Source organism: Triturus cristatus, chromosome 8 (genome assembly GCF_964204655.1).
Source record: "Triturus cristatus chromosome 8, aTriCri1.1, whole genome shotgun sequence".
NCBI lineage: Eukaryota > Metazoa > Chordata > Amphibia > Caudata > Salamandridae > Triturus > Triturus cristatus.
The window spans coordinates 360,007,445-360,151,623 of NC_140591.1; positions in this window are offsets into that span (position 1 = coordinate 360,007,445).

Consider the following 144,179-nt stretch of genomic DNA (forward strand, 5'->3'; position numbering starts at 1 on the left):
ATTGAAATCTACATACTTGTCCCATGCCGTCTCAGTATAATCGACAATTGGGAGATCTCTCCGCTCTCTATTGTGTACTAAATGAATATTTCTGTAATAATCAGGAGGAGCTAGGAAAACAGGTGGCAAAAGGAATGCAATGTAGCAGGTACCATCCCAATCTAGAGGTAGACGCATATATGCAGTCTGACCACATATAAAGTAGGAGTGGCGATAAGCTCTAAATGAAGATTTGCCTTGATCACTGAATTCTACTATAGTAGTGCATTTACTATGGCCCATATGTATGGAACCAACCTTTCTTACACACAATTCACCCTTCGCTGGGAATACTGACATGGTGGGTAAGACTAGTTCAACTTCGGATTCGACATTTAGAATCATGAGATTAGGTGTAAAATTACCTAATCCATATACTTCATTTTCTAGATCAGTTCCTGTTCTTTTGGGGCGACCCTCCTTGTCAGGGTAGCAGACCTTGAGTAAAACTAGGTTCAGGTTTCCCCATACCCAATGATCTTGGTAAACTGCTGTGTCTGAGTCTATGGAATTGATTAAACTAAACCATGCTCCACAGGAGCCATTATGTGTAAATGGATGTGGAAAGAAAGGCAGGACTCCTTCATAATTCTGATAGGGAGGGAGCCGGCCACACACCCAACAATTAGTGGCATTACTAGTCTGATGGGAATGATGTAACAACTAATGAAAGTGTTATTGCGCAGCGCAAGTCTATAAGACAATTCATGCGGAGGTAAATCACTAAAAGAATGTTCAGTAGTAACATTGTAAACATGTCTAGAAATAGGGTAATATATGTGCAACAATATACTTGCAGTAATTATTAAAAGACTCAAGAAAAACAAGATTAATAATGTCACTATGCAGTGGCTACGCAGTGATTTACAATACGCCTGTCGTTTCAACATTTTCCGGGTGTTTTCTCTACTCAGGTCCAAGGGATACATGTCAGAGACAATTCAACCGCTTCACCTTGGAGAGGACTTAAACAATCAAATTGCTCGACTGGTTGGGCCTAAGCTTTAGTTTATAGTGTTCAGAGTTACTCTGTTCAACAAAAGGAAGTTTTGAGTCAATGGGTGAAGACACACAAGGTGGGCTGTTTACATCTGCAGGAAGTCCATGAAATTTCTTGATATGACTTGAATGAATCCAGCCTTTTCTGCCTTCAATCTTCACGGCTGTTCTTGTGGTCAGCAGGACCAACTTGGGTGACTTCCACCTGGGCTCCAGCTGAGTCTTTCGGTCGAAATTCCTCACAAGTACGAGGTCCCCCGGAACTACGTCATGGGGTTTCACCTCAGTGTTGTCGGGAAAGGCTGCAGCTACCTGTGAACGACAAGATTGTAGTGCAGACATCAAGGAAGCCAAGTAATCTGTCAGCATATTACAGTCAACATCAGTTATTTTGCGTGGTATGGGCGTCCCCCACATATTTGGTGGTCTGCCGAAGATCACCTCATACGGGGATAGCCCTGTTCGAGAGTGTGCTACCATTCTCATGTAAAAGAGTGCAACTGGTAATGCTACTACCCAGTCGACACCTTTCTCTCTGCATATTTTGGACAATCTGATTTTCAGTATCTGGTTATGTCTTTCTACGAGACCTGCTGCCTCGGGGTGTCGGACACAGTGGAATTTCCACTGATATCCTAACAGGAGTGAAACATGTTTCATTAATTCGGATGAGAACGGCTGGCCGTTATCTGAGTGAACAACACGTGGTAAACCGTATCGTGGGAAGAATTCTCGAACCAACTGTTTGGCAGTAGTCGGGGCAGTGTAATCTGAAACCGGGTATGCCTCCGTCCAACGGGACAGAGCGCAGACAACTACGAGAACATATTTGAATCCTCGACATCGTTCCATCTGGATATAGTCCATTTGGAGTACTTCAAAAGGGTGATTAGGAGGATGAAATCCACCCTGTTCTACGGGAACGCTTTTTCCTGGGTTAAACTGGCAACAAATCATACAGGTACGGACCTTTTGTTTGGCTGCTGCTCGTAAATGTTTATTGAACCAAATGTGTTGAATGCTGTCTAGCATAGCTTTTTCTCCGAGATGTGCTGGACTATGTGTAGTGTTAATTATAACTTGGACCATTGAATCAGGAAGGAACCATACAGACTTTTCCTTCATCATCCATCCTTGGTCCGTTTGGATCCCTCCTAATTCAGTCCATTTCTTTATTTCGTCTGGTGTAGCATGTGTCTGTATGTCAATTACGTCAAGAGTAGGATCTTTAACTGTCATACAATGTGTCGGCATCGGGACTATTGTCTTTGTCATGTCGGAGGTTTGAGTTTGAGCAGTCTGTTTAGCTGTTCTGTCGGCTAGATCATTGCCTTGGGAAATGATATCAGTAACCTTCGTATGAGCCTTACATTTCATAATTGATATTGCAGTGGGTAGATGTATTGCATCTAATAAGGCATGAATGAGGGGTCCGTGCTGAATGTGGGCACCGTGGGAAGTTAAATAACCTCTCTCTCGCCACAGCACGCCGAAGTCATGTACAACTCCGAATGCATAACGTGAATCAGTGTATATGTTGACTTTTTTATTCGTGGCTTGAATACAGGCTTGTGTCAGAGCGATGAGCTCTGCGGCTTGAGCTGACAAGGTATTTATACGATTAGTTTCAATGACTTCAGTGTCTGTTGTGACTGCATAAGCGGCCACTAACTCTCCTGTACTTGTTCTCATACATGAACCATCTACGTACAACGTCAGGTCTGGATCTGACAATGGGACATCGGTTAAGTCTTGTCTGGGTTTCGTCGTTATTGTAATAACTTCAATACAGTCATGAGCTAGTGGGTCTGTTCCTATTACAGGTAAAAGTGTGGCAGGATTCAATGTGTTACAGCGTCTGATTTCTATATGTGGCTGAAACAATGTTAGTTCGTACCCAGTGAGTCGCGCTATAGTCAAGTGTTGTGTTTGCGTTCTATTTACAAGAACCTCTACTGCGTGTGGTACTTGAACTGTCAATGGATGTCCTAACACTATGGCGTCGCTCTGTCTTATTGCTAAAGCTGTCGCTGCCACTGATTTCAGGCACGCAGGAAGAGCCTGAGCTACGGGATCTAATGTACTAGAAAAATAAGCACATGGTTTGTGTGCTCCTGCTTGTTCCTGTGTGAGTACTGACAAGGCAGTACCTTCGCGTTCTGTAACAAAGAGTGTAAACTGTTTTCTGTAACATGGCGTTGCTAAAACAGGTGCTTGACATAAAGCTTTCTTTAGGCTTTCAAAAGCTTGTGTATGTTCCTGAGTCCAAGGGAGAACAGTCGATGTGGCTGCCTCCTGTGTTGTTAACTGAATGAGTGGTTTTGCTAGAAATGCATACTGAGGGATCCACTGCCTGCAATATGACGTGAGGCCTATGAAAGCCCGCACCTCCTTTTGTGTCTTGGGTATTGGCATGTTAGCTATTAACTGAATGCGGTCGGGTGTGAGCTGCCTTCCCTCCTTGGACAGCGAGTGACCAAGATAAACAACTCGCTGTACACAGAATTGCAGCTTAGAAGGGGACACCTTGTGCCCCTTTTCGGCTAGAAATTGTAAAACTGTCAGTGATGCCTTTTCACATTCCGGTTCGCTTCTCGCGGTGATCAGCAGATCATCGACATATTGGAGCAGAGCAGTGTTAACTGGCATGTGGATACTATCTAGTTCTCGTTTCAGTGCTTGGCTATAGATGCTGGGGCTTTCTGTAAATCCTTGAGGTGCGCGTGAGAATTTAAAGCTACGCCCATTTAAACTAAATCCGAACAAATATTGGCTTTCCGGATCTATTGGGACGCTGAAAAAGGCATTCTTGAGATCAATTACAGTAAAGAATGTCGCTTCGGAATCAATAGCTGTCAGTAATGACGAGATATCTGGGACCACAGGAAATTGTGGCACAATGCATTTGTTTAACTCGCGCAGATCAATAACCAATCGATATACTGGCGGGGCCGTTGGATCTGTTCGTTTAAGAATCGGAATTATCGGTGAATTACATACATTGGAGTCTGTTTCCACAACTACTCCTTGGGCAATGAGCTCGTCAATGATTTGTAGTAAAGCCACTACAGCATCTGGTGGTAACTTGTATTGTCGCATTCGTGGTAGCACCACTCCTGCCTTTAATGTGACTCGATATGGTGTAATATTCATGCAACCAACATCAGTAGGGCCTTGTGCCCATAGATGTGTAGGTAAAGTCTGCAGTCGGGGATCCATGTCTCTAGACACATAGTGACCTTTAAAATCACGTAAAAACAACCTTACTCCTTCCGGAGAACAACATATTATGGCTCCTAGAGCTTTCAGTGTTTTTATTCCTAACAAGTTTTCTGGACATGATTTAGTAAGCAATAAATCTGTAGTTCGGGTCAGAGGTCCTATCGTAAGTGGAAGTGGCTGTGATACTTCATTAACAATAGGTTTTCCTGAAAAACCAAGGGAAATATTCTGAGAGCCTGAGAGGGGTGCCCCTGGAACTTCACTACGTTTTATAGTTGTTCGACTTGCCCCTGTATCAAGTAAAAATTTTCTATCTTGGCCTAATAATTCACTATGTACATAAGGTCCTTCTTGATCTACTGGGATTTCAATAAGGGGTAAGTCAACTTCCCTCTCTAGGCTTTTTCATGCGTAACGCTGATACTCAGGATATTCATACTGTGCGGTCTGATACATTTGTTGTGTTGTTGTCTGTGTGGCAGCAACAGGCAACGGTGGTGCAGCTGGCACAAACTGTATTGGCTGTTGTGCGGCTGGCATGGCCTGTGCATGCTGCGGAGCTCTTTGTTCATTCTGATCTTGTCTGAGTGGCCGTGGTCTTTCTTGTGTTTTACCTATGGCGATATTATGTTTTAAAACTGGACAATCGTGTACGTAATGACCTGGCTTTTTGCAATAATTGCATGTCCCTTTTACAGGTCCTGCTGAATCGGAATGTGTCATACCCTTTTTATGTCCTTCAGCTGGAACTGTCTGGGAAACTAGCATTTTCATTTTCGTGTCTTTCATGCGTCTGTGTTCATGTTCTTGTTCCTCTCTAATTCTATTGTGATGGTACTGTAACATTTGTAACATTTGTGATGGAGTGTTACCTTGCCAGGTACTCTCGAATTTTAATACTCTATTCTTTACTGGGGGCAGGGCATTTTCTACTAATTTTGTTACAAACAGATGCGGGTATGATTCGCTACTTGCTTTTATGCCACTATTTATACCAAAACATTTTTCAAATCGGGCATAGTAATCACTAGTGTCTTCATCTTGCTTCTGCTTACAGGCTGAAATTGTACCCCAATCTTCCTTTTTCGTAGTTAATAAACGTGGCAGTACCTGTACTAGTAGACCTGGTAGTGCTTTAGTTTTATCCCCAAGTCCTGCTCCTGCAGTTCGGGCCTTTTCTTCCGCTTCTAACACTGACCATTCTATCTTTTGGTCTCCTACCTCCCACTCTTTTTCCTTGAGTTTCTCATAAATACCAGCAGGCATCAATACCTTTAATATTGTCATAATGTCGGGATAGGTATACTCTCCCATGAGTAACATGTCTTTAATTTCTCGGTGAAAACCCGCTGGATCTTTGTCATGACTGGGTACCACTTTCTTCATTTGTAACAATTCTATTTTCGATATGGGCGTATATACAAATACGCGCTTAAACTCGTTGTCCTCGCCTTTTATTGGGTGCACTTCTCGTAAGGGATTCTGTCTATCCATGTAATACGTGGTTCTTTCCTTGACGGGCAATGAGACACGGTCTGAACATACAAAAAGAATATACTGCTTTCTTGATTCTAGAATTTCTTTAATTAATTTAGTACCTGAACCTCTCCATTTATTCATAAGCAATTCAGTCAATATGTCAGGTAAGGGACCAGGGTCCGAATGCTGACTCCGATATAGTATAATGAGTTGTTGAATCATATAAATCCCAGCTAACCTCTGTTCATCTGGGGTGAGATTCAAAAATGTGCGTGCTACTGTATCATCACTATATTTTCCGGGACTGTCCACCCAATGGACAGCTGCCCTGGCTAAATCTTGTTCATCCATAGAATCGAGAAAATGATAACCCCTTTGTTCTCGGAGTAGTTTGTCGGCGGTTTGGAACGAATGCTCGTTAGACCTTATATTAATTATAGGTATTTGGAAATTCCTGTTATTATCTGGACATATCGGACGTATCGAGTCAGTAAGGCATCTATTACTATTACAAGATCTTCCTCTACCTACATAGGCTATGGTGTCCGACTGTCTCGCGGGCAGTCCTGACCCTTCCTCCTCGCTTTGTTCGAACTCGTCTACCTCTAATCTTTCTTCGTGTAGGCGTTCTATTTCTTTACGGATCTTTCGGCACATGGCTATTATACAATTTTTCTTATCATGTCTACCTTCTGATATATTCTGGCTCCATCTGGTAAGAATTTGCATTACTTCCGGGTCTACCCCCGGTCGGTCTTGATTTCTGATCACACAATTTATGAGGAAACGTAACAGTTCCCCCTGTATCTCCACTTTCTGGTATTCCATAGCTCTGTTAATACATTCTGGATCTCGCCCTGTTTGGACAAAATGATATATTTTATCTAGATGTGCAGTCATTCCTGGTAACTTCCCTAAATACACTGCGGCTCGTCTGATACGCAATGATGCCAGGGTCATTTCGTCCTCTTTACCGGGCACAGGGTCATATCTACAATCTATAAGAAGTTCCTTAAGCGTACGGGCACTTATGAGTTTGGGTGTACGTAAATGTGCTGACTCTTGAAAAGTAAGTTTATTTATTCTGGGTGGCGTAGAAAAAATATTGGTAGGACCTCCCGTAGCCCCATCTGGGGTGTCGGGTGTGAAAGGATTCGTTGAACGTGACACAGCAACTATAGGTGTGGACACAGCTATAGAAGTAGCTGTAGGAACAGATGCAGAAACAGATGTGCTTGCCGGAACTTGTGACACGATCTGTTGCTGTAGAGATACTGGTACTGGGTCTTGGCGTTGAACCTCCCTGGCATGCGGTCTATGTGGGGCGGAATTAGCATATTCGGGAGCTGCGTCATCTAAATACGAGGAAAGAAAAACATCTTCTGCGGTTCTAGGATGCCCCTTAGGATGTACCTTTATTGGGAATAACGGGGGTGGCAAGTCTTTCGGTATCTCTGGAGTAGCCTTAGGTAATCCTTCGGCTAGAAGGGGATACATACCATTCATAAGGGCATTTCTTTGTCTATCTACCTGTTCTGATTTCACTCGGATACCTTCCTCAATTAATAGATTTTCTCAAACTTTATTTGAACTCTCTTTATTCTTTTCTTCCTGTCGGAGTGCTTTTTCTGTACGTCTATGAGATTCTTTACGCCATAACTCAACGGCGTCTTTCTGTGACTGTCTGACTTTCCTTTTCCATAACTCTTCCTCGACTTTCATGATGCACTCTGCATCCCAGGTCCCCGCTGCGGGCCACCTCTGACTTTCTGGTAATTCCTTGGTATAGTCTACCCATAAATCAAGGAATAATATAGCGTCTAAGCCATGTTTGTGATACATGAAGTGCCCTGGAGTGTCCCTAGGAGGAATAGGGACGGCTTCTTCGAGTACCCCTTTTCTAGTAGTGATCTGTCTTAATTTCGAAAAGAGCGGCATATTGACAACTGATCCGATACTTAATCTTGAACACACTTAATACAAAAGCACAATAATGAACAACCATTCATACCACAATATGCAGGACGTTTAACACATTAAACATTAAACATTAAACATTTTTTTAACCTTTAAAATAACCAACAATGATGATCGTCTGCATAACTAATCACCAAGCTTAATTCTTGACAATAACTAGATACTTCGGAATACTTGATATACTGCTAAACAGTACATATACACTGCTAAAACAGTGCAGACCGGATTTGTGTACCCAAACCCGTCTTGACCGGCACAACCTATGTGCACGTCAAAAATGCCTCCCCAGTAATGGTACTCACCGGGTAGCTTCGGAAACGGAAGGCCTCGGCAAACTGAACTTGAACCGGACTGGACTCGACTCGACTCGTCGGAAACTGGACTCGACTTCGAACTGGTGGGCCTCTGTATACCTCGGATCTTGCTCTCTCAGCTAGGCTCTGGTCGGAATACTTCGCACTTCTCACCGCCTCGTCTGGGTGTTGATCGCAGCCTCAGTCGCCCCCGCTTGACCGGAGGGAGATACAGGAAATCCTGCTGGTACGCGTTATTGTCCGTCCAGCTGTGGCAGGAGACCGGGCCTGCAACTCACCGCCGGCGCGTGAGATGAGAAAGTGTCCCTATTCGGGCGCCATTCATGTGGTAAATAAAATTCCTTTACCGGGACTTAATTTGATACAGAAACATAATAAAATAGCTCAGTAAAATGAGAGGCAGAATCCGTGGTATTAGAGGTTCGGAATGGGCTTTATTCCAATGGACGATTATAATCGGTTGCTCCAAGTTCCATCACCACGGGGGTTCAGGAAGTGAAGTACATACTTTATTGACAAGAAATGATTTTTATAGAACATTCATTACAATGAAGCAAATACAGTAGGCGTAACAATTGATAAGGAAAATGACGATTTACATGCGTAACCGAAAATGGGTGTAATAAGGAGTAAAAAGGAACATAATTGGTTATGATGTCACATATAGGTGGATCTACAAGATAATACTCGGCATAGATGCGCGCGCAGCAGCATGACGTGTAATTGACGTGCAACTAGGGGGTGAAGGGGACTTGACATTTAGCTCTACATGTGGAGACAAAAAGTCTAGGGGGTCAAGTCAACCTAATCCCAAATCATATCTAACATCCTATGTTTAAAGAACTATGTTATCCACAAAAGAAGGACTCTCGGACAGAATCTATTCTATACTGACTGTGCGTGCGTGTACAAGCGTCTAAGTGTCTACACTGAATGCGAGGGGGTAGGAATATTCCATGGTAACAGGGCTATGAATTACTTGCATGAGGACAGAGAAGCCGAGCCTTTGCTCAGTAGCTGGAAGAATGTTTACTTAATTTGCTAGACAGGAATGCATCGGCTAAGGAGTGAAGCAGATAATTCGAAGGTGAAATACAGTTCTTGGCAGAGAATAGGCTGATGTCAGGCTTCGTGAGCCGCGCAGAGAATGAGACAAAGTTCATGGTCACAGATGCAGGCTCAGACTCGAGTTTTCAGAGGCAGAAGGCAAGAGGAGTTTGATGACAGAATCAGGGCCTACTTGCCTGGACTGTATTGGCATAAGTGAACCATACAAAGCCGGTGGCCTTTCATATTTAGGAATGGAATATCCGGCCTATTCATGGCGGATCTGACAGAGGACATGTTGACGGTGGACGCACATGTATTTGCGTCTTCATAACTGGAACTGGAGGGAACATACATGTACTTGTGACATGCACATAGAACCGTTGGGGTCCAAGATAGGGGACATAACTGACCAGAAAAATCCATATTTCCACAAAGTAACCATTTCTTTCCATTATGCACTCTATGCCGCGGCTGGACCGCCCCGCTGCCGCACTGCAGAACTTGCGTGAGAACCGCCCGCCATATTAGGACTTTTTTGGTCATTGAAGGGCAATTCTTTGGTGATCCACAGACACACTCTCATAGGTCCTACAGAAGGTCAGCATATGTAAGCATTCTATAGGGCAACCATCACACGTCTGCATTTAGAGCTTATGGCATTCTGTCTGCTAACACAAGGGCGCTGAGCAAGTCTGCAAGATCCAAGGCCGACATAAGTTCTACGCTATATATAAAGGTGGATAGGAAAGTTGCATCCACTGTATTGACAGCCAGAGGGGTAAGGGGTCTGGGAACAGACACACACACACACACACCAGTAGAGGAAAGTGAGAGGACACGCCTCTTTGAGGCCACCCTCAGATAGAAGCTGATAACTAGCAGATAGTAGAAGAGAGGACAAAGAAATCAGAGGTGTTGCATATTACAAATACTGCGTAACATAGCAAAACTACAAAACATGTTAGCAGAATTCAGTCAATATGCAAGTTATTTCATCAAAGATGTGAACAGCAGGTGTGATGAGGACACACAAAAGACAGAGAGGAAGTTCTGTAGTAGTGCTGTAGTTCTTGTAAATTAAGTCGCCTTGCATGTGTAAAGAATAAAGGAGAACGAAGATGTCAATGATGCCTCATTAAAACACAGTCTTCAGAGCCTCAGTGGTTTAGCTGAGTCTCTGTTTGCAGGTAGCATAATCTCATGTTGGATAATAAGGCGATTTAATTGTCTTGTTCGGTATCCATGTGCTGAATGCAAGCTGATTGCCCTGGTTTTCTGGCTCTGTTCCGTGCAGGATCTAAGCCCATTGTATTTTACAATTCACAAACAGGAAATACCATGTCCGGATTTCTAAAAACAGAACAGGCCAGACCGTCCGTACAAATTTACTACTCACATTTATGCGGCATTTAGTTGACAGTACAGCATCGAGAAAAGATGGCATTTTAAAAATCCATACGTGTAGGATTTGTATTAAAATGGTTATTTTTGATATAGACAAATTAGTACGGATGTGTTCATGGCAGACCACAACCACCCCCAGAATGCATTCTAAGACAGAGGCCCTCATCAAGAGTGCCAATGGACTCTGGGCTGTTGAGTTACTGGTCCAAATGCATACCTGCTGGCATTTCTGAGGGCACAGTTTACGGGGTTCAAACCTAACGGAATATGTAAGGGGAAATTGACGGGAATCTTTGCATTCCATGCAGAATTCGGTGTGTTAAGTAAGATTTTGCCTGTAATTCCACATTCTTCAGAGGAAAGCTGGTATTGGTGCGGTAGCTCCACTGGAATCTGCTGTCAACTACAGCTCCCTCCTTGATGCCAAATATCACCAATAAATTATGGAGTGATATGCTGGAAATCTGATAGAAAGCAGCTAGCCAGCAAAGCCCGCAAGGAACATTTTGCCATGACCCCTTGGCCAAATACACATCGGCCTGGAAAAGTCAAGCATTACATCTTGCTATTACAACAGAAAGTCTAGAGCTCCCACCTAAGAGCTACTTTCGTGGTGAACAATTATTTGAACAACTTCAGCATGAATGAAGCCTGGGAACCCCAGCCAAGTTCCACTCATCAGGTCAAATTGGGATACATGATGGCTCACCTGTTGAGCATACCTGATGAGCATGATGAACCCAAGATAAAGGAGGAATTTCTCCCTGGCCAGAAGGGGAACACCTCCAATAAGAACACTGCGAAGCAAAAGAAACCTGATGCCACCAGACAGCTGTGCGTGTGGTCAGAAAGAAGACCTGTTCCATCTCATTTTGAAATATATATTGTACAGCGAAATCAGATTGAAGAGGACCTCGAGAGTAACAGGGAAAGACTAGAGACGAATCATGAAGAAATAATGTTTTACCTGCTCAGGCAGTCCCGTGTCTCATGCAATGAGAAAACAGGTGTGTCAGTTTCTGGCTAGAAGCTGGCAAGAGACAAAAACACATACCAGAGCAGAGCAGCAGTTTGACGAGTAAAAACCCACAGTAGTAAACATGATAGAAAGGAACAGCCCTGAAGCGCCCCAAAATCCAAGCCCTATGCTGAAACTTGTAAACCTTAATTTTTACATTTTAAGACTTATGCATTTCTCATTGGATGTAAAAATACATTTGTGTGTGTCTGAAATGTACGCGAAAGGCACTTCTGCTGAACTCTAGTAAACAAACTTGCCTACATTTGTCTCCCATTTTAGACAGACTATTCATGACAGGCCAGGTCCTTGACTGCTGGAAGGGAAATGCGATTATTCTTATTTTTTTAATAAATAAAAAAGGTAAGCGTAAAGTCCATGTAGCACACATACTAATTCCTTTGTTAGATGTTTCCTGCAAGGGTTTTGCAAAAAGAATTCACCTGAACCAGGAGGCAGAATTCTGGAAAGTGTATCCAAAAGGGAACCACTGCAGTTTTTAAATCCAGGTAGCACTGAAGTGACTGGGCACACGATAGGTGGTACATACTGCTGCTGTGCAGATTTCAAGCAGCGGTGATGCATTGAAAAAGGTAATTCCATCCCTCTCCCTTTGCCCCAAACCATGTGGCAGAAAACAAAGCACTGGCAGGTTGACCCTGAGTTACTACGCGCCTTTTGCCTGCCTGAATTCTGTTGCGGGGACTCCAAGCCCCAGAGTGCTCAACTCCCAGGAGGGAGGAACTTGAATCGCCCTCGCGCTTAAAACGCGCCACCGGTAACCGAGGCACGGGACGCGCCTTTTGCCTGCCTGAATCCTGTTGCGGGGACTCCAAGCCCCAGAGTGCTCCACTCCCAGGAGGGAGGAACTTGAATCGCCCTCGCGCTTAAAGCGCGCCACCGGTAACCGTGGCGCGGGACGCGCCTTTTGCCTGCCTGAATCCTGTTGCGGGGACTCCAAGCCCCAGAGTGGTCCACTCCCAGGAGGGAGGAACTTGAATCTCCCTCGCGCTTAAAACGCGCCACCGGTAACCGCGGCGCGGGCCGCGCCGGGCGATGCCCGGGCCAAGGGCGGGCCCGTCCTGCGCCCGTCAACGCCAGGAGAAGGCAGGGCAGGGCTTCCTCCCTGACATTCCTAATGTGTCATCGGCTGGTCCCATGTGATACATACTAAGGTACTGTGTTGATCCGGGCTGCATAGTGATACCAGAGTCTCAAGATACTCAGATTTGATAATTGTGTCAGTCTCAGCAGTGATAGTGTTTTGTTGTCAAACATTTCCTCATAGGCTCTTATTCTATTCTACGCGTTAGCATTTAATTAGTTTATATTAGAGTAACCATGGTCAAAAGGAAAGCAATGGAAAGTCTGGGGGTGCAAATGGAGCAATTAGCGGGGTGGGTAAGGTCAAAAAGGCTAGGAAAACTGTCAAGCGCAGTGTTAATAACTGTGTGATCGACAGAATCGAGACCCTAATCACAGAATGTGAAGGGATCCTCGAAACTGAACTGCCTGTGGCCACTGGTGCAGAGACAACCCCATTAGGGAGTACCCGGGAGCAATCCCGTCGTACTATAACCCCGTCTATGTTCCAGAAAACTTCCCAAAGCCGCGCTGCACCCAGTGGCGAGAACGATCATACTGTGCTAGCACAGGGGGGGATTGCCCCCACACAGTGCGAGAATAGTCAATTGTCCAGAGATTCCACAATCAACCCAGAGGCTCTTGCTATCTCCTGCTCTAACCGGTTTGTGGTGTTGGCTGAGGCCCCTGATTTGCGGGAGGAGCCAGCACAACAATCTCAAATCCCAGGTTCTAATGTCCTTGCAGGTCTGTCTAAGCCAGGAGGGACTGGTGCCCCAACACTTGAAGACCCTTTGCAGATTATCAAGGAGCTTAGGCTAGACATTGGTGCAATGAGTGTGATAATTGAGGAGCTAGTGGCAGTAGTTAAATTAATAGCTCCAAGTGACATCTCTCGTAACTTGGTTGCAAATAAAGCATCTATCCCATACCCCGATAGGGCACACATAAATGCACAAAATGAACGACCCCCTGCACATCATGGCTCTCTTTCCTCTCTTAAACCACTTGCTATTAAGCCCCCCTATTACCAACATACAGCTCCTTCTCAAATCCCTCTGCTTATTGATCAGGCAGCACATTTGCCTCTCCAATCTATTACGACAAATGCTAGATCTTTTCATATACCAGCAGATGCCTGTCAGCGTCCTAAAGATTACCCACACTTAGAAAATGTTTCGAACTACCCCTCTGGACAGACGCGTACAGTTTATATGGTCACTGTCCCAAAGGTTACTCCATGCAATGGTCGTGAAATTGAAGACTCCTTAAAAAATAAGACTATTCATTGGATCCGCCACATCAGGGGCTGTCGGTCGTTGATAGGGGACGATATAGTCATGGCTCGGCGATGTACAATTCATGACCGTTCCCTTGACTATATTGAACTTACCCTGACAAAGCCTGATCTGGCGGCAAATTTGTTGGCATTAGAATTTCGGACATGTCCTCCAGGGTCCGCAGTCATCCAATTTAGAAATTCCCCAATGTTCACTGATACGGGGGCCAAGGGCAAAGTAGCAGAGCAGAGTGTTGAGGGAGGATCTATATTGGACGTCAGTGACTGACTGAGAACAGTCCCTGTCCCTTACTCTGAACCTATAGAGACTTGTTACAATAGTAATTTAAAAACTTTCTGCACATACCCCTCAAGTGTTCCTGGTCAATTGTCGACAATTTTTTTAATAACTTTAATATTGATTGTAATATTGACAATTCGAGGAACCAACTTATAGAACCAAACAGGGTAACCTCTGCTGTTAGATCTGCTCCATCATTGCAACCCCAAGTGACACCCTCATGTGAGACGACCCTTGTAATTCCACACCCGCAGCTCAAGATTATCTCCTGGAATATAGCTGGTCTTGGTAGCAAGCTGCTTTTACCTGACTGGAACAGGCTAATAGAAGGCCAAGACATCTGCCTCTTCCAGGAAACCTGGAGCTTAGTTCCTCTTTATAAATCTGGGTACACTTGCTTCTTCCTGCCAGCTGTCTCCCTGGGGAAAGGCCGTCCCTCAGGAGGCCTGATCGCCTGGGTTAATATTGCTTTGGGTTGTAGAATCATCGATCATAATTGTGCAAGCCCTGATATAATGAGACTTACTATAAGTGGGAAGGAAGGAGCCATACCTCTTGAACTGTTTAATGTGTACGTGAGAGGGACAAAAGGAGGTTCCTCTTCACTTATTGTATTTTCTTTGGAGCAAGAGCTGTCTAAATGCCATCCGACTCGCTCCTTATGATAACGGTAGACCTTAACTGTACATTCGAACCCCTTAGTTCGGGAGACATGATGGGGCTGGAGGAGGATGATACTAGGTGGGGTATTCCCCCCCTAAGTATTCCCCCCATCAAAAAATGGTCACAGGTTGCAATACAGCTGAATGCACTTGTCTTGGAATATGGACTAAGGGCTGCCAAGGGCAGGACAATATCAGATCCTGGTGGGGCTTGCATGTAGAATAGAATTAGTTGCCCATCCCGCATTGACTATATTTTAATAGATATACGACTGTGGAGAAATATAATTGACATGGAAGTTGTCCCATCTATCGACAGCAACCACAATCCTCTTTGTCTGAGTACTAAACTCCTTTGGTCCTCTCCTGGCCCAGTCTCTGAGGCATTTAATAACCTAATGACCAAGGAAATAGTTCCCTCAAACAGTAGGAGACATCTCAAGTGGTCTAAAGTAGTCGTTAATGAAGTCAAGATGGCTGAAATTAATCGCCTACTGGTCGATAACCTAATAGACCTGCAAGAAGCATCCCTTAACCTTGATGCCCCACAGAAAGTGCTAGAAGTCTACACAAGAATGGTAGAACAGCTGGGATCCCTGTTCATAACTACTGCTAACCACAGATCTGTAAAAGCTTGCTCAAAAAGCAGTCATGCCTGGTTCTCAAAAAATGTGCAGACAGAAAAGGAAGGCTTAAGTCATAGCTATTAAAAGTAAAAATATCTCCCGCATCCAATGTGCTAGGAAGGAGTACAAGGAGACTCTGCGACGTGCAAAATTAGATTGGGACGAATCGCATTGGCAGAACCTAAAAGATGCGAGACTGGAAAACAATGCCTACTCTTTCTGGAACCTTGTTAGGGGGGCTAATAGGAATGATCCAGATGTAATTCCCAACCATATATCCAGCCAAGTCTGGTTTGATCACTTTAGGAATCTATACACTGGGACAGTTACAACACACAAGGGAGGAGCCTGTGTCAAGTCAATTACTTGCCCAACCCCTAGTATTACAGATTATTTTAACGTAAATGAAGTGACAGCAGCAATTAATAAAATAATACCTTCAAAAGCCCCAGGACCGGATGGTCTCCCAGGGGACTTATTCCGCGCAAGTCTCAGTAACTGGGCGAAGTATATCATGCTCCTAATCAACTCTATTGCTAATGGCTGCCCCATACCAGAGTCATGGAAGGGAGCTGAAGTGGTGCCTATTTTTAAGAAGGGGGCTAGGGAGGACCCTGCCAACTATTGACCAATTAGCCTGATAGATGCCATCCAAAAAGTAGTTGGCAGGGTATTACTGCAGAGGATTCACTCTTGGGCCGAGGATGAGATCATTCTTTCCTAATATCAGGCGGGTTTTAGGTCCAAAACTGGAACAATGGACCAGGTGTTCAGGCTCCTTCTTATTTACTGGAAGGTAGTCATGATGGGTGGAGGCAGTCTCTATCTTGCCTTCATCGATCTAAAGACAGCCTTTGATTTGGTCCCTCGGGACCAACTATGGGAAGTGTTGGCTGAGATGGGTATGCCTTTGTTTATTTTGAATCTGCTTGTCCGACTGCACGAGGACAATTATGCCCAAGTGAGATGGGGGTCACAAGAACAGAAAACTGAAAGAATCTCAGTGAATAGAGGAGTACGCCAGGGCTGTGTTATGGCCCCCACCCTGTTCTCTTTATATATGAATGGGGTGGTTAGTTTTCTTCAGGAAATTCCATCTGATGCCCCGGCCCTGGCAGGAGATAGGATACCTACACTCCTCTTCGCTGACGATACCTTGTTGATCTCTAAGACCCCGGTCGGGTTGCAGAAGCTCTTAGATAGGTATCATCTTTTCTGTTCATTAAGAGGGGTTGACTATTAACACCACAAAGACCAAACTAATGACATTCAACCCCTATAAGCCCTCTATAATCTAATTAGGAGACAAGGAAACCCTACTCACAAGGAGCCTGGGTGTTATTCGTTGCAAGGAAACAGTGGCTCGTGTGGATTAATACTTAATAATATAATATACAACACATAATAGTAATCTAAAAGAAAAAGGGGGTTAAATGTGGCGTCAGAAAGAAACATTTGGCCATACACATTAGAACTTTAGTAGAACATTTTTTGTTCTTTATATTCACAATAAAGGAATTTATGAGAAGTGAACACAGACTCACATTACATATTATGCAAAATAACAATCTTTGCACATATTTCTAAAAAGTGTCCCAGTGAAAAATGAAATATCAACCTAAACAAAAGAAAGTGACATGAAGTGCAACATAAAAAAGGTTTCAATTATTCATTACAAAGGCAATCATAAAAAATTAACAAATACAATTATCAACACTTAATCCTCATAAGTGTCAGAGAATGATTTGCCTTTCTCGTCAACGGCGTTTCGACCCTATGACAGATAAAGGGTCTCGTCAGGACAATCTAATATAGGGACACCTGGTTGTCAAAGATGATATCTAACATAGATATATGCAGTGTCACCGTGCTCGATGTGAAACAAAATTACTCACAAGGGCCCAGCCGGGTACCCTGTGAGGAGAGACTCACGAGGAAACAATTGCCCAATCGTTGGATATCCTATATTTGTGACCGTACCAAGCAGACTGAACTTTGTTCTCCTGCTGTAGCGCAATACGGTAGACTCATACACCCGGAAGCTTCCGAGAGAGATTATAAAACTCCTTGAAAACAAGCGACAGCTATTAAGCAGTTCGCATATGTGGTTCCCGTTCGTCATTTCTCTGCCAGCAAATTGACTTTCACGCTAAGTACTCCCTATTATTCAACAAATATAGGATAGATTGTCCTGACGAGACCCTTTATCTGTCATAGGGTCGAAACGCCGTTGACGAGAAAGGCAAATCATTCTCTGACACTTATGAGGATTAAGTGTTGATAATTGTATTTGTTAATTTTTTATGATTGCCTTTGTAATGAATAATTGAAACCTTTTTTATGTTGCACTTCATGTCACTTTCTTTTGTTTAGGTTGATATTTCATTTTTCACTGGGACACTTTTTAGAAATATGTACAAAGATTGTTATTTTGTATAATATGTAATGTGAGTCTGTGTTCACTTCTCATAAATTCCTTTATTGTGAATATAAAGAACAAAACATTTTCTACTAAAGTTCTAATGTGTATGGCCAAACTTTTCTTTCTGACGCCACATTTAACCCCCTTTTTCTTTTAGATTACTATTATGTGTTGTATATTATATTATTAAGTATTAATGCACACGAGCCACTGTTTCCTTGCAACCTATAAGCCCTTTAGGCACATCTTTTCCTTGGGTGGAACATCTCTAGAAAGAGTTAGCACTTTTGACTATTTGGGTATTCGCCTTTCCGATACAATGCAATGGAAACCCCATATTAATAAGATGCTTTTGAATAACAGGCGATAGGCAGGGAACATCGTCGCTCATGTAGCAGACCTGTTGCCCCAGCGCTCACGATCTATGCAGCAAGGGCAGTAAGTTCTGCCCTGTATGGTGCGGTACTTTGGGGGTTTAACAATATGCAAGAGATCAGCAGTTCGGAACATAAGTTCTTGAGAGAGCTTGTGAGCCTCCCCTGCAACGTCCCGCTCAAGCGTCTGATGAGCGACATGGGAAGACGTTCTTTTAACCCCTTCGGTGCTCATGACGGAACGGTTCCGTCATGAGCCACGGTTGAGCTGTGCTCATGACGGAACCGTTCCGTCATGACCACGCCCGCGCAGGAAAAGATCAGCACAGCAGGGGAATCCGCCCAGCATGGAAGGGGTTAAAGACATCGCTAGACTAAGGCCATTGCTTTTTTGGGCCCGTTTGTTACGAACCCCTGAACTTGCTAGCTATACCACCGCACTTAAGGAGGTAATTGGTCTGGATTGTAACCATAGGGTTAGCTGGCTCAATAACATCAAGAAACTCGTGCGTGCTCACTTTGGGTCTTAGAAGTTGTTGGGAAGGCCAGAACCCGCCCAGTAAGGATGAGCTCAAAAAAGCAAACTGGCTTTGGGTTGATAGGCAAGAACTTAGCAATCCAAATCTGGGGAGGATGGCAGATGAATTTTATCAGTTTAAGCAACATATTTTTCTAGATCCGTACCTTGATTTTATCCAAATCCCAAGAGATAGGGCAGTCTACATACAGTTTAGAGTGGGCTCTCTTATGGTACGTGAGCTTACTGCAAAATGGAGCCCCCCGCGCCAGACAATTGCGGACTGCCCTTGCTGCGAGGCACCAAAAGAGAGTGTGGCTCACCTCATGTTTGTGTGTCCAGCATACTCAAGGGCTAGATTAAAGTGGCTCAAGCCAATTTGTAGACAACTGGGTACTACAGCTCACACTACTGCCCTGCAGATCTTGAAATCAGACCCTAGAGCTCTTTTTGTATGCAGCGTGGCGAAGTACCTTGGTTGTATTTGGCTTATTAGATCCAAACTCTTGCGCAGGGAGGTGTAAAATGAAATTGGAAATGTGATTGTGCCCCCTATGTTGGTTTTTCCCATATTCTTATTCTCTTAAACGACATCAAATAGCTGTATATGCAGTATGTCTTTTTTATTCTCTTTTCAAACAATTTATTTTATTACAGTCTGCTAAAAACTATTAAGTATACAATTTGTATTTTTCTGGGTATTAGCATAAAATTGTTATTTTACTGACAAAACAATTAAATCCTTTTAAACTCTTCTTGGATCTATTGTATATAATTGTTTTATTTTGACTGTTTTTATGATAATCCTGCTTTTCTGATATTTGTATATCGAAATAAAGCTATTTGAATTGAATTGAACTACCTCTAATAATGCAATTGCATTCCAACACATATAAAACAAGCACCGGCAACGACAATAGGTCTGGCGTTGTTCTTCAGCCTCCTAGCAATGCTTGTTTGGTTTTGTCATGTTTTTTGCAAAGCTTTATTGTTTGGGAATATCCTGAGCCCTCATCAAATAACAAAAAATCATTTGCTACAGACAAAATAGTTTTTTAGGTCTCAGAAAACACACATTACCATAGTACTACCTGGCAATGAAGGGAACTACTTTGTGTGTGGATGTGCTCTTTGTAAAAGTGCAGCATGTCGTAACTCATAGTAAAGTCAGCAAGAAAGAAAGAAAGAAAAAAACAGAAAAAGAAGAAGGCAAGAAAGAAAGAAGGCAAGAAGGAAGGCAAGAAAGAAACGGCAAAGAAGGATAGAAAATAGGAAAGACAGGAAGGAAAAAAGACAGGTAGAAGGCAGGAAAGAAAGAAAGATAGAAAGAAAGAATGAAAGAAGGAAGGAAAGGAAGGAAGGAAGGAAGGAAGGAGGAAAGCAAGCCGGAAGGAACAAAAGCAAAAGAAAAGGAACGAAGGAAGGAAAGAAGAAATGAGATAATGAATGAAAGGAGAGTAAGAAACTGAAGTACTGGGTATTTTAAGCCCAACGGTGCAGGGGAACACACCCTATGACTTCGGGGTTCTTCCTGTTTCAGACCTACAGAAACACAGAGTCTTCTGGGTGAAGTCAAAGATCAGTTTATTGGCTGCAGACCAATTACAGGCGTCCTAGAAGTACAACAGCGTGTATGTTCTCAGGAGACTGCTGAAAATCACAGAAACGAGCTTCTCCTTAAATACAGAATTTCCTGCCTCAGGCATACATTCCTAGGTTTATGGCATGGTCATTTAAAGTATACATTACAAACGAAAAAGCAGAGTCATGATGACCATCCCACATTCCAGTTAAGCCAGCCCGCAATTATTTACACAGCAAAGCTCAGATCCCACATCAGATATCGATAGGCCCCAATAAACATGAGCATCTCCTGTTTTGGGAAACAAGCCATAAAGCAGGAACAGTCAGATGTGAAAGAGATTAGCTGGAGGCTTGTGTAGGATGAAAAGACTTTATGGTGTGTCAAGCCCTGATGCTAATCACAGGTGGCCAGGGGACGGGGAACTCGTGAGACCAGTTTGACCTGGGGCAGCGGAGCCAAGCTGCCCAGGTCACAGAAAAGTCAAGGAAAGGCACATGTGCTCTAAAAGGCCCGTATTCGCTTCATGCTATATAGCCCATGTGAGGGCAACCATAAGATGGCCACCGATACAAAATGGAACCCACGTGGTGATGTATAATAGCGTATACACAGTGCATTCATAGCTAAAACGTTACAAAAAGCACTTGTACATACCACATTAACCATTCGCGGTTCACTATTACCGGGATAGACAGGGGTAGGGCCTTGCCTCCTACGCGGTCCCAAATTCTAAAGTACGACAGACCCTCCTTTTGCTCTTACATAGGCAATAACTATACTCATTTCAATCCGAGTCTAGGTCAATATTCACGAAGTCATGGAGATGTTGCTGTAGCATCATCCTATTACTTAGCTCGTCCCTCGATACAGGTTTCCTTACACATAATGTAGCACAGAGGCCACATATCGCAGGAGCACACTGTATGCACAGACAGAACAGGAAGAGGATGGCTAAGATCATTCCAATGACCATCAGAACTTTCCAACCCCAGGCAGATATCAGTTCCCAGAACCACCCCATCAGTGACCAATCTCCTTTATCCACGTGTATGGACTCAGATATTTTATGCAGTTTGGAGATGGCTTGATAAACTGTTGGAGCGTTGTCTGGTATGAAAATGCAGCAACTGGATTGGATAACCTTACATACCCCACCTCGGTCTGCAAGTATGACGTCTAGAACCATGCGGTTCTGCAAAGTCATGAGGCGATCCGCTTGGAGCTCAGCTGTCAAATTACCAAGGGCACCAGCCGTAACATTAACAGTGGATTCAACCACACGAGTCAGCTGTCTTAGGTTCCTACTATTGACCATAGGTCCCCAAAACGGCAGGAAACCCAAAAAGAAATCTCCCGCTTCCTGACCGGCGGTATCCTCCTTACTAATCACGCCTCTCACAACTCTGGTCTTGTGATAGTCAGAGGCGGCAGTAAATGTTGGCGGTAGCAGATTTGCAATATAACATGTGCCCGAGAAGTCAGGGGGCAACCATGTATATGCTCGGTCATTACAGATAAAATATGTACCCTTGGCAGCCAAAAACGCAGGGGAAAACTGTGACGGAAAAGTGTACGTTTCAGTACAGTCGCTTCTTCCCAGTTGAGCTCTAGGATTCTGACCATTACCTTGCAAACAAAACCGACCTATGTGGGGTACGACCCAGATTGGGGATGAGATTTTCCGCTGTCTTTCACCCAGACTAATACTATACCCCGTCGCGTTCCACCCTACATAAGCTCTCAACTCTTCTTTGGGAATGGATGAGTATGCATCGATATCTCTGCTCATATCGGCAACTCCTTTCATTAGAGCTTTCTTATTGGTGCTAGGTCTGATGGAACGCGGTTGTCGCGGGGAGTACGCTTCTAGTGCATAGAGAAACATGGTCTGGAATGCCCATGACGATCCATTGTAACTATACGGTAGCACTAGATAAGGAATACCCTTATTAATGGTATGTGGCATTAAACCACAATTGGTCGTATTCATAACTAGTTGGTGCTGGTGCAGGAGCTGAATAAACGAGTTGTTTACAAATTCGGACCGTCTGGCTTGTTCATGTTCAGGTAGAGGGTGAAAAGAGTGTGAGGAGATAGTAGGAGGAGGTATAGGCTGTACAGTGGGTGCAATGGGCTCTTGGGCTCTTGAGAGGAGAAGAATACAAATCCTACAGTAAACACTACCATACTACATAATACAAACAGGCATGAAAACACAAAACGTTTGCTTTTCATTATTTTACACATTCTTGCTTTAAAGTTCATTTCCTCAGCGGGTCTCTCCATCTTAAAAAACTCCATCCTCTAATCGTGCCGCTCGCGGCGGGTGAGTTTCTTCTGCTGAGGAGTATGCCTGTCGGTCCAGGGAACGCCCTAGACCAACCAGAACCGTCGACCTAACGTCTTCGGCCTGCACCCCAAAGTCTTGGCACCGCGACCCTGCGGCTGAACCCGGATGGTGGTTCGAAAAACAAAAATCAAGAAAGTCCTTCAGATGGGAGAGCTCTGGTTATCAAAAAATAAAAAGGTAAAAGGAAAAGAATATTTATTTGTCCATGGGCCTTGGCCTTAGATCGTAACGAGAACGGCCAGGTACTGTTTGATCTTGGAACAAAAGTTCAGGCTCTGTAGTGTCCAATCGATTTGACGGTGGCACAGCTTCCTGCAAAATATCGTCACTTTCCTGCGCTGAAGTTGTGCCTTTTATGCGTGCATCACTGAACGGCACAAAACGAGGTACAGTGTTTGTTTCAGAGTCCGCGATACCCTCCTGGACCCACTGGTCATGCGGCAGAGGCAAAGGGATCCTCTTGATGTGGGCACCGTGGATCCAGTTTTTCTTCCCCTTCACTCGAACAGCTGATCTTGTAGACAGTAGTACGAGGTGAGGGCCAATCCAGCGGGGCTCATCGTTGGTTTTCCGCTGAAAGTTTTTAACAAGGATCCACGTGCCTGGTTCGATAGGGTGTCCAGGAGCTTCAGAAGCCGGGGGAGAGTATCATGCACCTGTTGGTGTAAAACACGCAGTTTAGCTGTCAATTCGTGCAAGTAATCAAACAGTACTGGATGCTCGATTTCACTGAATTTCATCGGTCTTGGCACACCCCATACATTGGCCGGGCGGCCAAAAACGACCTCGTAGGGACTAAGTCCCACTCTTGAATGCACGGTCATTCTGGTGGACAGGAGTGCTAGAGGCAGAGCGTCAGGCCATTTAAGATCTGAGCTCGCTTGGATTTTGGCCAGTTTGAGTTTTAGAGCGCCATTGTAGCGCTCTACTAATCCAGCTGATTGGGGGTGATTTGCAGCGTGAAACTTCTGCCTTATACCTAGTCCCTCACACACATTCTTCATCACTTGGCCCACAAACTCACTCCCATTATTACTCCACACCATTCTTGGCATTCCAAACCTAGGGAAAAATTCCTTCACAAGGGCTTTGGCTGTGGATAGAGCAGTGTTATCCTTTAGAGGATAGGCCTCTATCCATTTTGAGAAAGCGCAAACAACCACTAATACGTATTTCAGGTTGTTGCACCTTTCCATGTGGATAAAATCCAACTGCAAAACTTCAAATGGATATGATGGAGGCGCAAAATGACCAGCTGGAGTTGGGGTTCCCCTACCAGGGTTGTACTTCAAGCATACCATACAATTCTTGACCACATTCTCTGCACACTTAGGGATTCCATCATTCTGCCATACTGGAGCCAACAACTTACAAATTCCTTTCGTACTGATGTGTGCCATTCCATGTGCCATAGTGACCACTGGAAGCACATATGCATCAGGTAACAACCATCGCCTATGTTCTGACAAATCAATCCAACAACCATTCTCATCCAACTTACCCATACTTTCTCTCCACTTGCTCAACTCTTTCTCTGTGGCTTCAGCTTGAAGGGACTTTACACTCTCTATTAAGGGTGGGCGTAGTGGGCGTAGTGGGGCTACGTGAAGCAGCACGTAGTGTGCCCAAATCTACGCACACTACGCGCTTCGCGTAGCCCCACTACGTGCCACCCACCTCCCGCCCGCCCTTCTTTTAAATAATATAAGCAATGAAAAATAAATTAAAGTAAGTCGACTTACCCGTAAGCGCGGCGTCTCCGGGGCTCCCTCTTTCTGTTTCTAATTTCTTCTGGCAAATGCGCATGCGCGGACGCCCGCGCATGCGCATTTCTCGCGAGAAATGACAAGGTAGCTTCTTTGCAAATCTTTTCAGTATCCGCGGAGATTAGTAGATCGTCGACGTACTGAATGAGGATAGCGCCACTAGGTAAAATCAGTGCATCAAGCTGCGCTTTTAAAGCCTGACTGTATATTGATGGAATTTCACAGTAGCCCTGGGGAGCGCGTTTAAAGCTGAAACTGCGACCTCCTAAACTAAAGCCAAAAATGTCTCTGCTCTCCTCTGCAATTGGGATGCTAAAGAAAGCATTCTTTAGATCGATCATTGAGAACCATGCAGCGGAGGCTGGAATCATGGTTAACAAAGCAGTTATATCAGGGACAACTGGAAACTGTGGTACAACAATCTTATTAACCTCTCTAAGATCAATCACAAATCTGTAAACAGGTGGCTGTGAAGGGTCCGTTCGTTTTAAGACAGGTAAAACAGGACTATTGCAAACGTTGCCTCTTGTCTCTTCAATTACACCCTTTTTAATCAAATCACTGACAATTGCTAACAACGCTTTCTGACCTTCATTGGAGATCTTGTACTGAGGAATACGTGGCAATCTGACGTTGGCTTTTAAAGTGACCACATATGGCGGTATTTCCAGAAGACCCACATCATTGGGACCAGTAGCCCAAAGGACATCCGGAAGGGATGACAATTCAGGTGGCATTGCATTTTTAGACAAATACATTGGGGAAATCACTTTCTTACCTAATGTAAGTTGTACTCCTGAGGGAGAACAATATAGTGTTGCATGCAATCTTTTTAGCAAATTTAATCCTAGCAAATTTTCACCACAACCTGTTGTTAGAATGAGGGGTGCTTTTAGCTCACAAGGTCCAACAGAAAGTGACATAGGACTAGAAATCGGGTTCCTAACTGGGGCGCCAGAAAAACCTACTGAAACATTCATTTTGCCAGACAAAGGCGCGCCATGGAGTTTCGAATGCATAATTGAACTCTTTGCAGCACCAGTATCCAGCAGAAAGGGCTCCGTTACATTTGCTGCAGTTACTTTAACATAAGGTCCGCTCTGATCCACTGGCACTGAAACAACTCCCTCTCTCTGTCTACGGCGGTCCTAGTAATCACCATCTTCTACATTGTCGTCTTCCGCATAATAATCATTATTGTAGTACTGAGCTGTGTTTCCAGTCGCATTGGCTTGCTGATCAAAGCTATTTATGGTATTTTGAGGCGGAAGAGGACGCGTGTTCTGGAGAAGATTTCCACGCCCTCTGCCTCTAGGAGCTTGCTGACCACCTCTACCTCTTGCACCATACGCATTACCGTTACGCTGCATCAATTTAGGGCAACTATATTTAAAATGACATTCCTCTTTGCAATATGAACATTGGTTGGGACCTACAGGGATTCGTGGTTGATAATACACATTCATTTGCTGACTATTCTGAAACTGTTGGGGTTGCTGATAGATACCTTGTGTTGGCCTATAATTACTCTGTCCTCCACGTGGTGGATAAGCCTGCTGCAAGAGGACCTTTGTCTTTAGTTCTTTCGTTTTCTTATCTGTTCTATCCTTCTCATCTTTGTCTCTATTCTCATAATACTGTGCAGTAGCCAGTATTTGCGCTGAAGAGGAAACAGCCCAGGAACTTTCTGAATCTTTTAATTTCTTACACAACTCGGGAAGTAGATTCTGCACAAATTTATCAACAAATAACCGTTGGCCACCTTCAGTGCTCATGTCTTGACCACTGTGGTCGATAAACGTTTCTTCAAACCTGGTGAAAAAATCAGACACTGTCTCATCTTTCTTCTGCTTACATGTGGATAGTTTATCCCAATTTACGCGCATCGCAGGCATTATAGTTTTCATGTGGGTAATAATTCTACCAGGGAGCGCTGCTATGAGGGGCTCAGGTTTTGCACCACCAACTTGTCTAGCGTCTGCAGCAACGATATTAGCCCATGTATCACCCAATTCTGCAGCATGATCTACATTACGAATGGATCCCCATAAAGGCTGTGGAACCACATTCCCAAACAGCATATCTATGTCAGCCAAATTCATTACACATGATTCTGCAGTTTGTGATAACTCCTTATAATATCCTGCAGGGTTTTTACGGGGATCAGGTAAAGTCTGTTTAAGTGCTAACACCTCAGATCGCTTCCATGGGACGTGTACCCAAACACGTTGAAAATGTGCTGGAGCAGCAACAATACCATGAGCGGCATCAGCCGCAACGGCTTCCTTCCATACCGGAGGGACTTCTCTCATGGGGTATTGTCGCGCTTTTCCCTTTTTCCCCACAGGGAAATCTGGTTCAAACAACGACTGTTGACAATCATCATTCCTCAAGGCTAATAAGATCGCAACTGCTCTATTGACATCGGGGCCCACAATCATACCTTTTCCAAAATCGAATCTCACTCGACATAACTCCTGCGGGTTTGGGTTTGCACCATTATCCTCCCATTCCTCACAGAGGAATTCACACATTTTATCAAAGACATACCTCTGTTTTGGGGCATCCCATTGGTGAAAAACGTTAACAACTGATTCCACATCATAGAGTGAAGGGAAACCAATCCACCTACGCGCCAGATGATCTAACACCTCTTTCTCATCGGTACCAGGCAGCTGACTGCGCAATTGCTTACGCTGTAAGCCAGGAGTCGCACTAGATGACCCAAAGAAAGGCGACATTAGACTAGTAACTACATTAGCTAGTCGTTGTCGTGCTGAAGGAGAAGTTGAGGCGAAAACAGGGGGATAGACAGAGGGAAGAAAAACAGGTTCAGATACAGGTACCGGGGTAGTGCAAGAAGGAGCGCCAGAGGAGACCGCTGGTGTGCTAGGCAAAGCCGCAGGAAGCACGGGGGTAACAGGTAGCAAAACTGGCGGCCCTTGAGAGGGCTGCACTGCAGGGATAGGAGCCAACTGAGGAGGAGCTGGCGGCTGCGGGAAGACTTGCGGCATATTTACTGGAGGTTGCGCATTTACAAACTGTGGTGGCGCGGTGGCATTTTGCGCATACGGGGGTGGCGAACTTAGCAAATGGGACATTAGGGAATCTTTCTCATTCTCTTTTGTCTCATCTTGCACAAGGGGTGACAAAACAGGGTAACATTTATCAATCCCTAGTTTGCGCTGTCTGTGCAATTGCTCATTCCTTTGTTCCTCCTCATCATCTCTAAATTGCACAGCTGCTTGCATCACTGACATACCTCTTTCTCTCTTATCTCTTTTCGCTAGCTTAATTTCCTTCTGTTTGGCTTCCTTTCGCCATAGGCGGAAAGAGTCAAACATCGCCGGCCGGGCTTTCCTTTTAAACAATTTTACTTCCAAATTATCTAAGATATCTGTATCGAAACTACCATTTTGGGGCCATTTTAAAACACCGTCCTTTCTGGTGTATCGGATCCATACTTCATTATATGCAATGGGGCCCACGCCATGTTTTACATAAAGCTCATAAGTTGGAGTTCCAATTGGAGGAACCGGACATGAATCCTCTAACTGGAAATCCCTTCTACAACTCAAACAAAACCAATTACCAAATACACTAGCACCAGGCATCTTCGCTCACTAGTCTAGTTTCAAACGTCAAAGGATTATCGAATACGATAGTCTCGTGAATACACGAGTCCTCTGGCTTTGGGACTTGCAAGCACCAAATCAAAATGATCCCGAAGGATACCAAATTCAAACTAGGAGACGCTCCACTTATACTTAACTGAATATTGATGATCGATGGCGTCACCAGAAGACTCTCTCGATTGTTTCGCTCTACCAAAATCCTCAAGGGTCCAAAACAGGGCGATTAATCAGGGCAGCAGTCCTTCGTAGCCGTCGGGACGCGGAGAACCTCGCAGAAAAGACCTTCGGACCACGTCGACATGCAGGGGTCGATGAAGTGGCGGCCTTCCTCCAGAATTTCCACACGAAGCTCCTCACAAACCTCTGGCTTGGACCGGTACCGCTGAAATCGCCCCACATTGGGCGCCAACTGAAGTACTGGGTATTTTAAGCCCAGCGGTGCAGGGGAACACACCCTATGACTTCGGGGTTCTTCCTGTTTCAGACCTACAGAAACACAGAGTCTTCTGGGTGAAGTCAAAGATCAGTTTATTGGCTGCAGACCAATTACAGGCGTCCTAGAAGTACAACAGCATGTATGTTCTCAGGAGACTGCTGAAAATCACAGAAACGAGCTTCTCCTTAAATACAGAATTTCCTGCCTCAGGCATACATTCCTAGGTTTATGGCATGGTCATTTAAAGTATACATTACAAACGAAAAAGCAGAGTCATGATGACCATCCCACATTCCAGTTAAGCCAGCCCGCAATTATTTACACAGCAAAGCTCAGATCCCACATCAGATATCGATAGGCCCCAATAAACATGAGCATCTCCTGTTTTGGGAAACAAGCCATAAAGCAGGAACAGTCAGATGTGAAAGAGATTAGCTGGAGGCTTGTGTAGGATGAAAAGACTTTATGGTGTGTCAAGCCCTGATGCTAATCACAGGTGGCCAGGGGACGGGGAACTCGTGAGACCAGTTTGACCTGGGGCAGCGGAGCCAAGCTGCCCAGGTCACAGAAACGTCAAGGAAAGGCACATGTGCTCTAAAAGGCCCGTATTCGCTTCATGCTATATAGCCCATGTGAGGGCAACCATAAGATGGCCACCGATACAAAATGGAACCCACGTGGTGATGTATAATAGCGTATACACAGTGCATTCATAGCTAAAACGTTACAAAAAGCACTTGTACATACCGCATTAACCATTCGCGGTTCACTATTACCGGGATAGACAGGGGTAGGGCCTTGCCTCCTACGCGGTCCCAAATTCTAAAGTACGACAAAACAAGTAAAAAGAGGATCACTTAATACAGAATAGTTTCAAATGGAAACAATATGGCATGCTGTGAAGTAGCAGCAGCCAGAAAAGGAAAACACTTCAAAAGGAATTTACAACAGCATTGGCAGGAGATGGGATCTGATAAAGATGGAATGCATACTGTTTTCACCTCAGTAGTGTCCTGCTATCACACAAGGTTCTGAACACAAACACAACACTATAGTAATTATAAAGTAAAAACAGAAACACTGGCACTAAGGGAGCTACCATGTGTGTGTGCTGATGTGCACCTTGTGAAAGCTGACTGCAGTCACTCAAAGTGAGGTTAACCAGAGGCTTAAGTAGTCTGATTCACTGACCCATTCTATATGCTGTAGTGGGCGGAAACAAAATGTGAATGACCCATCAACAGACCAATTGATGAAGGGGCTCGCTGGAAGCCCCCTTATATAAGTATATTGTACATATTTTAGTAAAATCAAAAGGTCTTGGCTAACACCAGATCTAAACAAATAGGATGGGCGACTCACTCTCAAGAAAGTGTGTTACAGCCTTAGACATAACTGAATGCTTGAAGCCATGCTGTTTAGCTTACTCTTGGATGATTTGACAATATGTGTCTCTGATGTTCACTTTCAGTTCTACAATGAGTGGATGACGTAGTAAGTAATGTGTGGCTGCATGAAGATGCACCACTTGGAAATCAAATATGGCTGGACTCATTGACATTAGGATCCTAGCAAATGACCTGTTTTTTAAACAGCTTTATTTAAATCTTTCTAACAGTGGGCAGAAACTGAGCACTTCTCATGGTTTGGATAATTATCCTCTTGAAATGGTCATCTCTAATTGATACCTAGATATCTCAGTTGGCGAAGATTTGACCTTGAACCCACAGAGAAGTCTAGAGCATATAGGTAAAGTTGACTGTCTCAGGCCTTCTCAGTTTTACAAACTGTTCAGTGCTTGTTTATTTCAATCAGTTCTATTGGCTTAGGATTTCCAAACATTCCTGTGATAAATCAGGCTATTGTTTGCTATGTGATGATCCAACTAAGAAATGGGAGTAGGTGGAGGGTTGCTTTCACATGGGAGATGGAGTTGGACGAGCAACACATGTATCAACCCTGCAGCTTCAATAAAACATGTTACTTATTTGGCCTTCATCATATTTGCTGCAAAAACATCATATCGATAATTCCACAACTGGCCTCACAATATTAGCCACATGGGCTATCTGACTTCTCACTCAATCTTTTTCGTAAGATGTGATTTCCATTTCACGTTGCTGGTCAGCCTGAGGCCCAGGTAGGCAAAAGTACTGACCTCTTCTAATGTATACCTTTATAGTGAAGGTTCTGTCATCTGGGTGTTTATTTCCAGGCCATTTGTCATGCAGTATTTCTCCCTAGCTGTTAGCTGCCCCTGTAGTCCATTGGGTGCAAGCAATGAGGATGGAATCATCTACGTAAACTAATGCTGGCACCTGGAAGCCTTTAATGAAGGCACATCTTGGGAGGCTTTCAAACCGTCGTTTTATTTGTCGTTCATTTAGAGTGAAAACAGGACTGGAGCGAGCAAACATCCTAGTTGTACTGTGCCAGGGGTTCAAAACTGTCTGCTCAGCATTTGTTTTTGGATTACCCTTACTTGGAAAGTTCTTCCTGTGTATTGCATTCTTACAAGAGAGAGGAGAGTGAGTGAGGCCTGGCCAGGGCCGGCATTAGTGCTGGTGGCACCCTGTGCGACAATGTTTGTTGGCGCCCCCCCACCCCCAATGACCACCTCCACCACGGATTCTCTCACTAGCACTCTTTAACAGTGACCAAGTCTCCATAACCACACCCTCTCAGATGCATTGAATTAGTTATACAGCACTACTCATACCAGTGTAGGGTGTCCGAGCACTTTGCATCACACACACATTATACAGAGACAATCAATCATACGTGTGTAAATCAGTGTATAGGAAATGTTACATAAACCAAAGAACTAAAAGTGTAGGAGTCACATGTCATCCATACTGGTAGGCAGTATAGTTTAAGAGTGCTTGGTGTGGAGAAGCACAAACTCAGAGTCGAAAAAGAAACAGCACAGTTGGGAGTTTTCTTTTATAAGAATCGATTTCTAGCCAAATTAACCCTTTTTGCAACATTAATCAATGTTCTAATAATGTATACTTTGCAGTGTAAATGCAGTTCTAGGATGAAAGTTAATAGCTCACTATTCTATATTAGGACTTTAAGTTATAAATTGCAAGTAACAAAAAAAGATGTCTCTTTTGAAAGCAGTAACCTGCTGATCTGTTTACATCATACGCACTCTGTAATCTACTTGGTACACGTTCTTTGCAGCAGGCATGTTAACCCTCTGCACTAACTTCACCTAAGTCAAAACCTCAACTATACAAAATGCTGATCTCTCTCCAGGAAGATAATTAATCACACGAGTTATCTTGACATTTATGTGAGGCCTGGTAATTGCCAGGGGAAAGAAACGCTGCAACAGGTGCTTCAAAAGCATAATAAACTTTCAAACAGGGCGCCCCCAGGAAGCCAGCACCCGGTGCGGTGGCACCAGTCGCACCGCCCTAAAGCCGGCCCTGGGCCTGCCTATAAGATGGCCACTTCTGAGTGATCAGGAATGGGGAATCAAGAGGCCCTACGAGTATCCCAACACTGCAAATCTCCCATTTTGCTGTGCATCTGCTGGGGAATGTGAGGGAGTCCTGGGACCGCTCATACTGTGCTGCGGGACTCATGTACATCGTCGAACTACTACCCGGAGCATCCCGGAGAAGCGATGGCCCTAGAATCCATGGGACTGTGATGCGCTGGGCCGCACCAGAAGAGCGCCCTACTGTGATACCCTTAAGCACCATGCAGACACCAGTTTCTATCCTGGGGACCGGCAGTGTGGAGCTGGGCTGGTCCTCCTTTGGCCCAGATTGCATCCCCCTCCCGATCACTAATTCTGCGAGTGTGCAGCCACTCCAAAGAATAACAAGAAGCGGAGAGTGGCGCCTGCTGTGATTGATGGCACCATTGGGTCAGATTCCGTCTGGGCCTGGCTTCCAGCCAACGGCTGTGTCCCGTTAACCACTGGCCCAGAAGTTCACTGCCCTGGTGCCCCCTGCCCTGCGAACACCCAGAACCCATGCATGAGAACTCCGTGACCTCGGATGGTTAATGTAGCGAACAGGGGTCTTGCCCACCCCAACCCTTCCCTGTGAGGCCTCTGGTGCCATTCCACCACTGCAACTAATACCAGTGGTCCTAGAGTCGCCTGCGTTGCCTGGTTCATTCCCCCATCCCCCACTTCTGGACCAAACCCACTCGTGCCAGGCCCTGAACTGGAGACTGGTATTCATTTATCATTTTTACCATCTGGGACTTTTCTTCTTTAACCATCCATACTTTAGTTCTCTGTCCTGGTGAAGAGAGCTGGTAAGTGTGATAGGGGACCGGATACTTATCCACTCTTCCAGGTATGCAGTGTGTGGTGTGGAGGTTTGGGCCTCTCACTAGGACTATCTGAGCACTCTGTATATCCTGAGAGTGAACCATAGTCAAGTCCTATGACTACTCTCTCATACTTCAAGTCAACTGTTGGATGAGACACCAAAGGGCCTAGAAGCCACATGTGGTTCTCCTTGTCTCTGTGCCACTCTGCGAGTACCTGCCGATACTCCCTGGATCAGCCTGGCTTGTACGCTACGCCAGCAACAGCAAAGGGCTGGAGACACAAAAGACGAAGGCCTTCAATAAGGCAACAAGACAGTTACTATTCACTGAAGTGGTAGGCGGAGCAAACCGACAACAACAATACAAGATACCACCACACCATGAAGGTGATACTTCAGGAAATCACAGCGATAGGAGCCACGCTGGGGAGGATGGACCCTAAAATCTCCAACTTCTTAATTGAACTGACGTCCATCCGCATGGAATTAGGCATCTTTAACAGTAAGGTGAAGGGTCTTGATATCAAATGACAGTGAGAAAACCAAAGTTGAACATGCAGAAACCTGGATTGTAGACATTACTCAAGTCCGTAGAAACATGGTGCATTTGGAAAACAGGTCTTGGAGAGGCAATGTACATCTTTATGGTGTTCTCCAGAAATTGATGAGAGATGACATTAAGGGCGTCCTCTATGAACTTATCCTGCACCCATAGGCCTGTCCTTCAACCCACCCTTGGAGTTTCAGCAGGCATATCATATCCGAGAATACCTTCCCCCACCAGAGACAAAGATCGACCAATAACTACATGCCTCCTACGCCATGAACAAACCCGACAAACCCTGTTGCCAGTGTGAACACATGGCCCATGCAAACTAAATATCCATAAAATCCAAATAACTGGAGACTTTTCCAAAGAGGCATTGCTATTGCTGAGGACCCAATTGAGGACATGGGATGTTAAATATGGTTTGTTGGAACCTGTGAAGATGTGGATTACCTAGAATGGGAACTCAAAAATCTTTTAAGAACCCAAGGACCTGCAATGTTTAATGGATAACCTTGAAGAGACCGGCATGGGCGCTGGGCAGTCTATTCCAGAGGATGCCACCTGTTGGACCTGGACCTTTTTGCATGGTTATCCTCAAACATTTTGCCTTCCTTCTGTATTTTCTCTGATCTGTTTGTGGGCACATCATCACTGCTGATCAGTACTAAAGTGCATGTGCTCCCTCCTGTAAACTTGGTATGATTGGTCCACACCTGTTTGGCATATTTAATTTACCTGCAAGTACCTTGTACAGTGGTATCCCATATACCCTTGGCCTGTAAATTAAATGCTGCTAGTGGGTCTGCAGCACTGCTTGCGCTACCCACAAAACTAGCCTTTCAAACCTCTCAGGCCTCTGCCACTAAAGGGCCTACATGTGCAGCTTACTGCCATGTCTGGAACTCCCCTTTTGCTACATATAGGTCACCCCTAAGGTAGGCCCAAGTTAGCCCTATGGGCAGGGTGCTGGGTAGGCAAAAGGGAGGACATCTGTCTTTGTTGTGTGGAATGCTCTGGTAGGAACAAATAACCTATTTGGTTCTTCTCTGCTGTGAGGGTGCTCCTTTCATAGGTTTGCATGGGGAATGCCCTGATATGTGCTCCAGTGGTAATTTCTGATCTGGAAGGAGTAGCAAATACTACTTATTGGTTCTAGAGTGTTCACCACATTCTCCACGGGGCATTAGGAGGCAAGGTATTGATGATTTAGGTGTTTTACACCTTACCTGCTGCATTCCATATCTGAAATGTTATGGTATGTTGCTGTTACCTTGCAGTGACAGGATAACGAGTATATGCGTAGTGATGGTGTTGTTTTTATGACGTGTGCAATATATAAGTCTTTAGCTTATTGCACTAACTGTGATGTTATGACAATTGCCTAGTTGACAAAGTGATTTATGACTTATGTGATCTTGGATTATGTGTTATAAACAATTATAGGAGATATTTTTATATACTACTGTGTGTAGTAGTTCCCTTGTGTGGTGTATTTATTGTGTCACTGCTGTGTGTGTGTGTTGAACAAACACTTTACACATTGACTCTGTGATAAGCCTGACTGCTCTGCCAAGCTACCAAGGGGGTGTGTAACTCCCTTACCCTGACTAGAGTGGTGGGTTCTGCTTGGCTTAGGTGCATACCCTAGCCGATCAGAAACCCCATGTCTAACACCACCTCTCTTTACTATGGAGCATATCACCACCATTGCTAAGGCAGGACACAGGCTAGACCTTTAATGAAACAAACTGAGCGTGAGGATGTGGTTCAAAAGGTCGAAGAACTCACCCTGGACTCAAATAGAGACACATCCAGATCCCCATTGAAGCCCACTTCAATTAATAGGGAAAACACAGGTGAATGACTTTAGGGACACTGCTGATGATAGAGACACTAGGAATGGGCAGATGAGCATGCTATGCACACCGCAGACTTCCTTAGCACTTGATGTGTTGCTGTCTGTGGTATCCGACCACCTGTCTCTATCTTGCCAGCGCTCTATTACCCTCCCTTGACAGTGGCGCATATGTTACAACGTAACTGGGGCTGCTAGAGTTCCTAGTGCTGCTGAGCCCCCCTCTCACTCTCGTGGGCTAAACACATCCTCAAGTTTTTCTCTACATCAAGATCTTCTTTTCTCCAGGGCCCTATATGATCTGGAAAGGTGCAGTTGACCATCGCTGCATGCCTCCTTGTTCACCCCAACTGCACACCCCCACCCACAATGATCCTTCACCCCCTCCCATGTGTGATGAATTGGCCATGTTCCACTCCATCCAGGTGCAGAAAAGGGGATTGCCTACCATTTCGCTGGATAGCTTACCTTACCTAGCTTATCTATGCTAGATTCTCTTTGGCTTTTCCGATTTGAATGATGTAAATTTGGGCTGAAATATCCCAGAATGCTAATCACTCTCATAGAAAACTCTAAATAATAATAATGCTTTGTTTGCACTTTTCATAGGTCTGACCTGTGCTTTATAACCATTAAAAAAAAAGGTAAATCCCATTGTTTCATTTTATAGTGACTTGAGTTATGCCTTTAATAGAAGCCAAGTTATTTTCAACTGCTTTGTTTTCTATCCAACTTTTCTTGCTGGAATATTTATCCCACACACCATATCTTCACTTGGTATCTGGGAAACCATCTTGGAATTTTAATCCACACTATTTCCCCCTTAAGGATTTCCTCCATGCTGCAACACACCTCATTAGAGCCTGAAAAACGGTGACTGCATCACCCCTCCCTGATGGATCTCCAGATCTTTGTACCTACAAGGCCATTATGAGTGTCACTCCTACCTACCTAGACGAGAAGCACACCATCTCTGGTGGCTCTCCTCACATCTGCGGCAAAGGCACTTCCAGATGCAAGATGAAAAAGCATAAAAAAAGAAAAAAACAAGGCAAAAGGCTTTCTCAGGGCAGGTCATCAACGAAGTGAAGCAATCTCTGTTTGCTGTTTTCAACTTGTTCTGTTTAGAGTTCATGCATGAACTCGGAGTTTCTGCCAGTAATATGTATGAACTTTAGACCGCCTCATGCAAAAGAAAGAACAAGCCTCACTCAATATCTGCCATCACGATACAGCCCATAAATCAAATCACTTTTCAAAATTTATGTAAGGTAAACAGGAACAAGACGGAAAATAGAAGAGGAAGTGATGGGGTATATGTACGTCATGGACACGGCATGTTTATTTCCAGATTTCCTTGACTAAGCTTTGCTGTTGCTCTGTACAGTTCTCCAAAGTGAAGCTGGAAAATGTAAAGAGGCTCGCGCTGAGTTTGCGCGTAGCTTTATATTTGACGCAGATGGGCCTCCCATCGTGGCGTTTTCCTATTTCATTCAGCGCATTGCGCTACCTAATCATATCAGGTCTGTAAACAGTGAGCAGTAACTATCAAGCATTGTCAGCTCTACGTCCACTGGGAACAATTACAAAACCTTCCGAGCACGTACATACATTATTAACTACGTTATAGGGCAGCGTTGCGTAACTGTACTGTATCTTTAGCATTGAGTCACATGCTTTTTTGTCAGCAGCTGGGAGATTAGATCGACGCTCGAGGTAAATGCTGATTTAGGTGACATTTCCCACGGCTACAAAGGGATTATACCCATTTGAAAAAAAAGTTGTTTTTATTCAGTCATCATCTTTGCGGTCAAAATACCTGGAAAGAGACGCCTTACACGTGTTACAGCATGCCTGTAGAAACGTCTTGGTGAAGACATATTTTTCGATAACTGCTAGCTATCCGCGCAGACACCTGTCGTTTTCAGGCGGGTTACTAAGAGCGCCGGCCAATCAGAGTGACTCAATGTTCAGCCATTTACATTGCGCAGTTTTCGGACAACGCTCCTAAACCTTTTTTCGTTTTTTGTTACTGTTTTTATTAAACCTATATAATGAACATACATTACGACCAGAAGTTACAATTACAGTGTTCAGTACATGTAGAGATATACAGCATACAATGTGAAACAATCAAACATTACATAGAGCGTCCTGGCAAATCTTTTAACACGTAACGCTCCAAAAACTAGTGGATTAACTGTTGCAATGTTAGGCAAGGATAAAGGTTGGTTGTCTAGGGTGCCAAAGTGCTAGCAGAGCTCTGCTGCCCCCACCTGACTCCGCCTGAGCTCTGAAGCAGCAGGGCGACTTGCCCATGAGAACTGACAGGAATATTGCACCTGCAATATATTAATTTAGAAATACGTTTCTATGTTGCACTATGTGTTATAGGGGAATAGAGTTTAGGCTCAGCAAATGGTAACTAGACAGCCAGCAAAGACCCATACTACTGAGAGCAGTACTTACCTGGAATGACATTCCAGTACAATTAGAGGTTTTGGACCATGAAATAGAGGTGCAACCTGGTAATAACAAATATTATACCTTGCTCAGAGGTAAACAAACTCTGATTGTGCAGTGCACTCAGGGGCATATATATGTAACTGTAACACAGCGCAGCAAATCACCTTGCTGCACTGAGCTACGTTAAAGGAAAAGGGAAGGAATGCACTGTATTTATTACAATGCGGTGCATTGCTGTTCTTTCTCCAGCGCTGGTGAACGATGGGGTGCCTAGCGCCAATGCAGCCACCCTTTTCCTGCATTGCATGCAGGTTTGTTTTTGTGCAGGAAGGGGCACTGTTAGAAATTGGGTTTCTTATTGGCAGAGGTATGCTCCCTGTCCAAGCAGGAACCGCATTCCTAGTCACAGTAAGTCAGATACACACCCTAAATTAACCAGTCCTCACCCTCTAGTAGCTGGCACAGAACAGACAGGGTTACCTTAAGAGGCAATGTGTAAAATATTTGGGCAACACTTCAAACAGTAACACAGTGAAAACACCACAAAAAGACTCAACATGAGTTTAGAAAAATAGCTTACATTTTTATGAACAAAGTTGAAGGCGATGCATCAATGCTGAGCCGCTCAAAGTCGGAGTTGCGTCGGAAACTGGAGAGGATGTGTCACGCAGTCGGTGATATGATGTCTGTGGTCCATTCAGCGGCGACGATGCGTCAGTGTCGAGGGAGATGCGCCAGTTCCAATCAGCGCAACGCAGTCGATGCGTGGATTCTAGCACTTACAGAAGTTTATATCCACTTCAAAGGGCCCAAGACTGCATTGGCACCACTTGGCAGGGCTGTACTTGCAGCAAGCAAAGTCCAGCTGCTGTTGCAGGTTGATGAGAAGTCTTTCATGTTCCTGAGACTTGGCACAGGGGGAAATCCAGCATGCCCTTGAAATCACCCTGGGTTCAAGTGAGATGGGTCCAGTCCTTTCTAAACAGGGCAGAGGGTAGCCAGCAGCAGGGCAGCAGAACAGTAAAGCCATTTTCCCAGAGCAGCAGTCCAGCAGAGTGGGAGTCCATGTACCAGCACAGCAGTCCTTTCTCCTGGCAAAGTTCTTCACAGGTCCAGTAGTGTACTGATTTGGTGGGGTAGGAGTCCCAGTACTTATACCCAGTTGTACCTTTGAAGTGGGGGTGATTTCAAAGAGAGGCTTTGAACTGCACAGAGGTCCTCCCCCCCAGCTCTGGCTACAGACTCACTCTAGGGGGAATGTAGCCCTATGTGTGGAGACAGGACACGGCCTATTCAGGTGTGTCAGCTACCCCCTTCCAGCCTGCCAGGATTACCCATCAGGATGAGGATGGCAACTTAAACTTGTAAACTTGGGGATTTATAGAGCGCAGTTGTTGCCCGAAGGCGTCCAAGCGCTAGGATAACCGTGACCTACAGAGAGCAGGGAAGGGAAAAAAAAAAAAAGACAACGGTTTAGCAGGCAGATGTGAAAAGGTGGGTCTTCAATTGCTTGCGAAACATAGTACGGTTCTGGGTGGCTCTAAGATGAAGTGGTAGAGCATTCCAGGCCTTAGCTGCGTTGTACATGAACGTCCTTCCGCCGGTTCTAGATCTTTTTATTCTTGGGACTACTGCTAAGAGAGTCTGGCTGGAACGAAGACTACGATTTGGGATGTAATGAGTGATCAGATCACGGGTAATGATAGGTCCCATGTCCCAGAAGGCTTGATGGGCTATACATAGCGCCTTAAACAGAACTCTCTGCCGGACCGGTAACCAATGGAGGCTAGTCAGTCCGGTCCTCACTGAGTGTCTGTGCGGGATTTTAAGTAGAAGGCGAGCTGCGCTGTTCTGTACAGTTTGCAGCCTCCGAAGGGTGTATTCTGGTGCACCCAGATAAAGTGCGTTGTTAAAATCAAGACGGGAGTGAATGAGCCCTTGAATGGCAGCCTGTTTGGCTTCCAGGGGGAGGAGGGGGAAGATTTTATTTAGCACTCTCAGAATGCCAAAACATGTGGCTGACAGTTTTGTGGCTTGGACATTGAAAGATAGTGAACTGTCCAGCCATACCCCAAGACTTTTGATGGTGTTTTTTGGGGTTGGAGGTGGTCCTAGGCATGGGAACCATAGGGAAGGGGGAAGTGCCGGCTCTGAAGGTCCTAGGAGCATCAGCTCAGTTTTTTCTCCGTTCAATTTCAGGGATGATGACGACATCCAGCTCCTCACTTCCTCCAGGCATTCTCTGAGCCCGCCTGGCGCAGTTCGAGATGCCTCCTGCGCCAGTGAGACCACCAGCTGCGTGTCGTCCGCATATGAGATGATTTTAACTCCAAATGGGCGGACGACACTGGCCAGTGGTCTCATATATAGGTTGAATAGAGCAGGGCTCAGAGAGGAGCCCTGAGGAACTCCACAATTTAGAGGTCTACTGGAGGAAACTGAATCGCCATCAAAAACCCTGAAAGATCTGTTCCCCAGAAAGGATTCAAACCATGCCCAAGCTTTATCCTTGATCCCCACACAGGACAGGCGGCTTAGTAGGGTGTCATGACACACTGTGTCGAAGGCCGCGCTTAGATCAAGGAGGATCACTGCCACTGATCCTCCCTGATCCAAGATTTTTCTAGCTTCCTCTACGACCATGAGGAGGGCGGTCTCTGTCCCGTGCTTAGGTCTGAAACCCGTCTGAGTGGGATCCAGTATGTGGTGGTCCTCTAGATAGTTCACTAACTGTTGGTTCACATATTTCTCCAAAACCTTGCTCAACCAAGGGAGCAGAGAAATAGGGCGGTAGTTAGCCAGATCAGACATGTCCAGATTGGGTTTCTTGATCAGTGACCTAACCATGGCCTGCTTCCATACGGGTGGAACGGTGCCAGAGGAGATGGAAGAGTTTAATACCTCTCTGATGATGGGCAGGATGGTATGGGAAGCTGCCATTAGGATGTCAGGAGGGGCAGGGTCGGCCGGAGAACCTGATTTGACACTGAGGGCTAGTGATTCTAAAGTGGGGAGGTCTAGTGGGGGAAAATGAGTTAAGCTGTAAGGGGTGGGGGAATGTGGCAGGCTAGGGAGGTTATTAGGTTGAGTAGACAGGTCGGTGATTGGGGGAGAAAAAGTTGAATACATTTTGTTGATTTTCTGATAGAAAAATTCGGCAATATCATTACATTGGGTGACAGATTTCTCGACATGCACCACAGGGGATGGGTTCGTTAGCTTTTTAATGATCTGGAAGATCTCTTTGGGTTTAGATCTAGCATTCAGGATTTTTTCGGCGAAATATGTCGACTGAGCTGCTGTTATTTGAGTTTTGTACTCGTTGATGGTTTCACGGTACCGGGTTTTGTTATCCGCCGATTTGTCTAAGCGCCAGCGTCTTTCTGCCCTTCTACAGAGACGCTTTTTTTCTCTGAGAGACTGGGTGTACCAAGGGGCGGTTTTTTGAGGCCGCTTCAGTACAGTCTTGCTCATTGGGAGAGTAGAGTCAAGAGTGTAGGAGATCCAGTTGGTATATGCCTGGTTTGCTAAGGCGGGATCATCCTGAATTTCTGGTTGTGAGCTAGCCAGTTTAGTGCACCACTTATCAACCTCAAGGCGCGTCCAGGCTCGCCTGAGTTTGGTGGTGAGAGCCGGAGGAGAGAATTTAGGTGTGGTCCATTTAAAGGGGATTAAAAAGTGGTCAGTCCAGGGTAGGGTAATGCCTGGATCCACTGTGATCTCAGAACAATTTGAAAAAATAGGATCCAGTAGATGGCCTTTTTCGTGGGTGGGGGAGAAGACACGTTGAGTGAGTTGTAGAGCTGCTAGATCATCTGATAGGATAGCAGCTGAAAGGTCCGAGGGGGAGTCAAAATGGAGATTCAAGTCACCCAACACGGTAAAGCTAGAGGAGGTGCTGACTCTGCTGGCCATATTCGATGGCAGAGTTAGAAGAAACTGCTTCGGGAGGCCGGGCGGGCGATAAATAAAGGTGCCTGAGAAGCAGATTTTAGGAGAGAGATTGATGTTAAAACCCATGCTCTCGCAGTCCGAGATGGTCTCAGGAGAGAGTCGACAATGATATTTCTCCTTATGGATGATAGCAAGGCCTCCTCCTCTCCCTTTTGGCCGGTCTTGCCGTGTTATTTGATAGCCGGTGGGGGGGGCCTCTACTATCGCCGGGTTGGACTCACTGGTAAGCCAGGTTTCGGTAAGGAACAATATATCCGGGGTGTGCTCTTCTATCAATAAAGCCATTTCGGTGCTATGCTTAGGCAGCGAGCGGCAGTTTAGTAGGAGCATTTGGAATTCCTGTGTGGCTGTTGTGCGCGAGTTAGGTTTGAGAGGCGCAGAACAGGTAGGACAGGTTGAAGGAAGGTCCATGGCTTGGAGGGAGTGCCGAGGGCATGAGTTAACAGGAGGCCTTAACTTGTAAAGGGTTGCTAGCGTATAGCATCTTTGTGCTGACGGCTGGGGGGCAAGGGGGGTGGCCCAAGGCACGGACTCGGCGCGGACGAGCGCAGAGGAGCTTACCTTATGCGCGCCTTCGGCGCGCAATCATCGCGCCCGCTGCGCTCGTCCGCTGCGCTTCCTATTCATGCACATTCTTGTAGTCTGAGATTCCTAAGAGGGCGGGGCCTCGGAGTGGGCGTGTCCTGCTCCGGGCGGGGAGAATGGGGTTTCCAAAAGGTGTAATTGTAGCCTTCCCAGTGCTCGTTTTACCGCAGGGACAGGTGCCTGCACACAGCAATCGTGTGTAGGAAGCAGGGGGAAAGTGCAGATAAAATTACAATTTTTCAGTTTTAAAAGCAAACGAGTGAATACAAATACAAGTCTCCCGGCTGTGCCTCAGGAGGAATACGATTACCGGCGCACTATCGCCTCAGCGCGCTTTATATACGCTCTGCTAGGGGGCGTGGCCTCGGAGTGGGCGTGTCTTGCTCCGGGCGGGGAGAATGGGGTTTCCAAAAGGTGTAATTGTAGCCTTCCCAGCGCTCGTTTTACCACAGGGACAGGTGCCTGCACACAGCAATCGTGTGTAGGAAGCAGGGGGAAAGTGCAGATAAAATTACAATTTTTTCTGTTTTAAAAGCAAACGAGTGAATACAAATACAAGTCTCCCGGCTGTGCCTCAGGAGGAATACGATTACCGGCGCACTATTGCCTCAGCGCGCTTTATATACACTCTGCTAGGGGGCGTGGCCTCGGAGTGGGCGTGTCCTGCTCCGGGCGGGGAGAATGGGGTTTCCAAAAGGTGTAATTGTAGCCTTCCCAGCGCTCGTTTTACCGCAGGGACAGGTGCCTGCACACAGGAATCGTGTGTAGGAAGCAGGGGGAAAGTGCAGATAAAATTACAATTTTTCAGTTTTAAAAGCAAACCAGTGAATAGGCCTCAGGAGGAATACGATTACCGGCGCACTATCGCCTCAGCGCGCTTTATATACGCTCTGCTAGGGGGCGTGGCCTCGGAGTGGGCATGTCCTGCTCCGGGCGGGGAGAATGGGGTTTCCAAAAGGTGTAATTGTAGCCTTCCCAGCGCTCGTTTTACCGCAGGGACAGGTGCCTGCACACAGCAATCGTGTGTAGGAAGCAGGGGGAAAGTGCAGATAAAATTACAATTTTTTCAGTTTTAAAAGCAAACAAGTGAATACAAATACAAGTCTCCCGGCTGTGCCTCAGGAGGAATACGATTACCGGCGCACTATCGCCTCAGCGCGCTTTATATACGCTCTGCTAGGGGGCGTGGCCTCGGAGTGGGCGTGTCCTGCTCCGGGCGGGGAGAATGGGGTTTCCAAAAGGTGTAATTGTAGCCTTCCCAGCGCTCGTTTTACCGCAGGGACAGGTGCCTGCACACAGCAATCGTGTGTAGGAAGCAGGGGGAAAGTGCAGATAAAATTACAATTTTTCAGTTTTAAAAGCAAACCAGTGAATACAAATACAAGTCTCCCGGCTGTGCCTCAGGAGGAATACGATTACCGGCGCATTATCGCCTCAGCGCGCTTTATATACGCTCTGCTAGGGGGCGTGGCCTCAGAGTGGGCGTGTCCTGCTCCGGGCGGGGAGAATGGGGTTTCCAAAAGGTGTAATTGTAGCCTTCCCAGCGCTCGTTTTACCGCAGGGACAGGTGCCTGCACACAGCAATCGTGTGTAGGAAGCAGGGGGAAAGTGCAGATAAAATTACAATTTTTTCAGTTTTAAAAGCAAACGAGTGAATACAAATACAAGTCTCCCGGCTAGACAGCCCTTTGTGTGTGGCTGTCTAGAGGGAATGCACAAAGTTCTGCTATCACCCACCCCAGACATGTATTGGAAACAGGCTGTAGGAACAGAGGGCTAAGAGCAGGAAAAGGCCATCTTTCTAAAAGTGGCATTTTTAAAAGGATAATGATAAAAACAACTATACCAGTAAAGAGGATTTATCATGACCATTTCATTTATATGCAACATGACAGATCTACTCCTCAATCAGGAATTACAGCTTATAAGAGTAATAAGGAATTCCCAATGTTAACCTATGAGAGGGGTAGGCCTCACAGTAATGAAAAAGGAATTTGGGTCTTTTTCACTAACAGGACATGCAAAACCAAAAAGGACGTGTTTTACATTTTGATTACACAGCACTCTACCCTATGGGCTACCTAGGGCAGTTTAAGGCTCGGCATGAGGTTTTGAATACCAAGTCGACATGGCAGTGTAAACTGCGCACACAGGCTCTGCAGAGCCAGGCCTAAGACATGTTTAAAGTGCTACTTGTGTGGGAGGCATAATCAGTGCTGCAGGGCCACTAGTAGTATTTAATTTAGAGGCCTTGGGCACATGTAAAGCACTAAACTAGGGGCTTATAGGTCAATTAAATATGCCAATTATGGTTAAGTCAATCAAGCCATTTTTAGGGGAGAATCACATGCACTTTAGCACTGGCTGGCAGCTGTAAAGTGCTCCTAAGGCCAACAAAAAGCATTCATCAATATTTGAGGCAAGCAGGCAAAAGGTTTGGGGGAAGACCATCCTAAGGCTGACAGGTCTAACATATGAACACCCAAAACTTGGGGAGGGCTACCCAAACTCCTTGGAGTTCTCTTCACTAGGGTGGAAGATCCTGGAAAGACTATCAGCGTTGGTGTGGTCTACCCCAGGTCTGTGTTCCACAATAAAGTCCTTTCCCTGCAGGGAGATGGACCATCTCAACAGTTTTCGATTCTCACTCCTCATTTGCATTAACCACCTCAGGGGCCCGTGGTCTATCCGAATCAGGAAGTGAGTTCCTAACACGTATGGTCTCAACTTCTTCAGTGCCCAGACCACAGCAAATGCTTTCCTTTCAATAGCACCCCACCTCTGTTCCCTGCAAAGTAACCTCCTAGAGACGAAAGCTACATGTTGGTCTAGGCCCTCATCATTTAGCTGTGATAGATCTGCCCCTATGCCATGATCTGAGGAATCTGTTTGTACAATGAATCCCCTGGAAAAGTCAGGAGCCTTGAGCACAAGCGCTATGCACCCGGCCTCCTTTAGTGAGTCAAATGCTGTTTGGCATGCCTCTTCCACATCACATTTCTGGTCTGCTTCTTTGAAGTCAACTCTGTCAAGGGTGCAACAATGGTGCGATATTCCTTGACATACCTCCTGTAGTACCCCGTGAGGCCTAAGAAGACTCTCACCTCTGTTGGGGTTTTGGGGGGCTCATAGGCCAGCATAGTCTCTGTCTTGACTTGGAGGGGCTGCACCTTACCCCTGCCCACTAGGTGTCCTAAGTACACCTCACACCATTACCCTATCTGGCACATACTGGTCTTGATTGTCAAGACTGAATTTTGAAGAGCCTGAAACTATTCCTGCAGGTGAAAATGGCGATCCTTCCAGCTGCTACTAAAGACACTTATGTCATCCAGGTAAGCAGTCAAAACCTGGTTCACTAGCCACTGGAAGGTGGCAGGGGTTATTGTAAATCAAAGGGCATCACTCAGACTTGGTAGTGAACCTCTGGAATGGAGAAGGCTGGCCTCTTCTTGGCTCCTTCGGTGAGGACAATCTGCCAGTACTCTAAAGTAAGATCAAAGGTATTCAGGAACTGGAAAGCCCATAACCTATCAATCAGCTCATCAGCCCAGGGGATGGGATGAGCATCAGTCTTAGTTACTGAATTGAGCCCCCTGTAATCTACACAGGACCTGAGTTCTGCCGGTGGGACAGCATTTTATTACCAACACCACCGGACTGGACCAGGGGCTATTGGAGCATTTAGTCTCCCCAACTCCAGCATGTTAGATACCTTATCTTTGATGCTGGCGCTCACTTTGTAGCTAACTTCATCCCAGGGAGGTTTCCTGGGAGCTTGCTCCCACCCCTCCATTACCAGACTGAGAGGTTCCCGTACAGGATGACCATACAGAAGCTCAAAGGAGCTAAATCCAAACCCCATCTGTGGTACCTCTCTGTGAGCAAAGAGAAGGCATGGTAAGAGCACATCCCACTTACATCTCAGGGCCTAAGACATGCCTTTAAGGGTCTTGTTGAGTCTCTCAACAAGATCATTGGTTTGTGGATGATAAGGGGTGGGGAACGTGTAAGTAACTCCACACTTCTTCCGCATTGACTACATATAACCAGACATGAAGTTGGTGCCCCCATCAGACACCACTTCCTTGGGTAAATCCACTCTGGTAAAAATTCCAATTAGGGCCTTAGTCATTGCAGGTGCTGTTGCAGTTCTCAGAGGCATGGCCTCTGGGTATCTTGTTGCATGGTCCACCAGTACTAGGATCATCCTGTTGTCAGAGGCTGTCTGGTGAGTCATAGGCCCTACAATGTAGATGCCAACCCTTTCAAATGGGGTGCCCATGACAGGCAAGGGATTCAGAGGAACTTACAGCTTCTGCCCCATCTTCCCACTGGCCTGGCAGGTCAAGCAAACTCTACAGAATGCATCTGTGGCACCTTCATCTAGGTCCAGTAAAAGTGGTGGACAAGCCTGGCAAAGATCATGTCCTGCCCCAGATGTCCTGCCAGGGGTATCTCATGAATACAAGAAATATCAAGGAGCGCCATGAGGCCATTAATTAATCACTAATGCAGAAAACACTAAGGTGCTGATTCCGATCCGGGTCGGACAGCCCTCCTAGAGCCGTCCGTTGCCTTACCTTACGACCCACGCGGTCCCGGAACCGACCCGTCCGGACAAGGAAGTACGATGCCCAAATGTGTCCGATTGACGACCGAGCCGTAAGCTCCCAATTCTTCCGGCCGGGCTAGTACGATGCGCACTTCCTACGCGCCGAACGGTTCGTCACTGACGGGACGTCTCAGCATCTGGAACAGGAGTCTCTTCGCGTCATTTCGCGCCACAACACGAACAGTGGGTACGAGACGACCCTAGCATGTATCTGATCGCGCATGTCATCCCTGCACTGTACGTTTATGACAGAATGAACAACAGGAATCGATGTGTATCACCACCAGCAGTCACAACCTACATGGGGTGGATGCCTATCACTATCATCATACTCCACCTACATGGGGTGGATGCCTATCACTATCAGCATACTCCACCTGCATGGGGTGAGTGCCTCTAACTACCACCATTCCCAAGCTCATAGGGGATGGATGCCTAGTCCATAACCCATAGGGGGGATGCCTATCACCACCAGCAGTCACAACCTACATGGGGTGGATGCCTATCACTATCAGCATACTCCACCTGCATGGGGGTGAGTGTCTCTCACTACCACCATTCCCTAGCACATAGTGGGTGGATGCCTAGTCCATAACCCATAGGGGGATGCCTATCACCACCAGCAGTCACAACCTACATGGGGGTGGATGCCTATCACTATCAGCATACTCCACCCAAATGGGGGTGGATGCCTCTCACTATCTGCATACTCCACCTGCATGGGGGTGAGTGCCTCTCACTACCACTATTCCCAAGCACATAGGGGGTAGATGCCTAGTCCATAACCCATAGGGGGGATGCCTATCACCACCAGCAGTCACAACCTACATGGGGATGGATGCCTATTACTATCAGCATACTCCACCTGCATGGAGGTGAGTGCCTCTCACTACCACCATTGCCAAGCACATAGGGGGTGGATGCCTAGTTCATAACCCATAGAGGGGAATGCCTATCATCACCAGCAGTCACAACCTACATGGGGTGGATGCCTATCACTATCAGCATACTCTACCTGCATGGTGGTGAGTGCCTCTCACTACCACCATTCCCCAGCACATAGGGGGTGGATACCTAGTCCATACCCCATAGGGGGGATGCCTATCCCCACCAGCAGTCACAACCTACATGGGGTGGATGCCTATCACTATCAGCATACTCCACCCAAATGGGGTGGATACCTATCACTATCAGTATACTCCACCTGCATGGGGGTGAGTGCCTCTCAATACCACCATTCCCCAGCACATAGGGGGAGGATGCCTAGTCCATAACCCATAGGGGGGATGCCTATCACCACCAACAGTCACAACCTACATGGGGTGGATGCCTATCACTATCAGCATACTCCACCTACATGGGGGTGGATTCCTATCACTATCTGCATACTCTACCTGCATGGGGGTGAGTGCCTCTCACTACCACCATTCTCCAGCACATAGGGGGTGGATGCCTAGTCCATAACCCTTAGGGGGGTATGCCTATAACCACCAGCAGTCCCACCCATACGTCATGTAGGCCAAACACCCCTCACCCTACCATCATGCCAAGATTCTGTATTGTGTGTGAAGTCCCTGCAACAGTGACACTGAAAAGGAACACATAGTGTAACTCACATCACATCTGTGAGCAAAAGGTGGATGTGGTGTCAAAGACACCACCATACGTGGAACATCGTGCCAATGGTGCTTGATTCCTCCCACCCTACTGTGACCAAAAGGTGAATCTGGCATCCTAAATCCATGCAGATTGTGAGCATAGCATCAATGGTGCAAAACCACACACCACCTTTAGTGATTCAAATGTGAGTGACTGTCCAAAATTGTAAGCCAATGCAACTCTGCATGTCAGATTCCTGGTTGTAACACCACAAGCAATGTAGTGGATAAGTAGTGGGTGTGTTGCAAACAAACAAAGATCTGTTGAGTGGAGTGACCTGCGTCGACTAACATCCCTCTGACATGTGCAGAGTAGCAGTGCACATGGGGGCTGACAATGCCTCCAATGGACAATTACACAATGTAAGTAGTGCCCACCAGAATGCATACACACATATGCACACCAACAGACACACATACCAAGGAATCCTGTGTAGATTGCAGCCATCAGGTGATCAAGACCCATACCATGGCAGCAATGGAGCATAATAACCATGAAGAATGCTCAGAATGATGAGGTAGGAGTCCCAGGGACAGTACGGCAATACCTACAACCGACTTTTAGGCAACGTCCCGAAAAGCCATACCAATGCATGGGTGCAGGTGCACAAACACAACCAGCCAGCCCGACACTGCATAATGAACACAACATGTGTGTGTGTCTCAGTGTACCCAGGCTAGTACGACACACATCCTGTGGGGTTCAACTCAAAAAAGATATATGGGTACACACTGCCATCCAGAAGTCCCACAGGAACTGGCTAGCTCTATGTGGGCAATCAGCCATTGTGACATTAGTGGTCACACAACATAGTCATATGATCTACGCTGGGCTGCACAGCAACAAACACAGCAAGAGACAGACCCACTACATCAATACCCACAAGGATCCCACACTGTTGCAACAGTAGCCTGTATGATGATCCATCTGCGTTTACAAATTTGGATGTACACACTACTGTGGAGCACAGTCACATGTGCGCACTGTGGCATGTAGTGACAGTCAAATGCCATCACACTCACTCAGATAACTAAACGGCCATGGGCTCTGATGTGAGCCCTCCATGTCTGTAGGGTCCTAGACATGAGAACACTCACATATCCCCTCTCCAAATGATACACACCTTGATCTGCACCAATGAGCAGCAGCCAAGCCTACATGGACTGCTGACATTGCACATGCACCGATGACAATCCCAGGGGTGAAGGGGGATCCAAGGTGTACAAACACATCACACATGGCCAGGCAACATCCCTTGCGAATGACTCCCCACTGTAGAGTATGAGGTACATGATGTCACACTTATTTGACACATTGGGATCCTTGGCACGGTCCCCAACCACTGGAGAGTACACGGATACCCACCAAGAACACACTTATACAACATCAGACATTGAAGCCTAGGATCTGATGAGTGTGAGCATACAAGTTACCCAGTCACATGAAGCCAGCACAATCTGAAAACAAACTGACTTTGGTAACACAAAAGTGCAGGGGTGAATCCTGATTATGTTCCATGTGAGTTAGCACACATACCAGGCCCATTACATCAAACACACCCACAGATGACTCCCATATGACCTGTATTTACCACACGCACACATCCCAGGAAGCCTAGTACTAAGACCTATGGCAAACACAGGACAACTCAGCAAGCATCACAGTCAGGAACATCTGCCGGGAAAGTAGGCTGTGTGGAAAAAAAGCAAGGTAACCCACTGAGACATGCACATAGAACACAACACATGGGCCCAGTTAATGACACGGGATTACACACTGCCATTAGGTGACTCCACACATGCGTAACCTCAGCTGTGCCAACAGTCGTCTGTGCAGGGGCAAGTCATGTCAGACTAGAAGTCTGCCAGTGAGCCACATATTACTTCTGCATGAAGGTACGGGTCACATCAGCCTGTGTCCTGGAGTGTCCCTTAAGTCACCAGCACATACTCCAAACACATTTTTGGCAATGTGCACCGATGACACAGATGACTTGTTCATCACCCATGCATCAAAATGCATGTCCGGTGCTGACCGAAAGAGTCAGTAAGAAGTAAGATGTGCTCACATGTCAGTACAAAACCTGTGCAACAGTGGAAAACAGAGATGTGAAGTACACCAAAGGCTGTTACAATCCCTGTGCTAAAGCAGTTGTGATCATGAAAATCTCAAAAGACACACAATGATGCTTCTGAGACATACTGCAATAAGATTCATGTACCATGGCACACATGAGACACATCACAACATCATATCACTTATTGGCAAATGACAATAGCACAACAGCAACTTAAGTACACTCCTTAGCAACATCGTGGACATGAGATGCAAATCAAAGAAATAACAAAAAATAACTTTATTCAACAACGTAAAGGGGAAATGTCCAGTCCCGAATGCAAAAAGGCCAATGGCTAGTCCATGAAATCAGTCCATGATGAGGGACAACTGACAACATGTCATCAGTAGCTTGCCTGCACTGACACACAGTAGGGGACATCACCCTTTGGCGGGGCATCCATGGTGGCAGGCCAGGCACCGCAGGGCCAGGATCAGGGGTCTCTAGATTGGGACAGGGGAGTGGTGGTGGGTACAGGGGTCACAGGAGCAACTGCAGTGGATGGGTCAGGATTAGTGTGTGTTGTCTCCAGTGCAGTGAGGATGTCCGATGTAGTGGGCGTGGGCTAAACTACAGTGTCCAGGACAGTTGGGGGGGACACGGGCTCCATTGCAGTTGCTGGAACAGGCTGAGGGCCAGGTGTTGTGTAAGTGTCTGTGGAAGGAGGGGAGGGCCTAATGACTTTGGGGATATGCCACCGGTGTGGGTGAACCTGGGGCAGGGTGTGGCGGGGGAACACAAGGAGTGGTGCATGGGAGCTTGAGGCTGGAGAGTGTGTGGTGTGAGTGTGTGAATGTTGTGAGGTCTTCCTGGTTCTTGGTGATTTCTGGGAGGGGGCCTCAGTGTCCCTGCTCTTGGGGGAGGGTGTGCGGGGTTTGGGGGGTAAACCCTCCTGGTGATGTGGCTTCGTCTTCCTCTTGTGAGTTGGCACAGGTGTATCTGAGGGGAAGAGGCCAAGCTCACAGAGGAAGAGCTTCTGGGAAGGGGGGTTTGCAGAGGAGTCACGGGACGAGGTTTTGGTGGGAGAGGTGTCTGAAGACTGCAGAGTGGTTGTGGATGTTTGGCTGTGCATCTGTACCCTATCCCCTGTGTGTGTGTCATCAGTCCCCTGTGTGTGTGTGCTTGTGCGTTTAGACTTAGATTTCCCTGTGTGTGTGCTTTTCGGGTCTGTTGTGCTTGACGGTGCAGGTGTGAGTGTGAGTGTGATCAGATCGGGGAGGGTAGTGGTGATTGTGAATGGGGCTGAGGTAGTTTGGGTGAGGGGCTGCTGGAGGAGGGACACTGCTGCCGTCAGTGAGGAGGCCATGGACTGACTGATCCGCTGTTGGGCAGACATGGTTGCTGACATGCCTTCCAAGAATGACACCAATTGTGTCAAGAGATTAGTGTGAGTATGGAGGACACCCACATGGATCTGCTTCAGCAGGTCCACAGACTCCACACTGAGGGCAGCAGGGGAGACAGATGCAGGGGTTGCGGTGCCTGGACTGAAGGAGACTCTCGCCCTAACATGTGGGGCTCCACAGACATCTGGGATGGGAGCAACTAGGAGGGTGGGGATGGTGGAGGTGGCGGTGACAGACCCGCTGTCAGTGTTCTCCGGTGTTTGCACACCCGCCTCCTCCAGGGAATCATCACTTGAGCCTTCGTCGTCCGCAGCAGATGTAGTGGCTGTTGACTCGCCCTCAGTGTGGCTTCCCTCACCCTCCGTGCCACTTGCTCCCTCAGACTCCTCCACAGTGGAACAAGTCTGGCTGCGCCCCTCCTCATGGTCCATGGAGCTGTCCCCTCCAGTGTCTGCTGATGATGCTGTGTACAAGGAGGAAAAACAGATTCACATCAGTCACCTGTATTTCCTGGACACATTACCTTAAATGCAACACATCACTGAGCAAGCCCTGGCATCATTTAACAACCGCATCACAATCTAACACACCTAGGTGAACCTGGCACCTATGAGCCTGACAGTGAACCATGCCCTCAGTACCCATGGTGACAATGGACCCATCAGCCCATAGTATGTATCATGTCGGACAGCACATGTGCAGCCATTGCCAGACTAACCAGTACTCTGATCTGCTCTGATCGTTACTGTCATGTGCTCTGACACACATGTCACATTCCAGGCAGTGACTCAGGTTTTCGAAATGCATTTGTGAATCATTGTTGATATGATGAACATACTCCCATCACCAGACACCATTACGGCCCCTGTCTTGAAATGTAAAGCTAGCACACTGTGGCTGCAATACAAGACACAAGTCACAGTACAGCATGCCCCAGATATTAGTGTGTAACATGAGGCCACAGGCCTGTGTGGCACATCAGTCAGTACTGACTACTGTCACAGGGGCAGTGCATGGCAAGTCCACATTCAGCAACGTGTCACACTAATGTTTACACTGTGAATGGAACTCCAGTAGTGCTCATGTATACATGTTCACCACATGCTACACACATTTGACTGAATATGATAAAGCCAGATAAGCAACATGACACTTCACAGTTTACGAGTCTACAACCCTGTATACCTGATCACGGAGGACATCACAAGTACATAGTAAATCAGCTGACACAAATCTGTTGAATACACCACTATGAACATTTTGTGACTACATACATATGTATTTTTTTTTTTTAGTCTAACTACTCAAGCTACCTTACTACCTTATAATGCTTTTTGTTTTTAATCTCACTTTAAGTAGACTATCTGTTATTATACAGATCCAGGCTGCCTTTTAGACGGGGAGAAGGGAATCAAGAGAGATGAAATAGGTCTTAAAAAAAAAAAAAGCCACCCAAGAAGCCGTTCCAGCTATCAGTCTGAACCCCCCACGCCCCCCCCCATGATCCTAAGTAAATCATCAGCTGCCTCTACTGAACGGATGTTATGCATCTTGTTATTTAACATTATCTTCAGAGCTGCTGGAAAGTTCATCTGCACTGTCGCCCCTAGTTTCCTAAAGGCCTCCATTCTCCTGCCCAGCTCCCATTGCCTGTCTAGAGTGACCCTAGACAGGTCAGATCTTACTTGGAAGGTAAAACCAGTACCTGTAAGTAATTTTTGTTTAAGAGCCAGATTCAGGATAGATTCCTTTAAGGCATAGGTGTGGAAATACACTAGGATTTTACGGGGCTTGGTCCTCTGCGGGTTGCTCCTGAATGGATCTCTATGGATCCGTTGGATGTCCGTGGCTAGGAGCTCTTCAGAGTGGTCGAAATTGAGAGACTTCTTTAAAAGTTGGATGATATATGACTTAATATCCTGCCCTTCGTGACCTTCCGGCACGTTCAGGATACGGATGTTGTTTCGCCGCGCGTTGTTGTCCAACACCTCCATCCTGTCTGTTAAGGCTGAGTCCACAATTTTCAATTTGACGATCTCCTCCTTTGCGTGGTCCATTTCTACAGACAACCCCGCGACTGTCTCTTCCAGTGCACCAGTCCTAATAAGGAGGCCATCTATCTTATTGTCTAAGGACTCACAGTATGAACGGATCTCTTTCTGAATGATCGTAGATTCTTCAAACCCTCTTTTGATGTCGGCAGATAGGTTTGAGAACATCAACAATAGTGAAGAGGCTGAGAGATCAGGTGATGCACCCGCAATAGGGATAGAAGAAAAGGGAGCGGGGAGGGCATCGGAGATCGAAGGAAGAGGAACCTGAACCTGAAAAGCATTTTGCTGCTCATCATTGGATTTTAAGATCAAGTTCCCCTCTGAAATCTGGCCCCCCGAATCTTCACACTCAGGATCGACATCATCATGGCGTATTTCCAGGTTGAGCACGTCCGCATCCTCAACAGCTGGGTTAATGAGGGCAGGAAGGATTACTCGTTGATCCTGAGGTGATGTATTGAACGTTAACGGATCAGCTGTAAAGCTAGTGCTTGAGGTGCTTAAGGTAGAGTCTGCAAGCACTGGAAGGAGAGAGTATGGTACCTCAGGTAAACTGATAGCTGTGGAATTAACCTGAGTTGACTCAGACATAGTCGTAGAAGTATCTGAGGGGATAGATACTATAGAGAGGTTGTTCTGGGCCAAATCCAACACCTGGGGTATGACTTTAAAGTAGGAGCGCAAAGAGGGTGTAATCCTAGAACTGAAGTCAAGGACTGGTCTGGCTACTTTTTTGGGCTTCTTAGTACGTTTAGCTTTTACCTCGGTGGAGAGGTAGGAAGAATTTCTAATGGGCGATGTTACGACCGTTTGAAAAGATACTTTGGTTGTCAGCTCGTGCCTGGCTCTTGTTAAAGCTTGAGTGGTAGCATGAATGGGTACTACCGCCTCCAATGTTTGCAGTGAGGAGGCTGATTGTCCGTTCCTGTCCTCCTTTTCTTTAACTTGTCTTCCCCCTTACTTTGCGCCTGACCACCACTCTTGATGTTGCTAAAGTCTCTGGAGCCCCTCCGCCCCCTCCGCCCCCTACTAATTTTGGTTGTAAGCAGTTTAGGGCATTGGAGTGGGGGCTGTCTGGGGCGAGGGTGAAGGCTAGAGTTGCCGAAAATATTTCCCTCGAGGACGGCCTCCGAGGGAACCTCCGTAGTTACCACACCACTGCAGCCCCCCCACTCACTAAATTGACAGGGAACCAGGCAGGATAACACACTGTTGGGAGCCAACAAATACTCGTCGCCTCCTGCTCCCACCTCGCCCGCACCCTCTTCCTCCCTTACCTGATCCGTGGATGCTGCGGATACTGTAAACGCAGCTAATAGGGCTTTTCCGGTTTTCCCGGTAGTTGCACACACTATTGTGATGTCTGATGGTTCTCTCCGTCGGGTAGAGCTGTCAGTGCAAAGATCCCTCTGCAAATACCGCACACGCCTCCCACGGCGAAGCTCCAGGGCGACCAAATGCCACGGGCTCAGCACCTGTGGCGGAGCCGCGCTGACCGGCCGTGAGGCGATGAGGGATTCAAGGGCGGCTGAAACGCCCTTCTCTAAACACATGGGGCACATGCAGCGTGGAAAGGAAGACCGTGGCTGCCGCACGTGAGGCAGGTCAGAGCAATCCGCTATTAAACGGCCAGCGAACAAGCAAAATCTCCAATGCACCACACTGTCGAAATACAAAAAAGATCGAAATCGTGGAAAGGCGACGTAGCGCAGCCCCCAGGGAGCACCGAAAAAAACTCACACGCTCAGCATTTCAAAATCACTGCTGTAAGCGTGGCTCTCTGATGAAAGCCCAGAGCAGAGTACCGCGGCAGCTAGCCTGCTGCCGCCATGTTCCTCTACACACATATGTATTGCCCTGTGTGCGGAACCAATAGTCACATGTCCGATGTCTGTCCATGACAAACATATAGGAAACCGCTGTAAAACAAAAAGCTATGGCAGGCCAGCTTCACACAGAGTCGGACACATGATATTAAGCGTTTACAATGGTGGAAGTGTTGGCTGACACACAAGTAGGAGGCCATAGTGACTCAGGTGAACAGAGAGGCAGACCTGTCCATGGGCCATGTGATACATGGGATTAACAGGAGCACAATGCAGGTGACCATGCATTTGCCGAAACTCATACACATCAAATGTCTGAGGTGTCACGATTGTGCATGCCTGCTGCATGGGTGTGTGGTTAATACCTCACACTCCTATGCTAACCTACAACAGCAATTAGTGCAGAAATGTTGATCACACAAAGAGCACATGTTAATAACCCATTAATGATCTGACAAGTCCCAGATTAGCCTCACCCATGTAGCTCAAGTCTATGTACACTTAGCTGATGTTGCTGGACACATTCCCTTGGACAACAGTAAATACACACAACCCAAGTGACAAATGTGAAAGAGTGGAAGGGACACACCTGGGCATCAGATGTGAATGGGGCTTCACCAAATATAGCCACATGGGACTTGTCTGAACTGACAGACTAACTGTGTGACTGTAACTTGGCTAAAGGAGTGCGAACTGCAGGTTAGACCAAATACACCTACAAGGCATGGACTTACCGCCTCCTTGCTTCTGTCTAGCCTTCAACTGCCAATCCAGATCTGGAAAGACCACCGCCAGGATCCGTAGCATGTGGGGGGTAAGGTTCCGGGATCCTCCCCTCCTGCGAGGAGGCGACATCTTCAGCTGAACCCTTGCTATCCTCCGGGTCCAGCCACGAAGGGCCTGTCACCTCTTCTGGCAGTGGCCGATGCGGCGTCTGTAGACCCCCACTGACCTAACTACCCGTGCGATGGTCTGTCAAATTTCATTCTTCTCATGGGCAGTGACCTGTGTGGAAGACAGTGTGACACAACATCACTACACATGCCCCATGTAACCAACCACACAGGTGTACACACATGTATAACTAGGCAGTGCATATCATGTATACAGGTAGTACAACTATGGTAATGGCCAGTTGTCCTATGTGTAAGCCCAAATTTACGACATGGCAGTGCCGGCTGACCGATGGCCTCAGGGTGGACACCCACTCACTGCTCAGACCGGACACTGTGAGGCACAGAGTTGCACAGGATTCGTACCAGCATGGGTAGACCAATCACATGGGCCACTCCACTTACACCCCCTCACCAGCCTTGCCCTAGATTGCATGAGCTGCATTGATTAGTGAACACTGGCAACAACAACATATCAAGTGAGTCACCACATTTGCTACTGGGGGATGCGACTGGTATTTGCCTAACTTTCACAGTCAACCATACAGCTCGGTATCTGCAACACAGCTGATGAGGAGAGCTGGGGTCTGGGATCTGCAGATGTGATGCAACTCTCCACCAACTATCTCACTGCAATGAACTGGCAATTTCTTATTCCCAAACCACCATGAGGCCCTCCTGCAGATTTGTACCCTTACATGTCTGGTGTATTGCAGCAGTTCATAGTTGCCCTTACAGTTATTCTTTGCAGAGATGGCTGGAATGGCAGACATTGTCACATTCCCCTCGTCATCTATGCTAGCTTCTGCACGTCAGGAAGTGTCACTATGAGTCAATTGCATGTCACACATAAACAAATTTAAAAATGGAATAAGGATAGTATGTCAATCAGAAACATTGCCAGCTGTGTACATGCATCAGCACACTCTGAAACTTAAAGTTACTCAGGGAGCATGCTTGCCCTTGGTGAGCACAATGGTAGTAGCGCCAGTCATATTACATGTACAAATGCCAAGGCAATGGACTCCACACTCACCTGCTCCCCTGGTTTCCCATACAGCTTGCAGTACTGTGGGAGGAGGCTGTCCAGCAGGGCCTGGTTCTCCTCTTCAGTGAATGCTGGGGCCCTCTCCACAGTACGTGCCATTGCAGGATACAGAGGATGCAGAGACACTGTCCGACGCGTCGCTACAAATCGCACCCGCATTGATATCCAGAACAGTCTATGACCAAGGAGTGCTTATGACTTGGTCCCCAAGTGTCCGACGCGTCGCTACAAATCGCGCCCACACTGATACCCATTACAGTCTATGACCAAGGCGTGCATACGCCTTGGCCCCCAAGTGTCCGACATGTCGCTACAAATCGCACCCGCATTGATACCCATTACAGTCTATGAGTAAGGCGTGCATACGCCTTGGTCCCCATCTGTCCGACGCGTCACTATAAATTCCACGCGCATTGATACCCATTACAGTGTATGACCAAGGCGTGCGTACACCATGGTCCCCAAGTGTCTGACGCGTCGCTACAAATCGCACCCGCATTGATATCCATTACAGTCTATGACCGAGGCGTGCTTATGCCTTGGTCCCCAAGTGTCCGACGCGTCGCTACAAATCGCCCCCACATTGATACCCATTACAGTCTATGACCAAGGTGTGCGTACGCCTTTGTCCCCAAGTGTCCGACGCGTCGCTTCAAATCGCACCCGCATTGATACCCATTACAGTCTATGAGCAAGGCGTGCATACGCCTTGGTCCCCAAGTGTCCGACGCGTCGCTACAAATTGCACCCGCATTGATACCCATTACAGTCTATGACCAAGGCATGCGTACGTCTTGGTCCCCAAGTGTCCGACGCGTAGCTACAAATCGCACCTGCATTGATACCCATTACAGTCTATAAGCAAGGCGTGCGTACGCCTTGGTCATCAGGTGTCCGACGTGTCATTCAAAATCACAAAAGCCAGTGTGACCATTGCATACGCTGGTCAGAGGCTGCCAACCGCAAGGTTTTGACATGGACTGAGGGGTTGGACAACAAAGTGACAGCCTGTCACACAGTACAGGCATTCACTATTCATGCTTCATTACACGTGTGTGTACATGTGGACACATGTCAGGTTTGATGTGCACAATATGGTACACACTACCATGATGTGCCATGTTACATGGTCACATAAAGGCATTGTGTCTGATGCACCTCCCTACTGTGCTTGAGCACTTTGCTGGTCAACACACGTGGTCTGTGCACAGTTACTCTGGCACATTGTGTATTGCCATGTCACATGGCCCGGACATTGCATATGATATGTCATGTGTGTCACTGGGCTTGCTGTGTGTGTTACATCATATTTGCGTATAATGCTGGGGGCATGGACATATTTGTATCTGGGAGTTGTTTATCCCCCCAACCTCCATCAGATTTGGGCATTTGAGTTGGTGTTGTGCATGTGTGTCGCAGACATCCACGTTTGCCATGCAGACAAGCCTGTTTGTACGTCCTGTGTTTATAATGTTTGTGTTGGAACGTGTACCTCAGACGTTACATGGTGACTGTGTCCATGTTGCAATACATGTTCCCCTTGTGTGTGACTGCCAGTCCCCTGTCATTTTGACAACACAACTCTCCTCACTAGTTATTGAGGTGTGTGTTTGGTATGTGACATTTTTTCACATGTAGTGTGACAGGCCCACATTTTGGCAACAGCACAGCATGGCACTTGTTGAGTCGCCATGTGGAGCTGACATGTTAGGTGTGGGGCACATGGCTGGCATATGTGTCCATGCTGAATTGCACACACCTGACTCAATTGTGTCCTGATGTGAGGTTTCATGTGGTATTTGGCATGGTCATAGCCACAGAGGCGGGGGAACTTAAATACTTTCTTTGATTCCCTATGTCTTGCAGGAGCCCTAATGTCCACAGACCCTTCCCAGACCTTGCAACCATGGTTGAACGTGACTGCATCCAACGGTACCGCTTCACGCGCCAGCTGATAGAGGATTTGGAGAAGCAGTTGGCCCCACATTTACAACCTGGCCATGCGTATCCAACTGCGCTGACCCCCAAGGTGAAGGAGATGGCAGCCCTACATTTTTTTGCCACAGGAACATTCCAATACACAGTGGCTGGTGCTGGTGGGATGTCACAGACTATGTTCAGTCGTGTTCTCCGTGATGTTTTGGAGGCAATGTTGTTGTATCTGGACCGATACATCCAATTTCCAAACCGACAACAAATGCCAGCCATAAAGGCCGATTTCTATGCCTTGAGAGGAATGCCAAATGTCATTGGCTCAATTGATGGGACACATGTGTCTTTGGTACCACCACAGGCACATGAGCAGGTTTACCGCAACCATAAACATTTTCACTCTATTAATGCCCTAGTGGTATGTCTTGGGGACATGTCAATTTCACATCTCTGTTGACTGTTTCCCTGGTTCAGCACACGATGCCTACGTCATGCGGAATAGCAGGATACCACATATGATGTCACAGCTGCAGAACATGCGTGCCTGACTTGTCGGTGAGTAATTGCAATTTACCTTACGTGTTTTAATTATCTTTGGATTACACGCTCTTTCCTGATCTATTACATGTTTTGCTGTTTTTATGCAGGTGACTCCGGGTACCCCAACATGCCATGGTTGCTGACACCTCTGAGGAACCCTGTCACACCTGCGCAGATACGTTTCAATGAGGCACAAGAGTGGACCAGGCGGGTGATAGAGCGAACATTTGGACTCCTGAAAAGCCGATTCCGCTGCCTGAACCGCACAGGAGGTGCCCTCCAATATGCACCTGAAAAGGTGTGCAATATATTTATTGTGTGTTGCATGCTACGCAACATGACAGTGAGGGAGGAGGTGCCTCTCATCGAAGATGATGATGGACAGCAACCACCAGCATGGGAGGATCCAGGCCTGGGACATGTTGCGAGTGACGATGAGGGTGAGCGGGATGTCCGGACTCAGCTCATCAACAACTTCTTTTCTTAATTGTGAGTATACAGTGATGTGTTGTCCAGAATTCTTGCATCACCTGATATGTGTCTGTGTTGTGCACTGTGAGCGGATATGTGTTTATGCATGCTACGTGTCATGATTGTTGTATTGATGTGTCCCTTGGGTTAGTATGGCCTCACAATCAGTGTTGCCCTGAATCTTCGGATCTTTTCACAAATCGTTGAAATTGTGTATGTAATGTGTATTGTAGATGTATACAGTGATTTACTGATTTCAGTACTGTTGTATGTCTGTCATTCACAGGGCCCATTGGGTGTTGTCTGGTGACACGTAACCTCTGAAACGCACAATACAGTCACAGAGTGCAACCTTTAATGTTTCCTGAAAGCATCCTCCCACACACCCTGGTGCTGGCATGTCTGCCATTCTTGGTGACTTTTTGATCACTGTAATGTGAGGGTGTCTTGCATCTGATGTTTAGTTCATGTATGTGTAATAAAGGTGTGCACCAGTTTGTGGTGTGCTTCCTCTGTGTTTCAACACATCTAAAAATCCTTGGCATGCTGTTACTGTAGGCTGATTACCACAGCTTCAGCATTTGTGTGTACTTGCTGTTCACAATATCAGAGGCAACAAATGGGATGGGCATGGTGAATTTATGGTGTGTTGACCTCGGAGTATGTACCTCTCGTAGGTGTCACATCAACATGAATCACATTTCAGTGTTCAGATTGCTCTAGTGGTTCTCCTGCACAGTCTAACTTTAGCATATCATCACCTATATGTGACAACCACAGTTACATCTATCACAGAGGCTACAATTGTCATTTGAAGTGTTTATTTACATACATGTATGTGTATGATATAGGTGACATGGAGTGCTGTACAGTGCAATGGGAATCCAAAGTTCACAGGTGAGTTGGTAGGGTTGGTAGATGAAATTAGCAGAGTAAAGTCCACAGTCATTAGATCCATTGGTTTAAATCAGACCCTCCATCACATGTGGGAGAGTTGGGGACAGTCCACAAGGTGAAGGGTTTGCACACAATGGTGGACATCAGGAACAGGTGTTCACTTCCTGGGGAAGTGGATGGTCATCTGCCTCTCACTTGTCCTTCTTTGGACGACCCCGCAGCTTCTTTGGGGGGGTCCCTCAGGTGCAGGCTGTGGCAGTGCACAGGAGTTTACATCAGAGTCCACCTCCCTACCTGTGGCTGTTGCAGATGTTGTGGCAACTGATGTAGTGGGCACACAGGGAGGTGGGGCCATGTTGTTTGCAATAATAATAATAATAATCCACATTTGTAAAGCGCGAACAATCACCCGTAAGGGTCTCTAGGCGCTGGGGGCCATCGGGAAGATTAAGCAAGCTACTGCCCAGAGACACATGGTGCTGGGCTAATCTGCTGCCGGCACCGGGGATCGAACCATGATCCCCAGATTCCGGAGTCAGTCGCCCTGGCCGCGGCACCACACCTCTTCCAATCTGACGTAGGCATCCAAGTATGTCTCTGTGCACCGCCGTGACATCATCCAACTCGTCCATCTTGGACTCCATGCGGGCCATGTGTGTCTCCACCCGCGACATGTGTGCGTCCAATCTGGCATGATGTTCAGTCTGCTGTTGTTTAATGTCCCTGAGGTGCCCCACAACCTGGCCAAAGTCTCCGGTGCTTTGCTGGTATGCATTTATGATGCGTCCCAACTGGGGATCATCTTGGGGTGCAGCACCATGGGCATAATGTGGCCTCAGCCTGCCCCCGCTCCCACCACCCCTACCCCCATGGGCAGGTCCTGCTGTTGTAGGCACAGACAACACTGGCCTCCTCCTGTGATGGCACTAGTGGAATAGGCAGCCACCTCCAGAGTGCCCTGTGTTGCTGTGCCCTCGGTGTTGGGTTGGCTTGGTCTGTCCGTGTTAGTATGGGTCATCTGGGTGTTGTCAGATGTAGCAGAAGTGTTGGCCGGGGTTGCAGATGTTAGTGCTACTGCACGCAGATCCACACCGGAGGGGCCAGGTCATTCGTGCTCGTCATCAGAGGAGTGAGAGGCATCCATGCCGGCCAGGTCGGTGTTAACCAGAGTCCGGGACTGGGAATCTTCCTCGTCTGTTCTTGCAGTTTCCCCAGCTGCACCTGTGGATGGAAGAGACACACAATGTATGTTGTGGTTTTTTATTTTATTCATTTATTTATTTAGAAAGTTTTATAGAGCGCGAACAAGATCCTTGCGGATATCAGAGTGCTTTACATAACAGCTGGCTGTAAGAAGAACAAAAACAGAAATATGCAAGTGAACAAACATATAAAACCATGATGAGATCAAATATAGTAGTATAGAGGAATTACAGTATGGTGCTGTCAAATATGACCGGAACTAGAGAACTCAGTTCTGAGGGGAAAGTGCTCATGTAAATTTTGCCATGAGAAGCGCTTTGACTTCTTTTTTGAAAGCCGCGGAGGAGGCATTCCGTCTGGTTTCGGGGGGAAGAGTGTTCCAAATTTTGGGCGCCATCCCAGAGAAGGATCGATTATATGTTTTCTTTTTGTTGAACCTTTGAGGTTTCAGTAAAAGGTTTTCGGCACTCCTGGAAGTCCGTAGACCACCAGAGATTGTCAGTTTCTGCGCGAGGTAGCTGGGAGAGTTGTGGTGTAAGGCTTTATGTGTCATGCACGCCACTTTTAGGTGGATTCTAGCTTCAAATGGAAGCCAGTTCAAGGATTTTAAGTCCGGGGTAATGTGTGTAGTTCTTTTCGAGCCAGTGATGAGTCTTGCCGCGGCGTTGATAGACGCTCTTAAGGGCGCTGTTGCAGCTTTTGGTAGTCCACACAGGGAGACGCTTCCGTAATCCACACAAGGGAGAACTAGCGCTTGTACTGCCAACTTGAGGTCCTCGAGTGGCAGGAAGGGTTTCAGTTTCCTTAGGGTACTTATCTGGAAATTAGCTCTCTTTTTGGCGTTACTGATGTGTTTTTGCATCATGAGGTTGTTGTCGAGAGTGATCCCCAAGGATTTTGCAGAATCACGATAGTTGGTTGTACGTTAAACGCGGAGAGATGTTTGATCAGGTCATGCATTAGAGGGATCTTGGCCGGTGGTGCTATGAGGAGGAATTCTGTTTTTAATGCGTTGAGTTTGAGATGATTTTCTGATAACCAAGACTGGGTGATCATGAGTGTGGAGTTGAGCAAATTAATGTCCTATATGGAGTTGATCTTGAGGTATAGTTGTGTGTCGTCCGCATACATATGAAATTGAACATTGGAAGTTTGCAGGATTTCAGTGAGCGGTTCCATGAACAAGTTGAATAAGGACGGTGAGAGTGCGGACCCTTGTGGCACCCCAAGAGATACAGGGGAGGTATTGGAGAGCGCGTTGTTAACCTTGAATTTTTGTGTACGGTTATGCAGGAAGGATGTAAACCATTTTAGCACTGTGCCAGACAGACCCATCCTATGCTCCGCAGGTTCAGCACTTATCAATGTATCACACACATTAAAATTTGTACAATGCTTCATGATGAGTGTATGTGCCTAGCATTGTCCTCAAATATCACAGGCAGATGCCGATGTCTGTTTGGAACATTGGCCTGATGACCTGCTGCGTTTTATGTGCACGTAGAGTTCTCTGCATGGACAAGTCATGTATAGTTTAATTGCCATACATGGACATTGCTAAACGTGCACTCCCGTGACTCACGACAGTGTGTTGTTTTGTGTTGGTGGGAGAGGTGTCTGTGACAGGGCCTGCTGGGAGATGTAGTCTGAGGTTGCACTCCTTCTCTCCCCTGGACCTGATAGGCCACCATGGGCCATGCTTCCATGACAGTGAGTCTGAGTACATGTTCAAGTTGCCTGACAGTGGTGTCCTGGTGTTTGTTGGAGCCGAATTCCCAGCAAGGCCTGGTGCTCTCCACACCAGAGCCCACTTTCTGCACTCTTGTCAGTACTTTGACACTCCCTGTGAGGTGAGCATGGTGCATGGGGCTATTCGTGGGACATGTGGTATGTGGACAATGGGCTGGGACTTCAACTCCCATCATGGATTTGACTCCACCACCCTTCCAGCAAACCCATACTTCCTTCCTGTGACTCATTTTTCTTGGTATTGAATGTGTGCTGACAAGATGGCTGCTGCATGTGACTGGTGTTTGGATCCAATTGCCTTGCTGTGAGTTTGTTCTCAGTTTAGTGACTTGGGTGACTGGGGATTTTTCCTGTTACAGTGCAGGTCTGTTTGTAGTTACAACCTGCATTGGCACTCAAATACCACCATGGATTGCTGCTCCTCCCCCCAGGGCCCAGTGTCAGGCATCTTGGAAGTCAATTTACCTGGAGTCTCAGGTTGTGTTTCGTGCCAGGGGTGGTGTTTGTTGTTGGTGGGAGGGGTGTGTGTGACATTGCCTGCTGGGAGATGTAGTCTGAGGTTGCACTCCTTCTCTCCCCTGGACCAGAGAGGCCACAATGGGCCATGCTCCCATTTCGCTCCTTCCTTTTCCTGCCAAAGTCATCGAGAAGACCGTCAACAGACAGCTCGCCGCCTTCCTCGAGACGAACAGATCCCTCGACCCCTCGCAGTCCGGGTTTCGGGCCAACCACAGCACCGAGACCGCCCTGATCGCAGCCACCGACGACATCAGATCCCTGATCGACAACGGGGAAACAACGGCCCTCATCCTCCTGGACCTCTCTGCTGCGTTCGACACTGTCTGCCACCGCACCCTAGTGCAGCGCCTCAGCAACATCAGAATCCAAGAGAAGGCACTGGAGTGGATCATCTCGTTCCTCGCCGGAAGAACCCAGAGAGTCCGCCTCCCCCCGTTCAGATCCGAGGGCACCGAAGTCATCTGCGGCATACCACAAGGATCATCACTCAGCCCAACCCTCTTCAATGTCTACATGAGCCCCCTCATAGCCATCGCACGCCAACACAACCTCAACATCATCTCCTACGCCGACGACACCCAACTGATCCTCTCCCTCACCAATGACCCCGCCACCGCCAGAGCCAGCCTACATGAAGGGATGAAAGACGTCGCTGAGTGGATGAAGAACAGCCGCCTGAAACTGAACTCAGACAAGACGGAAGTCCTCATCCTGGGTTCATCCCCCTCCGCCTGGGACGATTCCTGGTGGCCCCCTGCCCTGGGCACCACTCCCAAACCAACGGACCACGCGCGCAACCTGGGCTTCATCCTGGACTCCTCCCTCTCGATGACCAGACAAGTCAACGCCGTCTCCTCATCATGCTTCAACACCCTGCGCATGCTCCGCAAGATCTTAAGATGGATCCCGACAGAAACCAGGAAGACCGTTACCCAGGCACTCGTCACCAGCCGACTGGACTACGGGAACACCCTCTACGCCAGAACCACAGCCAAACTTCAAAAAAGACTCCAACGCACCCAGAACGCCTCCGCACGACTCATCCTGGACATCCCCCGACAAAGCCACATCACTGGACACCTGAGAGACCTGCACTGGCTCCCCGTCAGCAAGAGAATCACGTTCAGACTCCTCACCCACGCACACAAGGCTCTCCACAACCTGGGCCCCAAGTACCTCAACGACCGCATGACCTTCTACACGCCCACCCGCCAGCCACGATCGACCAGCCACGCCCTCGCCACCGTACCACGCATCCGCAGAGCCACCGCCGGAGGAAGATCCTTCTCCTACCTGGCAGCCAAGACTTGGAACTCCCTCCCCATCCACCTTCGGCTAACCCAAGACCATCTCTCCTTCAGGAAGCAGCTCAAGACCTGGCTGTTCGAGCAGTAACGTACCCCTCCCCCAAGCGCCTTGAGACCCTTCTGGGTGAGTAGCGCGTTATACAAATGTCGTGATTGATTGATTGATTGATTGATTGATTGATGCTTCCATGACAGTGGGTCTGAGTACATGTTCAAGTTGCCTGACAGTGGTGCCCTGGTGTTTGTTGGAGCCGAAGTCCCAACAAGGCCTTGTACTCCCCACATCAGAGCCCACTTTCTGCAATCTTGGCAGTACTTTGACACTCCATGTGAGGTGGCCATGGTGCATGGGCCTATTCCTGGGACATGTGGGATGGGGACTATGGGCTGGGACTACAAATCTCACATGCTTTCAGCTACACCCACCTTCCCGGCACACCAAACCTTCCTTCCTGTGACTCTGCTTCCCTGGGAGTGTGTGTAACTGTGGTAGCATGGTGGCTGATGGTCTTTGGTGGTGTATGGGGCCAAATCCCTGGGGTATTTGTCTGTGGGTTTGTACATGTATTGGCCTAGGTACATGTTACTGGGACATTGCAGGTATTGTGTTTCTCTAGGTGGCATACACATGAGAGGATAGTTATCTTTAGGTTGCTGCGGCCTGATGACAGTGAATGTTTTCTATGTCCCCCTGACATTATTGTCTGTGGGTGCGGATTGCTATTACATCACAATTTGGAATAGTTGTTTGTGTACTTACCAGGCTCTGGAATTCCAGGCAATCCATGGAGACCAACTGTTGGCAGCATGGCCCGCATCTTCTCCTCCCAGGTAGTGAAATGCAACGGTTTTGCAGGAGGACCGCCACCAGTGCACTGGCTCAGGGCATGTTCTTTACCGATGAGTTTCTTGACCCTCCTGCGTATGTCGTACCACCGGTTCCTGATGTATGCCATTGTGCGCATGCTAGGTGTTAGTGTGTTCACCTTCTCGACAATCCTCGCCCACATCTTGTTTTTCTGGGATAGGGGGGTCTGTTGGACCAAGGAGCCAAATAACTGTTCCTCAACTCTGATGATTTCATCTACCATGACTTCCAACTCACTGTCTGTGAACTTTGGATTCTTCTTTGGGGTCATGGTGATGGGTGGTGGTGGAGATGGATGGGTGGGTGGGTGTGGTAGTGAGGGTTGGTGAGTATATGTATGGCTGGGTGTCTGTGAGTGTGCCTATTGTGTGGGGCTAGTGGTGTGTATTGTGTAGGTAGTGGCTGTATGTCTCAGTGTGGTGGTGTTGTCTGTTTGCAGATCTGTGAGATTTGCAAAGGATCATGGTCATGATTTTTTGGCTTTTTATTGGTGGAGTTATGGGTGTGTCTTGATTTGAATGTAGACTTTTTTTTGGTTTCTTACTTCCTGTTTGGCCTTTTTCTGTGTCAATTCCATGGTTTCTTTAGGGCCTGACGGGGACGTTCAGTAGACCAGGTCGTACGCCTGTGGCGTCACTTGCGGGGTGATCCGAGTCGGTCACACTGACATTGTACTATGTTGCATGTTTCACGTATGCGCTGGTTGCGACCGGCTCTTTCTCTTGCCATTCTCTCTGTTCCGTACGAATTGGTTGTACGGCTTGGACTCCGTGCGACTCGCTTTTGTAGTTTTTGCATCGTACTTGGCTGGTTGTGCGGCGCGTGTTTGTGTCGGTCGTAACTATGGCCGTTCCGTGTCGGTTGCAAGGTTTTGGTTCCGTTTCCGACCGGGGCACTGTTTTCCGGCCGTTTCATTCAGTCCAGATTGATTCCGTGCAAGTCGGGTGTATTTCGACCGGGACGCATCGTACTTGCAAGGTCGGATGGCGCCTGTACGAGTCGGTCGGACTTCTGTCCCGGTCCGTGTCAGTCGGAATGCTGTCCGACCCGGATCGGGATCGGCCCCTAAATCCACATTAATCTCGTGTGTTTTGAGTATTTATCTCATTTTACATATATTCTTGTTTGATATTTGTCATTTTGGAAACAATCATATCCATCTGGTTCAATCGGAACATCAATTGAGACAAACTGCACCAACCATAGACAAAACAAATCACTACACAATATAATACAAAACATGAAAGTGATTGAAAAAAGACATTATCTACTGAACAAACCAGAGTTATAACCAATGAATCCACAAAAGCTCACTCCAATAAATATCCCACCCCTTATGTATAACATGGGGTTGTATGACCCTTCTTGCGTTCCCACACTCAGTAGTGTCCAGATAATACTAATACTTCCTTTTCAGGGAAGATTGATTATTATTGAAATCCAAATCACAATTTTAGTCCTTGAGGTGGTACTGCCAATAGATAGTGCCAACACGTTTCAACCTCATAAAGTATAGGGGTATATACAAATCTTTTGAGAGGTCATCAAAAGGGCAAGGAAAACAACTTGTTCAGTCTGGGTGTAAAATAAGGAGAAACATATTTTATGCTAAGAAACATTGAATTTTGCTTTATAAAAATGCCTAATCTATTGTTCACTATGTGCAGCCCAAAGAAAAGTGCACAAAATGGATTTAACCAAAGTACATATGTACACATATTTACAGCAGAAACCACTGTGGTATTGTGGCGAAGAAGAGACGTGGTGGGGGAAAAAACTGAATAAGTGTTAGCAGCGACACGTTTCATGTGTTCTAATAGTGTAAAAATCTATTAGAAAAATGCCCTGTTACCTATGTTTGTTTTATGAATCGTGGGCGAAAAAAAACCCATCTCCAGTAGGAAGGCCCTGTAGCTTTTGGGAATGACCAGTGCCTAGGCAATCCTAACATTTTCAGGTGTGACTTAAGGTCCACTTCCTTCAAGGTAGTATGCTCCAGATCACTCCCTAACAAATAGTCCAGAAGCATGGCAGGGCTCACAGCAACTTTCAGAAGATGTGTGACCTTCCCCTACTCAAATGGAACAAGGACCACTGGAACATGACCCTTGCGTTGTCAGCTTCCACAACCTGGTGGAATGCATTGGGTATAAATTGCTCTGGGGGTACCAGCTGAGTTTTTACCATAGTCATACTGGAGCCTAAACACCTTGCCTATTGATGGTAACCCACTGCCTATTCTTTGCAGTGTTGGCAGGCACATGGGTTTTAGGCACCATCTCAATGTCACCCAGGGACGCTAGGTTAACCTCACCAAGTTCCCCCCACTTACTGGAAGAAACTTCTTCCCAAGCACTATACTTGCCACCCCTGGTGTCTTCCAGTTAATCAATCAATCAATCAATCAGCGTTTTGTAAAGCACGCTACTCACCAGTAGGCCTGGGCTAAAATTTCGTTCCGTTCGCGGAAATTGCGATAATTTGACATTTTCGTGTTCCGCGGAAAGCGCGAAAATGTTAAAATTTCCGCATTCCGCAGCTTGGCGATAATTTGTTTCTTGCTCGTGCTGTAAAATAATACATTCTCGCGCGCGCGCGATCGCCTTACCTGAATCCCTGCGTTCCCCGACAAGTTTTCTTGATCCGGACGCGTTCTCCATGAGATGGTGTATTGTTTTTAGCCATTTGCGCTGTCTCGCGACAGTTCGCGCCCACAGTGACGTCATGCGTCGCGCGATCACGTCTTTCTTCTCGCGATCATGCACCGCGAGACAACTGAAAACAAGATGGCCGCGCCCGCGAGCAACCACATGGGTAAGATGGCGAGCAGCAACCATGCAACCATGCAGAAAATCTCGCGAACATGCGGTAAAAAAACTTCCGCATCTTCGCGATATTTCCGCGTGTTTGCGATAATTTTTTACATTTCGCGATAATTTGCGAAAGTGGATTTCGCAAATTCCGCCCACCCCTACTCACCAGTTAGTGTCTCAAGGTGCTGGGGGGGGGCTGGTTGGGGGGATGCAGCTCTGTTGGGGGTCATTCAAAGAGCCAGGTCTTGAGGTCTTTCCTGAATTGGTCCAATGTCGGGCTTTTCCGGAGATGGAGGGGGAGCTCGTTCCATGTCTTTGCTGCAAGATAAGAGAAGGACCTTCCACCTGCTCTGTTCCTGTAGAAGTGTGAGTCGGTGGCTAGGAAGGGGTTGTGGGGGACCTTGTATGCATGCGTGAGCAGTTTGAAAGTTATCCTTCTTTCGATGTGGAGCCAGTGGAGGTCATGGAGGTGTTGGGTGATGTGGTTGTCCCTTGAGATGTCGAGGATTAGTCTGGCTGCAGCATTCTGGAAGGCCTGGAGTTTGTGGAGGAGTTTATTGTTGATTCTGGCATAGAGGGCATGGCCATAGTCCAATCTGCCAGTGATGAGGGTGTGAGTGACCTTTTTTCTTGAGTCGGCGGGTATCCATTTGAATGTTTTACGTTGTATTTGGAGGGTGTTAAAGCATGCGGATGTGACGGCGTTGATCTGGTGATTCATTGTGAGCAATGAGTCCAGTATGATACCGAGGTTGCGTGCGTGGTCTGTCGGGGTGGGTGGGTTTCTGAGGGCGGGCTGCCACCAGGTGTTGTCCCTTGCTGAGGGGGTGGTGCCAAGGGTGAATACTTCAGTTTTTCTCCAAGTTGAATTTCAGGCAGCTGTTCTTCATCCAGGTTGCGACAGATTTCATCCCTTCCTGGAAGTTGTGCCTGGTGATGTCGGGATCCTTGGTAAGGGAGAGGATGATTTGGGTATCATCGGATTAGGAGACAATGTTGAGCCCATGGTTTCTGGCGATGGTTGCAAGGGGGGCCAAGTAGACGTTGAAGAGGGTGGGGCTGAGGGAGGATCCTTGGGGTACTCCACCTCTGATCAGTTCTGAGAGGAAGAGCAGGAGTCTTATTCTCTGTGTTCTTTCCGTGAGTAATGAGCGTATCCAGTCTAAGGCCTTTCCTTGTATGCCGGTGTTGTGAAGTCTGGTGGCTCTTGTGCGGTGGGAGACGGTGTTGAAGGCTGATGAAAGGTCCAAGAGTATGAGGGCTGCTGTTTGGCCTTGGTCGAGGAGAGAGTGGATGTTGTCTGTGGTGGCGAGGAGAGCAGTCTCGGTGCTGTGATTGTTGTGGAGTCCGGATTGGGAGGTGACTAGGATGTTGTTGGCGGGATGGTCCTGGAGTTCTTGAGGTCCGTCAGGACTGCAGAGGGTTTCTTCAGGAGTGGGTTGATTTCGGCATGCTTCCAGTCATCGGGGACAGTGGCTGTCTCAAGGGAGCAGTTGATTGTCCGACGTAGCTTGGGTGCAATGACTGTGGCGGCCCTGTGGAAGATGTGAGGCGAGCATGGGTCTGAAGGTGCTTCGGAGTGGACGCTCTTCATGGTCTTCACGGTGTCTTCTGTCTTGAGTGGAGTCCACGTAAGTTGGGTCTGTTGAGTGGCGTTGCTGGAAGCAGGTGTTGGGGTGGTGCAGAGGGCTTAGTCGTCGAAGTTATTGTAGAGTGTCTTGATCTTGAGGTGAAAGAAAGAGCTGAGTCTGTTGCAGAGGTCTTGGGAGGGAGGGATGTCCATTGTTTCGCTGTTGGTTTTGGCAAATTCCAGTAGGAAGCTGTGCTCTATTTGGGCACTTGGGAACCCCATTGTAATGCCCATACTCGAAGCACTCATAGCATTGGGAGTCTTTGTCTGACTCTTGTCAGGGAAGGTCTTTCTCCTGTGAATTCTTTTGGGGCCCTTGAGAGAACTCCTTTTCTTTGCTCCCCCCTCTTTCTTCTGTTGGGAACCCAAACCACCCTTTTTCGGAATACCCTCCAGATACCTTATTGGACACTCTGGGTCTGACCCAGATGTCTGCCTCCTCAGCAAGCTTTCTGGGATCAGTCAGCTTGCTATCAACCAGGTGTTGGAAAACACATATCTAGCATGTGCTCCTTCAAAATCAAGTTATATAGCCCAGAATTGTAATCAACCTTGCTGCCCCTCACCCAGCCCTTCAGTGCCTTGCTAGCATAATCAAGAAAGTCCACCCAGGTCTGTGTAGAGATTTTGTGGCTTCCCCTGAAACTCTGCCTATACCTCCCAGGGGTCAGCCCAAATGTGCCCACAAGTATGGCCTTCATGGGGGTGTACTGTGTCTGATCCACTACCTCTAGTGTTAGGAATGTGTCGCTCCCCACTGTGGGCATGTAGCTACACAAGCTACACCCCCCAATGCTCCTCAGGAAACCTGTGCACCCTTAGAGCCATCTCATAGGCAGAGAACCATTTGTCAATGTCATCCCCACAAAAAAACTGGGTACCAAATCTTTCGGGATGCAAACATTTCCTTCTCCAGTGGACACTGCAGGTATGCTGCTACCATTACTACTGGACTCTACTTGCATGACTTTGAGGGACAGCTGCCTAAGGCTTAGCTCAGAGGTCATTCTCTTTTTTTCCATGACCAGCATTTTTTCTTCTAGAACTTGTTCTCTCTCCATCTTCAATTTGGCAAGCTCTAGTGTAAGTTTTCTCTCTTCCCTGCAGCTTTTCTGGGGACAGGCTCCTAGATGATACACTGCTCCCTGCATGTGGATGGACTTCCAGTCCTGGGAGGATGTTTCCCCCCTCTCCAACAGGTCACATGTCAAGATCTTCAGGCAGGTCTTGTTCCAATTCCTCCCTAGATTCGGACCCATCTTCTTTATTCCGTGGGAGGTTTTGGTGGGCCTCTGCCCATGCTCTCAAAGCTGTTTGGAGCTCTGCTTTCTTAGCGCTCCCTCTTCTCCTGGCAAAATTCCTTGAGCTGGACCATGGAGTAGCTCTCTAGGTTGGCTAGCTCAAACTTCATCTTGACAGGTGAGGTCAGAGACACAACAGTAAAAATAAAAATAGGGAAAATTTGGAAAAATCTAAAATTGTACATCAGGAAGAAATCACTAAAATTGGTCTAGATATGGAGTAGTAGTGTACACCAAGTCACTGTTTTGAACTGCAATGCAAAAGAGCTGAGGGTAGAGACTATTAAAGACCGCACCTCACAATTGAAAAGTGTCTTAAGGTGCCATATAGTGCAACGAACCAAAGAGCACTCCCCTCTATGCTCCTTAACCCCTTCAGTGCCACGCCCTTTCCCCGCCCTGTGCCGGGCGTTACATTAGCGGGCGGGGTTCATGACGAGATAGTCTCGTCATGGGCACAGCGCAACCGTGCTCCATGACGAGACTATCTCGTCATGGGCACTGAAGAGGTTAACTAGGAAGATCCTATGGCAACATTAAACACAAAGGGTTCAGCACTATTCAACAAATTGTAGCAATCCAACAACAATGTATTGAGAGACAGTGAGCACACTGAAAGATATCCAAGTCCAGGATATGAATGTCTTAAAAGGATTTCTCTTTATTTCATGTTTTCATAAAAGTAGAGGATCATGGCTATGATGGTACATGGTTCAGATGCAGGGACCAGCCTTGGCCTGCTGAAAAGTACTTTAGATTCTGCAAAATTGGAGGCAGGCAGGCAAAAGTGGTGGGGGAAGACCACCGTAAGGCTGACAGGTATAACAGGCACCCTCCTGCACAAAAGCAATTCTGCAAAGCATGTTCCTCTTTCTATGCGTGCTGCAAAAAGCAGCACACAAAGAAAGAGGAAGATACAAGGAGAAATAAAGACATTTTAAAATTATTAGTATGTACATATGTTCCCCTCAGTAAATTCTGTCCCCTGGAGGTAGCAATACTAAGTACAGGTGGGCCTTAGATACAGGGAAATTATAAGTGGAGCCCTGAGGGTCCCTTTAAAAATGAGGACTTACTAAGGAATAAGTGATTCCATGTCTGATTCCTCAAGTGAGTTCTGCTAATGTGGAGGCTGGGGGAATATGGAGCAGGGCATTTCACCATCCAGATGAAAGAGTACAAGGGCTTGAACAGCAGTGAAGTCGCTTTCTGGAGGAAATGGTTTTGCTTTCTTTGGAAGAGAAAGCTGGTGCCATGCCCTCCTTTTTTCGGCAGTGTTCTCCTTGAGGGTGAGGTGGGTGCACAGGGTGAATCCAAGTGACTTGGCATTCAGTGAAAGTTGAGGTTTGAAGTTGTCAAGTTTATGCAGTTGAGCCAGGTTTGCACTATTTCTTTTTTGTTGTTCTTGGCAAATGAGAGGAAATTTGTCTTGCTTGGTTTGAGCTTCAGCTAGGTGCTCAACAGGTCTAGATAATGTGTGGGCAGCGTTTGAGGCTTTGGATGTGTGAAGCAGTGGACACTTTCAAGTACAATTGTGTATCCTTGGCATATTGGTGAATAGAGCACCAAGCTGCTCCATGTAGTGATTTAAGATAACATGGGGCAGGACGGAACTCTGTGGGATTCCACAGGCGATATGTTTGTTTAGGTCTTTGTGTTGCCCATGTGAACAAACTGGTGTCATTTGAAAAGGTATGACGAGAAACAGTGAAAAACATTATCAGTGAAAACCATACTCCTGGGTACATATGAGGGTGGGATGGTTGACTGTGTCATTGGCAGCTGAGATGTCCAACAATATCAGGAGGCAGTGGGTATCGATCATCTGACAGGTTGCGTTCAAGTTATTGGTCGCACATGAAATAATTCTGGACATTCTGAAACTTAAGTTTAAAAAATATTTTATCTTCAATTGTGAATAATAGTTCAATCAAAACAACAAATACAATGTGCATTTTCAAATTAGCCTGCCCAACAATGAATCATGATGACTGTCCTGCTAAACGCTTCCACCTTCTTTGTAGTGTTGATGGCTTCAAGCCATAGTCATCCATGTTTTGCACTTTTGTCTTCTACTGTATTACTTAATTATCTAAGAGCTATATCCAAGAGCTCATCTACTTGCTTTATTTATTTATTTATTTTGTAGTATGGTGCAGCCAAGACCTAATGGATATCAGAGTGCTTTACATGAGAATGTTGTCATTTGCATTCAGGCAGATTACATTAGAAGAACATTCACAGCTTACAAACAGTTTACATCAGAACCGTAAATGGACACAATTATAAACTGACCTGGAGATCAATAATTGAAACATCTGGTAAAGCTAATATCAGAATGATAATGGGAAGAACATTTCAGTTTTAAGGTGCTTTATGGCCCTATGTATGACTGCATCTGAGCTCTTTTATCATGATGGGAATCATCATCCCATTATGCTATCCACGGTCAGAAGTCGCCCAAACAATCTAGCAATTGAAGCTATCTGCCCTGCCAGGGAGGTGAGCACATGCCTGCCACAACTGCCGTATCTCCCCTTGGCACCACTGACCTCTGCCACATCAGTCTGGCCAGCAGGTGGCTCGTGGGCACAGTGCAAGTCTAGCCATGATCTTACCCTAATCACTCACCTCACATCAAGGGCCACCAGAAATAAATGCCCCAGAGGGGTGGAGATAGCTGTGGATGCGTCAGTGCACCCACAGTGCTCATTGATTGCGAGCTCCATGATCATCTCCTGCGTAGTCTCTCCAGAGGGATCCAGAAGTGGTTCCTGCATATTATGGCAACATGCCACAGGTTCCTGGTATGCCAGCAGTAATGAGGTGGTGGGGAATGGGGGACGAGGTGCATCCTATTGAATTCAGGCTAAGGAACTCCGTGGAGTTACTCCTAACTCCAACCACCAACATCTTTCTTTATCCTTAAGCACCAGCTATTTTATTTTTGCTAAAAGGGTACTTAGTGTTTAAGGGCCCGATTCACAGAATTAACTTAAGACAAAATCCTAAGCTTACTACTTTTGGTATTCACAGAATGCACTTACTACTTTTGGTATTCACAGAATACACTTATTACTTTTGGTATTCACAGAATGGATTTACGACTACTAACTTTACGTCCGCACTCAGGCCGGAAATTCCGGCCCCGAGGCGGAGCTTCCGGCCCAGAGGTAGAGCTTCCGGCCGGAGGTGGAGATTTCGGCCATGGCTAAATCTCCCACCTCCGGGCCAGAAGCTCCGCCTCTGGGCCGGAAGCTCCGCCTCCGGGCTGGAATTTCCAGCCCGAGTGTGGACGTAAAGTTAGTAGTCGTAAATCCATTCTGTGAATACCAAAAGTAGTAAGTGCATTCTGTGAATACCAAAAGTAGTACGTTTAGGATTTTGTCTTAAGTTAATTCTGTGAATCGGGCCCTAAAAAAGGATTTATTTTCAAACAAGTGAGGTTTGCCATATCCCTTCCCATCTGTCCCTGCAGTATTTCATCAGTTCAATACAGATTCCATGAAGAGGGTGAAACTTGCAGAGTTAGATGAAAACCACTCTGGAAGGAACTAGTAGTAAAAGTACTGACAGACCCATCATGTTGTGAGTTTAGAATGTTCTTATGTTACCAGATGTGTTCCCTGAAAGAACACAGTTCCAACATCAAAGCAGCAGTAAAAGCATTGTATTTTTGACTCTTGACTGAGCAATTAATTCCACAGCAGAAATGTTGGGTAGTTCATGATGGGAAAGGAGAGACAAGGATGATCCAGACAGCAGTGTGCCCATTAAAATGGGAGTTGGTCTGGACTTAATGCATTTGTGAGAAAATAGAATCTAAGGTGTATCTTAATCAAAAAGTATAATCATCAAATAACCCCAGTCATTGGTCATATGGCCCTTTGTTAGTCAACAAGGAGGGATGATAAGGAACTATCATTTACGTCAATTACCATGAATAGTGAAGTACAATGGGGCATCACTGAAATTGGCAGAGTTTTGGTTTGAGTTTAAGGGGGTTTATTAACAAATTGATTTAAATCAAATTATTCATTTATTAAGAATACACTTTAGACATCATTTTTACAGAAGCAAATAATACATAAGTATATATTTCAAGATCAGATAAAATACCACTAGTAAGAATTACAAATAATATTGAGAAAATGCAGCAGGAGTGTTCCATAAAAGAGAATCTCTAATCTAAATTAAGAAAGAGTGGATCTAAAGGGCATTTAATTTCAACAAGCAAGATAAGGTGTCCATTTCAGAAACCCAACTGGTGAATGGTGCTGATGAGGGAATAATAAAAAATTTAGACATAAAGTCTTAACACTCAAGCAGTCAAAATTAGCATAAGCTGGAAAATATTCTCAGACCTAAATCAGTAGGCATCCCTAAATTTGCCTCCTAAGCTCTACAGAAAGCTGTCTGTGCCTGTTCTGTGTGAGTGAAAGGGAAGCTCTCTAGAAGAATGAGGCTATCTAATCTAAGGAACACACACTAATATAATTCTACCAAAACATTAATGGCAGCAAATTTCACATTACCCACTCCCGGGAACTAATTAATTTCGGGGAAAATCTGGGAGCAGGTAAACTCCCCACATCCTGACAATGAGCAATGGAATCATGTCCTTTGTTTGTTACAGATTTTGTGGTTCAGACAGTTTTTCCCACAAGTCACGTTTCCTGCCATCTTCTCCCCCTCCGGTGACAGCCTCACTATCATTTGTCTAATACATAACAAATGCATATTCACTAGCTCACAGAAACTTTTGTAAGATTACAGCATCTGCAGTAGGAAAGAGAAAGACATCTTGTGTATAACAACAGTTTAAATGCAAAACAGGCCTCTTTTCCCTAACTTGTGAAGTCGACAATAAAATTGACATCAGTAATTAGGTAACATAAGGCAATATATTGCTATTTCCATTGTGTGCTTTTAATGTCTAAATGTGATGACTTTCTGCAAATTTTGCATTTATTATGCATGTGTTATTCAGCATTGAAATTAGCACTTTTAGGTTAAATATGTTTAATTAGCAAAATTAGGAAATTCGCTCTATCAAGTTCCTCCTCTGATGGCTAGACTAGCCACCACATTTTAACAAAAATAAATCTTTAAGACACACCTATCTCCTTTGCTGAGTCATTTAAATCTTACCCTTTAAACTTTACATTTCCTTCAATTCCTAATAAACCGTACGCTTTCTTTCGTCCATTTCAATGTCTTCACTCTTTTTTCTTTCGCTAAATAACATCTAAATCCCTTATATACAGCAAATAAGCATATTACGCAGAAGCCAATAATCAATATAGACTTTAATATGACACCTAAAAATCCACTACCAAAATTTCCAAGCCAGCTACTTATATCAGAACCTCCTTTACATAAGGGGGCAGATTTATGTTTGACTTGTGCCTCATTTACGCCGCCGCAGCGGCGCAAATCCTGCGCCATGGTGCGGGGTATTTACAACGTGACGCATCTGGGAGATGCGTCACGTTGTAAAGCCCTGCGCCACATGTAGGCGTTCCAGGGCAGGTGGGGGCGTTCCGGCACAGGAACGCCTCCTAAAAGTGGCTGAGTGAAATCTACAAGATTTCACTCAGTCACTTTTGAGCCCATGCTGCGTCAAAACCCTGCGCCTGCTTGAAGCAGGCGTAAGGATTGACGCAGCATTGTGCAGATAGGGCCCCCCAGAGCATTGCTGGAGCTGCGTCACGCTTGTGACGCAACTCCAGCAATGCGCCACTTTTACGGCACAGATGTGTGACGCATCTGTGCCGTTTTTGCCCCATGGTGCGCCGCATTATAAATGCGGCGTATCCATGATGGCGGAGCTGGGGCGCAAAATAACTGGCGCATCCCTGCTGATATGCAGGGATGCGTCAGTTATTATAAATATGCCCCAAGGTTCCTAACATACTAGTTGCTTCTAAGTTTTCTTTTTCAGGGTGTAAGTCAAAAATGTTCTTTGCAAATTCTTCTATCATCTTACTTTTGTCTGGTATGTACGAACAGCAATGTTGTGGCTTCAACATCTTAGAGACACCACCTTTTACTGCCAACAATATGTCCAAAGCTAATTGATCTTGCAAAACCATTGCTCTAATAGCAGCTGTATTAATTGCTAAGAAATCACCAGATGTACTAGTGGCTAGTTTCTCCACTACTGTAGAAAGCTTTCTGATGTTCTCATCATATAGGACTACTGGGGGAATAATTGCACCAAAAATATCTCCCACTAGTTGTGTCCCATAATTAGTACTACATTGATGTCTGTGAGATGGATTTATTGCTATTCATATGATACATTTTAGGGGAAAAAAAGCGCCAAATAGCAAACACCCTCCCAAGCAGCAGGCAACTGGAAAAATGTATCTTGCCCACATATAAAGTATTAGTATACTCCATGGATAACTGGTTCTTCCACAGTTAATATTTAAACAGATCCTCTAAGAACTTCAAATGTATGCTCACATCATCTGATCCCGCTTGTCTAGTTCTGATGTGATTTCTTTGTAAAAGCATAGTTTCCTTTTAATTAATTTGTCTGATTTCAATCTGGGATATACCATTTTCTTTTTGTACTCCTCTTCCTCCTCTTCCCACACATTTTTTAAAACATCATCTTGCTTTGTTGCCTTATGAAACATAAAGCTCTTCTTTCTTCAAAAACTTGGATACATTTAATTTCCAATGCTTTCACTGAGCATGTAAAATTTCGTTCACATGCCTTAACAGTGTCTATCTTTGTAGGGGACCTAAGGATTTTTAGACATGCTTTTTTATTGGGACCCAATCACCAGGGCTAAGGTTGTGGCACTGCTCCTGATTTGAGATGGCAGTAGTAGCCCCAACCTGGTGAGAGACAGACAGTGGCGTAGCTTCAGGTGGGGGTGCTTGAGGTGTAAAACCCCCTAATAAATGTATTTGGGGATAAATAGTTAAGCCTTGAAAACAAGGAGAGGGCCTCTACAAATCCAGAGACAGAGCTCCTATGTAACTTGAGAGTAGTTAACACCAGAATTTTCCCTCTGGAACTCCTTTTGCACACTTGGCCATTTACTACTCACTCATGCCAATCACCATCCGATGCATCAATGTTCCCTCAAGATTAAACTAAGAGATTATAATAAGAGTATATAAGCACTATTGTGTGTATTTAAAATGGATCAGATACTCAAATAGGTAAAAATGTATAATACAAATACAAATCATCACAATTAAACATCACAACTAATTAGACATCACAAATAATTAGACATTTTGAATATCAACAAAACCAATCATGTATATAGATACACACACATTCTTAAAAACTATTAAAAACTTAGATTCTCCTATACACATCAATTGCAAAATAAACCACCCATTCTCAGTCAAATGATCCAGCAAGGGAATCGTACCCTGTTAACAGGCTTCTTGTGTACTTGAAGCCACAAATATGTCGGCAATATGGTGTACAAGAACCAAAATATAGGGCATTTGTAAAGTTTCAAGATTCTTTTTCAAGATCTGATTAAAGATCTATGGGCTTTCTGTATAACCTTGTGAGATTCGGCACCATGGCAAAACTCTGTTTTGAAATTTGAAAGAGAACAGAAATTGACCCTCCTCATGCAATGAGATTGAGGAAAAATCTTGGCAGGGGTCCACTGAAGTGACCCACTCAGAATCAAAGTGCAAGTGGTAGCAGAGTGACGGTTAATGCCACGGAAGAAAAGGATACAAATTAATCAAATTTGCACCAGTTTAGAATTGCCCATGTCCCTAAAGACCATAGCCCAACCTTGAAGAATGTAGGAGTTCCACAGTTCCAAAGGCATTAGCAGTGGTGGAGATGTTGTGCATTGCAATTGTCTGTGTTGAGCTTATGTTATTGTGCTGAAGTTATATGTCTTGCATTCTGAAAATGTCTATGGTTTAAATGTGTAAATGTGCTTAGATGTGATGCTGAGCAGCTGAAGTTATTTTCGGACTCTGTGCTGTCCAAGATCCTGGGATAGATGAGAGAAATTGTGGTATTGCTTGTCTACTAAAGGTGATGTCTGTTCGTAAGGTACTATCAACTGCACGATTGAGATAGGGACCATAACTAATTGTTATTATTGTACTAATAGTGATTGGTGTTAGTAGAACATATTGTGCAAACGGGAAAATAACTCATCAAGATCTCATCTGTGTGTACGTGGAAGTTAAAAAGAGTTATTTTTGTTTAGCACTTGTGTGAATGAACTACTTTGAATTATTTAGTGGAGCAGACAAGAGTTATATGTTTATTCTGTTTGCTTCAAAATTGTGGGATTTTGAGTACAAGAAATTGTAAAGGAGGGTGAAACGCTGCGAGGAGTAAGAGTTTCTTCAGAGAGTATTGGCCAATTGGTGTAAAGTATCATGCTGGGATTGGTTGATGAGTCATTAAATATTGCGTTGTGAAAGGTCCACAAAGGAAAGGATTGTGCTGAGATTGGGTGTGAACATCGATCGGTATTTAACTGTGATTTGAACAAAAGATTGAAAATAATTTAAATGAATTTGCTCATTTCATTGTTAAATTGTTGTAATCATGAAATGTTTCAGAGCCCATAGAGATTTAATGAGGGGTGATGTGTCCCTGTCCATGAGGGTGAGTAGGCTCCACCGTAAGGTACACTAGGTCCTTACATGGCGACAAACATAGGGCTTCATACTTTTCTGTGACCTCGTCAATGGCATAAGATTACAGAAAAGCAGGGAGCATTAGGATTTCCACAATATGGCACATTTGATTTGAATATTATTGAAAACTTAAGGGAAATATGACATGATATTAAACCATCTCCTAGACCTGCATGATGTTAAGCATTAATTGCTTGGGAGCATGCAGCTCATGCCAAAGAGAAAGAAAGGTATCACAATAAAGTAAAGGAGCAGTGCATAATTACATCAATGCTAAATGGGATAAAGAACAGCATAGGTGGAGGAAATTTGTAGTTAAGGGAGCTAGAATGCACCCTGAATTGACAAGAGAAAGGCCTGAAAAAGGATCAGAAGCAGGGAAATGAAGAGGATGATTCTTCAAGGAAAAGTGATACTGATAATGATTCTGGAGATAATATTTTGGATGCTCTGTTGACCACCTGTCCACCACTTTATATTGCTCCATCATCAGATTCAGATAGGGCTACAACATCTAGTGTTACATTTGCCACAACTCCTGTTGACCCGAATGGGTCAGATTGGGGGACCACTCCTAACTCATTTAATTGCAACTGCACCGGCTGAAACAGCTACAACTGTAACTGCTCCAGGTGTTTCAGCTTTCATTGTGATGGTTCCTGCACCAATGTCACAAGTCACATCAGCTCACACATTAGCAGATCCTCTTGAACCCACACAAATAAACTTTGCCTCAAATCCTGTTGTTTCTAGAGCTGTAGGTGAAATAACCGCAACAGGGTTTATAGCTATGTCGCAAAACTCACAGATTGTTGCCTGGACCCCAACACAAAATGTTCAGACTTTAAGAGAAAGGATGACAAATTGTTTTTTGACTCCAATCACTCAAGGGGAAATGTGACCAATTGATAATGAAATTTTGCCCCCATGGTTTGAAGAAACTCCTGAGAGTAGTGGAACGAGAGATACAGAGACACCATCCTCAAGTCAAGGGAAGTCTAGACTCAAGATGTAACAAAATGGAAGTTGGAATTGGAAGAAATCATTAGAAGATGTTTAGACATCTCACATTTGAATCAATATCAGGGAAATGAACTGATAAACCTGAATAAAGGACATTAGAAGGCATGCAGCTCCTACATATGAGCAACTAACACTATTAGCTTTGACGTACGAGGTGGATCTCTCTAAAAGTACTCCCTTACATATATGTTTTAGGGCTCAATTAGATGATGAAGCGATTTTCCATATGCGATCTTCAGATCAACAAGAAAGGATGATAAGGAGCTATCATTTAAATCAATTACACAGAGATTTGATGTGAGTTTAAAGGGGTTTATTAGCAAATTGGTTCAAATCAAATTATTCATTTTCTAAGTATTAAATTTGGTCATGATTGTTACAGATTGACATAATCCATAAATCGATATTTCAGGATAAGATAAAATACCAAATTAGTTAGAATTAAAAAGATAGGAGAAAATGCAGCAAGTGTGTTCCATAAAGGAGAATCCCTAATCAAAATTAATAAAGATTTGATATAAGGGGCATTACTTTTCAGCAAGCAGGATAAAGTGCCAGTTTCAAAACCCAAGGGGTGTGATGAGAGAATAATAAACAACGACATAAAGCCTTAAGACTCAAGCAGTGGAAATTAGCAGAAGCTGGAAAATATTCTCAGCTCTAAATCACGAAACAGCCCTAAGGTTTGCCTCCTAAGTACTGCTCTCTAATCTAAGGAACACACACTAATATAATTCTATCAAAACATTAATAGCAACAAATTTCACATTCCCCGCAACCGTGAACCAATTAGTCTCCTGCAAACTTTGGGAGCTGATAAACTCACTATGTTGTCATGTCTTCACAATGAATCATGGTTTGTCACTTTGATCCGATATTGTGGTTCAGGGAGTTCTTTCCATGAGTCGCATTTCCTCCCATCTCTTCTCCTCTCAGTGAGAACCTCACTATTAGTTGTCAAGTAGCTATTCACTAGTGAACAGGAGGCTTCTGGAAAATTGCAGCATGTGCAGTAGGAAAGAGAAAAACATAATGTGCAAAACAACAGGTTAAACGTGAAAACAGGCCTCTTGTCCCTAAAGTGTAAAGTCGACATTTAAATTAACATCAGTAGTTAGATTTAACCTAAGTCAATCCATTAAGTTACTTCATTTGTGTGCTTTACTACCTAAATATGATTACTCACTATACATTTTTTATTTAATATGCATGTGCTATTCAGCATTGAAAATAGTATTTTTCAGTTAATTGCATTTAATTTGCAAGTGAGGAAATTCGGTCTATCAAATGCATCATTTGAACATTTGGGTTTGTACAAGGGACTTGGAAGTCATGGCATCCTAAGGCTCTATTTGTTTCGGGATCCATTTGATGATCATGAGAGACGTTAGGACAGCTCATCGCTGATCTGGCACCTGTGTCCAACTATTTTCAAAACCAGGGGCTTCCACTTGCATTCTGACTGCCTGTGATGTCAGAGGTGAAATTCATCATTGAGGTGCAGAGACACTGCAGTTTCTGAAAAAAATACGTGAGTAGAGTCAGGCTTGGGTACCCAGAAAAAACAGTGAGTTTTATCAAGGATCTATGGTTGATGTGATGCTTGTCTCTGATAGAGGGCTCAAACTGTGAAGCAATACCAGATTCATTTGGGAAGGGACTTACAAAATTGATGAACTCATGGGTTGAATTATGGTATGTATCAGAGGTTATCAACCAGTCAGTGTAAAGAAATAATGATATACTCCTACTCTGTTGTGGTAAATAATTTAATTACCGGAACTTAATTTGATGCGGAAAATCTATAACAATAGCTCAGTAAAATAAGAGGCAGAATCCGTGGTATTAGAGGTTCGGAACGGGCTTTATTCCATAATCAATTTAAATCGATGAGCTCCATATTCCATCACCACGAAGGTTCAGGAAGTGAAGACCGTACTTTATTGATAAGTAATCATTTTTATACAATAGGCATTACAGTGAAGCAAATGCAGGAGGCGTAACAATTGATAGTAAAGATAAAACATACATGCGTAGCAAAAGTGGGTGTAACTGGGTGTAACTTAAGGAACGTCATCAGGTATTATGTCATAATAGGGTGGTTCCATGAAAGAATTTCGCAATGTCAGCAGAAATACTTGGCAGAAATGCGCGCGCAGCGGCATGACGTGTGATTGACGTGCAACTAGGGGGTGAAGGGGACTTGACATTTAGCTCTACATATGGCGACAGAAGTCTGGAGGGTCAAGTCAACCTAATCCCAAATCATATCTAACATCCTATGTTTAGAGAACTATGTTATCCAAAAGAGAGGTCTCTTAGAGTAGAATCTTATTCTATACTGACTATACTGACTGTGAGTGCGTGTACAAGCGTCTAAGTGTCTACACTAGATGCGAGGGCAGAAATCTTTCATAGTAACAGGGCTATGAATTACTTGCATAAAGACAGAGAAGCCGGGCCTTTTGCTCGGTAGCTGGAAGAATGTTTACTTAAACTACTAGACAGGAATGCATTGGGTAGGGAGCGGAGCAGATAATTTCGAAGGTGAAATACAGTTTTTGGCAGGCAACAGGCTGATGTCAGGCACCGTTAGCTGCGCAGGGAGTAGGACAAAGTTCATGGATACAGATGCGAGCTCAGACTGGAGCTTTCAGAGGCAGAAGGCAGGAAAAGCTTGATGGCAGAATCAGGGCCTACTTGCCTGGACTGTAAAATGGCATAAGTGAACCATATAAAGCCGGTGGCCTTTCGTACTTAGGAATGGAATATCCGGCCCATTCATGGCGGATCTGAAAGAGGACATGTTGGCGGTGGACGCACATGTATTTGCGTCTTCATAACTGGAACTGGAGGGAACATACATGTACTTGTGATTTATACATGAATCCGTTGGGGTCCAAGATAGGGGACATAACTGACCATAAAAATCCATATTTCCACATTCCCTCCTTGTCCCCTACTTGCCCGTCAAGAGATATCAATCTTCATCAATCCGTTGATCTGTTCATATAGCATCATTTGTTCTTCTTTTTTCTTCTGGGATGAATGAAATCTTGGTGGTGGAATACACGATGTGGCACACAGACCACAGATCGCTGGTCCACATTGTAGGCATAGACAGCAACTGAATAATATGAGGAAGCCAATACCTAGGAAGGATAGGACCTTCCATCCAAAGGTAGATAATATACTCCAAAACCAACCGGACCAAGTCCAGGTGCCTGGATTCTGGTGTATCTGGCTTATAATCTTATGAAGACGAGTTATGGCTTTATATACAGATGGCGAATTTTCTGGTATGAAAATGCAACAACTTGATCCGATGACCCTACAAGCTCCGCCCCTATCGGCCAGGATGACGTCAAGGACAAGACGATTTTGAAGCACAACAATCCGCATAGCAGACTGCTCTTCTGTTAAATTGCCTAAGGCGGAAATAGTTTCGTTCACTACTGCTTCAAGGGTTCTGGTTAATCTACGTATCAGCTTACTATTGGTAACTGTACCTATATAGGGAAAGAGACCTTTATTGAAATCTGTGTATTTTTCCCATGCGGTCTCAGTGTAATCGACTATTGGGAGATCTCTCCTTTCTCTATTGTGTACTAAATGAGTATTTCTATGATAATCAGGAGGAGCTAGGAAAACAGGTGGTAAAAGGAATCCGATGTAGCAGGTACCATCCCAATCTAGAGGTAAACGTATGTATGCCGTCTGACCACATATGAAGTAGGAATGGCGGGAAGCTCTAAATGTAGACTTGCCTTGATCACTAAATTCTATTACAGTGGTGCATCTACTATGGCCCATATGTATGGAACCATTCTTTCTTACACATAATTCACCTTTTACTGGAAATACTGACATGGCGGGCAAAATTGGTGTAGCTTCGGATTCGACATTCAGGATCATGAGATTAAGCGTAAAATTACCTAATCCATATACTTCATTTTCTAGATCAGTTCCTGTTCTTTTGGGAAGTCCCTCCTTGTTAGGGTAGCAGACTTTGAGTAAAACTAAGTTCAGATTTCCCCATACCCAGTTATTCTGGTAAACTGCAGAATTCGAATCTAGGGAATTAATTAAACTAAACCATGCTCCACAGGATCCATTGTGTGTGAACGGGTATGGAAAGAGAGGAAAAATTCCTTTATAGTTCTGATAGGGAGGGAGTCGGCCACATATCCAACAATTTGTAGCATTGCTAACCTGATGGGAATGATGTAACATACTAATAAACGTGTTATTGCGCAGCGCAAATCTATAAGACAACTCATGCGGAGGTAATTCACTAAAAGAATGTTCAGCAGTAACATTATAAACATGTCTAGAAATAGGATAATATATGTGCAACAATATACTTGCAGTAATTATTAAAAGACTTAAGAAAAACAAAATTAATAACGTCACTGTGCAATGACTACGCAGTGATTTACAGTACGCATGTCGTTTCAACTTTATCCTTCTGTTTCTTTTTCTATACAGGTCTAAGGGATACATGTCAGAGACAAATTCGACCGATTCACCTTGGAGAGGACTTAAACAATCAAATTGCCTGACTTGTTAGACCTAAGTTTTAGTTTGTATTGTTCATGGCTATTCAGTTCAACCAAAGGAAGTTTTGAGTCAATCGGGGAAGACACGCAAGGTGTGTCGTTTACGTCTGACGGTAGTCCATGAAATTTCTTGATATGACTTGAATGTATCCAGCCTTTTCGTCCTTCGATCTTTACGGCTGTCCTCGTCGTTAACAATACGAGTTGAGGCGACTTCCACCTAGGATCCAGCTGAGACTTCCGATCAAAGTTCCTCACTAAAACCAAATCCCCTGGAATTACGTCATGGGGTTTCACCTCTGTGTTGTCGGGAAAGGCTGCAGCTACCTGTGAACGACAAGATTGTAGTGCAGACATCAAGGAAGCCAAGTAATCTGTCAGCATATTACAGTCAATATCAGTTATTTTGCGTGGTATAGGCGTCCCCCACATATTTGGTGGTCTACCGAAGATCACCTCATAAGGGGATAGCCCTGTTCGAGAGTGTGCTACCATTCTCATGTAAAAGAGTGCAACGGGTAAGGCTACTACCCAGTCGACACCTTTCTCTCTACAAATTTTGGACAATCTAATTTTCAGGGTCTGGTTATGTCGTTCCACGAGACCTGCTGCCTCGGGGTGTCGGACACAGTGGAATTTCCACTGATAGCCTAACAAAAGTGAAACGTGTTTCATTAATTCGGATGAGAACGGCTGGCCGTTATCTGAGTAGACAGCACGTGGTAAACCGTACCGTGGGAAGAATTCTCGAACTAACTGTTTGGCAGTAGTCGGGGCAGTGTAATCTGAAACCGGGTATGCCTCTGTCCAACGGGAAAGAGCACAGACAACTACGAGAACATATTTGAATCCTCGACATCGTTCCATCTGGATATAATCCATCTGGAGGACTTCAAAAGGGTGATCAGGAGGCTGAAATCCACCCTGCTCTACGGGAATGCTTTTTCCTGGGTTAAACTGACAACAGATCATACAGGTACGAACTTTTTGTTTAGCTGCTGCTCGTAAATGTTTGTTGAACCAAATGTGTTGAATGCTGTCTAGCATAGCTTTTTCTCCTAGATGCGCTGGACTATGTACAGTGTTATTAACGACTTGGACCATTGAATCAGGAAGGAACCACACAGATTTTTCCTTCGTCATCCATCCTTGGTCCGTTTGGATCCCTCCTAATTCAGTCCATTTCTTTATTTCGTCTGGTGTAGCATGTGTCTGTATGTCGATTACGTCAAGAGCGGGATCCTTAACCATCATGCAATGTGTTGGTGTCGGGACTATTGTCTTTGTCATGTCGGGTGTTTGAGTTTGAGCAGTCTGTTTAGCTGTTCTGTCAGCTAGATCATTGCCTTGAGAAATGATATCAGTAACTTTCGTATGAGCTTTACATTTCATAATTGATATTGCAGTGGGTAAATGTATTGCATCTAATAAGGCATGAATGAGGGGTCCGTGCTGAATGTGGGCACCGTGAGAAGTTAAATAACCTCTCTCTCGCCACAGCACGCCGAAGTCATGTACAACTCCGAATGCATAACGTGAATCAGTGTATATGTTGACTCTTTTATTTGTGGCTTGAATACAGGCTTGTGTCAGAGCGATGAGCTCTGCGGCTTGAGCTGACAAGGTATTTATACAATTAGTTTCAACGATTTCAGTGTCTGTTGTGACTGCGTAAGCGGCCACTAGCTCTCCTGTACCTGTTCTCATACATGAACCATCTACATACAACGTCAGGTCTGGGTCTGACAATGGGACGTCTGTCAAATCTTGTCTGGGTTTCGTCGTGATAGTGATAACTTCAATACAATCATGTGCTAGTGGGTCTGTTCCATTTATAGGTAACAGTGTGGCAGGATTCAATGTACTACAACGTCTGATTTCTATATGTGGCTGAAACAATGTTAATTCGTAACCAGTGAGTCGTGCTATAGTCAAGTGTTGTGTTTGTGTGCGGTTCAAGAGAACCTCTACTGCATGTGGTACTTGTACTGTCAATGGATGTCCTAATACTATGGCATCGCTTTGTCTGATTGCTAAAGCTGTTGCTGCCACTGATTTCAGGCACGCAGGCAAAGCCTGAGCTACGGGATCTAATGTACTAGAAAAATAAGCACATGGTTTGTGTGATCCTGCTTGTTCCTGTGTGAGTACTGACAAGGCAGTACCTTCGCGTTCTGTAACGAAGAGTGTAAACTGTTTATTGTAACATGGTGTTGCTAAAACAGGTGCTTGGCATAAGGCTTTCTTTAGGCTTTCAAAAGCTTGTGTATGTTCCTGAGTCCAAGGGAGAACAGTCGATGTGGCTGCCTCCTGTGTTGTCAATTGAATGAGTGGTTTTGCTAGAAATGCATACTGAGGGATCCACTGCCTACAATATGAAGTGAGGCCTATGAAAGCCCGCACCTCCTTTTGTGTCTTGGGTATTGGCATATTAGCAATTAACTGGATGCGATCTGGTGTAAGCTGTCTTCCCTCCTTGGACAGCGAGTGACCAAGGTAAACAACTCGCTGGACACAGAATTGCAGCTTAGAAGGGGACACCTTGTGCCCCTTTTCGGCCAAAAATTGTAATACCGTCAGTGAGGCTTTTTCACATTCAGGTTCGCTTCTAGCGGTGATCAGCAGATCATCGACATATTGAAGCAGGGCAGTGTTGACTGGCATGTGGATACTGTCGAGTTCTCGTTTCAGTGCTTGGCTATAGATGCTGGTGCTTTCGGTAAATCCCTGGGGTGCGCGTGTGAATTTAAAGCTACGTCCATTTAAACTAAATCCGAACAAGTATTGGCTTTCCGGATCTATTGGGACGCTGAAAAAGGCATTTTTGAGATCAATTACAGTAAAGAACGTTGCTTCGGAATCAATGGCTGTCAGTAATGAAGAAATGTCTGGGACTACGGGGTATTGTGGTACTATGCATTTATTTAATTCGCGCAGATCAATAACCAATCGATATACTGGCGGGGCTGTTGGATCGGTTCGTTTAAGAATCGGAATTATCGGTGAATTACATACATTGGAGTCAGTTTCCACAACCACTCCTTGGGTAATAAGCTCGTCAATGATTTGTAGTAAAGCCACTACAGCAACTGGCGGTAACTTGTATTGTCGCATTCGTGGAAGTACCACTCCTGCCTTTAGTGGGACTCGATATGGTGTAATGTTCATGCAACCAACATCTGTAGGGCCTTGTGCCCATAAATGTGTCAGTAAAGTCTGTAGTCGGTGATCCATGTCTCGGGACACGTAGTGCCCTTTGAAATCACGTAAAAACAATCTTACTCCTTCCGGAGAACAACATATTATAGCTCCTAGAGCTTTCAAAGTTTTTATACCTAACAAGTTTTCTGGACATGATTTAGTAAGCAATAAATCTGTAGTTCGTGTCAAGGGACCGATCGTAAGTGGAAGAGGCTGTGTTACTTCGTTAATGATAGGTTTTCCTGAAAAGCCAAGGGAAATATTCTGTGTGCCTGAGAGGGGTGCCCCTGGTACTTCACTACGTTTTATTGTTGTTCGGCTTGCCCCTGTATCAAGTAAGAATTTTCTATCTTGACCTAACAGTTCACTGTGTACATAAGGTCCTTCTTGATCTACAGGGACCTCAATAAGGGGTAAGCCAACTTCCCTCTCTAGGCTGTTTCATGAGTATCGTTGATAATCAGGATAGTCATACTGTGCGGTCTGATACATCTGTCGGGTCGTTGTTTGTGCGGCAGCAATAGGCTGCGGTGGCGGAGCTGGCATAGACTGTTGCGGAGCTGGCATGGACTGTGCATGCTGCGGGGCTCCTTGTTGGTTCTGATCCTGTCTAATTGGTCGTGGTCTTTCTTTTGCGTTACCTATGGCAATATTATGTTTTAAAACTGGACAATCGTGTACATAATGACCTGGCTGTTTACAATAGTTACATGTCCCTTTTACAGGACCCGTTGAACCATTGGACTGTGTTATACCCTTCTTATGACCGTCAGCTGGCACTGTCTGGGAAACTAGCATTTTCATTTTCGTGTCTTTCATGCGTCTATGTTCATGTTCTTGTTCTTCTTTAATCCTATTGTGATGGTACTGTAGCATTTGTAACATTTGTGACGGAGTGTTACCTTGCCAGGTACTCTCGAATTTCAATACTCTATTCTTAACTTGGGGCAAGGCATTTTCAACTAACTTTGTCACAAACAGATGTGGATACGACTCGCTACTTGCTTTTATTCCACTATTTATACCAAAACATTTCTCAAATCGGGAATAGAAATCACTAGTGTCTTCATCTGATTTTTGTTTACAGGCTGAGATTGCACCCCAGTCTTCCTTTTTCGTAGTTAATAAACGTGGCAGTACCTGTACTAGTAGACCTGGTAGTGCTTTGGTCTTGTCCCCAAGCCCTGAACCTGGACCTCGAGCTTTTTCTTCGTTTTCTAATGCTGTCCAATCTATCTTCTGGTCTCCCACCTCCCAATCCTTTTCCTTGAGTTTTTCGTAAATGCCCGCAGGCATTAATACCTTCAATATTGTCATAATGTCGGGGTAGGTATATTCTCCCATGAGTAACATATCTTTAATTTCACGGTGGAAACCCGCTGGGTCTTTGTCATGACTGGGTACCACTTTCTTCATTTCTAATAGTTCTATTTTGTATATAGGTATGTATACAAACACACGTTTAAACTCATTGTCATCACCCTTTATCGGGTGCACTTCTCTTAAGGGATTTTGTCTATCCATGTAATACGTCGTTCTTTCCTTGATGGGCAGTGAGACATGTTCAGGACATACAAAAAGAATGTACTGCCTTCTGTATTCTAGTATTTCTCTAATTAACTTAGGACCGGAACCTCTCCATTTATTCGTGAGTAATTCAGTCAATATATCTGGTAAGGGGCCAGGATCGGAGTGTTGGCTTTTATATAATATAAGGAGTTGTTGAATCATATAAATACCAGCTAAACGCTGTTCATCTGGGGCGAGGTTCAAAAACGTATGTGCTAGTGTATCATCACCATATTTTCCAGGACTATCAACCCAGTGTACGGCTGACCTGGCTAATTCTTGTTCGTCCATGGAATCGAGTATATGATAACCCCTTCGTTCTCGGAGTAATTTGTCAGCGGCTTGGAATGAATGTTCAGGGGACCTTATATTTATTATAGGAGTTTGGAATTTTCTGTTATTATCTGGACGTATCGGACATATCGGATCAGTAAAGCATCTAGTATTATTGCAAGATCTTCCTCTACCTACATAGGCCATGGTCTCTAACTGTCCTGTGGGCAGTTCTAATTCTTCCTCGTCCTCGGTTTGTTCAGGTACGTCTACTGCTAATCTTTCCTCGTGTATTCGTTCTATTTCTTTGCGGATCTTTCGGCTCATAGCTACTATACATGATCGTTTATCGTGTCTCCCCTCTGATATATTCTTACCCCATGTGGTAAGAATTTGCATTTCTTCCGGACTTACCCCTGGTTGATCTTGATTTCTGATCACACAGTTTATGAGGAAACGTAACAGTTCCCCCTGTATTTCCACCTTTTGGTACTCCATGGCTCTGGTAATACTCTCAGGGTCTCGCCCTGACTGGACAAAATGGTATATATTTTCTAAATGTGCAGTCATTCCTGGTAGCTTCCCTAAGTATATTGCAGCTCGTCGGATACGTAATGATGCCAGCATCATTTCGTCCCCTTTTCCGGGCACAGGGTCATATCTACAATCTATTAGAAGTTCCTTGAGCGTGTTGGGAGTTACTAGTTTGGGTGTACGTTGGTGGGCTAATTCTTGAAAGGAAAGTTTACTTGTTCTGGGTGGCGTAGAAAAAATGCTTGATGTACCTCCGGTAGCACCACCTGGGGTGCTGGATGTGAAAGGATTCGTTGAACGTGATATAGCAACCATAGGTGTGGATGCAGATGTAGAAACAGATGTGCTTGCCGGAACTTGTGTCGGGGTTTGCTGTTGCAGAGGTACAGACGAAGGAGGGTCTTGGCGTTGAACCCCCTCGGCAGACGGTCTATGTGGCGCAGCATTAGCATACTCGGGAGCTGCGTCGTCTAAATAAGAGGAAAGAAAAACATCTTCTGCGGATCTGGGATGCCCTTTGGGATGTACTTTTATCGGAAACAATGGGGGTGGCAAGTCTTTTGGTATTTCCGGAGTAGCCTTAGGTAATCCTTCGGCCAGAAGAGGATACATACCATTCACAAGGGCATTTCTTTGTCTGTTTTTTTGTTCTGACTTTACTCGGTTACCTTCTTCACTTAATACACTTTCTCGAACTTTATTTGAATTCTCCTTACTTTTCTCTTCCTGTCTGAGCGCTTTTTCTGTGCGTCTATATGATTCTTTACGCCATAATTCAATGGCATCTTTCTGTGACTGTCTAGCTTTCTTTTTCCACAATTCTTCTTCTACTTTCATAATGCAATCTGCATCCCAGGTCCCAGCTGCGGGCCACCTCTGACTTTCTGGTAATTCCTTGGTGTAGTCTACCCATAGATCAAGAAATAATATGGCTTCTAGGCCATGTTTATGATACATGAAGTACCCTGGAGTGTCCCTAGGAGGAATGGGAACAGCTTCTTCGAGTACCCCTTTTCTAGTTGTGATCTGTCTTAATTTCGAAAAGAGCGGCATATTGAGAACTGATCTGATACCTAATTTTGAACACGTTTAATACCATAAAACACAATAATGAACAGTCATTCACACCACAATATACAGACCATATTTAAAACATTTTAACATTTAACATTTAAATGAAATAGACAATGATGGCTAATTAGAGAACTAGTCACTAGGCATAATACTCGATACTAACTAGGTAAATCTGAATTATATACTAGACATACTTGATATACTGCTAAACAGTACAGATACACTGCTGAAACAGTGCAGACCGGATTTGTGTACCCAAACCCGTCTTGACCGGCACAACCTATGTGCACGTCAGAACGCCTCCCCGATAATGGTACTCACCGGGTAGCTCGGAACGGAAGGCCTCGGAACTGAACTGAACTTGAACCGGACTGGACTCGACTCGGAACTTCGGAAACTTAGGAAACTGGTGGGCCTCTGTATACCTCGGATCTTGCTCTCTCAGCTAGGCTCTGGTCGGGATACTTCGCACTTCTCACCGCCTCGTCTGGGTGTTGATCGCAGCCTCAGTTACCCCCGCTCGGCAGGAGGGAGATACAGGAAATCCTGTGGGTACGCGTTGTTGTCCGTCCAGCTGTGACAGGAGACCGGGCCTGCAACGCACCGCCGGCGCGTGAGATGAGAAAGTGTCCCTGTTCGGGCGCCATTTATGTGGTAAATAATTTAATTACCGGAACTTAATTTGATGCGGAAAATCTATAACAATAGCTCAGTAAAATAAGAGGCAGAATCCGTGGTATTAGAGGTTCGGAACAGGCTTTATTCCATAATCAATTTAAATCGATGAGCTCCATATTCCATCACCACGAAGGTTCAGGAAGTGAAGACCGTACTTTATTGATAAGTAATCATTTTTATACAATAGGCATTACAGTGAAGCAAATGCAGGAGGCGTAACAATTGATAGTAAAGATAAAACATACATGCGTAGCAAAAGTGGGTGTAACTGGGTGTAACTTAAGGAACGTCATCAGGTATGATGTCATAATAGGGTGGTTCCATGAAAGAATTTCGCAATGTCAGCAGAAATACTTGGCAGAAATGCGCGCGCAGCGGCATGACGTGTGATTGACGTGCAACTAGGGGGTGAAGGGGACTTGACATTTAGCTCTACATATGGCGACAGAAGTCTGGAGGGTCAAGTCAACCTAATCCCAAATCATATCTAACATCCTATGTTTAGAGAACTATGTTATCCAAAAGAGAGGTCTCTTAGAGTAGAATCTTATTCTATACTGACTATACTGACTGTGAGTGCGTGTACAAGCGTCTAAGTGTCTACACTAGATGCGAGGGCAGAAATCTTTCATAGTAACAGGGCTATGAATTACTTGCATAAAGACAGAGAAGCCGGGCCTTTTGCTCGGTAGCTGGAAGAATGTTTACTTAAACTACTAGACAGGAATGCATTGGGTAGGGAGCGGAGCAGATAATTTCGAAGGTGAAATACAGTTTTTGGCAGGCAACAGGCTGATGTCAGGCACCGTTAGCTGCGCAGGGAGTAGGACAAAGTTCATGGATACAGATGCGAGCTCAGACTGGAGCTTTCAGAGGCAGAAGGCAGGAAAAGCTTAATGGCAGAATCAGGGCCTACTTGCCTGGACTGTAAAATGGCATAAGTGAACCATATAAAGCCGGTGGCCTTTCGTACTTAGGAATGGAATATCCGGCCCATTCATGGCGGATCTGAAAGAGGACATGTTGGCGGTGGACGCACATGTATTTGCGTCTTCATAACTGGAACTGGAGGGAACATACATGTACTTGTGATTTATACATGAAACCGTTGGGGTCCAAGATAGGGGACATAACTGACCATAAAAATCCATATTTCCACACTGTGATGAGAAGAAAAGAGACAAACACCATCCATGTGCTTCAGATAGTCTAACTACAGTCATTACATACTCATCCGCACCATTGACTGTGTTCCAGTACATGCCAGAGAAGGGGATAGAGTGTCAAGACTAAGACGATTGGAATCAAGATATATAATCGACCTCCAGACACAAACCCCATATGGGTTAAATTCTGGAGAGGAATTGATAGTACATCTAGGGATCTAGAAGTATGTATTCCAGTAGCCATTTTAGTACAGTAATGCAATAGATTTGTTCGTTATTACATGATCTTTGGGTAAACTATTATGTATTCGTTTTTCTCAATCTCTTCTTTCTTTTCTATAAATGCTGACTGTCCATTATTGTATATCTGATTTGATAATATCAAGCCGACACACGGCTTTTATGAAGGGTTTAGCAACCATTTATTTCTTCGGTTGTTAACTGCCGATCCACGGCGTAATGATTTAAATACGGGTTTAATTGCATTAAGCACAATGAATTGATTGAGTTACTTGTGTTTAATTTGCCTTTCTCGATTTCATTTTTGTATATAACATTGATGACAAATGAGGATTTGACGATTTTGTCAAAATATAGGCTAGTGCGCTTTAAGTGATATGCATTGATCGTTGCATTTTTGATTGACCCGACTCCTTTGCTTGCACATTTGTGCATAGAATATTTTCGTATATAACATTTAATGAAAAGCAACCATTGGACCCTTCAAAGATGGCGCTCAAGATTTACCGTCCGCCATCCCCCTGACTACCTTTATGTTTACAAAGTAATCACGTGTCTATAAATGAGCACCCTGTGATGAATTGGGCAACAACACTGATGAAGGACTAGCTCTGAAACGCGTTTGTTGTTTTTTCCGTAATAAACGAAGCTGCCAAACTACTCTCTCGTGAGTGCTCAAGATTCCTTTTTCAAATCTGGGAGGAACCTGGGAGCGTGAATATATATATATATATATATATATATATATATATATATATATATATATATATATATTCACAGAAAAAAACATAGGTTTCAGGGGTGTTATAGTTAGCTGGCCATTTCACTCATACAAAACCATAGAAATTGCTACGTTATAGTAAGTTCTGCTAACTATAACTCGCGCGCTCGCAATGCACTGCTGATGATGTCACATATTGCATCATTTATGACATGGTCTGTGACATCACTGATGACATCTCAAATGACATCACTGATGGCATCACTGATGACATCATTCAGTGAATGTGGTTTAGTTTGAAATTTAAATATGTATTATATATATATACACCAATCTGTATTGAAGATTGAGTGGATATATAACTCTCTGGATGGAGGATTTAGTAGCTATCTGACTGTCTGTTTAAGTGAGTAATTAAAAGTGTCTCACTTAATACATGGATTAGTAACTAAACTATGTGAATGTGTGCATCACTGTCTCTGTTGTTGTATAACATGCTGCATCAGTTAGTCATTAGTTATTGATTAGTTGGGTGAGTATTTGTATGGGACACTGATTGTGTGTGGTTAGATGGGGTTTGTGTAACTCTATGCATAGATGTGTGAATGGTTGATTGACTAGGTGTATAGGTTTAAGAGTGCATGTGGAAACAGTTGTTTGGGTGACTGAGTGTATTTATTTGTGTGTTGGTGAGTGAATATATGTTTTAGTTGTACATCTTCAACAAAGTGAAAAAATAAAAGGCATTGTATGTGAGAGTTGGTGTATATAAATAAGTATGTGTAAGAGTCAGTGATTGTGAGAGTAACTATATGAATGAGTGTATAATTGTAATGGTGATTGTTTTAACATATTAGCTATGAGTTACTATGTGTTTGAATAAATGAGGTGTTGTTGGATAATTGTGTAAGTGAGTAAATGTAAGTGTGATTAACTTTTTTCATGAGTGAGTAGGATGACTGCATAACCGACTAAGATGACTGCTGATGTGTCAATGTCTATTTATGTGTCTAAGTGCATTTGATAGTGTTCTATTAATTAGTGACTGCATGTCCAAATGATTCTGTTGTTGAATGGGTAGTTGTGTGTGTAGACATAGGAATCAGTGAGTGGGTATGTAGTAACTGGTATTAGTGTGTCAATGGTTTCAAATATGGTACTCTGTAATTTACAGTGAGTGATGAAAGGTTATACTAGTGTATGATGAGGTGTATAAGATTGTCACGTGGATGATGTCATCAGTGATGTCATCAGTGATGTTATTTGAGATGTCATTAGTGATGTCATCAGTGATGTCACTGACCATGTCATGAATGATGCAATATGTGACATCATCGGCAGTGCATTGCGGGCGCACTAGTTATAGTTAGCAGAACTAACTATAATGCAGAAATTTCTATGGTTTTGTATGAGTGAAATGGCCAGCTTTAACACCCCTGAAACCTATGGTTTTTATCTGTGAATTTCTAAGGTTTTTTAAATGCTAATTTCTAACTATAACGTCTCTGAAACCTATGGTTTTTTCAGTGAATTTCAAAGCTTTTTTAAAAGTTAATTTCTAACTATAACGTCTCTGAAACCTATGGTTTTTTCAGTGAATTTCAAAGGTTTTTTGAATGCTCATTTTTAAGTGTGATAGTTATATCTATTTTTTTGTGCTGATTTTCTACAGTTTTGTAACTGTTTGTTTATAAATATTTTATTGATTAAATAACATTATATATTTTTCTGAAAATTGCAAAAAAAGAGGTTTAAAAAAAAATCAAACTGAAATATTGATTAATTTTTTGTTTTCATTTTTTATTGTAATATATTTATATTCTTTTCTTTTAAAAAAACAATTCAATTTTTTTTTCGGAGTCGTACACTCAAAGCATACACATCACGGTTGGTGCGTGGATTCTAGCCGCCATTTTAGAAAAGTTGTGAAGGATCCGCATACAGTGTGCGACGGCTGCGTGTTTTTCAGGTACATCATATACATTTAATATTACGTGATGTGCGTGATTGGTATGCGACCAGTCCGCGACTCCTGCTCCCGCACATTCGCGGCACATGCGCATTGGGGTACGAGATGCTTGCGCGGTGGCGGGTCCCGCGTGGCGTCATATACGTGCTGGGGCGTGCTGGGTGCGCGACTCCCGCAAAAAAAATTTATGTTCCAAAATGATATGTATGTGATATTCATAAAAATAATATATTTGTACTTATAATAAACTTATATTATTTTTAAATATATTTTCGCGAAGTCGGGTGCGTGCATCGTGAGTGCAGAGAATCAGGTCAGCACAGCTGCTGTAGAGTCAGAGAAACCAGGTCAGCATAGCCGTTGTAGAGCCAGAGAACCAGGTCAGCAGAGCTGCTCTAGAGCCTAAGAAGCAAGTCAGCAGAGCTGCTCTAGAACCAGAGACCCAGGTCAGCAGAGCTGCTCTAGAGCCAGAGACCCAGGTCAGCAGAGCTGCCCCAGAGGCCGAGGACCAGGTCAGCAGAGCTGCTGTAGAGCCAGAGAAACCAGGTCAGCAGAGCTGCTTTAGAGGGAGAGAACCAGGTCAGCAGAACTGATTTAGAGCCAGAGAACCAGGTCAGCAGAGCTGCTCTAGAGCCAGAGAACCAGGTCAGCAGAGCTGCTTTAGAGCCATAGAACCAGGTCAGCAGAGCTGCTTTAGAGGCAGAGAACCAGGTCAGCAGAACTGCTTTAGAACCAGATAACCAGGTCAGCAGAGCTCTTTGAAGGGAGAGAACCCGGTCAGCAGAGCTGCTTTGGAGCCAGAGAACCAGGTCAGCAGAGCTGCTCTAGAGCCAGAGAGCCAGGTCAGCAGAGCTGCATTAGAGCCATAGAACCAGGTCAGCAGAGCTGCTTTAGAGCCAGAGAACCAGGTTAGCAGAGCTGCTCTAGGGGCAGAGAAACCGGGGCAGCAGAGCTGCTTTAGAGCCAGAGAACCAGGTCAGCTGAGCTGCTCTAGAGCCAGAGAACCAGGTCAGCAGAGCTGCTTTATAGCCAGAGAACCAGGTCAGCAGAGCTGCTCTAGAGCCAGAGAACCAGGTCAGCAGAGCTGCTTTAGAGCCAGAGAACCAGGTCAGTAGAGCTGCTCTAGAGGCAGAGAACCAGGTCAGCAGAGCTGATTTAGAGGGAGAGAACCAGGTTAGCAGAGCTGCTTTAGAGCCAGAGAACCAGGTCAGCAGAGCTGCTCTAGAGCCAGAGAACCAGGTCAGCAGAGCTGCTTTAGAGCCAGAGAACCAGGTCAGCAGATCTGCTCTAGAGCCTAAGAACCAGGTCAGCAGAGCTGCTCTAAAGCCAGAGAACCAGGTCATTAGAGCTGTTGTAGAGCCGAAGAAACCAGGTCAGTAGCGTTGCTTTAGAGCGAGAGAACCAGGTCAGCAGAGCTGCTTTAGAGGGAGAGAACCAGGTCAGCAGAGCTGCTTTAGAGGGCGAGAACCAGGTCAGCAGAGCTGCTTTAGAGCCAAGGGACCAGGTCAGCAGAGTTGTTCTAGAGCCAGAGAACCAGGTCAGCAGAACTGCTTTAGAGCCAGAGAACCGGGTCAGTAGAGCTGCTTTAGAGCCAGAGAACCAGGTCAGCAGAGCTGTTGTAGAGCCAGAGAACCAGGTCAGCAGAGCTGCAGCAGAGCTGCTTTAGATGGAGAGAACCAGGTCAGCAGAACTGCTTTAGAGCCAGAGAACCAGGCCAGCAGAGCTGCTCTAGAGCCAGAGAACCAAGTCAGCAGAGCTGCTTTAGAGCCATAGAACCAGGTCAGCAGAGCTCCTTTAGAGCCAGAGAACCAGTCAGCAGAGCTGCTCTAGAGCCTAAGAACCAGGTCAGCAGAGCTGCTCTAGAGCCAGAGAAACAGGTCAGCAGAGCTGCTGCAGAGCCAGAGAAACCAGGCCAGTAGAGCTGCTTTAGAGGGAGAGAACCAGGTCAGCAGAGCTGGCCTAGAGGAAGAGAACCAGGTCAGCAGAACTGCTCTAGAGCCAGAGAACCATGTCAGCAGAACTGCTTTAGAGCCATAGAACCGGGTCAGCAGAGTTGCTTTAGAGCCAGAGAACCAGGTCAGCAGAGCTGTTGTAGAGCCAGAGAACCAGATCAGCAGAGCTGCTCCGTAGCCTAAGAACTAGGTCAGCAGAGCTGCTTTAGAGCCAGAGAACCAGGTCAGCAGAGCTGTTGTAGAGCCAGAGAACCAGGTCAGCAGAGCTGCTCTAGAGCCTAAGAACTAGGTCAGCAGAGCTGCTCTAGAGCCAGAGAACCAGGTCAGCAGAGCTGCTGTAGAGCCAGAGAAACCAGGTCAGCAGAGCTGCTTTAGAGGGAGAGAACCAGGTCAGCAGAACTGATTTAGAGCCAGAGAACCAGGCCAGCAGAGCTGCTTTAGAGCCAGAGAACCAGGTCAGCAGAGCTGCTCTAGAGCCAGAGAACCAAGTCAGCAGAGCTGATTTAGAGCCATAGAACCAGGTCAGCAGAGCTCCTTTAGAGCCAGAGAACCAGGTCAGCAGAGCTGCTCTAGAGCCTAAGAACCAGGTCAGCAGAGCTGCTTTAGAACCAGAGAAACAGGTCATCAGAGCTGCTGCAGAGCCAGCGAAACCAGGTCAGTAGAGCTGCTTTAGAGGGAGAGAATCAGGTCAGCAGAGCTGCTCTAGAGCCAGAGAACAGGTCAGCAGACCGGCTGTAGAGCCAGAGAAACCAGGTCAGCAGAGCTGCTTTAGAGGGAGAGAACCAGGTCAGCAGAGCTGCTTTAGAGCCAGAGAACCAGGTCAGCAGAGCTGCTCTGGCTGACACTGACTGACTGACACTGACTGACTGACACTGACTGATTGACACTGACTGAAACTGACTGACTGACACTGACTGACACTGATTGACTGACACTGAATGACTGACACTGACTGACACTGATTGACTGACACTGACTGACTGACTGACTGACACTGACTAACTGACACTGACTGACACTGACTAACTACCCTCTACTACTCTACTACTCACTCTCTACTACTCTCTACTACTCCCTCTACTACTCACTCTCTACTACTCTCTACTACTCTCTCTCTATAACTCCCTTCTAATCACTCTCTACTACTCACTCTCTACTACTCTCTACTACTCTCTCTCTACTACTCATTCGCTACTACTCTCTACTACTCACTCTCTACTACTCACTCTCTACTACTCTCTACTACTACTCTCTACTACTCACTCTCTAGTACTCTCTACTACTCCTTCTACTACTCTCTACTACTCTCTGCCACTCACTCTCTACTACTCCACTACTCACTCTCTACTACTCTCTCTCTACTACTCACTCTCTACTACTCACTCTACTACTGTCTTCTACTCACTCTCTACTACTCTCTCTCTCTACTACTCACTCTTTACTATTCCCTCTCTACTACTCACTCTCTACTACTCTCTACTACTCACTCTCCACTACTCACTCTCTACTATTCACTCTCTACTACTCACTCTCTACTACTCTCTACTACTCTCTCTACTACTCACTCTACTACACTCTACTACTCTCTACCACTCACTCTCTACTACTCTACTACTCACTCCCTACTACTCTCTCTCTACTACTCACTCTCTACTATTCCCTCTCTTCTACTCTCTCTCTACTACTCCCTACTACTCACTCCCCACTACTCACTCTCTACTACTCGCTCTCTACTACTCTCTACTACTCTCTCTACTACTCACTCTCTACTACTCACTCTCTACTACTCTACTACTCTCTACTACTCTCTACCACTCACTCTCTACTACTCTACTACTCACTCTCTACTACTCTCTCTCTACTACTCACTCTCTACTACTCACTCTACTACTCTCTACTACTCACTCGCTACTACTCTCTCTACTGCTCACTCTCTACTACTCACGTTCTACTACTCGCTGTCTACTACTCTCTACTACTCACTCTCTACTACTCTACTACTCTCCACTACTCTCTCTACTACTCACTCGCTACTACTCTCTACTACTACTCTCTACTACTCGCTCTCTACTACTCTCTACTACTCACTCTCTACTACACACCCTCTACTACTTGCTCTCCTCTACTCGCTCTCTACTACTCTCTACTACTCACTCTACTACTCACTCTCTACTACTCTCTACTACTCACTCTCTACTACTCCACTACTCACTCTCTACTACTCTCTCTCTACTACTCACTCTCTACTACTCACTCTACTACTGTCTTCTACTCACTCTCTACTACTCTCTCTCTACTACTCACTATTTACTATTCCCTCTCTACTACTCACTCTCCACTACTCTCTACTACTCACTCTCCACTACTCACTCTCTACTCTTCACTCTCTACTACTCTCTACTACTCACAATCTCCTACTCTACTACTATCTACTACTCTCTCTACTACTCACTCTTTACTACTCTCTACTACTCTCTCTACTACTCACTCTCTACTACACTCTACTACTCTCTACCACTCACTCTCTACTACTCTACCACTCACTCCCTACTACTCTCTCTCTACTACTCACTCTCTACTATTCCCTCTCTTCTACTCTCTCTCTACTACTCTCTACTACTCACTCTCCACTACTCACTCTCTACTACTCGCTCTCTACTACTCTCTACTACTCACTCTCTACTACTCACTCTCTACTACTCTACTACTCTCTACTACTCTCTCTACTACTCACTCTCTACTACTCTCTACTACTCTCTACCACTCACTCTCTACTACTCTACTACTCACTCTCTACTACTCTCTCTCTACTACTCACTCTCTACTACTCACTCTACTACTCTCTACTACTCACTCTCTACTACTCTCTCTCTACTGCTCACTCTCAACTACTCTCTACTACTCACTCTCTACTACTCGCTCTCTACTACTCTCTACTACTCACTCTCTACTACTCTACTACTCTCCCATACTCTCTCTACTACTCACTCTCTACTACTCTCTACTACTACTCTCTACTACTCGCTCTCTACTACTCTCTACTACTCACTCTCTACTACACACTCTCTACTACTTGGTCTCTACTACTCGCTCTCTACTACTCTCTACTACTCACTCTACTACTCACTCTCTACTACTCTCTACTACTCACTCTCTACTACTCCACTACTCTCTACTACTCACTCTCTACTACTCACTCCCTATTACTCTACTACTCTCTAGTACTCGCTCTCTACTACTCACTCTCTACTACTCACTCTCTACTACTCTCTCTCTACTACTCACTCTCTACTACTCTCTGCTACTCCCTCTTTACTACTCTCTCTCTACTACTCTCTACTGCTCGCTACTACTCACTCTCTTCTACTCACTCGCTACTGCTCTCTACTACTCACTCTCTACTACTCACTCTCTACTACTCTCTCTCTACTACTCTCTACTACTCACTCTGCTGCTCACTCCCTACTACTCTCTACTACTCTCTCCCTGCTACTCACTCTCTACTACTCACTCTCTACTACTCTCTACTACTCACTCTCTACTACTCACTTTACTACTCAATCTCTACTACTCTCTACTACTCACTCTCTACTACTCTCTACTACTCGCTCTCTGCTACTCTCTCTACTACTCTCTACTACTCACTCTCTACTCTCTATTACTCATCCTCTACTCTACCTCTCTAGCTCTCTCTACCTCTCTCTCTACTACTCTCTACCTCTACCTCTCTACCTCTACACCTCTCTCTACACACACACATATGCACATATATTTGCATATATATGCATATGCATTTATATATATGTATGTGTATATATATATATATCCATACATATATAAACATATATATAATCTGCATATCTATATAAATACAAATATAAATGCATGCATACATATACATATACATATATGCATACATATGCATGTTATGTACATGAAAGTTTGAAAAATACTAATAAAAGCAAAGCTAAAAAGCCACCTAATTACAAACAGAATTGCTTTAACTTAAACGAGGGCGTGACCTATTGCATTTTCAATGCTTGTTTACTTTAGTTCCATCAAGAAGGCATTCAGATTTGTCACACATTTGCCATACATTCTGAATGGTAGCACTCTAGTTGCTCATTAGATCACTGTAGTAAAGTTACTGCTCACCAGGGAAGTCTGCTGCTGGTGTTCAAAGTGCATGTTTCAGTCTGCATGACAGAATTTATTTATGAAATAGAAGAGGATTTGAGAAGACACTCAAAATGTGCCCTAAGTTTTCTATCTGCAGCACTAATCATACTTTCTATGGCAAAATTAACCCCCTAATTTTGTTCCTTTTTAAATTAAATGTTTTAAGAGTTGCCACTTTATTCCAATCAAGATGGCTTCAGGTGTGCCATACGTTTGACATAAGTAGGACTGTTAGCACTCTAGTTGTTCTTTAGAACACTCCAGGAAGCTGCAGTAGAACACGAAGGAATCAACTGACAGTCTCTGCCCTTGTTGAATGTACATGTTTTACTGAGAATGTCAGACCTCATTCTCACATGACTGAGAAAGATAATGTGAATTTTCAGAAAATATGCTCTCCGTTTAGCTTATAGATCACCTTCCAAACCTCTGTGGGAAAAGCATGAGAGAATAGTTTTCTCTCAAACATGATTCATGATATCCCAGCAGAACGCTTTTTCACATGGTAAAATCACCTTAGAACACACCACAATTCCTAAAATGAGTATGGTACCATCAACAAATCATTTATAATGTCATTAAAGTCTCAAAACCTTCTATTAACTGCAATGCTTTTTTTGAGGTGCTATCATGTATATAGGTCCCAAGATGGCTGCCAACACTTCTTGGATGAAGTGCTGACAGCCAATCAGATCTCACAATGAGATGAGTGGTTAGGCTCCGCCCAGATATATAAGTGATTTTACTTTTGATTTTCTCAGGAACTACTGAACGGATTTACACCATTTAACCAAAAAGCACGACTCTGAACCAAGGTCTACCTTTCTGCCAAATTTGGTGTAATTCCGTTCAGCAGTTCGGGCTGTAGCTGCGACTAACGGTCCCTATGGAAAATTGCGTGGGGAAAACACGTTTTGGGACCCCCCTTTTTTCTCGGCCCCCGCTTGACAAATCACCCCGAGACTTTCAGGATAGGAGTGGACCGGAGCGGGCCACAAGATTTGAACATTTTGCGAAGATTCGTCAACCGGCGTCAAAGTTATTCCAAATAGAATGTTGCGGATAACCTATGGATAATAGGTCCTAACTATAACTACCTACTGGTGACCGCTAGTCAGTAATATATATATATATATATATATATATATATATATACAAAGCAAAAGACGTGGCATTCTGGAACTCGTTTTAAAGCAAAAGTTTAATCCTTATCGCAACCTCCACAAACCAACGCATTTCAGCCCTTGGCTTTTCTCATGGTTAGTGAGTCCTTTGTCTCTTTCACCCATTGATACCCACTGCTGCCATCATGCTGCATTGTGGGATTTGTAGTGAGGTGATAACAATATACACAAATTATATGTAAATAAATCATAATAGAATATTAAATTGTGTTAGGCTTTACATTATGTTATCCTACTGACATTATTAGTATTAGTAGATCGATCTTTATCTTACATGTTTGAAAGTTACTAGTTGATGTTATACATACAAGTGAGATTAATTTATGATATTAAGTATTTAGTTATGACTTGGTATAGTACCAGTTTTAAAGACACTTATTCCTTTTATATTCTTAACCAATTGATATTATAGTTCAGGACAGTCTTTGAGATTGTTTCTTATGTTCCTAGAGATGTACAAAGAGTTCCTCATCATTGTTAATGCCTTTCGGGGCCTTTGTTCTGAGTCTTATTATATATCTGGACTCCATCTGTCACAATGATCTTGTTCGGTCTCCTCCTCTTTCTCGTGATGGTGTCATATAAATCCCATAGTAGCACATCTTTTGCCAATCTCCATTCTTACATTTCTGCATGTGTTTCGCAGTGGCATATGTCATGTCTCTATTTGTTTACAGCACGTATGTGTTCCAGTATTCGTTTTTTTAGTGTACATGTCGTGCTGCCAATGTACTTCATGCCGCAATCGCCCTCTATCACATAGATTACGAAGAGGGAGGTACATAGAATGCTCTGTTCAATATTAGTGACACTCCCGTCAACTTCATCAAAGGTTTTCATATTTTTTCCGATTTTACATGCTTTGCATGTATTACACCTCCTGAATCCTTTGGTTTGATTTGCTAGCCAGTTACTTCTGGGCTTCTCCTGAAAATGACTTGTTGTTATCATGTCTTGTAAGGACTTTGTTTTCCTATATGTGACTGCAGGTCTTTGGCCTAGGATTTTTCCAATGTCTCCATCACCAGAGATAAGGTGCCAGTATTTTTGTATTTTGTTCAATATTACACCACTTTCTTTACTATAGGTAGTTATGAGTCTCGGTGCTTGTTGTTTTCTATTTTCGTGTTCTACAGTCTTTGGAATTAGAATTTCTGTTCTTGATTTTTGATCAACCTTTTCCTTACATTTTCTCAAAGTTCTTTCATTGTATCCACGAGTTCTTAATCTCGCCATGGTTTCTGATATTTCCTGTTCAGCATCTTCCTTTTTAGAACAATTTCATTTCATTCGTACAAATTTGCAATATGGGATGCTATTTTTCAGGGGAATTGGGTGGAAACTTGTCCCGTGCAATACACTGTTGGTCGCTGTTTCTTTTCTGAATAGGGTGGTGTGTATTTGTTAATTTTCTATAAAGACTTTGGTGTCCAGGAATGCGATCTCTTGTTTGCTGGTTATATGTGTAAAGGATAGTCCAATATTATTTGTTGACAATTTCTCAAAGTATTTTTGGAACTCTGTTTCCGTGCCATTCCAAATTAAAAACAGGTCGTCAATGAACCGGACCCATAGTACAATTTGTTCCAGTTCTGCTTGAAAGTTTGGACACCATGCAATTGTCTTTTCCCACCATCCCATAACAGTATTCGCATAGTTTGGCGAAAATGAGATGCCCATGGCAGTACCGCATTGTTGTCTGAATAGTTCTTTGTTGAATAGAAATATATTGTTGGTCAGACATATTTCTATCATCTTCAAGAGCATCTGTGTATGTTTTAAATCCTTTATACTTCTCTGTTTCAGGAAATAACTACATGCTTCCATTCCTATGTTATGTTTGATGGAGGTGTATAACGATACTACATCTATGGTGATTAGGAGGTAGTTGTTGTTCCAAGTTATGCCGTTTAAGATTCTCAAAAAGTCTCCTGTGTCCTTTATGTAGGAGCTCATATTTTGGGCTATTGGGGCCAGGAATTTGTCCACATATTCGGATAGATTTTCATACAGTGAGTCGCAGGAGGAGACAATAGGTCTTCCTGGTGGTTGTTGTAAGGTTTTATGTATTTTCGGTAGAAAATATGATTGGTATTTGGGGAAAGTCCTTCATGAGGAACGTAAGTTCATTGGTACTAAGAAGACCATCATTATGCCATTTCAGCAGTTGTGTGTTTAATTCAATAGTCATTTTGTTGATTGGATTGGTCTTCAATCTGCAATAGTTAATTTTCTCTTTGTTGATTCCTTATTCAGGACATTGTTTCCAATTCCTCTATGATGGCATCAGAGAACATGTCAAATCTGTTTCCTGGTGATAAGACTGGACAGTATTTGGATTTCCTTTTTAGACCGCTATCTGGTCTCTTATCCACTTCAAGGTTGAGATGAGATACTAAATACTTAATATCATAAATTAATCTCACTTGTATGTATAACATCAACTAGTAACTTTCAAACATGTAAGATAAAGATCGATCTACTGATACTAATAATGTCAGTAGGATAACATAATGTAAAGCCTAACACAGTTTAATTTTCTATTATGATTTATTTACATATAATTTGTGTATATTGTTATCACCTCACTACAAATCCCACAATGCAGCATGATGGCAGCAGTGGGTATAAATGGGTGAAAGAGACAAAGGACTCACTAACCGTGAGAAAAGCCAAGGGCTGAAACACGTAGGTTTGTGGAGGTTGCGATAAGGATTAAACTTTTGCTTTAAAACGAGTTCCAGAGTGCCACGTCTTTTGCTTTGTATATTTAAATTGGGTCTGGATCCGACCCCTACATAGAGCACCAGCTGTTGAGCACACCGAGCGAATGGATCACATTGGCTAAACATATATATATGTATATATATATTCACTGAAAAAAACAAAGGTTTCAGGGGCGTTATAGTTAGGAATTGGCATTTAAAAAACCTTAGAAATTCACTGAAAAACCATAGGTTTCAGGGGCGTTATAGTTAGCTGGACATTTCCCTCGTACAAAACCCTAGAAATTCCCCCGTTATAGTTAGTTCAGCTAACTATAACTCGTGCCCCCGCAATGCACTGCTGATGACGTCACATATTACATCACTCATGACATGGTCAGTGACATCACTGATGACATCTGACATTACATCACAGATGAAAGACATCATAGCTTCAAATCTTTGATTGAAATATCTGCATACATTGACAGGATCCAAAGAGCACAATTCTCCAGGTGTCTTGTATTCAATATTTTTTATATTGGAATTTGCCTCTCGACGCAATTCAAGTACATCATCCCAAGCATACTCAGCACAGCTTAATGTAACAAACCATGTAGGAGTTCCCAAGGTCCGTAGCATACATTTCAGTTCTCCATGTCGACAGTACCAATATTCATTAGTCCCACGCTGACATGCCATCAGATTAATCAACTGAGATTCTAAATGATCATCTCTCTGATGCACTTTATCTATAAAATCCTTTGCAGTTACATTTTGTAGATGCATTCCAGTTTTTAAAATGTGATTTACTGCATATGTAAGTCCAGACAAGTCACTTTCAAACAGAAGATGAAACATATAAGGGATACATTGTCGAAATCTTGGATCTTCTGCAGATAATCTTGTTGTCCGATATTCAGATGCAGGAATCTGCACAGGATGTTCATCATATCGCCCACCTCTTCCTGTTGGAAACAACTGCGGGAAACAACGAGCTTCCAAGCTCTCTTCCCATACACTCATGGGACTTCCTGTTGCTTTTTTCATTTGAAACAACTCAATTGTATGCCCCATCACCTCTTTGGAATGAAGAGGATGTACACTGTAATGTTCATAGATCTCTTCACATCTGGACATGTCCACTTTTTCTATTTATCCACTTATTGTTTCAGTATCTTCTGCTAAATCTATTTCTTCTTCTCCAACAAACACATTTCTATAGTACTCATTATTTTTTAACAGATGCAATGACGCCTTTTGCACTTTTCTAACATCTACTAACTCTTGCCAAATTTTCTTATTCTTAGTAGGAACACCATTAACTAGAATGACTAGTGGCTCATTTTCTACATGGTCTACACCAATAGTTTCAATTTTTTTCCTTAAATCTAACGGTAAATACACAACTCTTCCTGTCAATCCTCTTTGCAACTCTGATGGAGGTAATTTACCTGTTTTGGGCTCCATACGAACAATAGTCTGAAACAGGTGAACACATTGTATGAGAATAGACTCATACGTATTTAAATCTATCAGCTCTGGTGGAATAGCAACCAACTCTAGATTATTATGAACAGCTCTAGCAGGCATTTTATTCTCTTCTAATTTGTTATAACAATATTTGCAAATACGCTGCTCAGATCCCAAATCAAAACAATCCTCTACCAACAAATAAGTTGCAAATTCCATCCACTTATCATTATCTTTAATTTCACTTTTTAAATACAGATTGACACCCCTAGTCTGATTTTTATAGTGACTTCGCCGACAACAAATACAAGAAACATTTGGTCTTTCACCTGAAATTACCTTAAACTTTGTGATTACACCCTCAAATTTTTCTGTAATTACGGGTTGTACACTGTCTTCAACATTTTGTTCTACTAATATGTCAGTTTCTTCACTCTCTTGCTGAGGACCAAAGTAACAAAACTCAATATCATCACAGACCTGCTTCACATCTGATACTGACCCACGCAAAAGAGCACTGTTCAACTCACTTAACTTTAATGCTGGACTTTTTGCATAATACAACCTTCTCACTAACTTCCGCATTTGAGTATGATGTACTGCCAGCATTCTGAAATGGTGAAAAACACTTTGACAAACTTTCCTAGAAAGACAAGCCAGAGAATGACCTTGCAAACCAGTATGTTTTCTTACTCTGCAAGGGTCTAGTCCTTGCAACAGCTTAATCTTTTGTTTTACACTTTTTTTAGTATAGGCTCGTAAGAAACGACATAATTTTTCAATAGATTCCTGTCGTACACTGCAACTAGTACTGCAATCCCAAGTGTACACAGGGTTTTTAGCACGTCTCCCTAAAACTTTATCAGCTATCACTTCTTCTGCATTTCTTTCAACCATTTTCTCTTTCTCAATTGGACAACCGTCTCTAACCTCATAACCTCTACCACTGGTGTCAACTGCATACAATAATTTTTCGCTCTGTGAATAACTCTCTTCGTTAAAAAAAGGCTCTGAACTGGAACTGTGTTTCCATTCTCCCAAAAAAAATCACAATTTTTTTTTTATTAATAATTGTTTTCCTCCTACTTTTGGCTTTCATTACATGGATTGGTTTTTCTAGTGATCGAATTCTGTTTAATACTAAAATAAACAGTTTCCTTCTTATTTCAAAAGCCATTTCCACAATGTTTTCAATATACTTTGTCTTTTTATAAAATAAAGCTCTCTTTTTATATTTCTTCACATCTTTCAGCAAATTATGCACTACTCTCTTGTAAAATATATTTTTGCGTAATTCCTTATACTGATTTTGCCTTCTTTTACCATACTTTATCTCCTTTGACTGACCATTTGCTTTTTTGCTTTTCCTCTTATTTCAAATGTTTTTCTTAGTTGAAGAATTATCAGTAGTTCCAGCATTATGTACATTCTGTTTGGTCCTACAAACATTTTTAATAAATTGCTTTGTGATCTTACCAGAAGATTTTTTCCTTTTAGCCACATTATATTGTACATTCAATACTTGTGGTTGATGTTTCTTCAAGTAATCCTCCTGTCTCTGTTCTTTTCTTTTTCTTTTTTTTCTGGCATGATTTCTCTATTTTAACGTTGAAAAACAGTATCTGTAAAAAATAATCACAAATATATGTATATTAATAACTTTCAAATTTATACTATTCTATCACAGTAGAAACACATTTTATATAAAAACTGACTAAGAAACTAAAAACCTGAAGCACAAGTGTGACAATGGTTAAAACACTACATGCATAGTGCATACTACTTTGAAGCAGTTCATGCCCTAAAGCCTACCTCACTAAAAGACTACATGCTAACTGACTGAATGATTACAGTACTATAAGGAGACAAACTGGGTGAGTGACAGGGTGTTTGCTAGAAGTGTATGAATACTGACTGGGGAATTGAAGGTGTGAAAGACAAGTGTGTAGGTGGTTAGAGGACTGCAAGCATAGTGGATAGGTGTTTGAAGCAGACCATGTGCTAAGGCTTGGCTCACTGCATGAGTATTTGGATACTGACTGAATGATTAGAGTACTGCAAGGAGAGTGCCTGGGTGAATTTATAAGTGGTTGGCTTTTGGCGCAGTGAATGGATTAGTACATGGTACTGAATGGGTCACTAGAGGAGTGCAAAGGAAGTGACAGGGTGTTTGCAGGAGTGTATGGATACTGACTAGGCAATTGAAGTTATGAAAGAGAAGTGTATAGGTGGTTACAGGACTGCATGTATAGTGGATAGGGGTTTGAAGCAGTCCATGTGCTAAGGCCTGTGTCGCTGCATGAGTACTTGGATACTGACTGAATGATTAGAGTACAGCAAGGAGAGTGCCTGGGTGAATTTATAACTGGTTTGATTTTGGTGCAGTGAATGGATTAGTACTTGGTACTGAATGAGTCACTAGAGGAGTGCAAAGGGAGTGACAGGATGTTTGCTGGAGTGTATATATACTGACTGGGGAATTGAAGGTGTGAAAGACAAGTATGTACGTGGTTAGAGGACTGCATGCATAGTGGATAGGCGTTTGAAGCAGTCCATGTGCTAAGGCCTGACTCAATGCATGAATACTTGGGTACTGACAAAATGATTGCAGTACTGCAAGGAGAGTGCCTGGGTGAATTTATAAGTGGTTGGCTTTTGGTGCAGTAAATACATTAGTACATGGTGCTGAATGGGTCACTGGAGGAGTGCAAGGCGAGTGATAAGGTGTTTACTGGAGTGTATCTATACTGACTGGGGAATTGAAGGTGTGAAAGAGAAGTGTGTAGATGGTTAGAGAACTGCATGCATAGTGCATAGGTGTTTGAACTAGTCCATGTGCTAAGGCCTGGCTCACTGCATGAGTACTTGGGTACTGACTGAATGATTAGAGTACTGCAAGGAGAGTGCCTAGTTGAATTTATAAGTGTTTAGAATTTGGCACAGTGAATGGATTAGTACATGATGCTGAATGGGTCACTGGAGTAGTATAAAGAGAGTGACAGAGTGTTTGTGGGAACTGTATGAATGCTGTCTGTAATATTGAAGGTGTGAAAGACAAGTGTGTAGGTGGCTAGAGACCTACATGCATAGTAGATAGACGTTTAAAACAGTCCATAGAGTAACACTTGGATCACTGCAAAACTACCTGAGTACTGACTGAATCATTACAGTACTACAAATAGAGTGACTGGGTGAATCTTTTTAAGTTTTTTGGTTTTGGTGCAGTGAATAGATTAGTACTTAGTGCCATATGAGTCAGTGGATGTGTGCAATTGAAGTGATAGAGTGTTTATTGGCGTTTATAGATACTGACTGGGAAATTGAAGGTCTGAAAGACCATTGTGTTGGTACTTAGAGGCCTCCATGCATAGTGGAAACACGTTTGAATCAATCTATGTGCAAAGGCCTGTCTCACTCCATTAGTACTTGGGTACTGACTGAACGATTATACTATTGCAAGAAGAGTGCCTGGGTGAATTTATAAGTGTTTCAGTTTTGGCGTAGTGAATGCATTACTACATGGTGCTGAATGGGTCACTGGAACAGTGCAAGGGGAGTGACAGAATGTTTGCTGGAAGTACATGGATACTGACTGGGGAATTGAAGCTGTTAAAGACAAGTGTATAATATGTTAGAAGACTGCATGCATACTGCACAGACATTTGAAGCAGTCTATGTGGTAATGCATGGTTCACAACATGAGTACTTGGAAACTGACTAAATCATTAGACTACTGCTAGGACAGTGCCTGGGTAAAACTTTTCAATTTTCAGTTCTGGCGCAGTGAAGAGAATAGTACATGGTACTGAATCAGTCACTGGATGAGTGCAAGATGACTGACAAGATGTTTATTGAAATATTTAGATACTGACTAGTTAATTAAAGAAGTGAAAGACAAGTGTGTAGGTGACTCCTGTATGCATACTGTATAGGGTTTAAAGCAGTCCATGTTCAAAGGCCTGGCTCACACCATGAGTACTTAGACACTGACTGAATGATTAAAGTACTGCAAAGAGAGTGCCTGGGAGAATTTATAAGTTTTTGGGTTTTCGCGCAGTGAATGGATTAGTACATGGTGCTGAATGGGTCACTAGAGGAGTACATGGGGAGTGACAGGGTGTTTGCTTGAAGTGTATGGATACTGACTGTGGAATTAAAGGTATGAAAGAGAACTATGTAGATGGTTAGAGAACTGCATGCATAGTAGCTAAGCATTTGAATCAATGCATGTGCAAAGGCCTGCCTCACTCCATTACTACTTGAATATTAACTGAATGTTTACAGTATTGCAAGGGCAGTTCCTCGGTGAATACATAAGGAATGACTACCTTTTAATTCTACATAAACTTGAGAACAGGACATTTTTTAAGCAGTTATGCATATTCAAAGAAATTAAGTTCTCAAATGCTTCTCTCACAGTGGTTACACAAATGCACACAGACTCACGGTGTGATTCTAGACAACAACCACTATCCCTAGGAGTTTACCAAACTCATTCACTACTGTGGAAGTGGTAAGGGAACTGCACACAATCTACATAATTCAGGACTGCACTTTTGTGTCAAAGCCTGACTCATTTAATCAAAGCATAAGCAAAAACTGCCTTCTAATGCTACTAAAACTTGACAACAAGACAGGTTTTAAAACAGTTATCTGTCATCAAATACACGATGTTACCAAAAGCTTCTCTCACAGTGGTTCCCAAATGCACACAGACTCACAGTGTGATTCTAGACAAGCAACACTATCCCTACCAGTTTACCAAAACTTGTTCACTACTGTGCAAAGGGTAAGGGGACTGCACACAATCTACATATTAAAGTACAGCACATTACTGTCAAAGAACGACTCATTTTATCAATGCATAAGCAAAGACTGGCTTCTAATGCTACTAAAACTTCACAACATGACAGGTTTCAAAACAGTAATCTGTCAGCAAATACACGATGTCACCAAATGGTTCTCTCACAATCCTTATCCAAATGCACACAGACTCACAGTGTGATTCTAGACAAGCAACACTATCCCTAGCAGCTTACCAAAACTCATTCACTACTGTGCAAGGGGTAAGGGGACTACACACAATCTACATATTAAAGTACAGCACATTAGTGTCAAAGCATGACTCATTTTATCAATGCATAAGCAAAGACTGGCTTCTAATGCTACTAAAACTTGACAACATGACAGGTTTTAAAAGAGTTATCTGTCAGAAAATACATGATGTTACCAAATGCTTCTCTCACAGTGGTTCCCAAAAGCACACACACTCACAGTGTGATTCTAGACAAGCACCACTATCCCTAGGAGTTTACCAAAACTCATTCACTACAGTAGAAGAGGTATGGGGATTGCACACAAACGACATATTTCAGAACTGCACTTTAGTGTCAAAGCCTGACTCATTTAATCAAAGCATAAGCAAAAACTGCCTTCTAATGCTACTGAAACTTGACAACAAGACAGGTTTTAAAACAGTTATCTGTCAGCAAATACACAATATTACCAAATGCTTCTCTCACAGTGGTTCCCAAATGCACACAGACTCACAGTGTGATTCTAGACAAGCAACACTATCCCTAGCAGCTTACCAAAACTCATTCACTACTGTGGAAGGGGTAAGGGGACTGCACACAATCTACATATTATAGTACAGCATATTAGTGTCAAAACATGACTCATTTTATCAATGCATAAGCAAAGACTGGTTTCTAAAGCTACTAAAACTTCACAACATGACAGGTTTTAAAACAGTTATCTGTCAGCAAATACATAATGTTACCAAATGCTTCTCTCACAGTGAATCCCAAATGCACACAGACTCACTGTGTGATTCCAGACAAACAACACTATCCCTTGCACTATACCAAAACACATTTCTTCATCTAGAAGGAGTACTACATTTTAGTGTAGAAACATAACTCATTTCACAAATTCATAAACAATCACTAATTTCTAATTGTACCAAAATATAAAAACAACACAGTTATCTCCCTGCAAACACATGAAAAACACATATGCTTATCACAAAAGACCTCCTCTCAATTAAATAACTCACCTTTCAAGTAGATTTGTAGATTAAGAAGTATATCAGTCACTCACCAGATTTTCTGATACAGAATCTCTGCACTGTGCACCTGTCAGCAAAACCAAAGAATGGCAAAGTTTCCCTCTCATTTTCCCCACATATACATGTAAACATCAAATCACATTCCTTCCCACATAAATTCAAAACCAAACACACATTTCCATTGGTTAACCCCTTCGATGCTCATGACGGAGCGGTTCCGTCATGAGCATCAGTTGGGCTGTGCTCATGACGGAACCGCTCCGTCATGAGGACAGCCCCTGGGGGAAGCGCTGGCGCTCCCCCCTTGGGGCATCGATCGTGCCCCCACAGACGGGGATGGCAGCGGAAGAGTTTCCGCTGCCACCCCCGAGCCCCCCCACGCTTCCTGGTGACGTCAGCGCGCACAGCGCACGCCGGCGTCATCAGGAAGTGCTCGGACGCCTGGAAGCCATTTGCTTCCAGGCGTCCACAGCGAGTAGGTGAGTCTTGTGTGTTCCGGTGGGGCGGCGGGGGCCTTTCAGAGCGTATTGAGGCATCGGGGGAGAGGAAAGAGTATTTCCTCTCCCCTGATGTCTCAATACAGGGCATTCCTGCTCCACGATCGCGCACAGCGTCGCGATCGTGGAGCAGGGATGCCCCACTAGACACCAGGGATGTGTTTTATTTTATTTTGGAAGCGACCCCTTGGGTAAGGGTCGCTTCCTGGGGGCCATATATTATTATAAGACTTTTCTGCCCCCTCTGGGGGCAGATCGGTGGTTTTTTTTCGCCGTTTCTGCTCCCAGGGGGGGCAGAAAAGCCCACTAGACACCAGGGATATCATTATTTATGTAGGAAGCGACCCCTTGAGCAAGGGTCGCTTCCTTGGGGCCCTAAATTGTTTGAAGACTTTTCTGCCACCTCTGGGGGCAGATCGGTGTCATTTGTTTTGCCGTTTCTGCTCCCAGGGGGGCAGAAAAGCCCACTAGACACCAGGGATCTTAATATTATTGTAGGAAGCGACCCCTTGGGCAAGGGTCGCTTCCTTGGGCCCACACATTTTTGAAAGACTTTTCTGCCCCCTCTGGGGGCAGATCGGTGTCCTTATTTTGCCGTTTCTGCTCCTGGGGGGGGGCAGAAAAGCCCACTAGACACCAGGGATCTAATTTTTGTTGTAGGAAGCGACCCCTTGGGCAAGGGTCGCTTCCTTGGGCCCCTAATTATTTCGTAGATTTTTCTGCCCCCTCTGGGGGCAGATCGGTTTTATTTTTTCGCCGTTTCTGCTCCCAGGGGGGGGGGGCAGAAAAGGCCACTAGACACCAGGGAATTAGTTCAAATAAAAATAGAAGTGACCCCTCGCTTCCAGGGTGTAATTTGTTTTCTGGCACACAACCCGATTGACCATTTGGGTAGTGACATAGCATGTTATAATGTTCATTGTTATATTTTTTGTGAATTCCAATTGTAATGTTTTTTTTTTGTTTACTTTTTTGTTCTAGGTGAAGGCTTTTCTTCATTTCACGTTGCAGTGTTGTGACTGGTGGTTCTGCTGTTTGTGTAGTTTGGTAAGAGACTTATTTTTGTACAATGTAAATGTGTTTGATTTCTCTGCCTGTTTTGCAAATGGTGTAATAATAGCAGTATGTTTGGTTTTTGAGTGTCAAAAACTTTTTGCATTAGTGCTCGATGTGTATTTTGTTGTCTTGTGAGTAATTTTTTTTTTTTTCTTCTTTTTAGTTTGATATCGTTGGTTTTTGCTGTGTCACTGCAGAGTTGGTTTCTGGTGAGTGCAGCTGTCTCTTGTAATTGGATTGTATAGTTTTTGAGTACATTGATCTTTGTGATAAAGGTACACATTTCTTTACTTACTTTGTTTGCACATTGTTGGTTGTTGTTGACTTGTTTGTGCAGTCTTCTATCTTAGTATAATGGCTAGCCGCAGGATGACTGCTCAGCAGGTTGTTGGTTTGCTGTTTGAGTCTTCCTCTGATATTGGTTCAGAGAATGACTCTGCATCTGAGGGAGAGGAGGCAGGGGACGATTCTGGCAGTGAGTTGTCTCTCCGTATGGAGTCATCGGATGATGAAGATACTCTTAGTGCGGATGAAGTGCCTGTGTTAGAGGAGGAGACTGATGTGCCGATAGTGCGGCAAGAGGCATCTGGGCTGCAGCCTGGGGCTGCAAGACTTCCCGTTGGTGTAGTGCGGCAAGAGGCATCTGGGCTGCAGGCTGGGGCTGCAAGTCTTCCCGTTGAAAGTGATGACCTCTGGGTTGCCCCTGGCATGGTGCAGCCGGAATTTCCAGAGTTTACTGGTGTTCCAGGGTCTAGAGTGAATACTGAGAACTTTTTGCCTGTAAATTTTTTTCAGTTGTTTATGGACGATGTGTTTTTGGCAGAGATTGTTGAGCAGACTCATTTGTATGCCGAACAGTTTTTGAGGGACAACAGTGCCAGTCTTAAGCCACACTCTAGAGCTACCAGGTGGACTCCCACAAATGTTGAAGAGATGAAGAAGTTCTTGGGTTTAACTTTTTTGATGGGCTTGCTAAGGAAGCCATCATTGGCTTCATATTGGTCTAGCAGTCCCTTGATGGCAACGTCTATTTTTCCGGCAGTCATGACTCGTGACAGGTATTTGCTTCTGCTTCGGATGATGCACTTTGTTGATAATGGTTTAGCGTTGCCACAAGATCACCCTGATTGTGACCGTCTTTTTAAGATTAGGCCTGTCCTTGATCACTTTGTTGATCGATTTTCTGAGATTTATGCCCCTGGTAGAGAAATTGCAGTGGATGAGTCTTTGGTGTTGTTCAAGGGCCGCTTGGTTTTTAGGCAATACATTCCTAGTAAGAGGGCACGCTATGGAATAAAGCTGTATATGCTGTGTGACAGTAGGACTGGATATGTCTCTAATTTCAGGGTGTACACCGGTAAGGAATCTAGGTTTAACCTCCCTGGTTGTCCGTCCACTTTTGGAGTGACTGAGAAAATTGTTTGAGAACTTGGTAGAGGATTTTTTAACAAAGGCCACCATTTATATGTAGATAACTTCTACACTGGTGTGCGGTTGTTCAGGGAATTGGCCAAAGTGGACACTTTTGCTTGTGGCACAATCCGCTGTAACCGTAAAGGTTTTCCGAAAGAACTTGTTTGTCAAAAGCTTGTGCGGGGACAGTGCAGTGCGTTGCGTTGCCAGGAGCTTCTTGCTGTGAAGTTTACAGACAGGAGAGATGTCTACATGCTGACTTCCATCCATGATGAAAGCACTGCACCTGTGACTGTTTGGGGTCAGGTCGCTGAAGCGCGCAAACCTGTGTGCATTTTAGACTATAATAGGCACATAGGTGGTGTTGACAGAGTAGATCAGAGGTTGGAACCTTACACTGCTCTTCGTAAGGCTTACATTTGGTACAAGAAGTTGGCTATCCATCTTTTCCACTTGGCAATGTTTAATGCTTTTGTTGTGTTCCAGGATTCTTGCCCTGAGTCAAAGATGACTTTTGCTAAGTTTCAGGAGTCTGTAATAGGCAGCCTTGTTGTAGTGGAACAGGCAAGTGTTCCTAGAGTTGGACTGGTGGAGGATGTTGCTAGATTGAAAGAACGCCACTTTCCAGATCACATTCCTCCCACACCCGCAAAAGATTTTCCCAGTAGGAGATGTAGAGTCTGTTGGTGAAGAGGTTTGCGGAAGGAGAGTCGTATGTACTGCCCCGACTGTCCCTCTCATCCTGCACTGTGTCTCTCTGCTTGTTTCAGAGCGTACCACACGTGTAAAAATTTCTGGGAACATTCATGAGTGGTAAAGTGAACTGCCTTGTCTGTATTCTTTGGAAAATATGATTCTGTTTCAAGGTTGGTGTTAGTGCAATGTATTTAGTTGCTGATTTTCTGTTAGAAGATTTGTATCTATTTGCAATTTGTTTGTGTTTGTATTTTTTTCTAAAAAAATCCAAAATGTGATGGCGGTGTGTGTAGGCTTGCGCTTGGCTGTTGGTGTGTGTGGACTGGCACTTGGTTGGTGGTGTGCGTGGAATGGTGCTTGGCTGACGGTGTGCGTGGACTGGCGGTATGCATGGACTGGCGGTGTGCGTGGACTGGTGCGTGGCTGGTGGTGTGCGTGGAATGGTGCTTGGCTGGCGGTGTGCGTGGAATGGTGCTTGGCTGGCGGTGTGCGTGGAATGGTGCTTGGCTGGCGGTGTGCGTGGACTGGTACTTGGCTGGCGGTGTGTGTGGACTGGTGGTGTGTGCGGGCTGGTGTTTGGCTGGTGGTGTCCGTGGACTGGAGCTTGGCTGGTGGTGTCCGTGGACTGGAGCTTGTCTGGTGGTGTGCGTGGACTGGAGCTTGGCTGGCGGTGTGCGTGGAATGGTGCTTGGCTGGCGGTGTGCGTGGACTGGTACTTGGCTGGCGGTGCGCGTGGACTGGTGGTGTGTGCGGACTGGTGCTTGGCTGGTGGTGTCCGTGGACTGGAGCTTGGCTGGCGGTGTAGGTGGATTGGCGATTGGCTGCCGGTGTGCCTGGACTGGCGATTGGATGGCGGTGTGCCTGGACTGGCGCTTGGCTAGCGGTGTGCGTGGACTGGCGTTTGGCTAGCGGTGTGTGTCGACTGGTGCTTGGCTGGCTGTGTGTGAGTAGTGACTTTCTGCTGGTCACTACACACACTGCTAGCTGAGTGCCACTCCACGCAATCCTTCAGCCTGTGTAGTTGCTGTGTCTGGATTGTGGGCGTGTGAAAGTGATGGGCCCTTGAATGGCGCTGTGTGCTGGTGTGAGTTTTGTTATGTGATGGGCCCGCGGCTGGCGGTGTGAATGGTTTTGTATGTCTCACACGTATGAAAGGTGTATGAATGGCCTGTAAAGAGGTTGGTGCCTTGTCGTGGCTTTACAGCTCACGAGCTGTGAGTCAATGGTTCAGTTTCTCGCCCTTTCAATTATTACCAGTGCATTTCATGTTTTGTGAAATCACTTGCTAATACAATTTTATCTACTGAACCATCACTCACCCTCGTGCCAAATCCAACCAGTATGTGTGTGTGCTTGCGGGTTAGATGGCTGTGCAGTAATATTTGTCTTTCTGAAGCAGGGTGTACCTTGTCCCTTTTTGGTGATTTTTGTACTGTGTTGCTTTTGTACCTGGTGGTGCGAATGGTCTTGTTTGTATCACGTATGAAAGGTGTGTGAATGGCCTGTAAAGTGGTTGGTGCCTTGACGTGGCTTTACAGCTCACGAGCTGCGAGTCATTGGTTTGGTTTTTTGTGAATTTAATTATTGACAGTGCATTTCATTTTTGTGAAATCTCTTGTTAATAAAATTTAATACACTGAACCATGACTCGCCCTCGTGCCAAATCCAACCAGTATGTGTGTGTGTTTGAGGAATAGCTGGTTGTGCAGGAATCTTTGTCTTTAGTTTCTCTGCCAAGGTACACTTTCCATATAAGAATAACCCACCAACTGTAGATATTGTCGAAAACCCTTGGGAGTTCATGGTGATGTCTCTCTAGTGAATTGAAAAATAATTTTTATCCCCATTGTCCTGTAAACCTCAAACTGTCTGCCACATTTTCTTTGCAGTATTATTCCTAAATTCTCACGCTGTAGTAACAATAGTTAATCTGGTTTTGCAAGGGGGGTTACTTTGGTTTTTTGCCCAGGGCTCGGCGGGCATCTAGGGAAACCTTCCAAACCCACGCATTTCTGAAAACTAGACACCCGGCGGCTTCCAGGGAGGTATGGCTTGCGTGGATCCCCCAACGTTTCCTTACCCAGAATCCCCTGCAAACCTCAATTTTTGCTCAAAAAATCACTTTTTTCACACAGTTTGGGGTGGGAAAGTAGTGGCATCACCGGGCTCACACAAATTTACCACCACCCAGCGTTCCCCCAGGTCTCCTGGTAAAAATGGTGCCTCACTTGTGTGGGAGGCCCAAGTACCCGCGGCAGGCAAGGGCCCAAAACGTAGTGAGGCGACATCAAAATGGCCTATCGCCAAACCACCTGGTTTTGCAAGGGGGGTCACTTTGGTTTTTGGCCCGGTGCGCGGCGGCCATCTAGGGAAACCTACCAAACCCACACATTTCTGAAAACTAGACACCCGGTGGCTTCCAGGGAGGTATGGCTTGTGTGGATCCCCCAACGTTTCCTTACCCAGAATCACCTGCAAACCTCAATTTTTGCTCAAAAAATCACTTTTTTCACACATTTTGGGGTGGGAAAGTAGTGGCATCACCGGGCTCACACAAATTTACCACCACCCAGCGTTCCCCCAGGTCTCCCGGTAAAAATGGTGCCTCACTTGTGTGGGAGGCCCAAGTACCCGCGGCAGGCAAGGGCCCAAAACGTAGTGAGGCGACATCAAAATGGCCTATCGCAAAACCACCTGGTTTTGCAAGGGGGGTCACTTTGGTTTTTGGCCCGGTGCGCGGCGGCCATCTAGGGAAACCTACCAAACCCACGCATTTCTGAAAACTAGACACCCGGCGGCTTCCAGGGAGGTATGGCTTGCGTGGATCCCCCAACGTTTCCTTTCCCAGAATCCCCTTCAAACCTAAATTTTTGCTCAAAAAATCACTTTTTTCACACATTTTGGGGTGGGAAAGTAGTGGCATCACCGGGCTCACACAAATTTACCACCACCCAGCGTTCCCCCAGGTCTCCCGGTAAAAATGGTGCCTCACTTGTGTGGGAGGCCCAAGTACCCGCGGCAGGCAAGGGCCCAAAACGTAGTGAGGCGACATCAAAATGGCCTATCGCAAAACCACCTGGTTTTGCAAGGGGAGTCACTTTGGTTTTTGGCCCGGTGCGCGGCGGCCATCTAGGGAAACCTACCAAACCCATGCATTTCTGAAAACTAGACACCCGGCGGCTTCCAGGGAGGTATGGCTTGCGTGGATCCCCCAACGTTTCCTTACCCAGAAACCCCTGCAAACCTCAATTTTTGCTCAAAAAATCACTTTTTTCACACATTTTGGGGTGGGAAAGTAGTGGCATCACCGGGCTCACACAAATTTACCACCACCCAGCGTTCCCCCAGGTCTCCCGGTAAAAATGGTGCCTCACTTGTGTGGGAGGCCCAAGTACCCGCGGCAGGCAAGGGCCCAAAACGTAGTGAGGCGACATCAAAATGGCCTATCGCAAAACCACCTGGTTTTGCAAGAGGGGTCACTTTGGTTTTTGGCCCGGTGCGCGGCGGCCATCTAGGGAAACCTACCAAACCCATGCATTTCTGAAAACTAGACACCCGGCGGCTTCCAGGGAGGTATGGCTTGCGTGGATCCCCCAACGTTTCCTTACCCAGCAACCCCTGCAAACCTCAATTTTTGCTCAAAAAATCACTTTTTTCACACATTTTGGGGTGGGAAAGTAGTGGCATCACCGGGCTCACACAAATTTACCACCACCCAGCGTTCCCCCAGGTCTCCCGGTAAAAATGGTGCCTCACTTGTGTGGGAGGCCCAAGTACCCGCGGCAGGCAAGGGCCCAAAACGTAGTGAGGCGACATCAAAATGGCCTATCGCCAAACCACCTGGTTTTGCAAGGGGGGTCACTTTGGTTTTTGGCCCGGTGCGCGGCGGCCATATAGGGAACCCTATAAAACCCATGCATTTCTGAAAACTAGACACCTGGCGGCTTCCAGGGAGGTATGGCTTGCGTGGATCCCCCAACGTTTCCTTACCCAGAATCCCCTGCAAACCTCAATTTTTGCTCAAAAAATCACTTTTTTCACACATTTTGGGGTGGGAAAGTAGTGGCATCACCGGGCTCACTCAAATTTACCACCACCCAGCGTTCCCCCAGGTCTCCCGGTAAAAATGGTGCCTCACTTGTGTGGGAGGCCCAAGTACCCGCGGCAGGCAAGGGCCCAAAACGTAGTGAGGCGACATCAAAATGGCCTATCGCCAAACCACCTGGTTTTGCAAGGGGGGTCACTTTGGTTTTTGGCCCGGTGAGCGTCGGCCATCTAGGGAACCCTACCAAACCCACACATTTCTGAAAACTAGACACCCGGCGGCTTCCAGGGAGGTATGGCTTGCGTGGATCCCCCAACGTTTCCTTACCCAGAATCCCCTGCAAACGTCAATTTTTGCTCAAAAAATCACTTTTTTCACACATTTTGGGGTGGGAAAGTAGTGGCATCACCGGGCTCACACAAATTTACCACCACCCAGCGTTCCCCCAGGTTTCCTGGTAAAAATGGTGCCTCACTTGTGTGGGAGGCCCAAGTACCCGCGGCAGGCAAGGGCCCAAAACGTAGTGAGGCGACATCAAAATGGCCTATCGCCAAACCACCTGGTTTTGCAAGGGGGGTCACTTTGGTTTTTGGCCCGGTGCGCGGCGGCCATCTAGGGAAACCTACCAAACCCATGCATTTCTGAAAACTAGACACCCGGCGGCTTCCAGGGAGGTATGGCTTGCGTGGATCCCCCAACGTTTCCTTACCCAGAATCCCCTGCAAACCTCAATTTTTGCTCAAAAAATCACTTTTTTCACACATTTTGGGGTGGGAAAGTAGTGGCATCACCGGGCTCACACAAATTTACCACCACCCAGCGTTCCCCCAGGTCTCCCGGTAAAAATGGTGCCTCACTTGTGTGGGAGGCCCAAGTACCCGCGGCAGGCAAGGGCCCAAAACGTAGTGAGGCGACATCAAAATGGCCTATCGCCAAACCACCTGGTTTTGCAAGGGGGGTCATTCGGTTTTTGGCCCGGTGCGCGGCGGCCATCTAGGGAAACCTACCAAACCCATGCATTTCTGAAAACTAGACACCCGGCGGCTTCCAGGGAGGTATGGCTTGCGTGGATCCCCCAACGTTTCCTTACCCAGAATCCCCTGCAAACCTCAATTTTTGCTCAAAAAATCACTTTTTTCACACATTTTGGGGTGGGAAAGTAGTGGCATCACCGGGCTCACACAAATTTACCACCACCCAGCGTTCCCCCAGGTCTCCCGGTAAAAATGGTGCCTCACTTGTGTGGGAGGCCCAAGTACCCGCGGCAGGCAAGGACAACAAACGTAGTGAGGTGACATCAAAATGGCCTATCGCCAAACCACCTGGTTTTGCAAGGGGGGTCACTTTGGTTTTTGGCCCAGTGCGCGGCGGCCATCTAGGGAACCCTACCAAACCCACGCATTTCTGAAAACTAGACACCCGGCGGCTTCCAGGGAGGTATGGCTTGCGTGGATCCCCCAACGTTTCCTTACCAAGAATCCCCTGCAAACCTCAATTTTTGCTCAAAAAATCACTTTTTTCACACACTTTGGGGTGGGAAAGTAGTGGCATCACCGGGCTCACACAAATTTACCACCACCCAGCGTTCCCCCAGGTCTCCCGGTAAAAATTGTGCCTCACTTGTGTGGGAGGCCCAAGTACCCGCGGCAGGCAAGGACAACAAACGTAGTGAGGCGACATCAAAATGGCCTATCGCCAAACCACCTGGTTTTGCAAGGGGGGGTCACTTTGGTTTTTGGCCCGGTGCGCGGCGGCCATCTAGGGAAACTTACCAAACCGACGCATTTCTGAAAACTAGACACCCGGCGGCTTCCAGGGAGGTATGGCTTGCGTGGATCCCCCAACGTTTCCTTACCCAGAATCCCCTGCAAACCTCAATTTTTGCTCAAAAAATCACTTTTTTCACACATTTTGGGGTGGGAAAGTAGTGGCATCACCGGGCTCACACAAATTTACCACCACCCAGCGTTCCCCCAGGTCTCCCGGTAAAAATGGTGCCTCACTTGTGTGGGAGGCCCAAGTACCCGCGGCAGGCAAGGACAACAAACGTAGTGAGGCGACATCAAAATGGCCTATCGCCAAACCACCTGGTTTTGCAAGGGGGGTCACTTTGGTTTTTGGCCCGGTGCGCGGCGGCCAACTAGGGAAACCTACCAAACCCACACATTTCTGAAAACTAGACACCCGGCGGCTTCCAGGGAGGTATGGCTTGCGTGGATCCCCCAACGTTTCCTTACCCAGAGTCCCCTGCAAACCTCAATTTTTGCTCAAAAAATTACTTTTTTCACACATTTTGGGGTGGGAAAGTAGTGGCATCACCGGGCTCACACAAATTTACCACCACCCAGCGTTCGCCCAGGTCTCCCGGTAAAAATGGTGCCTCACTTGTGTGGGAGACACAAGTACCCGCGGCAGGCAAGGACAACAAACGTAGTGAGGCGACATTTGGGATAGGCAATGTTGATGTCGCCTCACTACGTTTGTTGTCCTTGCCTGCCGCGGGTACTTGGGCCTCCCACACAAGTGAGGCACCATTTTTACCAGGAAACCTGGGGGAACGCTGGGTGGTGGTAAATTTGTGTGAGCCCGGTGATGCCACTACTTTCCCACCCCAAAATGTGTGAAAAAAGTGATTTTTTGAGCAAAAATTGAGGTTTGCAGGGGATTCTGGGTAAGGAAACGTTGGGGGATCCACGCAAGCCATACCTCCCTGGAAGCCGCCGGGTGTCTAGTTTTCAGAAATGCGTGGGTTTGGTAGGTTTCCCTAGATGGCCGCTGCACACCGGGCCAAAAACCAAAGTGACCCCCTTGCAAAACCAGGTGGTTTTGCGATAGGCCATTTTGATGTCGCCTCACTACGTTTTGGGCCCTTGCCTGCCGCGGGTACTTGGGCCTCCCACACAAGTGAGGCACCATTTTTACCGGGAGACCTGGGGGAACGCTGGGTGGTGGTAAATTTGTGTGAGCCCGGTGATGCCACTACTTTCCCACCCCAAAATGTGTGAAAAAAGTGATTTTTTGAGCAAAAATTGAGGTTTGCAGGGGATTCTGGGTAAGGAAACGTTGGGGTATCCACGCAAGCCATACCTCCCTGGAAGCCGCCGGGTGTCTAGTTTTCAGAAATGCATGGGTTTGGTAGGTTTCCCTAGATGGCCGCCGCGCACCGGGCCAAAAACCAAAGTGACCCCCCTTGCAAAACCAGGTGGTTTGGCGATAGGCCATTTTGATGTCGCCTCACTACGTTTGTTGTCCTTGCCTGCCGCAGGTACTTGGGCCTCCCACACAAGTGAGGCACCATTTTTACCGGGAGACCTGGGGGAACGCTGGGTGGTGGTAAATTTGTGTGAGCCCGGTGATGCCACTACTTTCCCACCCCAAAATGTGTGAAAAAAGTGATTTTTTGAGCAAAAATTGAGGTTTGCAGGGGATTCTGGGTAAGGAAACGTTGGGGGATCCACGCAAGCCATACCTCCCTGGAAGCCGCCGGGTGTCTAGTTTTCAGAAATGCGTGGGTTTGGTAGGTTTCCCTAGATGGCCGCCGCGCACCGGGCCAAAAACCAAAGTGACCCCCCTTGCAAAACCAGGTGGTTTGGCGATAGGCCATTTTGATGTCGCCTCACTACGTTTTGGGCCCTTGCCTGCCGCGGGTACTTGGGCCTCCCACACAAGTGAGGCACCATTTTTACCGGGAGACCTGGGGGAACGCTGGGTGGTGGTAAATTTGTGTGAGCCCGGTGATGCCACTACTTTCCCACCCCAAAATGTGTGAAAAAAGTGATTTTTTGAGCAAAAATTGAGGTTTGCAGGGGATTCTGGGTAAGGAAACGTTGGGGGATCCACGCAAGCCATACCTCCCTGGAAGCCACCGCGTGTCTAGTTTTCAGAAATGCGTGAGTTTGGTAGGTTTCCCTATATGGCCGCCGCGCACCTGGCCAAAAACCAAAGTGACCCCCCTTGCAAAACCAGGTGGTTTGGCGATAGGCCATTTTGATGTCGCCTCACTACGTTTTGGGCCCTTGCCTGCCGCGGGTACTTGGGCCTCCCACACAAGTGAGGCACCATTTTTACCGGGAGACCTGGGGGAACGCTGGGTGGTGGTAAATTTGTGTGAGCCCGGTGATGCCACTACTTTCCCACCCCAAAATGTGTGAAAAAAGTGATTTTTTGAGCAAAAATTGAGGTTTGCAGGGGATTCTGGGTAAGGAAACGTTGGGGGATCCACGCAAGCCATACCTCCCTGGAAGCCGCCGGGTGTCTAGTTTTCAGAAATGCGTGGGTTTGGTAGGTTTCCCTAGATGGCCGCCGCGCACCGGGCCAAAAACCAAAGTGACCCCCCTTGCAAAACCAGGTGGTTTGGCGATAGGCCATTTTGATGTCGCCTCACTACGATTTGGGCCCTTGCCTGCCGCGGGTACTTGGGCCTCCCACACAAGTGAGGCACCATTTTTACCGGGAGACCTGGGGGAACGCTGGGTGGTGGTAAATTTGTGTGAGCCCGGTGATGCCACTACTTTCCCACCCCAAAATGTGTGAAAAAAGTGATTTTTTTGAACAAAAATTGAGGTTTGCAGGGGATTCTGGGTAAGGAAACGTTGGGGGATCCACGCAAGCCATACCTCCCTGGAAGCCGCCTGGTGTCTAGTTTTCAGAAATGCGTGGGTTTTGTAGGGTTCCCTAGATGGCCGCTGCGCACCGGGCCAAAAACCAAAGTGACCCCCCTTGCAAAACCAGGTGGTTTGGCGATAGGCCATTTTGATGTCGCCTCACTACGTTTTGGGCCCTTGCCTGCCGCGGGTACTTGGGCCTCCCACACAAGTGAGGCACCATTTTTACCGGGAGACCTGGGGCAACGCTGGGTGGTGGTAAATTTGTGTGAGCCCGGTGATGCCACTACTTTCCCACCCCAAAATGTGTGAAAAAAGTGATTTTTTGAGCAAAAATTGAGGTTTGCAGGGGATTCTGGGTAAGGAAACGTTGGGGGATCCACACAAGCCATACCTCCCTGGCAGCCGCCGGGTGTCTAGTTTTCAGAAATGTGTGGGTTTGGTAGGGTTCCCTAGATGGCCGCCGCGCACCGGGCCAAAAACCAAAGTGACCCCCCTTGCAAAACCAGGTGGTTTGGCGATAGGCCATTTTGATGTCGCCTCACTACGTTTTGGGCCCTTGCCTGCCGCGGGTACTTGGGCCTCCCACACAAGTGAGGCACCATTTTTACCGGGAGACCTGGGGGAACGCTGGGTGGTGGTAAATTTGTGTGAGCCCGGTGATGCCACTACTTTCCCACCCCAAAATGTGTGAAAAAAGTGATTTTTTGAGCAAAAATTGAGGTTTGCAGGGGATTCTGGGTAAGGAAACGTTGGGGGATCCACGCAAGCCATACCTCCCTGGAAGCCTGGGGTGTCTAGTTTTCAGAAATGCATGGGTTTGGTAGGTTTCCCTAGATGGCCGCCGCGCACCGGGCCAAAAACCAAAGTGACCCCCCTTGCAAAACCAGGTGGTTTGGCGATAGGCCATTTTGAAGTCGCCTCACTACGTTTTGGGCCCTTGCCTGCCGCGGGTACTTGGGCCTCCCACACAAGTGAGGCACCATTTTTACCGGGAGACCTGGGGGAACGCTGGGTGGTGGTAAATTTGTGTGAGCCCGGTGATGCTACTACTTTCCCACCCCAAAATGTGTGAAAAAAGTGATTTTTTGAGCAAAAACTGAGGTTTGCAGGGGATGCTGGGTAAGGAAACGTTGGGGGATCCACGCAAGCCATACCTCCCTGGAAGCCGCCGGGTGTCTAGTTTTCAGAAATGCGTGGGTTTGGTAGGTTTCCCTAGGTGCCGGCAGGGCTAGGGTTCAAAATCTACAGCTAGTCACTTTGCCAAAAAAAGGGTTATTTTTCGCTGCAAAACCACGTTGCGTTTTGCGCCGTTTCCTGTCACGGGCACTAGGCCGACCCGCACAAGTGAGGTACCATTTTTCTCGTAGGACTTTGGGGAACGCGGGGTGGGTGGAAATTTGTGGATCCACGCAGATTCCAGAACTTTCCATCACAGAAATGTGGGGAAAATGTGTTTTTTTTGTCAATTTTTTACGTTTGCAAGGGATTCTGGGTAACAGACCATGGTGGGAGGCAGTCAAGTCACCCCATCCTGGATTCCCCTGGGTGTCTAGTTTTCAAAAATGTATAGGTTTGCTAGGTTTCCCTAGGTGCCGGCAGGGCTAGGGTTCAAAATCTACAACTAGTCACTTTGCCAAAAAAAGGGTCATTTTTCGCTGCAAAACCACGTTGCGTTTTGCGCCGTTTATTGTCGCGGGCACTAGGCCGACACGCACAAGTGAGGTACCATTTTTCTCGTAGGACTTTGGGGAACGCGGGGTGGGTGGAAATTTGTGGATCCACGCAGATTCCAGAACTTTCCATCACAGAAATGTGGGGAAAATGTGTTTTTTTTGTCAATTTTTTACGTTTGCAAGGGATTCTGGGTAACAGACCATGGTGGGAGGCAGTCAAGTCACCCCATCCTGGATTCCCCTGGGTGTCTAGTTTTCAAAAATGTATAGGTTTGCTAGGTTTCCCTAGGTGCCGGCAGGGCTAGGGTTCAAAATCTACAGCTAGTCACTTTGCCCAAAAAAGGGTCATTTTTCACTGCAAAACCACGTTGCGTTTTGCGCCGTTTCCTGTCGCGGGCACTATGCCGACCCGCACAAGTGAGGTACCATTTTTCTCGTAGGACTTTGGGGAACGCGGGGTGGGTGGAAATTTGTGGATCCACGCAGATTCCAGAACTTTCCATCACAGAAATGTGGGGAAAATGTGTTTTTTTGTCAATTTTTTACGTTTGTAAGGGATTCTGGGTAACAGACCATGGTGGGAGGCAGTCAAGTCACCCCATCCTGGATTCCCCTGGGTGTCTAGTTTTCAAAAATGTATAGGTTTGCTAGGTTTCCCTAGGTGCCGGCAGGGCTAGGGTACAAAATCTACAGCTAGTCACTTTGCCAAAAAAAGGGTCATTTTTCACTGCAAAACCACGTTGTGTTTTGCGCCGTTTCCTGTCACGGGCACTATGCCGACCCGCACAAGTGAGGTACCATTTTTCTCGTAGGACTTTGGGGAACGCGGGGTGGGTGGAAATTTGTGGATCCACGCAGATTCCAGAACTTTCCATCACAGAAATGTGGGGAAAATGTGTTTTTTTTGTAAATTTTTTACGTTTGCAAGGGATTCTGGGTAACAGACCATGGTGGGAGGCAGTCAAGTCACCCCATCCTGGATTCCCCTGGGTGTCTAGTTTTCAAAAATGTGTAGGTTTGCTAGGTTTCCCTAGGTGCCGGCAGGGCTAGGGTTCAAAATCTACAGCTAGTCACTTTGCCAAAAAAAGGGTCATTTTTCGCTGCAAAACCACGTTGCGTTTTGCGCCGTTTCCTGTCGCGGGCACTAGGCCGACCCGCACAAGTGAGGTACCATTTTTCTCGTAGGACTTTGGGGAACGCGGGGTGGGTGGAAATTTGTGGATCCACGCAGATTCCAGAACTTTCCATCACAGAAATGTGGGGAAAATGTGTTTTTTTTGTCAATTTTTTACGTTTGCAAGGGATTCTGGGTAATAGACCGTGGTGGGAGGCAGTCAAGTCACCCCATCCTGGATTCCCCTGGGTGTCTACTTTTCAAAAATGTATAGGTTTGCTAGGTTTCCCTAGGTGCCGGCAGGGCTAGGGTTCAAAATCTACAGCTAGTCACTTTGCCAAAAAAAGGGTCATTTTTCGCTGCAAAACCACGTTGCGTTTTGCGCCGTTTCCTGTCGCGGGCACTAGGCCGACCCGCACAAGTGAGGTACCATTTTTCTCGTAGGACTTTGGGGAACGCGGGGTGGGTAGAAATTTGTGGATCCACGCAGATTCCAGAACTTTCCATCACAGAAATGTATGGAAAATGTGTTTTTTTTGTCTATTTTTTACGTTTGCAAGGGATTCTGGGTAACAGACCATGGTGGGAGGCAGTCAAGTCACCCCATCCTGGATTCCCCTGGGTGTCTAGTTTTCAAAAATGTATAGGTTTGCTAGGTTTCCCTAGGTGCTGGCAGGGCTAGGGTTCAAAAACTACAGCTAGACTCTTCGCAAATAAAGTGTAAATTTTCAGTGTGAAAATGTGGTGCGTTCACCTTAGGTTTTGAGCCACTTCCTGTCGTGGGCACTATGCCTACCCACACAAGTGAGGTACCATTTTTATCGGGAGACTTAGGGTAGTTCAAGTTTGTAAAGCAACTGTTATTACCTATTGATTTTTTATGCATTTCTCCCTTCCAAATGAAAGACATTGTGTAAAAAAAAAGTCATTTTGAAAAATGACCAATAATTGTCATGCAAATATGAGTATTCCCAATTTCGAAAATGTGCAAATATGCACTGTTTCTAAACTCTGTAATTTGTTCCCATTTCAGAAATACATAGGTGACTTTCATACCGATTTTTCCATGTATACATTTTCCCACAATAATTGCTATATACCCGGACCAAAAAAAAAAAAACATTACAAAATGCTGCTCAGTTTTCTACTCTGGGTTCGTTGGGCTCTTGGTGAACCTACAAGTCCTATATGTCCCCACAACCAGGAAGGTCTACCGGATGTAACGGTACATTGCTTTCAAAGAGATGTCATAATTCGAAGAAGTTACAGGTGAAATTGTTGACTCAAAAGGCTGCTTTTTTCAACAAATTTTTAATTTTTCCTATATTTACCTGTAAATTTCTATAAAGAAACCTTGATGGATCTACACAAATGACCCCTTGCTGAATTCAGAATTTTGTCTACTTTTCAAAAATGTATAGCTTTCCAGGATCCATTATTGTTTTTGTACCCATTTCTACCGTTAACTGGAAGGAGGTTGAAAGCACAAAAAATAGCAAAAATAGGGTATGTCCCAGAAAAATGCCCAAACTGTGTAAAAAATGTTGGTTTTCTAACAAAATTCTGTCATTCCCTAAAAGCTGGAGAAATGGTGATTTCAGCCCCACAAACCCTTTTTTGATACCATTTGCAGAGAAAAACCCAGAAGCTTTCATTTGCAGCCCGTTTTTCCCATTTTTCACCAAAAAAAAAAGAAATTTGCTGTATTTTGACTAATTTCTGGGAACCCTCTAGGAGAATCCACAAACCCTGGGTACCTTTAGAATCCCCAAGATGTTGGAAGAAAAGGACGCAAATTTGGCATGGATACCTAATGTGGTCAAAAAGTTACAGAGGCCTAAGCGCGCACTACCCCAAATAGCCCAAAAAAGGCTTAGCACAGGAGGGGAAAAGGCCTAGCAGCGAAGGGGTTAAACATTTCGACCCTTTCCAAATGACATACATTTGAACCCTTTCCCCAATCTAACTACTGCCTGTTACCATAGAAACAGGTCATGGAACAGTGTACTGAGCACACAGGTCACAAGTTCAGCACAAAATGTTGCTAATCAAGACAGCAAATGTGCCTGACTTTTCAACATATCAGCTTATCATATATAATGTTCCTTACAATCAGTTTTTGTTAACCAATGAGAATCATGCGTTTAAAAAACAGAAATATGCACCCTACCTTTCAGTGTAGAAGGTTGTCAAACAACCAATGATTTCTTGTCTTTTTTCAAAACTGCATCTTAGCCACCATTTTAGAAAAATCTTACTTTCCAAACTGCCATTTCATTTACAGAGACCATCTGAGTGCATCCAGACCTCCTTTCAAGATGCTTAGAGTGTGGATTGTGGGACACAGCTATATTTTCTGGAGCCAAAGGAATGCAGAAAACAAAGGCATTCACAAAGACCTAGGTTTGCCAAATGTAGACATTAAATGGATTGGACAGAGAGGGTTAAAGTAGCACCAATTGATGCCATTGGTGAAATCCTTCATGCATATCCAACACCCTGACCTCATAATAGTGCACTGTGGTGGCAATGACCTAGGCACTTTGACTGGGGTAGGTCTGGAAATGCTTATGAAGGACACCTTTGCAGAACTGATTTCACTTTTCCCCAAAACTGCCTTTGTGTATTCTAACATATGCCAAAGGCAGAAATGGAACTGGTCCGATCATTTTTGTCCACAAATTAAGAAAGCTAGGAAACATGTGAATACATCTGTTTCTGCTTTTCTCCGAGACTATAGAATGGGGTCCATTTTCAATAACAATCTGCGCTTTCATATGCAAGAGATGTATAGGGGAGATGGAGTACACTTTACTGATGAAGGAAACAGAGTCTTCCTCAACAACTTTAGACTCTGTATAGGTACTTACTTATAAGTACCAAAAACACTCAATGAACACAACAGCTCTTTTTAGAGCCACTCAAGATCAAAACACTTAAGTTTGATGTTTATCTCCCAAAAATGTCAATTTTTTTGTTCCTTGGATCCGCGCACCCAACGCGATAGGAACCGTTCACCCAACGCAAGATAATCCGTGCACCCAACGCGATAGAATGCGCGCACCCTGCGCGCATTTCGATGTTTTTTTTTTTTTTAAAAAGGGGGCCCCAGGGGGTCCTTCTGGGACCCCCTAAGCAGATCTAGAGGGTCAGAGTATTTCCACTCTGCCCCCTTTATATGTTTTACACACTTATTCCCCTTGCTTCTTCAGCCTTGCTTCTACCGAGGCAGAAAATGGCCGCCAACAGTTCCTGGTTTCGAATGTAGACAGACACTCGACAGCCAATTAGCATTCAGCGCGTGATCGTCAGGGTACGCGCTCGGTTCGGGGAGGGTGCGCTTATGGTGCGGGTAGGGTGCGCTGATTCTCCCCGGCCATAGATATCACTAACATTTTTACCCTAATTTTCTCAGGAACTACTGAACAGATTCACACCATTTATGCAAAAGGCACGAGTCTGAACTGAGGACTACCTCTTTGCCAAATTTGGTGTAATTCCGTTCAGCAGTTCGGGTTGTAGCTGCGACATCAGATCCTATGGGAAATTGCATGGGGAAAATGCGTTTTGGGACCCCCTTTTTCTCGGCCCCCACTTGACGAATCACCACAAAACTTTCAGGGTAGAAGCGGAGCGGAGCTTGCCAAAAGTGTGGAAAATTTTGCGAAGATTCGTCAATCGGCGCCAGACTTATTGGGAATAGAATGTTGTGGATTTCCTATGGAAAATAGGTCCTGACTATAACTATCTACTGGCGCCCACCAGTAGATAATACATATATATATATATATATATATATATATATATATATATATATTCACTGAAAAAACCATAGGTTTCACACATGTTATACTTAGCTGGACATTTTACTGATAAAAAACCAATGAAATTCCCCCGTTATAGTTAGTGCAGGCAACTATAACTCACGTGACCGCAATCCTCTGCTGATGCTAATACTGTATTTAGACAATTATTTGCCCATGTCTTCTTCCATTAAATTTTAGCTATACATATATTACAAATATTTTTTTTTCATAAAGACACATATGTCATCAGCAGAGGATTGCGGTCACGTGAGTTATAGTTGCCTGCACTAACTATAACGGGGGAATTTCATTGGTTTTTTATCAGTAAAATGTCCAGCTAACTATAACATGTGTGAAACCTATGGTTTTTTCAGTGAATTTGCAAGGTTTTTTAAATGCTAATTCCTAACTATAACGTGTGTGAAACCTATGGTTTTTTCAGTGAATTTGTACGGTTTTTGAAATGCTAAGTTACTTTACGCCATTCGTGGCGTGCGCGCCCACTTAACACAGTTTGTTCCATGCACGCACCGTGCGCGCACAGTGAGCACGCGGTGCGCTTCGCGCACGCGCGCCCACTTTACGCAGTTAGTGCCGTGCACGCAGGGTGGGCACGCGGTGCGCTACGTGCACCGCGTGCCCACGTTACGCTGGATGGGCCATGTACGCACGGTGCGCTTCGCTCACCGTGCGCACATGGAGGACATATTATGCGCTTCGTTGTGAAAGGTAATGTTTGATTTTTTGTAGTGCTATGGAGCTTTCAGGGTAGGAGCGTAGCGTAGCGCCCCACCTATTTTGAATTTCGCGAGGATTCGTCGACCGGCGCCAAAGTTATTCCGAATAGAATGTTGCGGATTTCCTATGGAAACAGGGTCCTAACTATAACTACCTACTGGCGACCGCCAGTAGGTAATATATATATATATATATATATATATATATATATATATATATATATATATATATATATGTACTCCATCGGTCTCACCAGATCCCTGCCTTGTCTGCAGCGGTGTGCAGTCTGTGTGATTGCCAAAGCTAACATCAAAGTTCACACATTCCGCGGCGGGTAAGAAAAGTACACTCCTAAATATTTGCCCTTAATTTATTGTGCAAGGGAATACCATGGCATAACAGATACGAAGGCACAGGCAAAACCCGACTCATTGGTGCCAATTACGATCCTGTAAAAACCGGGTACGAACCGTCGGACGGAGCATATTCTCCGTCCGACGCGTACCCGGTCGTACAAAAATACAAACATGGAATTACGATTCGCACGGGAAGACCATTTCCGTACAAATCGTAAAAAACCCCGACCGAACAAAATAAACCTACAAATGCGATCCGGGAAAGCGCCGACCTGACGTCGGGACGCTCGCAGCCTGCCATTCACGAACCAGGAATTACGATTCGCACCGACGTCATCCCGCACGGTGAATATTTTCCGGCTGCCAAAAACTGCCGGGAAATCAGGACGACGCGAACAAGGACCACCAGTACGCGACGGACACACAGGACGACGCGAACAAGGAGAACCAGTACGCAACGGACACACAGGACGACGGGAACAAGGAGTACCAGTATGCGACGGACACACAGGACGACGCGAACAAGGAGGACCCGTACGTGACGGACACACAGGACGACGCGAACAAGGAGGACCCGTACGCGACGGACAGACATGGACCCGAACCTACGTGTCATCCCGGCCCTCATAGCAGTCGACCTCCTCTACAGGTTCAGACGCAGACGCCGCAGAAGGTCAGAACAACTAAGGGAGGGGGGAAAGGGGGGGGTGGCAGGACCAGGGCAAGCCACAAACCCCCCACCAAAGTCACACAGCACACATGCCCTGGACATACCTGACTCCCAGGCCCTGGTCACTACGAGGGGGTGGGGGCGTGTCCAGCTAAGCCAGCAACCGCCACAACGGAAGTCTGTCACGACGCGAACCCGCAACACAACCAGACATGTACGTCCCGTACCCACGCCTGAAGAGCGTGGGTACGAGTCGTACCACGCCCACACCCACGTCACCCCAACAATGGCGGGACGGCTCGTACCCACGTGGCAAAGGCCTGGGTACGGGCCGCACAAGCATCACATAGCGTGGGGACGGACATGTACGGACCGTACCCCCACCCCGTATGCATGGAGCGTACCCCCACCCCAACAGTGTAAGTATGACACGTACCCTCAGCCACGTACGTATGGAGCGTACCCCCACCCCAACAGTGTAAGTATGACACGTACCCTCAGCCGCGTACGTATGGAGCGTACCCCCACCCCAACAGTGTAAGTACGACCCCTACCCTCACCTCGAATGCATGGAGCATACCCCCACCCCAACAGTGTAAGTACGACACGTACCCTCAGCCGCGTACGTATGGAGCGTACCCCCACCCCAACAGTGTAAGTACGACACGTACCCTCACCTCGAATGCATGGAGCGTACCCCCACCCCAACAGTGTAAGTACGACCCGTACCCTCACCTCGAATGCATGGAGCGTACCACCACCCCAACAGTGTAAGTACGACCCATACCCTCACCTCGAATGCATGGAGCGTACCCCCACCCCAACAGTGCAAGTACGACCCGTACCCACACCCGCGTACGTATGGAGCTTACCCCCACCCCAACAGTGTAAGTACGACCCGTACCCACACCCGCGTACGTATGGAGCGTACCCCCACCCCAACAGTGTAAGTACGACCCCTACCCTCAGCTCGAATGCATGGAGCATACCCCCACCCCAACAGTGCAAGTACGACCCGTACCCACACCCGCGTACGTATGGAGCGTACCCCCACCCCAACAGTGTAAGTACGACCCGTACCCACACCCCGTATGCATGGAGCGTACCCCCACCCCAACAGTGTAAGTACCACCCGTACCCACACCCACGTACGTATGGAGCGTACCCCCACCCCAACAGTGTAAGTACGACCCGCAGCCTCACCTCGAATGCATGGAGCGTACCCACATCCGTGCATGTTATGAGCGTACATATTGTGAAATTGGAGAGGTGGGTGCAGAGTCCTCCCAGCATTGCCCTGAGACAGGAGGGGTGGGTGCAGAGTCCTCCCACCAGTGCCCTGACACAGGAGGGGTGGGTGCAGAGTCCTCCCAGCAGTGCCCTGAGACAGGAGGGGTGGGTGCAGAGTCCTCCCAGCAGTGCCCTGAGACAGGAGGGGTGGGTGCAGAGTCCTCCCAGCAGTGCCCTGAGACAGGAGGGGTGGGTGCAGAGTCCTCCCAGCAGTGCCCTGAGACAGGAGGGGTGGGTGCAGAGTCCTCCCACCAGTGCCCTGACACAGGTGGGGTGGGGGCCTATCACTCCCAGCAGTGCCCTGAGACAGGAGGGGTGGGTGCAGAGTCCTCCCAGCAGTGCCCTGAGACAGGAGGGGTGGGTGCAGAGTCCTCCCAGCAGTGCCCTGAGACAGGTGGGGTGGGGGCCTATCACTCCCAACAGTGCCCTGAGACAGGAGGGGTGGGTGCAGAGTCCTCCCAGCAGTGTCCTGAGACAGGAGGGGTGGGTGCAGAGTCCTCCCAGCAGTGCCCTGAGACAGGAGGGGTGGGGGCCTATCACTCCCAGCAGTGCCCTGAGACAGGTGGGGTGGGGGCCTATCACTCCCAGCAGTGCCCTGAGACAGGAGGGGTGGGTGCAGAGTCCTCCCAGCAGTGCCCTGAGACAGGAGGGGTGGGTGCAGAGTTCTCCCAGCAGTGCCCATGGAACGCAAAGGGTGGAGTAGTCACATATACCATGCCCACAAATGTCAGTCAGGTGCACAAAGACCCTGCAGTACATGTACCACATGTGTGCGAGGATGGAAGTATACGCATGCATAGGGCCAAAAACAAAACATTTACACATGAAGTCATGTCAATAGGCCACATACACAAGTACAATGACTACCAAGGATGCCACGAATGATGCAGCTGGAGAATGGCTCAGCATGCATGTGCCAAGGTGAAGGAGTCCATCACACACCCAGTTAATGTACTCACAGCTCTGCACTAAATATTGGGAACACCCTGCAGGGAAGAAGTCAGGGTACACAGAGGAAGGAAAACACCTTGGGACAATTGCAACATGCAGCAACTGCTTACATGAATGGAGAAAGGTAGCTAACACCGTGTGAGGCACACTGATCCCAGGGTCCCCCCTATGAGCAGCACACCACTACATTTCCCACACACCCAACACATGACCAACACCCACAACCATGTAGCAGCCCCACCAACAGCAATGCCAGCAATGCAGGAGTGTTCCAAGGGCAAAAAATAAATAGCTTTATTCAGCATGAGCAAAAAACTAGTATGACGTAAGTCCCATCATAACAAAGGCCATAGGGCAGTCCAGGAGTCCGAGCTGGATGGGGGACACAGTGGGATGCGTGTCCCCTAGCTTGCCTGCACAGTTACGAGTCGTCGTCTTCCACAGGGGTGAGGGCATCATGTGGGGGGGAAGGAACAGGCACCGCAGGGACAGGAGGGCAAAGGGTAGGCGATTTGGGTGCAGGGATGGAGGACTCCACCACAGGGGGTGGGGCACGGCCAAAGGTGGATTCTAGGATCTCACTGCACACCTTGGCAAGGTCCTCCAGGGACTCCCCTGCACCCGAAGGAACCACAGGCCCCAAGGAGGGGGGGGTCAGAGGGATGGGTCGCAGCGCCACTGGGAGAGGATGTGGACAGGGGGGGGGACTCAAGCACCCTGACCGAGGACTTCCTTGACCGCTTGCGTGGTGGCGTCACTGTGGGGCTCAGGGACAGAGCGGCCATGAACGAGTCTTTGGGGGAGATGTGACCAGGAGAGCTGAGGGGAGGGGATTTGGAGGGAGTGGATTGGGTGGAATGCGGACTCCCACTCTGGCTGCGTGTCACACGTTTGCCCCCCGACCCAGTGGGTGTGCCTACTGCACCCTGTGTGTGCGTGTCAGGAGGTGTGCGGCGGACCTTCCCTACTGGTGTGGTGCCTGTGTCTGTTGTGGTGGGTGCATGCTTACGTCTGTGTGTATGTGGGACAGGCATGGGAGTGGGAATTGTGGAAGGAGCAGGGGTAGGGGGTGGGACGTAGCGCTGCAGGAGACCCACTGCTGCAGTCAGTGTGGAGTCTATGGACCTCAGCAAGTTGCGTTGGTCAGCCTGCGATGAATGAATGCCCTCCAAGTATGCCTCCATGTTGTTGAGGACCTGGCTGTGGCCATGGAGGACATTAAGGATCGCAGTCTGACCAATCTGCAACTGCCGCTGGATGTCCACAGACTCAGCATTGGCGGCAGCAGTGGAGACAGGGGCAGGGGGTGCGGTGCCTGGCAGGAAGGAGACATGTGGGGACCGGGCACGCTGGGAAGGGACACGAGCACGTGGGAGGCGGCTGATGGCAATGGAGGGGGCGGTGCCAGATGTAGGGCTGCTGTCAGATGGTGGTGCAGCCACCGCCCACTCGGAGTGATCCTCCTCGGACCCGTCGGCTTCATACTCTGTTGTGCCAGTCGACAGGTCCCCGGGTTCACTCTCCACCGCCTCAGTCCCACTCGAAGTGCCATCCCCGATGTCACCGCTGGCACTGGTGCTCCGTCCCTCCGCGCCGTCTGTGTCCATGTCTCCCTCCGTGTCCCCCGACGATGCTGTGGGCAGGGTGAAGAGACAGAAAGTAATCATACACCTGTATACATATGTCACATGAGTCAAATCTACGTAGGTTACAGTGCATAGCCTGATACAAAGGAAGAGTTACATCTACAAAACAAGGTACATATGTAGGGCATGCAAGACACAGTTCCTCTACCCACCATGCCATGGAATAACTATGGAGAGCATGACACACTAGCAAATGAGATGATATGGAATTTTGACTGAGGAGCAAGGCCCTGGGGACAATCCAGCACTGCATCAGCACCACACAGCGTGGCAGCAAATAGGGATGAGCAGGGACCATAGGCAGGAACAAGAGGCACATGCAGCATAGGTAATACTGATAACATGCCCACCCTGACTGGCACACTGCACCTTGAGTGTATGTCCAGGCAAACATCACACACTGGCCAGTCCTAGCAAGGAGATGACAGGTCTTGACATGTAGGCCATGCCCGCACCACCCACCCCCTACATGAGACAAATCTATGGAGACACATGAAGCACGTACATCTCTTAGTCTGGGTGAAATACACATGGGATGCAACTAATCAAGGTTGCACACCAAATACCCAAGGTGCGCCTGTCCAAAGAATCATGTACAAATGGGCATCATCAGATGATTGCTACAAGACACACAGGCAATGGCCACCGTGAGTATGTACTTGGAAAATCAGGTCAGGCTGTACAGTGGACACTTGTAATACATCGCACGTCAATATACATGGTGCCAGGGGACAATGGCACAGAGCACAACCTATGCTGTAGACACAGAGATTGTCGACATATTCGGATTACACACATGATACCTATGAAAAAATGCCCCTGGGGACCGTTGTGGCCACACAACTCCATGCTCCTGAATGGGAATGACTGCAACACACGCTAACATCCCTGCACTATGCGTAACGCACACTCATGCACATCATGTCACAGGCCACCACATAGGACATGCGTACTGTAAGGCCTCACACTTGAGAGACTAACTCCCATGTCTGGACTCAGCATTAGTGCCAACTGACATGGAACCCACAAGTCCAGAACTGTACAGGGCACAGGTAAGGTCCCAAATCCTGTTACACACCACCCCCACACATTATGCTGCAGGCATTGTACACTTGTAGAAGGTGTCAGGCTACATGACCTTGTGATGGAGCGACTACACACAGACCAGGGAACACATTGCAAGGAGGGGAAGGGAGGCAGGAGAGCACAGCAAGTCTGTGGGGGATAGGATCAGCACAGCACCATAAACCCTGGAAGTGGATCCATGGAACATTGCACTTACAAATGCTGGTGAAACACAACAAACACACACATGTACCTACCCCCTTCCGGCTGCTGCATGTCCTGTAGATGCCTGTCCAAGTCAGGAAAGACCACCGCCAGCACACGTTTCTGGATGTGGGAGAGACGGCGGCGTCCACGGTTCTTGTGGCTCTCAGGTGAGTCCCCCAGCAGGACCCGTGCGATCTTCCGCGTCCAGCACCGGATATCCTGCCAGCGTTTCCTTACCTGGGACATGCGCCGCCTCCGACCTTCCGCACTCCTCACGGCGCTGACGGCGTCCAGCCATATCTGCTCCTTGGCAGAGGCGTCTACCTGTGAGGATGGACAAGTGACACTTCATCAATACACCTAGCACATGTCACAGGGACACAGATTAGAACACATTCGCTGTTTACAACAAGGCCTAGTATGCATCCAACGCATTGCACCTTTGTCATAGGGACATGATCCTCTGGGGAAGGGCTAAAGCAGTACGTGCCATTGAAAGGACACAGGTGGAATGAGGGCAACGACACAATCAAAGATCCAGGCTCACACTGTGCATCACACCCACCCCTCCTGACTCTGGGCACTGCTGGGAGTGATAGGCACACACCCCTCCTGTGTCTGGGCACTGCCGGGAGTGATAGGCCCCCACCCCTCCTGTCTCAGGGCACTGCTGGGAGTGATAGGCCCCCACCCCACCTGTCTCAGGGCACTGCTGGGAGTGATAGGCCCCCACCCCTCCTGTCTCAGGGCACTGCTGGGAGTGATAAGCACACACCCCTCCTGTGTCTGGGCACTGCCGGGAGTGATAGGCCCCCACCCCTCCTGTCTCAGGGCACTGCTGGGAGTGATAGGCCCCCACCCCTCCAGTCTCAGGGCACTGCTGGGAGTGATAGGCCCCCAGCCCACCTGTCTCAGGGCACTGCTGGGAGTGATATGCCCCCACCCCTCCTGTCTCAGGGCACTGCTGGGAGGACTCTGCCCCCACCCCTCCTGTCTCAGGGCACTGCTGGGAGTGATAGGCCCCCACCCCTCCTGTCTCAGGGCACTGCTGGGAGACATCAGGCATTGCCCCCCTTGGGATCCCCCCTACAGTACATGGCATGTGTGTCACACCTGGACACAATGGCAGAAATCACAGTCACAAAAAAGGGACACAGTCTGTGGCAGTGGACACTGCACTCACCTGATAACCTGGTCGCCCATACAGCATGGGGTACCGTGGGAGGATCACATCCACCAAAGCCATGTTCTCCTCCAGGGTGAATGGCTGTGACCTCTCCACAGCCCTTGACATGGTTCCAGGGAATCAGTAGCAGCAGCTGGGCCGTGGAATACAGAGATGTGCAGGCAAGTGCTCCCTCATGGGACCTGGCTGCCTTATATCTGCCTTGCTGGCCCATCTCATGCACAGGAGTACAGAGTGATTGGTCACTCACATTTGCATCCTATGTTTCCTCCAATCCCTTCAAACCTAGCAGTCTGTGGGTTCTCTATCGGTTTCATTCTCCTGCATGATGTCAGCCCCACAAACACATTGCAATAAAGTAGAAGTATTCCAACTGACATCTGCTGTGCACCTTCCAGAACAATTTCGAAATTTGAACTTGGTCTCCATGACAACCAGCATGCATGTAGGCCTTAATACTTGTCCCCTATGTAATTTTCTGCGTCACACACAGGTACGGTGCGTTTCGGGGCCCTAGGACACCCCAAATGCATTGCAACGGCCCCTACACGCGTGCCTACGTACACTATCATTATGGGTGTCCTCGCGTATGCGTACTCGTAGTGGTACGGGCCGTACACACGCATCTACGCTCACTATCAGTATGGGTCTGCTCGCGTATGCGTACTCGTAGTGATAGTGAGCGTAGATGCGAGTGTACGGCCCGTACCACTACGAGTACGCATACGCGTGTACACCCATAGTGATAGTGAGCGTACATGCGTGTGTACGGCCCGTACCACAACGAGTACGCATACGCGAGGACACCCATAGTGATAGTGAGCGTACATGCGTGTGTACGGCCCGTACCACTACGAGTACGCATACGCGTGTACACCCATAGTGATAGTGAGCGTAAATGCGTGCGTACG